The sequence below is a fragment of the Chrysoperla carnea genome, chromosome 3 (assembly GCF_905475395.1).
Source record: "Chrysoperla carnea chromosome 3, inChrCarn1.1, whole genome shotgun sequence".
In the NCBI taxonomy this organism is placed as follows: domain Eukaryota; kingdom Metazoa; phylum Arthropoda; class Insecta; order Neuroptera; family Chrysopidae; genus Chrysoperla; species Chrysoperla carnea.
This window is the reverse complement of record NC_058339.1, coordinates 90,111,764-90,255,942: the sequence shown is the minus strand read 5'-3', so window position 1 is coordinate 90,255,942 and position 144,179 is coordinate 90,111,764. Positions and strand designations below refer to the sequence as shown.

Sequence of the window (144,179 nt, the reverse complement as noted above, 5' to 3'; positions counted from 1 at the left end):
TAAGCGTTTGAAAAAAGGACGGACTCTTGATATATTTTTATACCATGTATATATGTAATATATATCACAGTATATTAAGTTTAGTCCCAAGTTTGTAACACTTAAAAATATTTATGCTAGGAAAAAAATTTTGATATATGTGTTCATAAAATCACCTAATTAGTCCATTTCCGATTGTCTGTCCGCCTGTCTGTCTGTCAACACGATAACTCAAAAACATCACTGTGTACCCGTGAGGGAGCAAATTATGCTCAAATTATATTATATGTATTATATGGGAATATTAGTTATACAATGTGACATGTATGTATGTGTAATGTGATAGAGTAATCAACACTGTCTATACATTGTATTTCAACAATTAACTCAGTCAATTGTTTGTTTTCACTTGTTTTATTTATAATCGCTTGGAAAAACACGCGTTCGTTAGTCTCAGTTTTAGCTATACATAAAAAGATATATTTTGAGCTTATGAATTTTGATATTGAAATTATAAAATGTTTATATTTAAGGATGTATGAGCATGACAACAATGTTTGATTTAAAGGCTCACAATTTTTGTATAGGCAGATTTTTACTCAAAGAATATGTGGTTAAAATTTCAGCATAGGTATCCGTGCAAATTTTTAAGAAAAAAGTCATTAAAAATCGATATAAAATACATTGGCTCTTATGGAGGAATCTCAAAAAACGACATATTTTGGAAGTTTTTGATAATTTTCATTTGGAATGAATGAAAACAAATTTAAAAAAACTTTTTAATAGAAAGTAAACATATTAGCAATGAATTAGAAAAGAAAAAAACTAAGTGTCACCGTCCATATAAGGGATGTAAGAGCAGGGTAGATTAAGGGTTGAAATTATTTTTATCTTATTTTCAACTTTGATGATGAATTTTGTTATAACTCCATGAATGTAGACGAAAAATAAGAATAAAATTTTTCGATATGTGCCTTGGGTTTCGAAATATCGAAAGCTGAATAATTAAACAAAATTTGCAATTTTCGATATTTCGAAAATAACGCCAGATATTGAAAAATTTTATTCTTATTTTTCGTCTTATATTGTCAAGTTATAATATAATTTATCATCATAATTGAAAATATATATTTTTTAAATTTGTGCTCCCACTACCGTGCTCATACATCCTTAAGGCTTTTCTTAGCCTTACAATATTTCAGGCATCAAGAAAATATTTTAACGTTTTAACGTTCTCAATTTGCAATGATATTTCGATAATGATATCAAAAAAATAGAATTTAATTATGAATTAATACAAAAAATAAATAATTTTTTTAATTAACAACTAATTAATATAGTTTATGAATCTACCTATCAGCTATATATGTATAGTTTTGAAGGTAGATTGGTAGGTATTACCTACTAGTAGCTGTAGGTAGATGGTAGGTAGTTTTAGATAGGTATATAATAATATACAGTAGGTATAGGTACATATAATAATTGTAATAATTAATTTTAGATTTAATGTAAATATATAAATTAGTTATAGATTTGATAGCTAACAGCTACACACTATCAACTCAACCAACCATACATACGTTATATTCATATTATAATAATATAATACAAATATATATATATGCATGCATACAGGATAATCTATTATGTCTTAGCTAAAATAATGGAAAGTAAATAGAAGAGGTGGTGTGGTACACTAGAAGTCATTTTATTGCAATGATTTAATTCTTCGTGAACGTGTTATTATGAAAATATGTCCGGCCGTCATATAACTAACTTTGACATAATTGTTGAAACAGCAAGTTTTTCATAGCTAATATGTAATAAAAAAAATTATTACTGAACTTTCGGAAAAAATAAGTATTTTTAGCATTAAACTAGTTTAACTAATAGTCTAGTCTATCTATTTAGAGCACAATGTCAAATTTTAGTAACCGAGATACAGCAAACCAATACATGTAAAAAGTCGTAAATTTTCCGTAGAATTCAATGCACTATTTTTTACACTTTTAAATTACGGGATGACATTCAAAATGGCTGGCAAAGTTGCTCGAAAACAGTTTTTTTAGGTATTTTTAAAAAGCACGCTTTGTATAAAAAAAAGTTTCGAACAAAATAAAAAATTTATGAAAAAAAAACTGTTAAAAATTGCATTTTTTTAAAAGGCCCATATCTCTTTGAAAAAAATATATTTTTAAACGACCCTTATAGAAAAGTTTGTCCTTAATATGCCCAAGAGGATCGTTTTTTGCAAATTTGAAGAATATTGAAAAGTTTGGGCTAAAATCGCTTTTATCGACCAAAAGCCATGTTTCTTTAAATTCCAATAGCTCATATACGCGTGCTTTTTTATAAACGTTTCTGTGCTTAAAATTTTCTTTAATAGTTGCCTGAATATTTGCGGATATTGAGCGCTTGATTAATTGATCGATAATATGCGAAATATCGGTCGAAAAATCAGTTGTGAAACATTTTGAAACACTATATTAATTATTTTTACAATTTTTTATGTAATATAATTGCTTCTAGTTGATATTTTATACTATTAGTGAGGTCGTAGTTATGGATGTAGGTTTTTTTCTTCACAATTTTGTTTGGGCATCTCGTAAAACTGTGCTAGAAGTTTTAAAATTGTTTCCAAACTTCAAGCAAAATCGTTTTTTTTACCGTCATCCGGATGATGCTAGAGTACTATATGTCCATATATGTTTATGCCACTTGATACAAAATAAAAAACGTCAATTATAATCGAGAGACTTTAATCGTAAATAAAAATTGTATGCAAGAGTTTAGTAAACAAAACACGAATAAGGAAAATATTATTGTGACTTATATCCCCTTCCTGATACACATTGTACATAACTATAATAATATAACATACATAACATTATTATAGCTTATAGCTCATACAATTGAATTGAACTGAATTTAGAGCTAACTAATTATATAGCTAACATATATATGGAGCTAACTACATATACATTGTATGTATGTATTATACAAATAAATATATAATGTACTGTTGACAGCCTAAAGACAATTTCATTTTGTGGTTCAAATTGCATGAATTTGGATACAAATTATTATTATATATAATATACATGTATATGTTGTATATATTATATATACAGATTAGGCATGTATTCCCTAATATTATATACAACATATATATAGGTACAATTAAATATACCGAATTAGGGAACGAAAACTTTTCAATTTTGGATTTGATCTCATGAAGGTTAAAATTCTCTACAAAAATTAATTATTGAAACATAAAAAAAATATACTTTCAAAATTTCACCTTTGCTCAACTCGAATGTACAAACGCTTTTCGCTTCGGGCAGTCGCAAAACCTTAAATCGGATATAGAACTTAAAATTTCTGACGAAGTTTTACATGAATTAGTTACAAGATTCTGGGGTCAAAAGCTTGACCCAAAAGTAGTGGGTTTCAAAAAAAATTCCAGTCCGATCGGATAAAATTTGCCTGTGCTATCAGAAAAATCGATTTTTTAAACATAGTGACGCCATCAAAATGAAACAATTTTAATTCTGCTCTACCACATCTAAGTTATATCCAATTTTAATAAACAAAATATGTAATTCTACTAAATTTTGAACATTTTAAAAAATTTTTTCAAATTTAACCTACCTTTAATAAATTTCAAGATCTTGGGGTCCACCTCCGCATTTTTACCACACAGATGAGTGCTGTCGGAAAATTAACATCAAAAATAAAAAATTTGGCCCAAATTTAGTGAGTTTCAAAAAAAAAAAACCAATCACATCGGATAAAATTTGCCTATGTTATCACAAAAATGCACTTTTAGAACATAGTGCCGTCAAAAATTTTGCTCTAACATATCCAAATTATAACTAATTTTGATAAACAAAGTCTCTCTAGAGGCCTTGAAGCTATTGCTTAGAGACTTTTTATTATACCATGTATATATGAAATATACATAGTATATTAAGTTTGGTCCCAAGTTTGTAACACTTAAAAATAATGATGCTAGGAAAAAAATTTTGTCATAGGTATTCATAAAATCACCTAATTAGTCCATTTCCGGTTGTCCGTCCGTCTGTGGACACGACAACTCAAAACCGAAAAAAGATATCGAGCTGAAATTTTTACAGCGTACTCAGGACGTAAAAAGTGAGGTTAAGTTCGTAAATGAGCATCATAGGGCAATTGGGTCTTGTCCGTAGGACCCATCTTGTAAACCGTTAGAGATAGAACAAAAGTTTAAATGTAAAAAATGTTCATTATCAAAAATTAAACTTTTTGTTTGAAACACTTTTTCGTAAACATTACTATTTGCCCGTGAGGGCGTTAATTAGGCGGAAATTTTATAATATATACTATACTTGATTTACAGTTATGTATGTGTCACATGTATGTATGTGTAATGTGATAAAGAAATCAACACTGACTATGCATGGTATTTTAACAATTAACTCAGTCAATTGTTTGTTTTCACTTGTTTTTATTTTGTTTAGTCTGCGTTACTGAACTTGTGGTGCCCCCTTGTGGTACTTTTTCATAAAAATTTGTCTGTTTCCCCCTTTTCCTTTCTTTAGTTTCAATAAACTTCATGCCTCCCTGGTGGTACCATGTCATAAACATTTCTTCCCCCCTTTTTTAGTCTTGTTCAACGCTGGAACCTAAGGACCAAAGTAACTTTCTAGACGTTACCATTTCAAAATTATATGCTATGTTCTACAAGTGGCAATCACCTAAAACCTTTAAGTACATGTCATTACAAAAAATCAATGTATGTGTTGAAAATTCCCACGAGGGAGGAAGGAGGTACATATCAGCCTCCATTCCAAGACAATAATATATTGACAGTTAATATTATGAAGATAAAAGACATCTCGTAATCGATTGATTCCCACCGAATTATATTGTTTGAAACATTAACATAATAAAACACTTTAATAATGATATGGTAGGCAGTTATGGACTTTGAATTCACAACAATATGTATGGACAAACAGACGGACTGACAGACTGATTATTGTTTACTCTATGTTGTATACTATGGGTAGTTTTACTCCTTCAAAGTTGACACTCTACTCTCATGGAGATATCCTTAGATCATATATTTTAAATGGATGAGCCCAGTGTATACCAAGTATATGTATTTTGGCGTCACAGAGTAGATTAACAAAGATGAGAGTAGATTAACAAAGATGAAAATAGTTGGAGGCCTGTTTAAAATATATTATCTAAGGAGGCATGATCGTATAACCGGAATCAGCTGTTTCAATGATGTGTTTATATTTCAAATTGACATTTCATATGATCATATGATCATATGATCGTATGATCATATATTTTAAAATGTAGTGTATTTTCAAAGGGTATAATCTTATTTAAAATACGCGCCAGGATATTACGTTGTATATTAAAACATGCGTATTATGACCAGGCCCTGATATTTACCATCCTTGTCAATCTACTTTGAGAGGTGGTTCTCACTCTGTTGGCAATTCCAGTAGTGAATTTTCAAAGGAGATATCTCACAATTTTACAATACACAACACATAGACACTGACTCCCTGATAGGTACTGATAGTGATATAGACGATAGGTCGAATGAAATTGAGTGGTGTAAAGTGCTTTATCTGATCACTTGTCTCTTATTTCATTCAAATTGATATCTGTTAGAGGTAAGATATTATTATACGATATCTGTATATATGTATGTAGAGATATTTAATGTATTTGTGATTGCAAATATTGGTTTGAATTGAATTATGAACAAATCATCCAATGAGAATATTACCTGAGATTCATGTCTTTCATTGTAAATAATGATCTATTTGATTTGAAATAAAATGAAGATACCATCAAACATAGTGATAAACTTTGGCGATGCTAATTATTTTTAAACGAAAAACAATTACTCAATTTTAAGTTGTTTTTTTTTTTCGTTAGTTTTTGAGCCAGGAGACCTTGCCTTGTTTTGGCTATTGTTTTGTTTGGTTTTGCCTTTTTTTTTGTAAATTTATCTTGATACATCTTAAACTTTTAAACTTTCGCATCCAAGTATTTCCAGTTTTTAGCAAAGCTTAGACTATCCGGTTATATCACTAACGGTCATGCAGTCTAGGTTATTCTCTAAATTCGGCAATATCTACTTGTTATACTGCTATCAATCGTTGGTTACAAATTACGCGAAATAGCACAAACGCCTCCTCTATTTAGTATTTATGTAAACGTCTCAATCGAAGTAATCGTCGGTGAATTTAAGGAGAAAGGGTCGGCGTGCAAAATCTCCCTAGCGGTCCTGAAACTATAGTTTTAGCTCCTCCCCCTTCCACCAATCGCATTTTTTGCTCTAACAGGTAAGGTTGAAGCACTGATCATATGGTCCATTCGTTTTTATACCAAGTATATCCACATTCTTTTGAGTTAAAACCAAAGAAAAAACTACCACCAAAAAGACACCAAAAACCGACATCTAAGTTACCTAGGAAACTAAAACTTTTTTAAACGCTTCAGGCAGCCATGAATTTTGAGAAAAGCGATATTTTTATAGTTGTCAATTTTATGTTTTATCATTTAAAAAAATTGAGTTGTGAAATCAGAATTTAAAGAAAACATAGATAATTTAAAGTAAGTACAATGCAATTTTTATGTTATGTCATAATAAAAATCCTAATCAAACCAAACGTAAAGTACTCACACGGTAAAAACTAATAGTTGCTCTAAAATTAAATTGAAACAAGTATTTTACTTCTAAAATTAATATCTTAAATTTTAAAAAAAATATCTTGTATAAAGAAAAAAAGTAAGCGCTACATTTATGATGTACCGAGGTACGAAAGGAATATAGTTCCTACCGGGTTTCTCTCAAAGGACTGCTATTCATTTCAACGTTATAGATTTTTCAAGCCTTACAAGTCTGTGCACTTCCAGACTTTCTTTCACATCGCTGCGTCTGTATCAAATATCTGTAATATCAAGTTTTTTATTTTCTTTTATGTCACGGCCTGGAAAATTTTCCAGACGCTTTCTATAGGAATATTGAATTTATTGAATCGATTTTAACTTTTTATTATATTTTAATCGACTTATGATTCCAAATCTCAAGACAATCATTTTCCAAAATTTTATCAAAATCTTTATTTACAAAAAAGTATTTCCAAACATGGTAGCATCACAGCTGCGTGAGAAGGTTTAATGAATACTATAAGATATAATAATAATTGAAATATACTTATATCTCACCAGTACTTACAAGATATAAGGTTGTTTTACCTTTGTAGGTAGTGCCTACATCGGTAATGCCACTATAAAATAGATACATTTTCGATATAGAATTGTTGCGTGCATTAGTGCTAGCTAGTGCGTTCGTTTGTGGTATAATTCTCATTAATGTGGTTTTATATATAAATTAGATTATATATACCTATATAGGTTTTATATATAATATAGATATTGAAGGGTAAAAAGTATCTTATAGATCTATTTTACAATATGTATCAGAAAAAGGTATAATTTCAATACCAAAAAAATGAAAATGATTCTCTGTACGGTTAAGGAGAAATTAACTATCATAGTCCGTGTTTTTACCAAAAAAGGCACATTTGTCAAAAACCGTACGGAGAATCGATATGATTTTTTCATAAAAGATCACATGGTTGATTAATTGATAAATAAAATTTATAATTTTTGTTATCATTTTCATTTCAACTCTTTGAGATGTAAGATATACAGTAAATTGAAAATGATACAAAGATCTGAAAATTTATTTATCAATGAGTCATTACTTTTGTGAAAAATTCATATCGATTCTCTGAACGGTTTAGGAGAAATCACTAGTTTAAATCACGGTTATAGAAACTATCAAAGTCAGTGTTCTTATCCAAAAAATTTTACATTTTTTTATACGCAGTTCATAATTTTTGTGTGATTTTAAAGCTTGAAGAATATTGATAAAAATTTTATTGACAAACATTTATTACGACTTCTTCATAAACCACCTTGTAAAAAGGGCTGTTTTTTATAATTAATTTCTTGTAAATCTTACAGAGAATCGACTGAATTAAACTCTTATTAATTGACACACAAAATTTCAGTTTTTTTGTAACACTTTCGTTTTGATATCGAAACACTTTATAAAAAGAATCACTTTTTAAAAGCCAGATATCTTGATGAGGTGATCGCAGTATATTTAATTTACTAAAAAAATTTAATACCCTAGCGCCTACAACGCCTTTTATGACTTAATTTGTTTTTTTACTAAGAATCTAATGTTTTCTTGGAAAAATATAATAAAAATAAAAAAAAAGTAGGATTTGACCAAACCAATCAAATACTTTTTTAAAATGTTTTTTCAAAATGATATAATCCAATTGAAATCAGTTCATATCCCTTCTTTAGTTTAATATTCTTGAATGAAATATACTAATATCTACTGATTATCATTGGCTGCTGGTTATCGAATCATAGTCAGTGAATGAACAAATTTATCAATTTTTGCCATACCTGTAGCGCCCAAACTAGGGCTCAAATCCAAAATTGGTAAATGACTTTTTCCTTATTCTGTAGGCCGACGATCTGCAGTCAATAACAGAACACTCTGTATATATGTTCATATTCCTTGCGATATTTACAATTTCTAGAAGGAATTTTTGAACTGAATGCTGATACATTCTGTACAATAGAATTGTATACGCACATATAAATTGATATAAGGGTTGCCTATATATACGCATGTATGTACTAATATTATAGATATTATTACATACGTAGGTAACGCCATCGGAGAGGTAGGTAATAGTTAGATCGTCTATATTATCAACAAAACTTATTTTCTAACTCCTCATTTCTAATATAAACTTCATTCTATTCCTATCCTTTAGCTTAAAGTATCCATTAAAATGTCCTCAAGTGGTTACCCACTTCAAAAAGGCATCTTTGTATGTATATATTATATACATTTGTATTTAAAAGTATGTACTATGTATATATTTATTGTATACAGGGTGGACTCATTCAAAATTTTGGTATTTATTTGATTTCAAATCTGCTGGTATTTCAGTAATGTGACATATTGTTGTTTTTGTACACTAGAGTCTTAAAAAGTGACAATAATTCGAAAAATTCATTATCAATAAACTGGTGAATGACAAAAACAGCATTGAAAAGTATGTATTTATGAGAGACAGACACACAGCATCAAGCACGTGTAATTGTGAGGCTATTGTTGGCGGGTTGGCGAAAAATATTCCGATTTCTGGAATTTCCGTTTATCGGGACTCTACTGTAAATGTATGTATACCCAAGAACGTAAAACTAAAGTGGAGAGGGCAGCAGAAAAATGGGCCTATCTGGGCAAGTCGGTACTTTGTACTGTGCATCAAACTGTCTTTTGTTTCAATTTTTGTGTTTTTTTTTTTTCAATCAAATGAACAATCAATTGTTTACAATCACTTAGACAGCCTGATGCGCAGTACAAAGTACGCAACGACCGATGACCAAACCCCGCCCAGATAAGCGCCTTAAATTCAGTCACGGGTGCTTATAGCTTGACATAGGAGGTTTCATGTCCTTAATATACATGTTCTTGTGTATACCCTTTTAATTTATGACACCAATGGTTAGGAAACGACCTTATTTCAAGATTAATTAATCTTATTTCAAGATTAACTGAGTATTTTATGTATGGAAACATTATAAGAATTTGTTATTATTTCCCGTTTCGCCTCGAGAACCGAAACCGCTCTAAGATAGTCATTTATATAGGATTTTCACTTCTATCTTAGAAACTATTGACTTAAACGTTAAATGAACTCGATTTTAGTAGCTTTAGGTAAAAATTACTCTATGTACTACAGAGTTTTAACGAATTCTGAAAAAATAATGTTTTCTCTAAAAATAGTATATACACACCGGGGGGAAAATGAACAGAAGATTTGAGATATTCTTTACTTTTGCTCCCTAGATGTGTATTATACTTTTTATATTTGATCCAATTTTCCAAAGTGGTTTGCATAAAATTCCGATTTCGATAAAATTCAGTCTCCAGAGAAATTTCGAACCAAGACATACAAATATCGCGTTTATTTCTATCTCGGAAATGAGTCCTTAGATCGAAATTTTGTAAAGAGCTTTTTTCGCTCGTCTCTATCATCTTATTTAGGAAGTTAAAAGTTCTGCAGTCAATTATAGAACACCTTGTATAATATAGTATAATATAATATAATATAATCATAGCACACCCTCTCAGTATGCTGTTGTACACTCTGCTCTCACTCCAACATACACATCATTATTATATAAGTAAGATATTTAATGATAATGTTAATAACAATACTATAATAATAACAATATTATATAAATTATTATGATTATTGTTATTGTTATTGTGTTAACATAATAACAAATAACATTTAATGTTATGTTTAAATATTCAAAGTTTATTTTTACTTAAATTGTTATTGTGCGTTCTATTTAAATATCTTACACTTAAAGTGAATCATTTGGTATAAAATAATGTAGAGAACAGCTAATGGAGTTAAGTGTTTTTTCTGAAAAATTGCGAAGTTCGAAAATAGAAGAATTTAGCAAGGCTTTATTTAGAAAACTATGGGAACTACAGATACAATTCCTATCTCATATTTAATTTAGTCTTCAAGAAGGTCTTGAGAAAGTTCTATCAAAAACTTTCGCGGTTTTTTCGATTTTTGACAATGTAGCGTTCGGCGCTCTAAGTCACAACCTGACATTATTTATTGGGTCAACATCATAAATAAGTCTGCAAAAAAACAGAATTACCATATTTGGTTACTGGACTAATAAGCGCGTTTATAAAAATTGGCAAAAGAATCGCAGAAAAATTGAGGAAACCGTTGGGAAAAACGAAAATAAAAACTTTATTTTTCTGTAATAATTAAGAAACTAGATAGTACCTCACAATATTAGATAGGAAAATGACTTTCTGTGATACTTTTTCTAATCCCTCCTAAAATGTTCTTTGGATCATTCTGATCAAAAGCTCCCATGGCCCCAAAATTTTTTAACTGGTAGTTTTCGACCTAAAGGCCATATAACTATAGTTGCTTGAGCAGCTTTGATCGCCCGTAGTTCGAAAACTACCCGTTACAAAATTTTGTGGCCGTGAGTCCTTTTGATCAGAACGATCCAAAAAATATTATGAGGGCGATTTGAAAAAGTCCACGGAAATCCATTTTCCTAAGCACATACTAAACTATAATATATTGGTAGCTTTTATCGCTCGTAGCTCAAAGACTAATCGTTAAACATTTTTGTGGCTGTGAGAACTTTTCATCAAAATGATCCAAAAACCATTTCAGGATGGGTTAGAAAAAGATTACAGAAAGTCATTTTCTATCTTCCATTGCGGGGTCCTTTTGATAATAAGTACAGTTGTGGAAAAACAATTAAACAAGACAGTTATGGGAACTGTTGATAGAAGTGAAAAAAACTTTGGAATAGCTATTTTTAAATGCCAGAGGCACTCAACTTAAAATGTCAAAGATGATTAAAGCGCCTCTAGTTTTAAAAAATCATCTCTCATGTGTGAGTCACTCATAGAAATAATTACTTTTCTAAATTTTAGTACCATAAAAGCAAAAAAAGGGGTTTTAGAAGTTTGACAACTTCTAAAACCCATATGTGTTTGTTTGTAGCATCGTAGCGTCTAAACGGATGAACCGATTTTTTTTTCGTTTGGGATTTTTCTCAGCTTTGTTTCAAGTGCAAATTTATGATTCCGTCAACGGAACAACTAAGGAAATGGCGACGATCCGTATAATCTGTTCAATTTGGAGAAGGCTTTAAGGAAAAGGTAATTTAATGGAAAGTGTTCTTAGATACGTTTCAAGCGCAAGTTTAAGGTTCCGTAACCGAAAAATTTCTCGGGGGTTTTTTAAAATTTTGTAAATTTTACTTGATATTTAAATTTTTTTGTAAAACAATTTAAACCCATGATTGTTAAAACCCTTGTGAGTTGAATAAGTAGATAATTATTATTTCGTGACAAATGTTTTTATATATGTTCGCATTTCTTGGTGAAGTGAACAAACGATTTCAACCACCCTTAACAAACAAGCCTGACTGACTAACTTGAAGTTTTTATTGTTTTTATTATTTTTTTTTTTCATTCTCCACTTGTAATAAGTTGGTAAACTAGTACCTACCTACCTGCTAACTATTATCCACTTGATATAGATAGCTTCCTAGTGGTGTGTGGACAGCACAGGTGTATCTATTTTATATGCGTGCTAATAACTACTACAGCTTAATATCTAAACTTGGTAACTTGGTAATAAGAGATATTTTATTATCTATAGTTTGTTACGCCTATGTTCATGTCTTGTTTGTTGAAATTGTTGTTAAACACAAAAAAAATTTTTTATTCCAAACTAATAAACATGCAATTGTTGAAATTAATTTTTATTGGAAACCACGTAAAAGTTGATAAAAAAGTTCAAAAAAGTCACATCTAGAAAATTTTATTTTTAATTTCACAATAAACAAACTTCAGCAAGAATTAAATCCGATATATATAATAATCGTAAAAGTTTGGATGGATAGATGTTTGTTTCCCTTTCACACAAAAACTACCGAACAGATTTTGATGAAATTTGGCACAGAGATAGATCATACTCTAGAATAGCTCAAAGTCTAGAATAGCATTCTTTATTTCGGAAAAATGAACGGCTAGGATGGGATAGTATACAGGAACCGTATATAGGGTTTTGTAAAAGTTCGTGAAAAAGATTTTTAGCGCACTTTTTTTTCAAGAAGGCTTGATTAATTTACGCAGGAACAATAGAAACTCTCAAAATCTCGAGTAACACCGAGTAATAGCAGGTAATACCACTCTCTTTTAATAAGTTACCAGCAATTTCAATATAATAAGGCAGTAGTCTGGTCTAGAAATTTGGATATAATTTTTTGTTGTTGCATATTTTAAAAGGCCAGATTCAAGGTTCTGCTGATTCAAAAGATGGCAAAACAGCTTGGTTAGTAGAAATAACTTTGCAAAACATTGCATACGAATTAGAAGAAGGCCCAATGTATGAACCTGGGATCGCTGATTAATCCAAAGTGCGTAATATTATTATCCGAGTTACTCTACCGGAATTGTTTCTCAAAATTAAAATGAATGAATTATGACTATATTACATTTAAAAAATTTAAAACTATGCACATAAAGAAAGGTGGAGGCTATAAAGCGGTGTTTTTTTACTTTTAAGCCCAGTGAAATGGGCGGGTATCAGGCTAGTATATCATAAAGTTTTATGAGCACATTTTTTACTAGACAGGTACAAATATAAAATCAAACGTTAAACTATGCTAAAACTTAAACCGAATAAACGCATTTTTTGTAAAATTTAGTGTCAGTCACGTATGGAATCACCCAGATAGTGTTTTTAATAAATGGTGATTGTATTTTTGCTAAGGTATCCTCAATAATAGCAAAATGTATGACAAATAATAATAACATTACTTATCTATCTCTATCTGTTGTAGTAGTTGTAATATAATTGTAGTTTAGTATTTATTTTGAGGGTTTATTAGATATCCGGTTTATAAGTACGGACATGAATGAGTACGGACATAACCCACTACCGGAGGAAATGACCAAATCACTTGCTTTTCTATACATTATTATACGACATATACATATTATATAGAACTCACTTCGTTATAGTCAACATTGTAAATCAAACCACAAAATCTAACAAACTATGGCGAATATATGGAGGTCTTTGGAGGTCAGATCAATAAATTTCTGGCAAAATCAATGTATATTACTTTGTTTATTAAAATTGGATAAAATTTCGATGTGATAGAGCAAAATTAAATATTTTGAATTTTGATGACGTCATCAAGTTCAAAAATTCGATTTTTTTAATAACACAGGCAATTTTGATCCGATCTTATTGAAATTTTTTTTGAAACCCACTAATTTTGGGTCATTCTTTTCAGCTGTGATGTTAGTTTTTCGCTAGTTATCACTTATGTGCTTAATTCCGAAACCAGACCTCCACATTCTTGAAACCCGTTAGTGCTAGGTTAATTTGGACCAAAAATTTGAAAAGTATGGCCCAAATTTAGTAGGATTACATACTTTGTTTATCAAAATTGGATAAAATTTCGATGTAATAGAGCAAAATTAAATATTTTGAATTTTGATGACGTCATCAAGTTCAAAAATTCGATTTTTTTAATAACACAGGCAATTTTGATCCGATCTTATTGGAATTTTTTTTGAAACCCACTAATTTTGGGTCATTCTTTTCAGCTGTGATGTCAGTTTTTCGCTAGTTATCACTTATGTGCTTAATTCCGAGACCAGACCTCCACATTCTTGAAACCTATTAGGTCTAGGTTAATTTGTACCAAAAATTTGAAAAGTATGGCCCAAATTTAGTAGGATTACATACTTTGTTTATCAAAATTGGATAAAATTTCGATGTAATAGAGCAAAATTAAATATTTTGAATTTTGATGACGTCATCAAGTTCAAAAATTCGATTTTTTTAATAACACAGGCAATTTTGATCCGATCTTATTGGAATTTTTTTTGAAACCCGCTAATTTTGGGTCATTCTTTTCAGCTATGATGTCAGTTTTTGCTAGTTATCACTTATGTGCTTAATTCCGGGACCAGACCTCCACAAGCTTGAAATCTAATAAAGCTAGGTTAAATTTAACCACAAATTTGAAAAGTATGGCCCAAATTTAGTAGGATTACATACTTTGTTTATCAAAATTGGATAAAATTTCGATGTAATAGAGCAAAATTAAATATTTTGAATTTTGATGACGTCATCAAGTTCAAAAATTCGATTTTTTTAAATAACACAGGCAATTTTGATCCGATCTTATTGGAATTTTTTTTGAAACCCACTAATTTTGGGTCATTCTTTTCAGCTGTGATGTCAGTTTTTCGCTAGTTATCACTTATGTGCTTAATTCTGAACCAGACCTCCACATTCTTGAAACCTATTAGTGCTAGGTTAATTTTGACCAAAAATTTGAAAAGTATGGCCCAAATTTAGTAGGATTACATACTTTGTTGATCAAAATTGGATAAAATTTCGATGTAATAGAGCAAAATTAAATATTTTGAATTTTGATGACGTCATCAAGTTCAAAAATTCGATTTTTTTAAATAACACAGCCAATTTTGATCCGATCTTATTGGAATTTTTTTTGAAACCCACCAATTTTGGGTCATTCTTTTCAGCTGTGATGTCAGTTTTTCGCTAGTTATCACAAATGTGCTTAATTCCAAAACCAGACCTCCACATTCTTGAAACCTATTAGTGCTAGGTTAATTTTGACCTCAAATTTGAAAAGTATGGCCCAAATTTAGTAGGATTACATACTTATTGTATTCATTAATAAATTTTGGTAAAATTATGTTATACAACTGTTATAAGTTAAAGGTATTTCCAGCATGAAATCACTTGTCGACAGATTAGGACTATTTTTTTTCACAGGCTCAGAATAATGTTAGTGTGACCCAGAATATACAGCAGCAGGAATTTTTTTAAATAAAAAAGCACCAAGACGTTTTGTTTTCGAGATATTAATTTGGACGTAAATTGTCAAAATTGGGAACTTACACATTATCTCGTGTTTTAAACTTTAAAAATTTTGAAACTTATACGGATATAATAGTAAGCCCTATTCTTTGTCTATGAAAAAATTCGTTAAATTCTGTCGAAAAGTGGGTTTTACCATAGTTTTAGCAATGGAACTGCAAATACCATGCTGGAAATACCTTAAGTAATAAAGAGTACATTTTTTGGAATTTGAAATTTTTGATGGCGATGCTCTTAAGTAGCTTAACAAACAGGGGCGGACTATTTAATACGTCAACAATTTACTATGAGGAAAGGCCGGCTGGTAAAAACTACCGACTGGTAAAGCCTATGGTAAATTTCTTCACTCGGAAAATTGTGATATTTTACGTTTTGTAAACGTAAAACCTCAAATTTTGAAGGGTTAAGACAAAAAACTCGATAATTGGTAAAATATTCATTTTGTGTACAACATACACATAGTTTTTTATATACTTATACTGGGTTTTCCAAAAGTATCAGACCTTTTCTGGTCATAAGGACTACCAACTTTGATGAAGGAAAAAAGTAATGAACAAAAAGTTGTTTGGTTCAAAATAACAAGCCTCAAACTCAAACCAAGAATTTAATGAAACTTTTAAATAAAAAAGTAATTGCTTAGGAAAAACTTTTTTGTTTCAAATATTTATTCAAAATTCGAATAGTTTTTGCAATAATTGAATGTCAAGTTATGTAAGTTCCTTTTTTGTAAAACGATTAAAAAGGTTTTAGAGAAAATAGTTCACAATAAAACTTTTTGAGAGGGAATAATTTTCCTCAATCAATTTCCTATGTTTTCAATATCAGAATGAGGAATCCTACACTTTTAGAAGGTCTTGTAAATAGTGCAGTTATATATCATGATATTTTATAATTTTGTATATAATTATTAGGACAATTATATATCAAAATATACTTGATATGAGTGGGTACTTTAGTTTAGTAGATAGAAGTACCTATGTATGTAGTTTTTAAGTCTCCCCTATATCAATTTACTACTCAACTCATCTCATTCTACAACCAATATTTGTTTATTTGTCCAGTTAGTAGCAATTATTTTTAAATTCAATTCGTATTGATTTACTATATTTTAGTCTATTTTTTATAAGGGGTCCTGTTCTATGTTATATACACGCAGCACAGTGGAGTATTTATGTTAAATTTCTGAACAAAAGTCGGAAAACTAAACTCTTTTGTTTTGGCTAGAATTTTAGGCTAGTTAGATAACCATTTCATCACAAACAGGTCACTTGAAATACCTTTACTTCGTCCCCGCCTGTTTTGTAAGCCGCAATCTATCTGATCTTACGGATGTATGTTACTATTGTTGTCTCTCTCGATTTACCGTGTCATTCAATTTACGTTTAATGTGTTTGTTACTGCAATTATATAAGGATTTCGATTATTGAAGACGAAGATTTGTGCTCTATTTATTAGTATTTAATATTAATGTTTTTATTAATATAATTAAATATTTGTGATTCATATTTGGTGTTAAAAAGGTAATTTTTACTTTAAATTTATCATACTCAAAACTTTTTGTTTATGTGTCAGGTTTTGTAAGACAAAGTTTAAGTAAGTATTCTTTAAAATGTTTATGAAAAAAAATTTGCGTGAGATTGCACCTATTCTTTTAAATCTAAGATAAGGATAGATAAGAGGTCAAAAAAAGGAGAAAACAATTTTCCAGTGAAACTTTGTAACTTAGTCGTGCATAGATAAGACAAAAAGTGGTACAGAAGTATAAAAAATAGAAAAAAAATTAAATAATTCAGTTTGAAGACGAATATGACTAAAAAAAATTTTTGTTATTGCCAAATAAAAGGTTCTTTTGCATCCAAATAGTCTTTTGAATCAATTTTGTGCATAAATATCCCTTGGTTATATTTTGATCGGAAATTTGATATAAATACTCCACTGTGCGCAGCATTACATGCTCAGTTCGTGAATCAAAATTATTTTGAAAGTGATATTTTAAACAACTATTTCCAAGATATCGAATGAAATTGAATATGAAAAGATGTTTTTATTGTCAGATCTATCTTTTCGAAATTGATGCCATCCTGTAGTTAATGGTAAAATATGGATTGTATTAGAAACTAAAGTAATAATTTGAGAATATTAAACAAAGTCAATTTCAATAAATATTTTCGATTAATAAAGTTTGAAAAGTCATTTTGTTAATTTGTATTGATAGAAAAGAAAATTACAGGACTTGAACAGGAATGGATCAGACAAAATTAAATGAATTGAATATTATTATTAACTAATAGTTTTTTGAGGTACTTATTTTATATTAAACTACTTAAATAACTATTATTATTGTACTAGGTGATTTAAACACGCTTACAGTAAATTTATATTGATATGCAGTATGCTTTTTAAAGTTGACATATGCCTGAAATTCGATAAATAAATATAATCAAAGAAAATGATTCAAGCGAAAAATTTTGGTTTGGGTGGCACACATCTTATTCCAGCCTCGAATTCGAATTAATTTTTTAGATTCAATTTAAACAACACTTTGATTTATAAATGATAAACATTAGATGACACTTTAAATAAGAAAGTTGTTATTTATAAATACGCAGACATTTTTTGTTTGAAACATTTTTTTGTAAACCGATTAGTTTAGACAGTAATTGATAGCAAAAATCTAGCTTTCTGTGCGTTGGTTCATTCAATTTGAACCAAAATGGTCTTTATAGAAAAATAAACCACTTTTATTGGATTTATTGGAATTTTCTTTACGAAAATTTCCTGGATTTCACATAAACAATTATACGAAATAACTATTTTATAATTTTGGGTGAAACTTTTCAGTCCGGTTTTTGCCTAAACTGTACGGTTTGCGGAAAAACGAAAACTATTTCGAACAAAAAATGTTACTTTTCATGAAAAGTAACAAGTTGCAATTGCAATCAATAACAAGTTTCTAAGTTAAAGTGATCATCTGTCAGTAATGGAGTAGAGTGAGATTTTCATTGAGCTTTAAAACCTAGGTCAAGTTTAATGTCTGCGTAAGATGTGCGCCTGCACACCCACCATTTTTCGCTTGAAGTATTTTTATCGATAAAGGTATTTTTTCGCGTTTCAAGCATGTCAACTTAAAAAAGACACTATGTTTAATTAGGAAGGAAATACAAATGAAGGAGGGACAAATAAAAAAGCCGTCAAATGTTGAAAAGATCTATGTTGACTAAAGGGTGTGGAAATTTGCGACTAGGCTGAGAATGAACATTATATTGGAAAATTATTTTTCCGAAATTTTATTTGGCCGTTGCAAAATTTTGCTTAAACATTTTTTGTGCTTTACGTGATTCGTTTCTATGCTTTTAACAAGCAAAAAACGGCCGTTTTTTAACAAAATTACGTATACCTTGAAAAAAACTTCAAAAGCCTATAAAATTCCTTGGAATCTGAGGCTATTCAGAATCCAATGTAATTATAAATATGAACTTACCTTTAGTAAATAAGAATCTAAATAAGTTGGTGTAAAAGAAATAAAACCATATAAATTTTTGTGGAAAAATTTTTAATTATCTTTTTTTATTATTTTTTTTCTTTTCAATTTTATATTTTAATAATTATTAATAATAATCAGTATGTACATGGTGTTTATTTGTTTTGTTCATTTTTCTTTATTTATTTATTTAAATAATCAATTGATTGTTATAAATAATTGTTGTAAATAAACAAATAAATATTTATTTTTTATATATTAAACCTATTTTTAACTATTTATAACTTAATATTTATTATGTATAAGTTTTATTTATTGATTGATATGTATACAATTATTTTAGTTTTTTATTTATTTATAATCAATTTTTTTTAATTTTTATTAAAAAAACGAAAAAACAGTTGATGGGTAATATATTTTAATAATTTTAAGTACAAAAATTTTGTGAAAATTAATTTAGTATATATTTTTTTTTTAAATCTAATGGCAGTTGTAAAATTATTAAAATATACTTTTATTTTAAAATTAAATAAAATTTGTTTATCTTTGGTTTAAAGTGACTAGATTTTTGCATAATAGGATTGTGATGAAATAATTTGATATCATGTATCCAAAAAAGGGTTAAATTTTAAATTATTGTTACCTTTTAGCAAATTGCCGAAGGAAATGGTGCTATTGCTTTTGTACTGATGATGGAATTTTGGAAAAAAATTTCTTCAAATGTTCATCGATTCTACCTAATGGATTAATGGATGACAAAAATGAACATCGTTAAAAGTTATATATAAAAAACGTGGCATTATTTCAATCTCTGAAGGAATTCGTTTAGCTTACGCAGCTCCTGCGCTACGAATTTTTGGGTATTTATTTTATTCGGACTGTCAAAATAAAGGAAATTTGCAACTTATATTGAAGGACAGTATTACCTAAAGTAATACTGTCCTTTAATAATACTCTGTCTTTTAGAGTATTCAGACATGTTTATTATTTTCTCAAATTTCCAAATGAATAAATAAATTTCCAGATGAATAATTGTCAACAAAGTTCTGGGGTGAAAAAAGCTGATACCTACCAACAATTAGAAGCAACGTTTTGGTGCCTCCAAGAGTTAGTTTATTTTTCGATAATTGATAAAAACAATTTTGATAACAACAGAAAATGAAGGTTTCAGCTAGAATGTCGCGTTTTTCGAAATTGTGTTCGCCGTATCCGTGACAATAAAGTCATATATTAAACTGAAAACTTTTACTTTTTTGGAAATCGTTTGCAAATTTTCCATCACAAATCTATGAGCAAAAAAAAAAAAAAAAAATTAATAAAACAATATATTTTATTCACAGAGATCCGTGAATTCTTTGAAATTAAATTTTATGATTCGAATCCAATTGTAAAAACTGACTAAAATGATTTGAAACTGCATATTTTGCTTTGGAACAAATAATACAAGTTAGTTAATGACTTTAGTACATCTTAGGTGATATGTAAGCTTACCCTGTTTTGAAATTTATAGCGTTATTTTTTTTAAATTTAAATTCTAGGATATTTCTTAGAATTCTAGGATATTTTTTAAATTATTTTTTGGTTTTATCTGTTACATTATTTATTTAAACAAAATATTGCTCAATTTTTTCATTTAGTATTTTTTCGACAGAATTTATTTAAATATTTACATGTAATTTTTATAGTCCAGTTATATAAGAATTTTCGAGGATTGGATTTAATTTTGGATTTAAACAGAATATATCACGCATTTACATATTAAATTTGGCAATAATTTGAATTTTACGCATAAAAATTTAGGGAATTTAAAATTGTTTTATGTAACTGGATTATATTTTTTATATTTTCTGTTCAACATGACTTCAGAAGGTATTTCTTAAATCTATGCCTTACAAATAGTTTTTAAAATTAAATATTGCACTAAGTTTGAGGATTCAAAAATTTATTTTTTTTTTTGAAAAAGTTCCTTTCGTAAGATTTTTTTGTGTTTTAGGGTATACATAAAATTATGGCAAATCAAGAAAGCTAAACGTTGAATTTCAAACAATTCTAAATTATACTTTTGGATTCTATGTGATTTAAAAGTGCTTTTTCACAACGAATTTAAAATATAATTGTTAGTTTACTTCAAAGTTTAAAGAAACAAACTTTTTTTAGAAAGAACTGTCCATATCAAATAGGAGGGAGCTATTCTAAAATTAAGAGAAATTGACTAAATTGTTTCCTGTTTTTAGCCTCAGTATCTACTTCGAGATCAGCCAAATTTTATGTAAATCCTGAATAAATTGTTCAAAATAATAAATTCGAATAATTTTAACGTCTTAAGATTTTAATTTTTTATGTACAAAATTTGATTGTAAAGCAATTGGTTTTTGGAAAATTACAAAAAAAGACTTTTAATAAAACTTAAAATTTTTTTATCGATTTTTTATTGAAATTTTTAAATAATTATCAATTTTTTAGTGAGACGAAGCGGTATCAAAATTGTACTACTTATTAATTTTTGTGATCAAACTTTTTTACCTCGTTTATCCACAGAAACCTTGCAAAAATATTTAAGAAAAATAAACAAAAACTGAATTCCTGTGGAGATCGGGTAAAAAATGTTTAATAATTTTTAATGGATATATTTTGTAGGATTTTTGAAATGATTCTGAGATATTTTTGCAAAGGCTTTTGTAGGCACGATTCGATATTTTATGAAACTAAAATATATAACATATCGTTTTTTTATAATGAAAATTAATATTTTTTTATCACAATTATATTACATTTTGTTAAAAATATTACATTATTTTGATTTTGTAAAAAATTTTTATTCCAATTCGAAAAAGTCAAAGTAAAATTTTATCAACGATATGTTTTTCGAAAAAATTCGTATATAGTTTTTTTAAAATACGATTGTCATTAATATACTTACATTAAGTTTTTTGTTTTTTTGAAAAATAACAAAAATATTTGGCAAAAAATTTCTGTTTTTGAAAACTTTACTTTTTTTTTGAGACCACAAAATTCTAAAGGTACTTTGTGTAGGTACTAAATTATGTACAGTGAAAAATTTGTTTTTAAATTAACTATTTACAATTTTTAAAATAATTTTCGACTATATTTTAATTGTTTTTTTCGTGATTAATTTTATTTTGCAAATAAATAATAAATGAGAGTTTTTTTGGGATTGTTTTAGATCCCTATTAATCACAATTTTTTAAAAATATTTTTTAAATAAATAAATAACAATTTTTTGAAATAAATAACAATTAACTAAATTAGATTAGAAAAGTTTTCGAAATGATTCGCTTTATTTGTACAAATTTTGAGAAAATAGCAGACTCATCCAATCTAATGGGGTTTTTATTTTTTTAAATAGTTTTGGTCTAAGAGACTTCACCCATCTGATAACCAGATGAGACATACTTTTTATGAAATTTTATTGATTTTTCAACACTCCTATTATTAGTTTTAATCAATTTTATCAATAAATGGCTTTTTGCAGCGAAACCTATACCACTATTTTCGTAATTAAATTCGCTCTCTTGTGATATCAATTTCAATTGACTAGTGATTGGTTAATACATCGGTGTTAAGTTGACTTACCTGCTAATATGGTATGAATAGATCTACAACGATATGTTAACCAATCGAAATTAATATCACAAGAAAGATTATTTACTTACGAAAATGATAGTATCAGTTTGCCGGAAAAAAACCGTTCATGAAAAAAATTGAATAAAATTAATTTAATTAAAAATACCAATGAACTTTTGATAAAAAAAAACTATGATAAAAGTCATTATAAATCAATACAATAGTACAAATAGGTACAATAGTTTCGATTTTTCCTGATTTTTGAAAAATATTTCCGAACAAAATTTTCGGAACAAAGAGTTTTCTTTATTCCAGGTCTAAACTTTTTTTGGATGAGTCGTCTTATAAAGGAAGAAAAGATAACTTAAAATAATCAAAAATTAATAATTAATCACTTTGGTAACTGAATTTGACTTAAATGCCATATTTAATTAATTTTTTATTTTACCAACCACTTGAATATTTCCATTCAGTTGGCATACCTGATGGAGATGGTGGTCAGTGTTGTGCAGCAAACTTCATTCGTTTTTGCTTTTGTCGTTGATTACAAAACCATACCCGGACAACATTCTTTTTCAAATCTAATTTCTCCGCAATAGCGGCTATTTTTTCACCCGACGGTCGTGGTTGTACAGCAAAATATGCTTCTAAACTACGTTTTTCTGGTGCTGCGATGGATGTACGTTTACGTTTCTTTTCGCCGGCGGGTAAAACACTTGGTGCATCGGGATCACGTCTTTTATTTTTAGCTTGTGCTTCAGCTTCTTCAAGCCATGCTTGGAGAATTGGTTTTAGTGCTATCATATTGTTATGTGACAGTGTTAAACTTTCAAATCGACATATTGTAGATTGAGATAGCGCTCCTACGCCTGGTAATTTTAAATTTGCTAAAGCTTTCCCTACATCTGCTTGTGTTACACCTAATTTGATCCGTCGTTGCTTAAATCGTTCAGCAAATGCTTCTAATTCGCGTGGATCTGTGTCGGAATCGGGATGTAGTCCCGCCGCTGTCGCTGCCGCTACAGCTGCAGCCATTGCCGGATGATGTGCTCCCGGATGTCCCCCACCGTGATGACTACCATGGTGACCTGGTGCTGAGTGTCCCGATAAGGGGCCGCCGTGATGATGATGGTGATTCATGACGTGATTCATAGCACCGTAGCTGTGCATATGACTAGCTGGTCCTGTATCAGACATTGGAGTAAGTGTGGTCATGGAAGATGTCGAAATTGGATCCAACATGTCTAAGCCATCCATTCCATGATGTCCCATCTGGAAAAAGGGAAAAAAATATTTAGAGATTTTATTATTAAAACTGCAATTTACTTTTCTTTCGGATTAAATATCAAGTGCATGTGATAAAATGAATTCTAATTATCTTCTTGATTCGACTTTTTACTTAGAAGGTGTATTAACATTTTTAAAGCATATAATCGTTTAAGTTAAGGTTTTTAGAACCATTTGCAACAGTCGAGTTAAATAGTGAATTGGAAGAAAATGTTAGACAAATCATCACAAAGCCTTCGTTTTTTACGCTTCTTAATTCTTTTACGAAATTTTGTTCGATATTTCGTCAGAAGCAGTAGTTGTATCTTATTTGGGTACTGAATAATATTTGGATAAAAGTTTACTTTGGATATTATTTTTTTTATTTGTTTTGAAATAAAAGAGTTATATGGAATCACTAATAATTATTTTAACGTGATCATTTGTGAGAAATATACCTAAAATTTTTAAAAAGTTACATCATGGAGACAAAAGGAGTTTTGAATGAAGTTGTAACGGAAATTCGTAAGTGTGCAAGAAACTGATTTCATTCTCGCGGCCTGTGCATAAATATGTAATTATATGCAATAAGTTATTCGCAAAAAATTCTCATCACGATAAGAAATGCATAGCGTTTATGACAATGTATAGGCAGATGTCGCAATGCTATTTGTTTTTACCGCTATGATTTTTTGGCGTTTTTATCAATACGCACTAGTATCTACAATCCTATTCAGTGCTCGTCACTCTATTATTCTGAACCTATTTTGTCATTTTAATAAATATCGATTTTATGCCATTAGTAGCATCAGTGACATTACAGTGTTAAATAGTACTATTTGCCAGAAGTATTGTGGATATCACCAGTCAGTAGGTCTGACATCCATACTGACATCGGCTCATGCCCTATAACTGTTGCTCATGTTCCGAAAAAATAATCTATGTTTAAAATTATCAGTATTGCGTTATTTATTTTTCACGCCTATACTCACATAGTGATATCGGCAAAAAATTCCTTACCGAGTACAAAATTTGAATACTCTTAGCGTTTACAGCACCTCCATATGACGATGCTTGTTACGAGAGCATTATTCGTGTCATCTTAGTGCCGCCCCTGGGTTTTTGGATGAAATTTACCGTTATAGAGTAGTTTCAATAAATAACTCTTAAATCCTTTCAAGGTAAGGTTCAATATGTAATAACCAACAGCCTATTTTGCCTTGTGTGATGTAATCTAAGAATGATATGTAACTTGTTTTTGAATTGAATACAAGGGACAATAAACGTGTGTTTTATACGTACGTATGTGTTTTTTTTTTCATAATAATCATTGGACGTACATAAAAGTTTATATGTTGGAAAATAAACCATAAATATTTAATAAGTGTATAACTAACTCACTAACATGACGACTATTGCACATATGTGTAGACAGAATACACACATCTCCCTTGTATACATACATACCAGATAGAATTGTGTGTACGCAATAAAAAAAATGTCACCCCTTTTTTATTTTTATAATTTTACTTCGAGATTGAAAGGAATTTTACACCACAAATGTCTACTTTTTATATAGGCTACAATCAACTATTACTTCAGGAAAAACCATTCTTTGTATCATTAAATAAGAATTCATATTCTTTTACACCGATGTTCAATCTGAAAAACGGGTTGGCACTTTGATCTGGAAATTGCTCTTATCAATCAAGATTTCTCTTTAACAAAATTTTTTTGATCTAGTGATTTGACTTTTAGGCGAGACGATATAACACAAAAAACGCTTTGAGAGCACTCTTTTGGGACAAGAAAGATCAAAATGCTATTTTTGCATTCGATTCAGAAAAAAAATGTGATTTATAAAAATAATTATAAATTGTGATTGATTGATTCTGCCCATCCATGAAAATTTTCTTAGCATCGTCGGGATGCATTTTCGTAAATACAAAAATTTTTTAATTGGTAAATTATTAACGAAATTGGCCAAAGTTTCCTCGATGCACCTGGTGGCCAGGATTATTCCTCAGGATTATCATCCCCAGAATTATAGGTAAATTGTTTTAAAATGCATCAAACAAACAATTCATATTCGTGTAAGAAAACTCACGAGTACCGATTTTGGATGCATCTTGTGACCAATTTTGTGTAAAATCCTAGAAATTAGCTCTGCAAACAACGTACTCTGGTGCAACAGTATAACGAGGAGTATTTTGGACGTCATCCAACCCGACAATGTCAAATAAATTTTCATGGATTGTATAGAATCAAAATAGGTCACAAATTTTATAACTGACTTCCTAAATCGAATACAGAAAACCCGGATATCAATCTGTCTTCCACTAAATAAATAATGTTATCGAAAAATTGAAAAATTGTTTTTTTATTTTAATAAGACAAGAGTCATTTTTTTGTTCCAAATTTTTTGTTGTTCCCGCCGGTTTTAGTATAAATGTGTGGAAATAATTTATGTTTTTAAGTCTGTTCATATAATAGTTTCAACTTCAAGAGCTAAAGGTTAGCGAATTTAATTATTATTCTTGTTAATTCTCGGAATTGTGATATTAACTTTAAAAAACTTTACAAATAATTGTATGTTAAGTAAGAACGTGACGGTCACGGCAGCCTAGGCATGTCGTGCTACCAAAAATAAAGTATGAACAATATCTATTAAAAACAGTAAATTATATAAAGTTGAAATGACCACTTTACTATCTACTTGTATACTATACTATCAAAGTGTAGTATATGAGTATATAAATGACATGTTAGAGCATGTAATGATGAAATATATCACTATTGGGAGTTTTAGGGCAAAACTCACCAAACATTTGTTTATTTTGTTAGATATATCTACTATAGTTAGTTTTAGTTGATTCTTGTTAACTAAGTCCTGTAGACAAGCAGTCAGTCATTCCATTTATATATTATCCTGTGTTGTTCATGTGAGTCCTGTATAGTATACTCCTGTATGTCCCTTTAATTTAAGTAGATACAATTACAAAGACTAATGATTATAAATAATGTTTTGGATACTTTTTAATTTTTTTGTACTGTTCAACGATATCAAATAACATGTGTACTGTATTTATCTTAAAAAGGTTATGAACAGAGAGATAGTGACTTTACTCGACATTTTTTTTGCCTTTCTATCCGAAAGTAATAATACGTTAAAATCATTATCTTGTAAATTTCGGTTTTCAATGTTGTATGTAATATCCCAGTTTAAAGTATTTCGACGAATGAAAATGAGTAAAAAAATTTGAAAAATTTATCAATTGATCATCTTTTTGATCATCAATTTATCAATTGATCATCTACGCCAATCAAATCCTACATTAAAATCGCAAAGCGTGTGAAACCACGTTTTACAAGCCAAAAATAGTTGTGTTATCTGTAAATTATCTTGTATACGGTAATAATTTTTTCTTTAAGGATGTATGAGCATGGTAGTGGGGGCACAAATTTAAAAATAGATATTTTCAATTTTGATGATAAATTTATATTTTTACTTGACGATATAAGACGAAAAGTAAGAGTAAAATTTTTCGATATCTGGCTTAATTTTCAAAATATCGAAAATTGAAAATTTTGTTTAATTATTTAGCTTTCGATATTTCGAAAACCAAGACACATATCGAAAAATTTTATTCTTATTTTTCGTCTACATTCATGAAGTTATAACAAAATTCATCATCATAGTTGAAAATAAGATAAAAATAATTTCAACCCTTAATCTACCCTGCTCTTACATCCCTTATATGGACGGTGACACATAGTTTTTTTCTTTTCTAATTCATTGCTAATATGTTTACTTTCTATCAACAAGTTTTTTTTTTTTAAATTTGTTTTCATTCATTTCAAATGAAAATTATCAAAAACTTCCAAAATATGTAGTTTTTTGAGATTCCTCCATAAGAGCCAATGTATTTTATATCGATTTTTAATGACTTTTTTCTTAAAAATTTGCACGGATACCTGAGCTGAAATTTTAACCACATAATCTTTGAGTAAAAGACTACCTACAAACAAATTTTGAGCCTTTAAATCAAACATTGTTGTCATGCTCATACATCCTTAACTATAAGCTTTTGACATTATAGTTGCTATTATCATTTTGAAAGTATGCTAAATTTGAATCCGACCCATAGTTCCGAATGTCTAAAAGTTTTTGTGATATGATGATAGAAAAATTTTACAAATGCTAAAATTTTGAGTTTTGTTTATGCTAAACCGTCAGAAAAAGAATGTAAATTAAAATAAAAATAAAAATGTTCCTTATACCAAAATAAACAAATTTTGTTTGCAAAAATTTTTCGTAAACATAATTCTTTTCGTGCAAGGGCTAAAACTTTAGTTTCCATTTTCTCCAAAAATATAAAAGATAGAGAGATGAAAATTTGTAGGTAGCTTCAACTCGCGAGCCTTATGAAAATTTCAACTCGCGAGCCTTAAAAAAATCAGTATAAAAGGATAATCAATTGATTAAAAAATTGAACTCTTTAAGTTATTTCAATACCGTAAATTGAAAATTATACCACAGATTTGAAATTTTATTTATCAATAAATCATCCTTTTATACGTCTTTTGTGAAAAATTCATATCGATCAAAGTCTGTGTTTTAACCAAAAATTAAAAAAACGAAAATCACTCCAGTTGTTTATATACAAGATCTGCACGTTCAGTGTAGCGGATATGAAAATGTTATTATATAATATATTTTTATATAAAAGAATAAAACTGACTGACTGACATATCAACGCACAGTTCAAAGATGAGCTATAAGAAAGAAGATTTGAAAATATAACTTTTAAGGTAGTGAAAAAGCGGATGATAGTTTTTGGAATACATGAATATAGGTCTATGTTGGATATACCTCAAGAAAGCTACATTATTAGCGAGTAACATGGGCTGTTTTTTATTTAAAAAAGAAAAAAAATCAGGACTCCGCACCAAACAATTATAACCAACGAAAGAAAAGAAAACGAGTGATGAAAACGAATAATCCTTGTATTTAAAATTGCAATTGCTCAGCGAAGCGGGTGGGTAAGGTGCTAGTAAATTCATAAAACGATAGAAATGGGAAAAAATATATTAAAAGCATTTCAAAATTATTTCGAATATCTCTTTTTCGAAATAATATTTGATTCTACAACTCTTCACTATATCTATTCGTTGGGTGCGTAGTCATGGTAGGGACAATAAAATCGATGCCAGCGCTTCCAGTGAAAAATTTTGGCGTTAAAGGAGGCTGTTATGACTAATTTGCAGTTCTTTACATGTTAATGTAATAGAAATGTCAAATTAAAATTATTGAAAAACACTAATTAATTAAATTTAATGCATTAAAAATTGTGAAAATAAGAAATCAAATTGAACAAATATTATTTTTCAAATGTAAATTATCATAATTATTTATTTAAATTTGTGAAACAGGAATATTAAATTTTAAATGTAAGTCTTAAATGCAATCCATACAATTATATATGCATCCATACAATTCTATAATTAGAGTAGTGTATCGTTACCATGGAAACGAAACTCACGCACGGAGCGAATATCTCCAACCAACCAACCGAAATGGTTTTTTATAGTCATAATGAAAACCCACACATATGGTTACTATAGTTTTTTATCTGTTTTTTTTTTGGTATCTTGTAAATGCGTGTTACTACTACAACTAATATTACTATCCTTCATTTACTAGATATGATAAATAAAGATAACAATATTGTATAGGTAGGTAGATATTCCAGTAAAGAAATGTCGCATAAAAATTGTGTGTGTGTTATTTTGTACACACAAAAATGTATATAAATATGTGTAAATATTTCCCTTGGGATCCTAGACGCTAACCACTGTACTACATACTTATTATATACGTTTACATACGTATATACGTACATACGTACAAACGAACATGTGTATAACACGTATGTAGAGTCAATACAGGGATATACGTGGGTACAGGGTGTACCAAGAACACAAAAAAATTTCTACCATCGATGTAGCGTAGTAATGGATTTTAATACTAGGAAGGACTCAATCTAGCGATAATAAAAAGAACTATAGTTTAAACGCCCATAAATACCTAATGAAAAGTGAGGTCGAGTTCGTAAATGAGCAACATAGGTCAATTTTGTCTTGGGTCTTGGGTCCGTAGGATCCATCTTGTAAACCGTTAAAGATAGAACAAAAGTTTAAATATGAAAAATGTTCCTTATAACAAAATAAACAACTTTTGTTTGAAACATTTTTTTTGTAAACATCACTGTTTACCCACAAGGGCGCTAATTAGATGAAAATTTTACAGTATGTAATTAAATGGGAATATCAGTTATATATGTGTGGCTATTTAAAAGTGGATATCTTTTTTTATTTACGTGACGTCAAAAAACAATCGATTGCGTCATCAACACTGTCTATACATGGTATTTCAACAATTAACTCAGTCAATTGTTTGTTTTCACTTGTTTTTTATTACTTTTAACTTTTTTATACTTTGTACTTCATTTATTTCCCGATCATTTAATTTTACCTGAATGCATCAAAATTTTTATTATACAGTGGACTCACGGTAATCCGACAAACGTTTTGCAAGGTGCTGCCGAATTATCGAATTTGTCGGACTATAGAGTACTGTCACAAGCCCTCTGTAGTCCGGAACCTTTTAGAAAAGAATATCTTGTAATCCGACAGAATACATATAAAACTGATAAAATTTCAATCATTTTCTAATTTCAGCCACAAAGAATTCATGTATTTATAATAAAATCTGCATTGCAATTACCATTAAAGTTAAGTCGGATTACAAGGCGTGCCGGATAAGACATGGGCCAGATTACCGCGGATCTACTGTATTTTTATTTAATTTGTAATTAAAATTGCAATTTTCAACATTCGTAATTTTGCCAAGAAGAAGAGAATGTGATCTTGAAATAAGTGTTGCAAATAAATAATTTTGACGAAAAATTCAAAAATTATTTTTATTTTACATTTATAATGGATTTTTCCTTGAGATTAGCACAAATATTTTCTTCAAAGTAACTAAGAGGTCTTCTACTGCATCAGGTAATTTTTGTATTTCTGTTACACCCAATACGAATATGTAAAACACATAAAAATTCAACTTAAAATAAAACTGGACTCAATTTAATGTTTATATAACTCGTCACATATGAACTCCTACAATAAATTCCACTCATGCCAAACCATCCACACCCACCTAGTAAACCCCAAAGAGAGTTACCAACTCTGGTAGTTGTGCCCACTTGATACAAATTATATTGCATATTACGACTGTGAATATTTTACACAAGCATATGGTCGTTATGTTGATGTGACGTGGTAGGTACCGTAACGAGTCATAAATGTGTATTATTGTTAAGTTAGCAAATAATAATATGAGAAATGAAATTATATTCAACAAAAATTTAATTTTAAAACATATGTGTGTATACATGTTAACTGTGTGTGTGGAACAGTCTTTTTTTAACCCTCTATATGACATGTGAAAATACATTTTATTTTATGTGACCTTTAACTGTTATTTGAAGTCATTATTAAAATAATAGGAAAGTTCGATGTAATAAATTTTCTTTTATAAAATTTTTATTATATTTTAAAGTTAGGATGGTATTTTATGAATAAGACCTAACAAATCAACCTTTGTTAAACGAAAACCACCTTTCTTAAAATATTCAAGCCTGATATAAGTAAATTTTATATTATAATTATTATATTTATTATATTATAAATACAATCAAGTATTGTGATCGAAAAAAAATCGATATCGGGGTTTCAACGGAAATACACGTTTTGAGGGTCCCTTATTCCAAAAAAGTGGTTTTTAAAAAATGTTACGTCCGTCGGTATATCGGTATGTCTGTTACCAAGCTGGAGCCTTCAATTTTCAACCGATTTTTCTCAAATTCGGTACATAGGTTCAGTTTGGTCATAATTCCAGACAATTTTTTTCCTAGGCTTCTTTAAGGGTACTACCCTCTAGGCCAAAACAGGATTTTTGGGGTTTTCTCAAAAACGGCTCTAACGATTTCGATTAAACTGGACACAAAGCTAGACCTAAAGATGTTCCTAGGATTGGTATAAGCCACATATCCGGGGAAGTTCGAGAAAGCCCACACTCTTGGGAAAATCTTTTTTGGGCTTTTCTCAAAAATGGCTTCAACGATTTCAATTAAACTTGGCACAAGGCTAAACCATAAGTTGTTCCTAGGATTGGTATATGCCACATATCCGGGAAAATTCGAGAAGGCCACATCCTAGGGAAAACATTTCAAAAAATTAAGTTTAAAAACAACTGCATTACTGGCTTCTAAACTCAGTAACAGAGAATACACGGGTGTAATGACAAAAGATCAAAATGACATAATCAAATAAAGAAATAAATAAAACTGAATTAAGCCAAATTAGTGAAGTTAAGAAACTAAAGCTTTTCCTTGTTTTTAAATAATTCTTACAATTGGCTGCTTTCAATCAAAATATTAAGAGAATAATATATCAATTTTATAATATAATAAAGTCTTATCCGATGTTTCGGACCGTTTATTACAACTATAATTATTTTATACATTAAAATTTTATAGTTTTGTTTAAAAAAATTTCGAGTGTACTGTAAAATTTGCAGCGGACTGTCTGATCAACTTTAATAAGAATTCAAAGTAAAATAATAGCTTTTTAAACCCTCAAAAATTTACGGTTTTGTGATGAGTATTTTAAGACAAAAAGCATGTATAGACGGATTTAAATTTCTTGCTTGTATCTTTATGGGCTGCTGGTTTCTTTTGTTTCTCGTTCCATTACTATTTTCCCGAACTAAAATTGAGAAAATTTTCAATAAGACAGAATTGTGCTAATTTTTCTAACAACTAAGTACTGTTTCTGCCTAGTTTTTTTTTTATTCAGCAAAGCCTCTTTATTGATAAATATTATTATTATAAAAAATTGTAATTTTTATGACTAACTTAGTTCCGGTAAAAAATCGGATTTATATGGTATGAGTTTATTTTATAGCATAGAATATTCCACAAACATACAGGTAAATATGATATAGATTATTAATTGATGATTGACAGGTGAATTAAAAACTAATAATTTCTACTATCTACTACCAATAATTTTTTTATTTTAAAACCCTACCATATCATATGCACTTGAATGATGTGGTTGGACTCTGTTTTATAATAATAATAGTAATATGATATAAACAAATGTAAAATATTTTCTAAGACAAGTCACATCTAATAATACATATTTAATAAACTTGATTTATTATTCCAAGCAAACACAAAACATCATTCGCTTTATCAAATATATTACACAGATGATTAAAAAGTTCATTTATAATCAGTTTGAGTATATAGACGATTCATTTTTTTACAATACTTGCTTTACGTTGTGTTAACAAGAAAAATGAGTATTAACTCTAAACGTTTTAAGGATGTACGAGCATGGTAGCGGGGGCACAAATTTAAAAATAGATATTTTCAATTTCGATGATAAATTTATATTATTACTTGACGATATAAGACGAAAAGTAAGAATAAAATTTTTAGATATCTGGCCTAATTTTCAAAATATCGAAAATTGAAAATTTTGTTTAATTATTTAGCTTTCGATATTTCGAAAACAAAGACACATATCGAAAAATTTTATTCTTATTTTTCGTCTACATTCATGAAGTTATAACAAAATTCATCATCAAAGTTGAAAATAAGATAAAAATAATTTCAACCCTTAATCTACCCTGCTCTTACATCCCTTATATGTACGGTGACACTTAGTTTTTTTCTTTTCTAATTCATTGCTAATATGTTTACTTTCTATTAAAAAGTTTTTTTTTAATTTGTTTTCATTCATTCCAAATGAAAATTATCAAAAACTTCCAAAATATATCGTTTTTTGAGATTCCTCCATAAGAGCCAATGTATTTTATATCGATTTTTAATGACTTTTTTCTTAAAAATTTGCACGGATACCTAAGCTGAAATTTTAACCACATATTCTTTGAGTAAAAGACTACCTACAAACAAATTTTGAGCCTTTAAATCAAAAATTGTTGTCATGCTCATACATCCTTAACCATGAAACCAATGTTAAATATGCCTACTTTTAAAGTCACTTATTTAACTTCTCTTAAATTTTAATGATTATTGTCGAACGATCATGTTTAATCGTCTGTACTTGTCTTTAGCAACTTCGTCCGTTCAAATAATTTTGTAATCGCCTGTATTAAAATAATAACTTAGTTAAAAAATTGCATATTTTCTAACATACAAGTTCTTTATTATATTACGTTACAGGTAAAATAACATATTTATGTAGCAACGCCTACAATATTACAATTGATAACAGGAATTATAGATGTGAGTATTCTTACAGATGTTTATTAAATGTAACGTAAGGTTTTTTTTATTTTTAGTTAACTTAGTTAAAATATTTATAAATAAGAAAAATATATAACTACGAAATTGTGTTGATAGTAAAAACAGCATATTTACTTCAAGTCAAGGAAATAAATATATCAAGAAAAAGCCGATATTCAGCTTTAAAATTGACTTTGACACAAATCGAATTGCTTCAAAACAATTGTAATAATTTTTATACCATTTCGACTTATACTATTCCTAAAAGATACATTTTCATGGACTTTGTAGAAAGCAATTAATGTTCATAGAATCATCTATTTGGTCTATTTCTGGTTTTCCGTCCGTCTGTCAACTCGGATAGATATCAAGCTGAAATTTTTATAGCGTGCTCAGAACATGAGCACAAAAGTGAGATCGAGTAAATGGACAACATAGATTAAATGGGTCTTTTTGTAAACCGTTAGAGATAGAACAAAAGTTTAAAAAATGTTCTTTCTAAAAACAACTTTTGTTTGAAACATTTTTTCGTAAACATCACGGTTTACCTGTGAGAGCATTATATGGGAATATCAGTTATGTATGTGTGACATGTATCTTTGTATAATGTGATTTTCTTTTTTTAATATAATTCTATTGAGAATAAAATATTGTTTTTGGAAGTTGTGACCACATGTCTTCGACACGTCTGTTAAATTTGTTTATACCAATTTTATAAACTCCGAAAATGAGCTTTCTGTTGATTGATATACATACAATTTTGTAGTTAATTTTTTTTTAATTAAAAATTTTTAAAAATATTTTTAAATTAACTTTTTTTTTTATTATAAAAAAAAAAAAAGCTAAAAAAAAAATTTTGTTTTTTGTCAGAGATAACAATTTTTATAAAAATTTATTTTATTTTTTTACAAAAAAAAAAAAAATTGTTATTATTTTTATTATTATAATCTATATTATATATATTGTGTTTTTTTAACATCCCTAAGGATTTTAATAGTGTATGTACATAGATATGTATTAGTCAAAGTGCCAGGTCTAACTACTCAACAAGAAATTACCGATGACGAAACATGGCTTTACAAATTGCATTTTATTTTTTCGATTTATTCTTACAAAATTGTTTATACATGGTCTAAGCATTACACCTGTATTTTAACAACTTAAGAATAATTGTGATCAATAATTTTGATAAATCTAAACGATATTTATTGTATTTTGATAAACTATTCTTTGATTTTTATAATTTTACGTACTACAAACAGAATTTCTTGGCTCTTGGTGTACAATGTATATTTTGTTGAATAACAACCATTCAAAATTTTTCATATTAACCCATGAACAATACAATTACACATTTAGTACCAAAAAAAAATCATATTTATTTTAGCTCCCATATTCATATGCATATTTATATATGTTTTTGTATGTATTAGTTAACATTGGTATAATCATTTTTATACCATACTAGCGACCCGCCCCAGCTTCGCACGGGTGCAAACAGAGATAGACATATACCATCACGGACTTTTCTGTAGACCGTTTCAATGTGTACAATACTTAGTACATTATTTTGATAAAAGTCGTACGGTTCAGCCTGCGTTTGCAATGTATGCGGAAAAAATGTAATTATTTACGACATCACATTAGAAACCTCAAAAATAGCAGTACTTCTCCACTATTTAATGGATGTTATTATACATATAAACCTTCCTCTTGAATCACTCTATCTATTAAAAAAAACCGCATCAAAATCCGTTGCGTAGTTTCAAAGATTTAAGCATACAAATGGGCATAGGGACAAAGAAAGCGACTTTGTTTTATACTATGTAGTGATATGTATTCTTGCATATATGTAATATGCAAGGTATACTAAGTTTAGTTCCAAGTTTGTAACGCTTAAAAATATTAATGCTACCAACAAAATTTTGGTATAGAATCACCTAATTAGTCCATTTTCGGTTGTCCGTCCGTCCATCCGTCCGTCTGTGGACACGATAACTGAAAAACGAAAAAAGATATCGAGCTGAAATTTTTACAGCGTACTCAGGACGTAAAAATTGAGGTCAAGTTCGTAAATGAGCATCATAGGTCAATTGGGTCTTGACTTGATCTTGTAAACCGTTAGAGATAGAACAAAAGTTTAAATGTAAAAAATGTTCCTTACCACAAAATAAATAACTTTTGCTTGAAACATCTTTTCATAAACATCACTGTTTACCCGGGAGGGCGCCAATTAGGCGGGAATTTTATAGTATGTACCATACTTGAATATCAGTTATGTATGTGTCACATGTATTGTATGTGTTATGTGATAAAGAAATCAACACTGACTATGCATGGTATTTCAACAATTAATTCAGTCAATTGTTTGTTTTCACTTGTCACTCTAAATATGAAAAAATCCTTAAATATAAGGAGTGGTTTATATAAAATGTATATGCATCAAAATATTGACCTATTGATTAGAAAACTTTAAACAAAAAGAAAACCGACTTCAAAAGAAAATTTTGTCCAAATTAATTAATATGCACTAAAAAGTAAAAAAATAACGATAATATAATGTAGTTAAAATTATTGTTATTTTTGGAGTCGGTGTCAGCCAAGGAAAGAACTCTGACAGAACAGTTTGCTGCATTAGCTTGACTGACACCGAATCCAAAAATAACAATCATTTTAACTACATTAACTATCGATATTTTTTACTTTTTAGTGCATATTAATTAATTTGGAAAAGTTTTTCTTTTGAAGTCCGTGTCAGCCAGGAAACAAAATTTATTCAAAATCTTTTCAGAGATATTGATTTCATTTAAAAATTTTGAATTGAGATTATTTGAAAGTTTAGTGAGTTTGGATTGGAAACATTACGAACTGATTCCAAAACTTTTTAAGGTAACCCAGGACTTTTGGAACGAAAAATGTTGTATTTTGATACTCATTTATAACCTATGATATGATAAATTAAGGGTCATGTACACTACACATGGTGTTTGTAAATTTATTCGGTATATAACTGTGTTAGTGTAGATTAGTATTATATTTTTATAAAGGGTACCTTATATATATATATATATAGGGGATCACATACATATTGATATGATGGTGTAAATATAACATTTATTATTGTTAATTTACTGTTGCTAATGCATTCATTGTATTCAATATTGTATCAAATCATTTTTATATTAACCATTTTTATATAACAGATTCCAACATGAAACGTTCTCTATCGAATATAAAGAGTTTTTTTTTGAAAACTTGGCATATACGTTAAACTCGAAAAATAAGTTTAATCGAGATAAATGCTTCAAACGAAAAATGTTGGTTTCCAAAGCGAACATCATATATCAGCATCGAATTCGGTCTAAGTTTTTAGGTTTAATTAAAACCTCACTCTGATTCATAACTGACAAACATTGGGGACACTTTAAATTAGAAAGTTGTGCTTTGTGAATACGCAAACATTATTTAATAACATAACTTTTGTAAACCGAATAGAATAGAATAGAGTGTAATTGATAGCTAAAATCTAGCTTTTTCCGTTTGTTCATTCAGTTTCAACAAAAATGGCCTCAAGTGGATTTGAGGCTTAAAAAACCACTTTTAGTGGATTTATTGGAAAATATTTTTTGAAGAGTGTAGATTTGGAGAAAAAAAAAATTTTGGGTAAAACTTTTCCGTCTGTTTTTGCCTAAACTGTACGGCTTGCGGAAACATGTTTCGAATAAAAATGTTACTTTTATTAATCAATAACAACTTTCTATTTTAAAGGGTCCATCTATCGATTAGCAGTTATGGAATAGAGTGAGCTTTTTATTGAGCCTGACAACCTGGGTCTACTAAGATGACCGCTGACACACCCCAAATTTTTTGCTTGAAGCATTCTTATCGATAAAAGTTGTTTGTCGAGTTTCAAACATATGTATGTCAACTTTAAAAAGCCAACATATATGTATATGTGTACCTTTGTATATACTTATTACTGTTTAGTTCATGCAGTTATATTCAAAAGAATCTGGAATCTGGGGTGGATCAAAATGTTTGTAATACAATATTATTAATATATTGTATTACTGAGTCCTTCTAATTCCTACAATTCTTTAATGGTTTGTGATATGATTATCTGTTTATGTTATTCTAATATGAATTTAAATCTTTAATAATCACATGAAAGGAAGGGCATTAACCATAGAAATTACTTGTTAATGTTAAAAGAAGGGGCGGGGGTCTTAATGTTTTACATAAAAGATGAAAGCAAGTCTTAACTAAAATAGCAGAAAATCATTACTATAATTTCAGCTCAAGGCGTTTCGATACCAAAAAGAAAGTATTACCTAAAATCTTAAATTTTGTGTGTCAGTTAAAGAGTATTTAAAAAGTCTTTTGTATAAATTTCAAATCGATTCTCTGAACGGTTTACGATAAATTAATTATTAAAAACAGCCTTTTTTTACATGGTTGTACATGCAGTAGTCGTAATAAATGCTGGTTTTTTAGCCAATAAGTGCTTTTAAAAAATTTTTACTATTTAAATAAAAAACTTTTATCAATATTCCTCAAGTTTCAAGCTTTAAAATCATACTAAAATTAAGAACTATGCATAAAAATGGAAAATTTTTGTTTGTTAAAAACACTGACTTTGATAGTTAATTTCTGCTAAACCGTTCAGAGAATCGATATGAATTTTGCACAAAAGATGTGTGAAAAGAAGAGTTAATTTCAAATCTTTGGTCATTTTCAAATCATTTTCAATTTACGGTATCGAAATACCTTAAAGAGTTAAAATGATTCTAAAAATTGGAAATTTTATTAATCAAATAATCATCTTTTTATACGTCTTTTGTGAAAAATTCATATCGATTCTCTGTACGGTTTAAGAGAAATATGCTTTGTTTTTGGTAAAAAAACTGACTTTGATAGTTATTTGCTCCTAAGCCGTTGTGAGAATCATTATGAATTTTTCACAAAAGACGTATAAAAAGATGATTAATTGATAAATAAATTTCAAGTTTTTTGGATCAATTTCATTTTTTCGGTTTCGAAATACCTAAAAAACAGTTGTAGTTGGAAATTTTATTTTAGTTTCATTCAATACTTTCTATACAGGGTATTTCAACAATTATCTCGGTTAATTATTTACTTTCACTTATTTAATATACAAATTAGATTCAATAAGATTGAAATGGATACATTTCTGAGAGGGATAAGAATTTTGTTATCAAAATGTATTATAAGTTATTATATATATACGTACTTGATGCGGTCTAGAATTGGGAGGAGGTGCACCCATTCCATGATGATACATCATGTCATGTTTTAATTGTGGAAGACCACCAGGTCCACCTGATGGTTGATGTTTACCAATATCTACAGCCGCTAATGCTTCTGCTCGACTCAGTAAACCATCATTCAGTCCAGAAAATATGTCTCCCTGTAACAGAAAATGAAAATCACTTTAGTAAATACATTCAATCTCGATTCTACGTTAAATTAAAAATTAACTTAGATAAATTCCTTTAGAAAATCTCATTCTTTTAGAAAATTGTCATCTTAGCTGTAGGTATATATTTCGAAAAACTAGCTGTAATAAATCGGATATCAAAAACTTATTTACTGAAATTTTCAGTTGTTTTGCATCCAATTTTGGCTTAGCTTATAATCATTTTTAATTTTGAAAATTTAATTATTAATATTACTAAAAAATCTAAGAAATTTTTATAATAAATAATAGTAAAAATGGAAAATCAGATAAAATAAGCAACTGGGTACTGTGTTATATAAATTGAAAAACAAAAAAGAATATAAAACAAGTGAAAACAAACAATTGACTGAGTTAATTGTTGAAATACCATGCATAGTCAGTGTTGATTTCTTTATCACATTACACATACAAACATGTGACACATACATAACTAATAATCAAGTATAGTACATATTATAAAATTTCCGCCTAATTGGCGCCCTCACAGGTAAATAGTGATGTTGACGAAAAAATGTTTCAAACAAAAGTTGTTTAATTTTTGATAAGGAACATTTTTTACATTTAAACTTTTGTTCTATCTCTAACGGTTTACAAGATGGGTCCTACGGACCCAAGACCCAATTGACCTATGATGCTCATTTACGAACTTGGCCTCACTTTTTACGTCCTGAGTACGCTGTAAAAATTCAACTTGATATCTTTTTTCGTTTTTGAGTTATCGTGTCCACAGACGGACGGACGGACAACCGGAAATGGACTAATTAGGTGATTTTATGAACTTAAGCGTTACAAACTTGCGACTAAACTTAATATACTATGTATATTTCATATATGCATGGTATAAAACAAAAAAACACAGTACAGGAGTTTTAATAAAAGACAAGATTTTGGTTTGATTTGAAAAATTGCGACCAAAATCAAGAAACAAAAATTAATATTCATGAAATAAACGATAATAAATTTCCAAAAAATAATGAAAAACATTTATATTGATTTATGAACCATATTAAATATTTCAAAAACCTAAATAATGAATAAATATATATATAAATATAATATTAATCTGAACAGAGGTATTTTACACACATAATAGTGACAGTGTTCATTCAGTTCCCGTTCCATTGAACTCATCATGCTCATATATAAATAATGTTACATATTATGATAAAATGATATAAATGTTAAATTATTTATGATTTTTGGTGTAACTCTTGAACTAAATAAGTGTAACGTTTTCACTACATATGTAACATTATATACACGTTATATATATACGTTAAGTGAACGTTGTTTGAGTGTGACGTTCTAGTGTAACTACTTATAAAATAGTTTTAGAATATGTACTCTGTGTCACTACTACTGTGTGACTATAATAATCACACTTGTCACACCATCACTGACTGGCTGAATGTTATTTAAAATGAATGAATTTTATGTAGTTTAGTTTAAAGAGATTACATTTTTTAGAAAACTCTTTTTATATTATTTTTTAAAACATTAGTTTAATTTTATATTTCACAGCTCTTCCACCAAAACATTTTATTTAGAAAATTTTACAACTTGATGTTTTCATCCAGAATTTTGGGTAGTCCTTAAATTAGTTTTATAGATATTCTTTCTTGAGGCGATTTTTTTAATTTGTCGATGGTTTTACAAGAAAATGTTGCATAGAATAAAGTTTTTGGATATTATAAGAAATTCTCGTTTTAAGCTGGTCACATACAGCTACGTGACAATTTTGTTTACAACCAGATGTTAAAAAATTTAAACGTCAATAGGTTTACTTTTTTTTTCGAATAGGATTTTTGATCTTTTGAAGTAAGTTTATAAGTTCATAAGTATCTAAATATATATAAGCGAAATAACACTGATGGACTGATTAATTTACTAGAAATTTATCAAAGTTTTTCCTTTCGAAATATAGTCGCTCACGAAGGACGAATTTTTGGAAATTTTTCTCCTAAGAGGGTGAAAAGGATGATGTAATTCTGTATATGGAAATCTCATGTAAATAATTTTATCAAATACTTTTTTTATTTCATGTGATTTATAATGTCTAAAAAAGAGAATTCTAATTATTATTCTCACAAGCAATATGTTAGGACTGATTTTTATAAATTGGAAATCTGAAACTATATTTTATCTTTGTACGAAAAATTTCAAACAATGGCTACAAAGCTAAACACATAAAGTTCTAACTAGCAAAAGAAGTCGAGGGAAAACAGAAACAGGCGATTATTTATTATTTTTTGTAACTAAATTTAGTATGAAATCCGATTACTAGTTATATGCTAAATTATGAGCATAAATGCTTCTTTGTACTAATTTAGAAATCGGTTACTTTGGAGCTGAAACTGTTTCAAAACTATTATACGGTTGGATTCAGAATTGATGAAAAGACTGTTCTGCCTCATATTCAATTCTTAAATTCACAATTTAATCATTAAAGTATTATTTGTCACCACTATTTATTACCCGACTGTCATTTATAAAGTGTATATATTGGACAGGTATTTCGATCCATACTGTAGATATATATTATAGCAGTAAATACTCTTTTAAGATATAAGAAGACAAATAGCAGCAATCACCGTTGAATGAATTATATTTACAAAGGTGGAGGTGCTGAGAAACTTACATACATATACATGTATCTTATATTTTACTTAAGATTTTGTTATAAGTATATACTGGATATGTTGGTAAGATAAAGACGTACGTAGATATATAAGCAGAGATAGAGATATTAAAACATATTTGAAAACATAAATTTAACTAAATAGGGAAAACAAGAGAAAATCTTAGTTCGTATAGAGAGTTCAAATGTTTTTAGTCAAATCAAACAAATTGTCTATTCGAGTAAAAAGTGAAGGATGTTTGAACGAAACAACAATGTTTGATTTAAAGGCTCAACATTTTTTTATTAGCAAAATTTTTAAGAAAAACATAATTGAAAATCGATATCAAATACATTCGCTCTTGTGGAGAAATCTCAAAAAACGGCATATTTTGAAATTTTTTGTATAATTTCCACTTGAAACGAATGAAAACAAATTAAAAATATTTCAATAGAAATCAATGACATAGAAAAGAAAACAAACCAAGTGTCTCTATTTATATAAGGGATGTACGAGTTGAGTAGATTTGGGGTTGAAATTATTTTAAATTATCTCATTTTTAACTTTGATGATGAATTTTGTTATAACTTCATGAATGTAGACGAAAAATAAGACTAAAATTTTTCGATATCTTGGTTTTCGAAATATCGAAGGCTGGATAATTAAACAAAATTTTCAATTTTCGATATTTTTTAAATTACGCCAGAAATTGAAAATATTTTTTTTAATTTGTGCCTCCACTACCGTCTTCATACATTCTTAAAAGCTTTAATTGGCGGATCATGTCGAGATCATGTTTGTATCACGGAAAAATTTCTCACAGGGAAGACTTAAAAGAAAAATAAATAAAACGAAATTACCATCAAATTCTTTCACCCCTTAAATCATTTTCATCAAAACATTAGTTCTCAATGTTCAATCAGTTTCCGGACTAGCCTTCCTAGAACTATAATTTTCATAAAAATGGTCTGTGTATATTTTCTACATAAAAACTATTCTTTGTTTTATAAAATATAACATCAACTCTAACTAACTGGAACAAATGACGTCAACAATAAAAAACATACAAGTAAACGTAATGAACGAACGAATGAACGAACCCCATCCCACTATACTCACTCACATCTAACAAGTTAGTTTGTGAACGTACACTAAATGAAAAACCACAAATAAATGAAGAGAACAATGAAATTAGTGACGATTATCACTTGTCTTTACTGTTACCAATATCCATTTGTTTACTTTACGTTGTTTTACCAGCTACGAAGCGTAGCGTAGCGATGTATTGTAATAATATACAACTTTTGTTAGATTAGTCTGATTGAAAGTTACTGGTTTCTACCTGAAAATCGAGATTGTAGAACATTAATTTTTTGAAATCTTTAAATTTAAGAATGTTATAGCACCATTAATATTTCTATATATATGTTTCTCGAAAATCAATCTTTAGATAGCAAAAAATGGGCAAAATTTTAAAAGACAATTAAGTACTGAAAGAAAATTTAAGTCTAACAAGTTCTTAATCTTTGAAAATTTTCATCGTCGGCGAATACTTTTTCAGGGAAAGGAAAAGTTATATATTGCCTGACAAGCTATATAAAAACGTACTCTCTATATATTGTAAATGTGAAAGTAAGGTTGTTTGTTTGAGTGTTTGTTACGCTAGATTAAACGAAAAAATCATTCTTTCATAATTTATTTCCATTTTTTAAGAAATAGTTATTATGTTTCTAAACCTATTTACGTTTGTGACCGAAATTAATGTAATGAAGTATGTTTGATAATCTTGGTTGAACAGATGTCCATAAATTTTATCTCCTTCCCCTAGTTTGTTTCATATTGTTTTATTTTACTTTTTATGATCTTCGCGGGTAAAAGCTAGTTAAAATATAAATATAAATGCCTTTTTTTCCGGGACTATAAAAAGAGTGAGTTTACACCCGAATTTCTGGTTTAATCAAATTTCGACTCTTATTAACGAATACAATTATTTGAAAACTGAATCAGAAACTCATTGATTATATCTCTAAAGGCCATATTCATTACAAGCCTGTTACTGTTGTATGTGTATTATTGCCTACAATTTATTATAAGACAACGCTAATAAATCCTATTTAACACGTTTGTATTGTTATTTAGTCCTGTAGGATAGATAGGATAGATATACATCCTTAATAAGTATTTACTGTTTTTAACCTCACATAGTTATTTATTTATTTCTTTTCTTCATCATATTTCATTTTCTGGTTCCCTTACCATCTGACTGTTCTGTAAGAATCTTCTGTAAGAGTATAATATGCTGACAAGCGGTGTGCAAGTGAGATTATGGGAGTGTGTGTGTATGTGTAGCTAACCTTGTTGGCTCTTGCTATCATTTATATAATTAATTAAGGGCATTATTTATTATATGGTGTGATTTAACATATTTAATATAATCTAAATGGTATAAAGGTAAATGGTAAAAAATATGTTTCAAACTAAACTCTTTTCGAAGTAAAACTTCTTTAGGCACGCTTGACTTGAAGAGTAAACTGAAGAATGTATTATCAGAATTTTCCGCAAATGTTTGACCAAATTTGTTACGAAAAGTAGGATCAAGTTGAGAGGGATGTATAACTTAGTGAAGATAAAAAGATATCAAGCTTGTTACGAAAAGTATTATCAAGTTGAGAAAGAGATATAAGTTAGTGAAGATAGAAAGGGAGAGAGTCACGTTTCAACAATATAGCAACATCAATGTCATGCCATAATTATATAAAATACCTGTAAACAGAGACCCAGTACCTTAGTTGCAGAACACTGGACTCCGGTAATGAAAACAAGTGTTCGAAACCAGCTTGTGAATATTACAATTTTTTTATTTATTACTCAATAATCTTATAAATAATATTTATTATATTTGTAACATGTATATATATACACCAAAAGATGGAGCTAAAAAAGGTTTTGCTTTAGTTGTGTGGTCTAAAACACACTCATTTTTAATAAATGTACTCCTAATACTAATTTAAGAACTTCTGATTTTTTCACCACTTTTCTACGACATTTGTTTTTAACCACAATCCCGAGTCAAGCTAGTAAGTAATATTACAGTATTGAATCTTTTTTTGACCAGTAAATTTTTAATGATACTTGTGTTCTAATTATTAACTTCCCGCTAAGAAAATAGGAAAGTTATTGTTTTAACCCCGTTTTTAAGGTGTCAGGAAGCTTCCCTGACTACTTCCGCGAGGGTGTCTGTATGGCTGTATGTATGTATGAGTGTGTGTGTGTGTGTGTGTGTGTGTGTGTGTGTGTGTGTTTGGATGTATGTAAACCTCTCATAACTTTTGAACGGCTTGTCCGATTTGATCGCGGTTGGTGCCATTCGAAAGGGCTTGACCAAACTTAGATTTTCCGATAGAACCTTAGAACCGATAGATTTCGAGAAATCTCAAAAAAACTGCAACAAAAATTTTTTTTTAAGTGGTTTTTTTTTTTATTACTTTTAAACGGCTGTATCGATCAATTCCAAAAACTATTCAGCTCTCAACATCAAAAAACCACGTCGATCACCACCAGTCCGGTCAAAATCGGTTGATTCGTTCGTGAGTTATCGTTGACGAAAGAAAACCCAAAAAAGCGTTTTTTCGGAATAACCTCAAAATTTTTTGTTCTATCAATTGAAACTTAAAGATTCTTCATGAAGCTTCAAAAACTGCGTCGAATGTCACCAACCACGTGAAAATCGGTTTATTCATTCTAAAGTTATCGCGATTTGAAAATTTAAAAAATAGTGTTTTATCAAACGTCTATGAAATTTTTGAGCTAGAAGCTCAAAAGCATCGAACATCTTCATTTTACGTTACAATACTCATTTACTTCATTTACAATAAAATGCGAGTGGATATAACATCAGAATAGATAAAATTTTTACACGTTATGAGTCAATACTTAGCGGGAAGTTACAGGGATGACCTGCAGGGTCAACTGTTTTCCAAATTTTTTATGATGTTTATATGGATTTTTGTCCTTGATTAGCTCGCCTAAATGATTGATTCACTATTATAAATCAACGAGTATATAAAGCATGCACCTGAGTTTTAAACAAAATGAATGCAATTATGTTGTTAGAATTGTTATAATAAGTAGAACAGGAACAAACCAGGATACCTTCTTCAACTTCCTAGATATCTGTACTGTATAGTTAGTTTTAATTTAATGATACTTTATGATACTTTTACTTACAATGAACTCTGAATGAATATATCTTACCATCTTACCGTAGGTACTGTTATTTACTTTACTGTGATAAATATGTTACATTACTGTAATGTTACATTGTTCCTGTTACAGTTCTATAGTAACAGTGATAATGATTCACTTATTTTAACATAAATTTATATTAATGTGTAGATAAGGGGTGCAAATTTATTTTTCTATTATTCTATTTTAAGTAAAACACTAAATTATATTTAGAAAGTTAGGTATGCTTTGTGAAGCTTTGTGAAGCTTTGTGAATTTGAAGGATGCTTTCGAAGAAAATGTTCTTCAACTTGATAGAAATAGAGCCTTAATCTGTCGAGACGTTATAAAAAAGGAAAAATGTATTTGTAGGAATTCTAAATATGGGTCATTTTAGTATATTCATATCAATCCTCGCTAGGTAATAAAAATGGACAACACATATTTTTGAAGAAATTTTGCTGATCAACAAAAATGATCTCCTTTGTTTATTAGATTGCTGCAAGCGTTAAAAAATATTCGTAACCAAAGTTCAAAGCACACTGATTTTCGAAGTATAAACATAATTTATTTTTGGAGATATTTCTAAAAAAATCGAGTTTTCGAAAGCTCCTCAAACTATTTCTAGGTAGACACAAATAAAACAAAATGCATTGGGATAAGCAAACAAAAACTAAATATGGAAATTTAGCTTTAAATAAGTTCAGGTCGTTACTGGCAAACAAAATCATTTCTAAAAGAACAAAGATTTGGATGCAAAGTGTTTTATGTGGCCTGTTTGATTTTAGGTATGTCAATCGTAGACTGTGTCAAATAGAACAGAAAAACTTCTGGATGCTGCGAAAATGGGGTTTCCTTGTCGAATTGATCGTATTTACTGTATGTTTAATTAATGCTGGGACATGAATTGTTTCGAAAGGAACTGAGGTGAAAAAGACTGTAGGAGGACAATGATTTTTTTTAATTTTTTTCTGTGTATTTTCCTTCAAGACAGGAGTGCATGTGTATTCAGCCCGCATGTCCATCCTGCGTTAATTAATGCAATCTCTCTTACAAATGTCTTTCAGGCATTTGTTATAGTGAACTCTAGTTTTTTCAAAAGTGAAGATAAGGTTATAATAATTCTCCACGATTGTATAAAGAAAAGTGTGATTTGTTCAAATTAAGGTATCATTTTATTTTAGGTAAGTTCGATTGATGATCTAAATATAATACTAACATCTATGATCCTGATATATAAAACAAAACAAAAAAAATTTATAAAATTATAGTTCTGATAACAATAAAAAAAGCTATTGTTATAATGTTTAACAATAATTTTAATAGTGTTTAGAAAATGTTTTAAATCATTAGGAAAAACACTTAGAGCTTTATGCTATGAACCACTACAAAAAAAAGCTAAATGAGCTATACAGGTAACATATAATAGGTAGGTCATTACATATATTTGTAACTGATAGGGATCAATTGACAAAACTATTTGGAAAAAATATGTATTTTTTCTATAAATTACATTTTTCACTAGTTATAATTTTCATTAACGGCTGGATATAAACGGTAAAAAAATTACTGAATTGAAAGCAAACGCTATTATCTATTTGTTGATGTTCATAAGTGAAGAACGATTTGAAGAACGATTTCAGTTCTTAATGCAAGAAAATAAGAATTAGACAGAATATTTTTATACCATTTAATGTAATATACCAAGGTATATGAAATAAACCAAGGTATACTAAGTTTAGTCCCAAGTTTGTCTGTTGTCTGTCGTCTGTCATCACGATTACTCAAAACCGAAAAGACATATCGAGTTCGTAAATGAGCAACATATGTATAATGAGTCTTGGGTCCGTAGGACCCATCTTGTAAACCGTTAGAGATAGAACAAAAGTCTAAATGTTCTTTATAAAAAAATAAACAACTTTTGTTTAAAACATTTTTTCGTAAATATCACTGTTTACTCATAAAAGCGCATATTATGCGCAAATTGTAGTCTTATATAGGTATATCTCTATATATTATAAATGCGAAAATAAGCATGTTTGTTTGTTTGTTACGCTTTCACGCTAAAACCAGCGAATGGTTTTTAATGAAATTGTACAGCAATATAGCTCATACTTCAGAGTAACACATGAGATATAATTTATAAAGATATATTAATAAAAAATATGTATAAATAAAAATTAATTTATTTCGACATTAACAAAAATTACAGATTTCTGTAAAAATAGTCAATATAAAATATTTCACGGCCATCTTTTCTGACATGACTCAATGAATAATTACGACTATTATACAATTAAAAAAATAGAAGACCATACATATATTTTACCCGTGTAAAACAATCCTTACCATTATTTTGAGTGTTATAGAAAGGGGATAAGCGAGAGCAATCTTTATCAATCTTTTAAACCCAGCGAAGCGGGTGTGTATCACTCTAGTCAGTTTTATGTGTGTGAGTTTTATGTGGTATGTCAACAATTAACGCAGTCAATCTTTTTTTTTTACTTGTTTCTTTTCTTAATCATTAAAATCATTGAAACTTTTGTAAAATCGTAATTTTTCTTTTTTTCCCTATTAATATCGTTAACACTTGACCGTACTGAAGAAAATATTTTCTTCCAGATAGTGCTTTTTTTGTGAATAAATAGAGATGCCACGATGCTTCTCATTATGAAAATGACTTTAATTTAGATTCTTTTCATCAAGGCAGGGATTCTTTTCATCAATATAGACCGTTTTATGACAACAGGTATAGATGTAACATTTATACTGCTTTCTGCCTCTATGTAAGCTAAACAGTTTTCTATTTTAACTACAATGAAACGAACTTTTTTTGGTTTTCTGCCTTTGCTTCCCTTTTTTGCAACAGCTACAAAGATTTGTCGTCTCAGGCAATGAGCAGTGAGTGGGGATCTTGGGGAAATTATGCAACAACTCGTGCCTTAAAATAGAACTACGTGAACAGACGTAAGTTGGAGTTCAAAAGACGTTGAATAATTTGGATGAATATTGAAAATCCATAGTAATTTAGACTAACAATGTTAAAACGTATGAATGAACTGTTTGACGATGAAATATTCCATTCGTTTAATGGTCTCTTCGTTCCATAGAACACTGCTGACTTTTTTAAGATTGAAACCTGCTTATGGCTGCCATATTGACTGCCTGACTGCGTCACTTCGTCATCAGTGATTCTTCCAATGTGAAAGTCTTCCTTCTCGCCTCACACAATACAGAATGTTCGATTTACATCTAGGCATATAAATATCACGAGTATGACAGAGTACATGTGTTAAGCAATGCATCTAAGAAAGAGATATCATATGACTTGTGTAGTTCATCTATTCAACTAAGAAACATCCATTCTCCAAGCGTCTTACTACTATCTCAACGCATATCAAAGCTTCAACACATGTATATAATATCTCTCACATAGACGCATTGCTTAACGCATGTATTCTGTCATACTCGTGATATTTATATGCCTAGATGTAAATTGAACATTCTGTATATGACTTAAGTAAAACCGAACATGTTAAGGCTAGGTTATATTGTCTGCCCACGAAAGACACACATAGGCCAAAAAGCCCATTTGGATACCATATATGTGTTTTAAAAGGTGGTTTACGCTGATGATTTCATTTATCAGCTCCTTAATTATTTGTATGAGAGGCTGAATACACTTCTTTTATACATATATCAGCCCAAATCAAGCAGTAATTAAAATAATTTTGTTGTTGTGACGGCGGGAATCGAACCCACTATCCTATGCATACAGCGTACAGGATAGGTTACGCTTTAATCAACTAAACTACTAGGGTTGTCAATCAATGTACATTAATGACCCATATTTAGAATTCCAACAAATAAATTTTTTCATATAATAATTTCCACGTTAATAGAAAAAAAGTAAAATCAGTGCTTGTGTAACAATTACTAATATAATGCACGCAAATTACAATTCATTCCAATTGATAAGATAAAAAAATAAAATAAAATCCGATACTCTTATTAGAAAAAGATAACAATATATGTCTTAAAACATACATAAAAATGAAATAACAAATAAAATGCATGTCGCATATGGATATACTTGTATATTTATTCATTATAAATACATCATGTATACATTTACAATTGGGAGGATCGTCAAGGTCAACTTTTCTTTTCATTTCTGGAGAAATATAAATTTAGCAGAATGACAAGTTAAAACAAACAAGTGACAGAGTAAATTGTTGAAATACCATGCATAAATAGTGTTGATTACTCTATCACCATTACTCATACATACATAACTAATATAACTCATTTTCCCATGTAATACATACTATACAATTTACGAATAATTTTCGCAATCACGGATAAACAGTGATGTTTACGAAAAAATGTATCAAACAAAAGTTGTTTTGTTTTTTATAAGCAACATTTTTTAAATTTAAACTTTTGTTCTATCTCTAACGGTTTACAAGATGGGTCCTACGAACCCAAGACCACATTGACCTGTGTTGCTTATTTACGACATCGACCTCACTTTTTACGTCCTGAGTTCGCTGTAAAAATTTCATCTTGATATCTCTTTTCGTTTTTGAGTTATCGTGTTGACGGATGGACGGACAGACAACCGGAAATGGACTAATAAGGGGATTCTATGAACACCTATACTAAAATTTCTTTCGTAGCATCAATATTTTTAAGCGTTACAAACTTGAGACTACTTGCATACCTTAGTATACCTTGCATATTACATATATGCATGGTATAAAAACATTTTATACTTTTAAAAATTAAAAAAAAATGTTAGGATCGGATCTTTGAATCGTTGATTCGATCTTTATACAAATATACAGGTTTCCCTTTTTTAGTTTATATATGTTTGAAACTCGGAAAATAACTTTTATCGATAAAAATGCTTAAAGCAAAAAATTTTGGGTCTATTAGAACATATCTTATGTAGACATTAAACTTGGCTTAGGTTTTCAAGCTCAATGAAAAGCTTATTCTATTGCATTACTGGTAATCGTTGGATGAACACTTTAAATTTGAAAATTTTTATTGATTTAAAAAAGAAACATTTCTAATGCGAAACATTTTTCCACAGTTTAGGCAAAAACGGACCGAAAAGTTTTGCCCAGAACTTAGACACAATTTTTCGATAAATCCATTAAAAATGATTTATTTTTCTATAAAGACCATGTTTGTTGAAATTTCATGAACAAAATTACAAAAAGCTATATTTTTGCTATCAATTGCTATCTAAACTATTCGGTTTACAAAAAAATGTTCGCCAATTTATAAACAACAACTTTCTAATTTAAATCGTTCATCTAGTGTTTGTCGTCCATGAATCAGAATGAGGTTTTAATTGAACCTCAAAAGTTAGATTGAAATCGATTCTGGTATAAGTTGTGTGCTTTTGAAACTAACATTTTTCGCTTGAAACATTTTACTCGATGAAATTTATTTACCCAGTTTCAAGCATATGTCAACTTAAAAAAGACATCCTGTATAGGAAAATCATCAATGACATCAATCAGGTAATACGGAAGTCATTTGCAAGCTTAAATTCAAAAAGAACAACAATGGTATATCGTATGACCAATTTATTAAACGACTTGGTTAAATTATTCTATTAGACAGTTATTGATGAATAGTATTGTTGTAAATTACTATGGTTTCTTAATATCTACACGGTTATTTAACACCTGCTGTAATTGTAATGAACATGAAATAATGATTTTCCTGAAAATTTTCTTTATCATTCGAAATTATAATTCCAGAATGAAATAACTCGCCCTAGTTTCCAAAAGCTCCAACGAACCTTCCTCAAAATATCGACATAAATTATTTTAAGGTAGGCTTAACAATCTTTCACCATTGTTACCACACTCAAGAATAAATATAGAATCAAATTTCACGATATCTTATAAAGAATTTTTTAAAAGTAGTGGCCAACCTGCAATGTGAGTGGCTCACCTATACAACTTTCCTTCATGTATGTATGTATTGTATGTATGTAGTGGTAGTCGTCATTCATTTCACATCACCTGTGAAATATTTATGAGTCGGTGTTTTACCCCCTTAACCACTTCAAAAGTTCTCATACCGCTACCCTAGTACTACACCATTACATACATACCTAATATAACATGAACGTATTCTGTTCTATCATACATTCATCCATTCAATCCCTTTATTCAAACAAACATGTACTGAGTTGGACAGACTAGTGTATACAAAGCTTTATAAGCTATACTTCATTCATATAAATCAACAGATTCTCTTTTTCTATTCAACCACCGAGAGGCTTTGTTTTTTGGTGATTATAAACTGTATATAATAGTACACTTAATATGCCGAAAAATGTCTAAAAGTGGTGGAACACCTCCGATTTCATTTGTTGTGAGTATTCTTTAGATCTTCAGGAATATTCAGCTACACTAATCTCGGCATTACTATGAAAAATGAGAAAGTAAGGATAACTTTTCTCCCTCAAACAGTCCAAATAGAAACAGTGCCGAAAATTTAAAAAAAATCAAAATTTCACTTTAGGGGATTTTCGGAGTCGCTAATCATAATAATTTTCTAAATTCTTTTATCATTGTCAATTCTAATTTTAATTCCGAAATCGTGTCTTGGCAGTTTTCAGAGTTGCTAATCATGAATTCAAGGTAAAAAACAAATGAATGTGGTTGCAACTCCATTAGAACCACTCCTAGAGGAGACAGAGTTTAAAAATTAGTTCAAAATTTCATATCGGCTTTGGGGTAGCTGGGTTCGTAGAAAACATCTTGTATTAGAGATCGAACAAAAGTTGAAATGTAAAAATACTCCTTATAAAATATAAACTACTTTTGTTTGAAACATTTTTTCGTAAGCATCACTGTTTAGCCGTGACGGCCCAAATTATTTTAGAACATTTTATAGTATATATTTCATGGTTATATTAAAAATATGTGTGTGTGTGTGGCATCACCGTTGTGTTATATACGGGGTGTTCCAAACCACCCGTCCAGGCTGATTATTCTGAATAGTTTTCAAAAAAAATTGAAACGAAAAAACACGTATCAAATATTTTTTGAAACTCTATCTAACCATACCAAAAACACCCTCCACCCTCAACCCCTGTTAGGGGTAGGGGGTGTAACTTGAAAAAATCAAATGGAAACCCCTATTTTTTTCTGCAGATTTGGATTCTTGAGAAGAAAAGACAAACATTTTGTCTAAGAAATTTTTCCCGATTTTCGGTAGATCACGCTACAATCGACAAAAATCGTTCTTTTAGATTTGGCATTAGAATTGCAGTTCAAGTGAAGGCGAGAAAAGTTTTTTGAGTCGAGAATAGTTATTTTCAATTTTGTTTTTGTTTTTTTGAAGAAAAGACTATTCTGTTTTTGTTTTTCATATTTTATTATGATTTAGAAAAATTATTTTTGTAAAAATGTTTTTTTTTATTTTGGAAAGTCTGAAAAAAAATTAAATCTAAAATGATTCATATCTAATTCTTTCTAAGAGCTTTATTTAGCATCCTCCCAATTGTCTAGTGGTTTACCTCAATTACCGCAATTCGACATTTTCGCTTCTCTTTTATTTTCGTTGAATTTCTAACTTTTGTGTTGCTTTTGTTTTGTTTTTGTTTTGGTTCTGTGTGTTTGTGTTTTTATTTTTTTTTTACTTTTTCGTTTTGATTTTTGTCATTGAACGGCGCAATTCTTATGCCAAATCTAAAAGAACGATTTTTGTCGATTGTAGCGCGATCTACCGAAAATCGGGAAAAATTTCTTAGACAAAATGTTTGTCTTTTCTTCTGAAGAATCCAAATCTGCAGAAAAAAATAGGGGTTTCCATTTGATTTTTTCAAGTTACACCCCCTACCCCTAACAGGGGTTGAGGGTGGAGGGTGTTTTTGGTATGGTTAGATAGAGTTTCAAAAAATATTTGATACATGTTTTTTCGTTTCAATTTTTTTTAAAAACTATTCAGAATAATCAGCCTGGACGGGTGGTTTGGAACACCCCGTATACACGACTGTGTCTATTTAAGAGTGACTATCTACCTTAACTTACTGTCTGGCAATTATAATTTATATCGCTTATGGTTAATGAGGTTACAGAGGTACTTCATCACTTAGGTACAGTACCTATTTGCAGTAAAAAAAAAAGAAATGTCCGAAATTCAGCAGTCGTGAAATCAACTTTTCAATCTGAGTACTTTTAATATCTATTTTTAGTTAAATATTCAATTCTGACTTAAAAATCTGTTGAAATCTTTGAACAAACTATATATTGTAATAATTCATATGAAAAAACTGATTGCTTTGCATACACAAGTCAACGGTAGCATCATACCACCGTTAAAAAATATATTTCAATGGAAAAATTGATTTTTATTAAAAAATAGCCGAGTTCTTAACTCTTAGCCAAGCTTTTTTCACGATTTTTCTTCGATTTGTAAAAGATTCTCAAATATGGGGAAATGTATACTAAAATAAATACAAAACAAACACTTTTTATAACACAATAATGATACTAAAATAAATACAACACAAAAACAAAATTTTTCACAATATTAAAGACACTGTAGTTGGGTTAAGTTGAAGAAAAGAGATATTTACTTTTTAAACACATAGTAACATATACTATGATTTAAAAAGCTTTGATAGATCTTTATATAAAGCTTATACTATTATTTGTGTGTTTTAACCCAGCTTTAGTCATGTAAGTAGATCATCTGATCATCGTTACATCAAAAATATTTTTATTTTATAGAATGTTTTACAGACTGTTTCAAAATTTATTTCGTAGGTAATACTAGTTTTTTGTATCATAAATTGAATAATTTGGAAGCATTATAGACTGTTTCTATTTCCTTTTTGAGATTAAAAAATTTTTTAGACTTGCTAAAATGTAGTTTGGCCAATAAGTAATAGAAAACAAGTGAAAACAAACAATTGACTGAGTTAACTGTTGAAATATCATATATAGGCAGTGTTGATTACTCTATCACATAACACGTACATACATGTCACACATACATAACTGATAATCCAATATTAATACATAGTATTACATACTATAAAATTTACATCTAATTTGTGCCTTCGTGAGTAAACAGTGATGTTTACAAAAAAATGTTTCAAATAAATTATTTTTTGATAAGGAACGTTTTTTACATTAAAAATTTTGTTCTATCTCTAACGGTTTACAAGATGGGTCCTACATTTATACGAACTCGACCTCACTTTTTACGTCCTCAGTGCGCTGTAAAAATTTCAGCTCGATATCTTTTTTCGTTTTTGAGTTATCGTGTCCACAGACGGACGCACGGATGGACGAACGGACGGACAACCGAAAATGGACTAATTAGATGATTCTATGAACACTTATACCAAAAATTGTTTCGTAGCATCAATATTTTTAAGCGTTATAAACTTGGGACTAAACTTAATATACTATGTAAATTTCAAAATACATGGTATAAAAAATTAATTAAACACGTGACCTTTGGAGATGGTGAAATTGAGATGGTATTTAGGGGTTCACAGTGTTTTTTCTCATTTTTCGGGGAAATTGTACCTCCTTGCACAAAAGTTCTAGATAATAAAATAATGAAAAACTTCGTAATGGGTATTTTTGAATATAATATCAAATCTTAAGAGAAAATTCGAAAAAGCGGATTTCCACAAAATTTTTCGCGAAAAATTTTCTATTTTTCTTAAAACTCCGATACTTTACACCTGCTTGTTTTATTTATTAAAATCTCTACGTTAAAATGTTTTATCTATGTTTATGGTATATTTATTATTAAAACGATTAAAATTGAGCCAAAAAAAGTTTTTGAAATACGAATGTCTGTGAACACGTAACTCAAAAACGAAAAGCGATATTAAGCTGAAATTTTTATAGCGTACTCAGGACGTAAAATTGGGGATTTTGGGAAGAACCCATCTTGTAAACCGTTAAAGATAGAACAAAAGTTTTAAAGTAAAAAATGTTCCGTATAAAAAAAACGAAATGGGTTGAAACATTTTTTTGTAAACATCACTGGTTTTCCGTGGGGGCGAAAATTTGGACAAAACTTAATAATTTATGTATAATAATTTATTTATTTGTTATTTATAAAAGTAATAGTTATTTTGCTATAAAATTGTGGCACCTACAATCAACTCTTTTCACTATAATTACATATCCATTTATGATATCGAATCAAGTTTCAAGAGAATTCTTGACTTTATTGCATTTTATTGAACATGAAGTGGGTATGAAACGTTTTCGCTCTGGTTAGTTTTTCGGTAATAATGGTGTTTTTTTAAAATAAAATAAACCTTGAAAAAAAAAACTGAATTAAAAAATAATACACCCTAAAGCACTAAAAAGTTTTTGATTTTGTGCATTACAAGTCAAGCATACCTAAATACGGGCAAAAAAAAAAAAAAAAAAAAAAAAATATTTTTTTTAAAATCAATATTGGTACAAAAATATACCGATAAAAAATCATTGAGTGTTGTTAATTAGTACGAAAAAAATTCTGCGTAAAAAAAGTTTTTGTTAGTTCAGGAAAAAAAATGTTTTATGTGAACGCCATACAACCTCCGTGCACAAGTAAAGCCAAACTTAAGTTTAATGGCATTAGAATATTTGGTAAAAAAAAAAAAAAAAAAACTCACAATAAGATACATAAACGTTAAAGTGTCAAATTTCCGAAAGAATTGTATTTTTATATGTTTTTGGTACTAATACTATAAAAAATAATTTTTAACTAAAACAAAATTTTTTACCATTTATGTTCCCCGCTTTCTGTGATTGAAATTGATAAACCAAGAATCCAAAAATAGAAAAGATTAACAATTTCTCGGGCACTAGATCATAAGACAATCAGTTTCTAAGACATCGCTTGAAATGATTTTTCGAAATAAATTTTGAGTGATATTTCAAAAATTACTGATCCAATCGTCAAATGATTCCAATTTTTCGGAACGAAGTTTTTTTCTTGAAAAATTCAAAAAAACCGGGGAAAAAGTTTGTTTTGGTACTTGATAAAACTCGATATATAAGATAATTTTTGACTAAAAAATCCAATTGTTTCGGTTATGTAGTTTTCTATTCTATATAAAACGACATCTCGGATAGATTTTCAGTGATATCTCAGAAGTTACTTATATATTCTTTATATAAATGTGATTTTTGTACTTACTGGGTAGAAAGTAAATTTTATCGAATGAAAATAAAAACATTTCTCGATTATTTCGAAATTTCTTAAGGGTCCTTTTAAAGATACCGAAGAAAAAAATTGTTCTAGAATTTGATAAAACTCAATGTAAATATTGTGCCTACTTTTTGTTCAAAATGAAAACTGTCTTCATTTGAAATTGAGTGAGTTATTAGGCTTTAGAACGGAGAAATACCGCATAAAACGCTTCAAATAAACGGAACTATTTTATTTCTAAATTAGAAAAAAAGTTGCATATATGTATATATATTTAGTTAATCTTTTAACAAAAGGATTGTACTTTATCCTTCGATCACATCCATCAAGCTAAAGAAAAGCTATTTTCGAATGAATAGTATAACCTGTGGATTACTGCGAATATAGAGGTAAAAACTTCCATTTAAAAATCATTCCCTACTAATTAGTAGGAGAAAAAATTCTGCGTTAAAAAAAGTTTCTAATATTTAGTAAAAAAAAAAAAAGAAAGAAAAATATCTTAAAGGGAAATGGGTAAAATACGAAGGGAATTAGTAACACACAAATAAATGTCGAATATACACACATAATATAAGTTTCGTACAATTTTCTTACCCTCTAAGTGGCTTAGCGATTATTTAAAACTCTCTCACTGAGAAGAAAGATGTTTCTCATTAAATGGCAGGGAGAGAGCTTACACACAGAGTTACTGCTTTGTACGTAATGCTTCTTCTTTGTGTAAGGGGAGGTTTGTTAGCTGATTTTAGAGTTTAAATTTTAAAATACATATATCGGGTAATTTGTAGTACCTTGAGTCATTTGCATCTGAAGTCAACTATGAGACTGCAAGTGTATTTTTTGGCTTCATGAAGCCTTTCTTTTATTTTTTTAAGGTAGTATTAATTTTTTATGCATTTTTTGTTAACTTAAATAGGCTACACCCGTTGGAGTCTTACCCCTGCACCAGCAAATATGTACGACGTTGTAGGATACCTAAATATGCATAAGTTTTCGAAGCGAATTACAAACCAAAGTGAAGCGAATTACATACTTCGGGTTCCGAAGTTACCGAATTTATTTCTGTACGGCATTATGTAATTCGATTTAAACACTTATGCGGAGTATTTCAGAAAAATTTGTTTTCTCAAAATTGAGGTTTTGTATCTGGGTTATTTACCACACTCTTTTCTAATCATTAGTTACATCTTTTTTCAGAATGTGAAATTATCCTTCCCTCAAATTTTTCCGAATTGATTATCACAATCCGTCCGATTTACTTAACTAGCAAAAGAAGACTATTTCTATCGTATTATTTTCTAAAAATAATATTGATCCTAGGCACTTCATATTACCCTACATTTAAATAGAGATACTTCTTACTCTAAAGTTTTAGTTTTCTACTGTATAGGGGTGAAACGGAAATAATGTTTTTGAACAGTAAGTAAGTAACGAAAATGAGTTGGAAAGTACATTGTAGAAGAGGGATTGGGCTGGGGGAGGGGGGGGAGAGAGAGTTGGTTGTTGGAATTATGTATTGTACAAAAGAGATGTGAGGTAAGGTGTAAATTTATTTTAGGGGAGTTTTTCATTTAAATTTTCAATCTGCCTATTTTACAGAATGATATAGAAAATCTAAGATTATTAAAAATATTCTTAATTTTATTCTTAGTAAGGAAAATTTTGAATTTTAAGTACTACATTTTAAATTTGATAAATTTCGTAAGCAACTTATCGTATTCGAGATGGGCCATTTTAATCTAATTATGGATAATAGCTCGTTTTGTACTTAACCAATCAAAAAAAGTTTCAGGGGGGAATAGTTTCATACTCTGATATCAGATTGATGGTCCAATACTCTGATATCAGATTGGACCATCTAGTTCTTTGGGTTGCTTGAATAGCCAATTTAGATTTTAAACGTAAGGTAAGAGATAGAATAAAACTCAAAATTAGAAAGTTTTTAAAACATTTTTTCGAAAAAGGTTAGCTTTCGGATGAAATGGGACTTGACAAATACGTCAATTGCATTCTCAGAAAAGCCTTCTCAGAAAACTCTGTTCAATCAAAAAGTTTCATTAGATATTAAACCTCATTAATCACTAGGTATTTTTCAAGTAAATAGCGTCTATATATGTAGTAGAAAAGGTTTCATATCGTTCGTTGCCTGTTTTTCATCCATCGCTTTCGTGTCGTTTTGTTCGTTATCTTCCATCTGTACTTTACAGTTCTTGTGTTTTACAGTTCTAGTATCTGCTGTATCTTACTTATGTTCATTACATAAAATTCACATTTCTATATCATGTTCAACTAACACATCTCATTTCAATTCAAATGAGATCAGTTTAGTTACACTGTTTAAAAATAAAATACATAGATATATAATTGTCTTGAATATCCTCTGTCCAGAGAATTGGTAGAGTTAAAAACAATGGTACACAAGTGAAATTTACCAAATTTAAAAAACACCCGGCATATTGTTTACGTAAACCTAAACTCGCTCATTTGAAACATATCTAAGGACACTCCCATTAAATTACCTTTCAAACAAAACAGACAGGCAGACACACACATATTCGTTGTGTGCGTAGTCATGATAGGTACAATAAAATCAATGCCAGCGCTTCCAGTGAAAAATTTTGGCGTTAAAGGAGGCTGTTATGACTAATTTGCAGTTCTTTACATGTTAATATTATAGAAATGTCAAATTAAAATTATTGAAAAACACTAATTAATTAAATTTAATGCATTAAAAATTGTGAAAATAAGAAATCAAATTGCGCAAATATTATTTTTGAAATGTTAATTATCATAATTATTTATTTAAATTTGTGAGATAATCATAATAAATTTTCAATGTAATTGATAAATGAAATCCATACAATTATATATGCATCTATACAATTCTATAATTAAAGTAGTGTATCGTTACCATGGAAACGCCTCCAAAAAAACTCACGCACGGTGCGAACAGAAAGACATACTTTTGATTTAGTAATCAATCCAGTATGTGCGTATATTACGTTTGGTTTGATTCGGATATTTATTAAGACATAACATAAAAATTGCACTGTACTTACTTTAAATTATCTCTGTTTTCTTTAACTTCTGATAACTTTAACTCAATTATTTAAATGATAAAACATAAAATTTTGACAAAAAATACAAATTGCAGATTGTAAAAAGATTTTTAATTGAAATGGTTTTAGTTTCCTAGGTAACGTAGATTTTGGTTGGTTTTGGTTTCTTTTGCTGTTTTTACATAACCTAACATTTATTTTTCAACGTGTTTTCTTCCAATAGAATAATAATTCGTTAGGAATAAAACAAGCATCAGTAATTATTTTAAACCTCTGTTTTTCAACTTATATTTAAGTGACAGGCATCAAGTCATTTCAGCCCATTTATTCAAATTTTATTGTTTTCCCTAAACTTTTTTTTTAGAACTCCTCTTCATGATAAGTATAATTTTTAGTCGTTATTTAAATTGTTTGTAATAATCAGTTTATTTTTATTTTTATTATATTTTGATTTTAAATGTTTATCTTTTATTATCGTTCTTACCCATTATCTTTATCCTGTGTGTTCCTTAAATCCTTTTTTTTTGTTTTACATTTTTGATTTATTTTTACATTTGTTAAATGTCATAATTTGTGTATTAAGAATATTTTGGAAGAGTTGGTGGATTTCTGACAGCTTGACAAGCTGCCATATATTTTTTAATTTTTTAATTTAACCAGAATAAATGTCATTTTCAGCACCCTGTTTATCATGGGCGGTGATTTATTCTCATAAGGCCGACATTTTTCTTCATCCTTGAAGAAAAAATATCGGCCTAACATAAAATATTGTTTTCGTTGTTTCATATTCTAGAAATTTCAATTTTCTGGGTTGCGTATGGCTTTTATCCTAAGTTATCAAGTGTCAGACAAAATATTTGTTTTATTAATACTCATTAATTTTAAGTTAGAAAGCACAACTTTAGACTTGTAGTTGAAATGATTGTATTGTATATTTTCAAGTTTGATGATACATTTTGTTATAATTGCATGAATGTAGACGAAAAATTAGAATAAAACTTTTCGATATCTCCTTGTTTTGGAGAAATCTGAGAAAATATATAATCCATGAACCATTTTCCCATGAGGCCAATGTTAAATGTTACTACTTTTAAAGTCATTGATTTATTTAAATAATCGAGCACCCTCCTCCCCTTAAAACTATCAGAAAATTGATTTTGATTTAGTCCAAATTCATATAAAATAAAAATCAAGCCTGTTATCCGAAATTGCCCTGGCGATAGTAAATACACAACTATGGTAATTTTCATTGGTAACAAAATTTGTATGTGCGATCTTGATAACCATCTCTCTAATGTATCATTTTTGCCCGATTAAACAGAATCGAAAATTATGCCACATGCGTGTATGTATTGGCAAATATTACAGCTCCGTTTGACTACGGGTCCGTTAGAATTTCATTCGATTTATTTTTAAAAGATTTATGGTAAAAACAAACAAAAAATAATTGATAAATAAATGTGAAAATAAAAGATAATTAAAAATTAATAAAATATTGCAACCTTTTAACCAAAATAAATGAATATATTGTGGTCATAATACAAAACCAACCCAAATTTATATAAATATAATCTACAAAACAATTTTTATTATTATTTTTTATTTTAAAATGATATTAAAAAAAAAAAAAACCTGAATAACTATTTTTAAAATAAAATAATATATTATTTTCTGATTATTTATTTAATATTAATACCAAAAAATATTTATATTTAAAAAATATATAACCAGTTTTAAAAACAGTTCTAGTTTTAAAAACATTTTTATTAAATGAAAAAAAAAATTAAATTAATTATTCAATGTTCTTCATATCAAAAAATGCTTTTTTAAATGAATTCAAAAATCAAATTTTTCAAGAGAACTTTCAATTTTTTGATATTAAGATATATCCCCGAATCTATTCAACTTTTAGTAAAAGTGTAAATTGCATTTAATGCTAAAAAACACGCTAGGAATACGCTCTTAAATTTTAATAAAGGACGAATTACAAAACCTTCATACTGCATTTTTTATTGTATATTAGGTTAGATTAGGTTATATTGGCTGTCAACGAAGGACACAGTTAGGCTATAAAGACCATTGTGATACCATATATGTGTTTTACCACGTTTTTCGCTGATAATTTCATTTATTTGCTCCTCAATTATATTCAAAGGCTGAATGCACCTCCTTCATGCATATACCATGCACTACACCAGCCACCCTAGGCATGCCGCGTACGAAATTGGCAATGCCTTATCCGACTGAGCTACTAGGGTTGACTATTGTATATTAAAAATTATAAAAATATTAATTTAAAAATAAAAGCAAAACTAATTGGATTAATAAGTTTTAAAGAATACTAAACTCTTTGCCAATAAAATAATACTATTTCTTTTTAGGTTCGCTGTTCATTAATTTAAGGTCAAAAAGCAATTGAGGATGGTTTCAACCCCCTTTAAACTACCCCTAGAAGTGTCTATGATAAAAAAAAATTCTGAATTTCACCTCAGAAATTGTCTCTCTGCGGTTTTGAAGTCGTTGATAATGAATTTAAGGGCAAGAAGCAACTCAATGTAACTCCAAGCCACCCCTAATAGCCACCCTTAAAAGTGGCAGAGAAAATATTTAAAATTTTGCATCGAATATCGTCTTTTGGGGGGTTTTTGGGGTCGCTGATCACGAAGCAAAAAGTAACTTGGATGGTTGGATCCCCATAAAAACTACCCCAAAAACCACAGAGAGACAATTAGTGTGGCAAAAATTTGAATTAAATAAATTTTTTGTCTCTGTCAATTCAAGGGTAGTTTTAATGGGGTTGCAACCGTATTCAGTTGATTTTTAACCTTGAATTCATGATCAGCGACCTCAAAGACACTCGAGAGACGATTTTCGAATTTAAATATTGGTTTGTTTTCTCTGTTACTATTTGGAGTGCTCTAGGGATGAGAAAACTACCCTAATTTCCTCAGTTTTTTCGGTTATGCCAAGGCTGAATGTCCTTAAAGGTCAAAGGAACACGTACACAAATAAAAAAATTTTAAAATCGGAGCTGTTCCACCACTTTTCCACATTTCCAGCTTATTTATTGCACTAATACAGATAATAATTTTTTACAATTTCCACTAATTTATTAATTAAAATAATTATTTTATACAAAAAATTAATCATTTTTACAAACATTTTAATTTGTAAGCCAACAGTTTTTTAATATAATAAAGGTGTACCAATATGTATGTTTATGATTACATATTTATATTATATTTTATAATAATAATTATATATATATATAGTTAGTAATTTTTAATATTTATTAATTTATTATTATAATATACAGTGCAACCTTAATATAACGAACCTCAATATAACGATTTCCTCGATTTAACGAATTTTTCGTAATCCCCTTGAATTGTCCATAAGAGTCAATATAAAATATACCTCTACATTACGAATATTCTTTGCGTACAACCTCTATATAACGAATTTATTATCTACCTAATTGTTTTTAAATACATAGCAAATACATATACATATGTAGTAATTTGATAAAAATGTGTTATCATTTATTAGTATATGCACGTAATACATATTGAGGTGAATAAAACTATTCTTTTACCTCTTTATAACGAATTTAGACCAATCTAACCTCAACATAACGAACCTCAGTTCAACGAATTACTTGATATAACGAATATTTACTGGTTCCCTTCAGATTCGTTATATCGAGGTTGCACTGTAATATAATATAATATTATAAATTATTAAATTATTTATAAAGTTTTATAAATGATTAAAACAAATATAGAATTAATTATTAATTTATCATCATTAAGGTAATTATAATTATAATTAAACATACTATAAACATATTATAACAACTTTAATTATATTAATTAATACGCAACAAAATACAATATTTATGGAAAAAAAATATATTAATAATAATTTATTCTATTACTCAAATATTTTTTTTGTATATTTAAAAATAATATTCTCTTATTTGACCTAAATATTTATGTAATTTTCCAAAAAAAAAACTGAAAATCACATATATTTGCGTTGATTCCCTATATATTCTTTATATAGTTTGATATCTATGTTAGAAATGTTCATAATTAAAAAACAACCTTAAGGACGTTACTCGGGAAGGACAAAAACAAATCTCATTTTCTTAGGAAAATCTTTACGTGTATTTTCATTAATAACTTTACGGTGTTAAATTAATAGATTTGAGATGTGAAAGTTTGCGTTTTAACATATACATCCTATATTGAAGTGTTTTTACAGGTATGCAATAAGGTAAATTTTTATACCATGTATATATGAAATATACATAGTATTTTAAGTTTGGTCCCAAGTTTGTGACGCTTAAAAACATTGATGCTACGAAAAAAATTTTGTTGTAGGTGTTCATAAAATCACCTAATTAGTCCATTTAAGGTTGTCTGTCCGTCTATCTGTTCGTCTGTCTGTCTGTCAACACGATAACTCAAGAACGAAAAATGATATCAAGCTGAAACTTTTTTAGCGTGCTTAGGACTTAAAAAGTGAGTTCGTAAATGAGCAACATGGGTCAACTGGGTCCTGGGTAAAAGAACCCATCTTGTAAACGGCTATAGAGATAGAAGCAAAGTTAAAATGTAAAAAATTTTATTTCGAGAATCGTCGTATTTATTTCAATAACTAAGTCTCAACTCGAAGTCAACAAGAATTCATCCTTACATGTAAAAAATGTTTCTTATAAAAAAATAAACAACTTTTGTTTGAAACATTTTTTCGTGAACGTCACTGTTTAATCGCGAGGGCGCAAAATAAGCGCAAATTGTATAGTAGATATGTATTATATGGTAATATCAGCTATGTATGTGTGACATTTATGAATGTGTGATGTGACAAAATTTGAGATCAAAAAAACTTGCAGTCATACACTAATAATAAAATTATTTTTTATGATTTTAATTATTTATTATAAATAAAATTCGAAAATTACATAAAATACATCTTACGTAAGTAAATACTGAAAAAAACAAAAGATTATTGGAATAATTTATGAATTAGATATTTATTTTTGAGAGAATAATTTGAAACTTTCAAAAGACGATAGTGTGGGAGTCGATTATCTATTTATTTCAATTCATACCAAATTTTTGACTTTTTGAATACCTGTCCAAAAAATGTATGCGACAATTATACCTTTTATTTGCCTATAAAATAAAGAAAAATAAAGTAAGAATTCTATCGAACTCAATACATCATGCATACCATTCGCAAACGAAATTTTTTTGGAAAACTCCAGCTTTTTCAACAACTAAAACAGTTATAATAACTAGGTAATATAAATTTAGTTTTCAATCAAATTCAAAATTTATTATATCATCAATAATTGTATATATTTTTTCCAACTATTTATTAAATATTATTGGTAAATATTTGTTATGTCATAATCAATTTTTATTTAAAAGACAAAAAAGTAAAGTAAAATAGAATCAAAACCCTATAATAAAACTTGAATGAAGTACGTATATTTATTTACGATTAGACATATTGTATTATTTGTTATATAAACAAAATTATTTATTTATAATAATAAGAATTTATTAAAATTATGTACAGATGGAAAATACAATGTGAATCAGGTTGCAGGTAATATATTTCCAGTAAATACTACTAGAATGATCCTATCGGAGGTAAGCCAAGAGACTTTCATTATAATTTGTTTTAATACTGAGAAATAGAGCAATATTTAGCCACCTTCGGAATTTTTAAGCGTCACTTTTAACAGGAATCAAATACAAAAATTGAATATTAATTTTTTTACAGTTTTGTGTTCAAATTAACAGTGATATAAAAAAGGATATTTTTTAAACCTAGTATTTGCTTCTCTTAAAAGAAAAAGTTGATGAAAAGTCATTTGTCCTGTTTCACACAGTTTTATCAAACGCTTTATAAGCTTTACCAATTCAACCCAACATAAAATAACTAATAAAATTAGTATTTATTTCATGATATGTCATTTTTAATGTATTTAAATCAAATTTTATTTCTTTCATTTAAAAAAGACATTCTTTACTTAAAGTTCAGACAACAATTTGATTTTATTCTTGTCTGGTAGTTTTTCTGTTTTTAAGTGATATTTTAGTCTGGTTTATAATTCGCGCGCATAGGGTGCGTGAAAATTACATGTTGAAGTTAGTTACAATTTTTTTCATGAAGTTAGGCGATAATCACAATGTCTATATCTATGAAGAAAAAAAAAAATAAAGAACCCAAAATGTGTTTCTTTTGATCTTAAAACACCATTTTTGAATGTCAGAAAGCCTTCGTGAGTTTAAAATAACAATCTAAATGAGTTTAAAATAACAATACAAAATTAACGAAACTCGGGACTGGTGCACCAAATTTGGTTATATTTTTTAGCGTTCTATATATATTTTTAGTTTAAAATCACATAAATAAATAACTAAAAATGCAAAAAAATACAAAAATACTATGCAAAAAATAAATTCATGGAAAATTTATTTATATAAAAATAAAAATACTACAAATACTACAAAAAAAGCTCAACTATATTGGAGGTATGTGTATGGATGTATGTTTATACGGTGCAGAACCGAACACATTTACTGACATCATTAAAAATAACTCTTAAATATTACACGTAAACCAAAATTATTGTTTATAAACTTGCAGTGTTCAGGATATTTGAATTTACACAAAGTTTTTTTAAATATTTTTTTACGCTTGACAATTACAATCTCTCGATCGATTTTTAACAAAAATAACTTTTGACTTTCAAATTGTATATTTGGTAAGTCGTACTCAGTTAATAAAAAATACTTTTGAAAGCACTTTTTGAAAATAGTCAAACAGAAAATTTTTGTTTTGAACCATGAACTGATATAACTTTTTTTCCTTTTTTAATTTAAAAATTGACTAAGTCTCATACTAACTTTCAACCGTCATTTTAACCCCTTTGGGAATGATTTTCCAAAAATTCGATCTTAGTGCACATTTTTGTCATTTAAGGAATGATTGTGCTACGATTTCATGATTCTAGACAAAGCCGTTTCAGCTGTGCGTTGATCAATCAATCATTCAGCCAGCCAGTTTCTTCTTTTATATACAGGTTTTTCTTTTTAAGTTAACATATTCTTGAAACTCCAAAAAGAAGTTTTATCGAAAAAAAAAGCTTAAAGCACAAAAGTTGGATGTATATCACACATCTTACGCAGGCATTAAACTTCTAGATTTTGAAGCACTATGAAATCTCACTCGACTGATCCATTAGAAAATTGTTATTGATTAAAAAAGTAACATTTTTTGTTCGAAATATTTTTCAGCAAACTATACATTTTAGATAAAACCGGACTGACAAGTTTTACCCAAAATTGTTATTTCGTATAATTGCTTAAAGCGAAATCTAGTCACTTTTGGGAAAAAATTTTCCAATAAATCCAATAAAAATTGTTCGATTTTCTATAAAGACTTTTTAGTTTAAATTGAATGAAATGAACAAAAAGCTAGATTTTTTGATATCAATTACTAACTAAACTATTCGATTTACAAAAAAATTGTTTCAAACCAAAAATGTTTGCGTATTTATAAAGAACAACTTTGTAACTTACTTTAAAGCGTTCATCTAATGTTTGTCAGTTAGAAATCAGAGTGAGATTTTAATTGAGCCTGAAAAATTAGATTTAATCGATGCCGGTATAAATTGTGTGCCTTTTAAACTAACGTTTTTGGTTGAAGTTTTTTACTTGATGAAATTTATTTATCGAGTTTCAAGTTTGTATGAAGATAGAATATGAAATTATAAATATTTCCACGCAATTTGGCGCTAAATTCGGTTCTGTACGCTACAAATATATGTACGTTTGTGTATTTGCTTGTATGTATATACGTTTGTATGTGTATAAATCTGTTGAAGAGCAAAAAAGCGTCCACAACAGTGAAATAGTGTGTATATATGTTGTATGGAGTATAATACGCCCGCCCCGCTAACGCCGCAATGGCCAATCACGACGCGCACTCTATTGATCACTACTTTACTACCCTGTGTATGTGTATGTGTGTATCGTGTAGCCCCTTCTGCTCCGCGCTATATAGCTCCACACCGGAAGCCATAACGACCCCGGACTCCATTGGACTGGTTGACTGTATTCATATAATAAAGCTCTCTCTAGAATACATACATATACATACATGTGTTCGTTTGTGTTTGTGTGAATTGTGTAAAACTCTCAACTCAACTTTCGCCGACGACAGAGCTATAGAAATATTAAATATTAACTCTAAATAATAAAATCTTTAGAAAAACAATTTTTGTTCTCTTTTTATTATTGTGATAAGAATTTTTTTCTTTTGTTTTTTAATTTTTCTATCAATTTATTAAATTGAAAAATAGTTTTTCCGATTTTCTTTTAAGAGCTTTTTCTCATTGTTTGGTATAAAACAGCACAAATGTTTCTTTAGAAATTTGTTTAGTTCGATCATGAGAGCATTCAAGAACGATGAGTATGATTCGACTCGAGGCGAAATTTGATGCCGTATTCTTGCCTAGACCGTTAGGTGATAGATCTTCAAGATATCCCGTTCTTTTTTTGTATCTGCAGGGTAAAAAAGTTTAAGCGAGAATGAGAGAAAAGGAAAGTCTTACGTGCAGCAAATTTGCAAAAAGGCATTAAAAGTTGCACGTTGTTAAAACGTCGAAATAAAACTATGTTTATATTTCGAACATTCAAGTAATTTTTTTGTAATTATATCCGGTTTGATGTAAGCTACGTATTTTTGTAGTATTTTAATCTAAGTCTCTAAAACTATTGACATAAGATGGTTGTGAAAAATTACGGCGATTCTCTTTGCTTGTTGCCAGGTGAGAATTGAAAAAACCTAGAACAAAGGCAACTACGTATTAAGATCGTATTAAATATATCTTATTTTTATGTTCTTCATGGTTTTAATTTTCTTTTTGGGCTTGAGAAAACTTGATTTTCTTTTTTGACCGAAAAAAATAAAGTAAAAGGAAAGAATTTTAAAGAGCAGCAATTTATTCAACTAGAAATTGGCTGAGTTAATTATCGAAATACTCTTAGAAAGTGGTAAATATTAGTGCTTTCAATATTTTGAATAAATGCAAGACCAACAGTTGAAGCTACCTGCAGATTTTTTGCCTATTGTTTATGCGAAAATGAACATCAAAGTTTTGTCTAACTTGTGCCCCCATGAGTACAGAGTGATGTTTACAAGACATTTTTTCAAAAGTTAAGTTGTTAATTCTTTTATATTTTAATACGGAACATTTTTTACATTTAAAATTTTTTTCTATCCCTAACGCTTTATAAGTTGGGTCCTACGGTCTCTAAAATTGACTTATATTTCCTATTTAGGAACTCAAACTCAGTATTTACGTCCTGAGCACGCTATAAATATTTCAGCTTGATACCTGTTTTCGTTTTTTAGTTATCGTGTCAACGGATGGACAGATGGAAAGACGGGCGGGACACACGATTTTATGAAAACCTATACCAAAGTTTGTGCGTATCATCAATATTTTTAAGCGTTGTTAACTTGAGACTGAAATTAGTATACTTTATTTGGATGGAGAAACTTTCATTAAAAATTCAAATCAAAATTATTTCGTGATCACAATTTTTTCTTTATTTGCGTAAAAAAGTTAAAATAATTTATCGAAAAGGCCTTTAAAGTTTAATTCTTCTAAAATACGCTAAGTATCGTAGTAGTTTGGTCATTATTAAAGACATTCTATTTGATCGAATAATGTAGTTTACCCATATATCGGTGTGTCAAATCATAGAATTTGGGTACTTGTTTACATTAGTCAGTGAAAGCGGTAGTTTTGACAGCATATATAAAATAATACAATTTTAGGGTTGCATTTTATCAAAACAATATAATAATTACATGATGACTGTTTGTTTTTGTACAAAAAACTGACGTACCATTACATGACGTATAGCGTAAGGTTTACAGGGTTCTAACAAACACGATATTGTTCTGGAAAATTTTATAAAAGAGAATTTATTATGCATGCAAACGAATTAACTGCATACATATAAATCTATTTACAAGCATTATGTTAGACTAACTGTTAACGAAACTACGTAGAAGAAGCCTAAAAATTTAATCTAAAACCTTAAGTATTTATTTAACCTTAAGTTTTTCTACGAATTAGCCTTCTACTTTTTGTTTGTACATTTTTTATCTGGCTTTAAAATATTTTGGTGGCATTAAAAAGTTTATATTTAATATTTTAACAAAGTGTTTCATGGTTTTATTGGTACAAGAAATATCCCCAATTCAAGGCCAAATTAAAAAAATTCCGACAAAAGATGTTGTTTCCTTGCAGTTCTATTGATTTTTTTGAAACATAACTAAGAACATCCTCCATTAAATTATCTTTCTAAATTTAATAAATTCCCCTTTTGATATCGGGGGTTAAAAAAAATATAGGATTTTTGATATTTCTTTTCTTACTGAAATTGGGTAGCAAATCAAATATGTCTTGGAGCTGAGATAAATTGTATCCAAAATGGTTGATTTAAAATATTTTTAAAACAATGATTAAAATCCCTTTTCATGCACTTCTAGCAATTTAAAATTAATTTCTGGACAGTTTCGCAGTTGCTAACACTGCGCCAATTTATATATAATAATAAAAAAAATGGTTTTCAAATCGTTTTGAAGTGTGAATATAATTGTAATATGATTTTGTTTTATAATTTAAAGAAAAGAATGAGAGTGTTGTGGAATACCCGATAGGAATTATGTTCCTTTGTCATTTTCGTAAATTAATAATGTAGTGCTTATTTGTATTTTACAAGATATTTCTCAGAAAATTTAAGATATTAATTAAGTCTAATAACTGCTTCATTCGTTAATATAAATACTGCTTAGGTTGAACTAGCCTTGAAATTTTAATCAAAACCGTATGTCAAAACGAATTGTTCTATTACCATAATATCTGCCTGTGTATTGGACGTTACTTTTCTTGCGCATTATTAGTTAAAAAAAAAATTTCATTGACAAAGTCAAATAAAAAATATTTTAGGTATCTTCCGGTCTATTATAGTTACAAAGGTTTTGTGTGTGAATAGTTAAAAAAATAATAATTTATTAAAAAAAAAACGTTATTTGTATGATTTTTAATTAAAAAAATTTTTGTTTTGGATAAATTGTTTTTTTTTATGCATTTTAATTAATGTTAGTAATAATTATTGGTGTTCAAAAATTAATAAATAAAAATGATTATTTATTTATTTAATAATAATAAAATGAATAACAAATGAATAGTACACGTTTTGGTAGTTAGATGCACTTGTACAGTGTGTCTCAAGTGTCAGAAATACAGTCAAAATTGGTTATAATGACGAACCAAAAAGTTATTATACAAAACTAAGAGATCCCAACCGAATTCCTATATAAACACATACATAAATTTTTCGACTATAACGACATCTATGTAACTACGTATCAGCTATAGCAACCCAAGGCGTTATCTCGGCACCTATTTCGTTTACAAAGAAAAGTCTAGTCTGATATTGTATCAAATTGAGCCTACTTCAAATCATCCTAGAAAATGTCAAGAACTTGGGGTAATAATATATCAGTCCTTTAAGTTTGGCACTCGAGGTCACAAACTGGAATTATTCATTAGACCAACATCATAAACAAGGCAGAACTACTGAATTTGACGCAAACTACCTCATACTTTTTGGCGGCAAGGTTACTGGATTATATCGGTATTTTAATATATTTTTTACGTAATGCAAAAAAAAAAAACTTCATGCATATTCTATGATATAAAAATTAATTTTAGTTTTATTAAGAAGATTGTAATTTTGTAGGAACAGCGTATGCCGTAATATTGGAGATACTTTCGATTACCGCTAGTTAGTTCTATTTTCAGCAATTTTGCTTATAATAAATGGTTTTCATTAGCATCTTCAAAGTCATTATTGAACCTAATTAAAATATTCTTATAAATAGTAATTAAATAAATAATCGTGACAATAGGTTATAAATCACCCTATTAATAACAGTGTTAGACAGCCAAGTAATAGTTATACAATACAAATATTAACAAATATTAAACAAAACAAAAAATTACAAAATAAATAAATAACTAATAAGCATTCATCAAACAGGTAATGAATGCATTGCATCGGATCGGCTGGGTGTCGACTTCCATCGGCTCTATTTTTATTTTATTTTATTTTTTTTTTTTTAACAAATATTACAATTAATTGTTTTTTGTTCAATTTTTATTTTTTTAATTTAAACAAATATTTATTTGCAAAACTATTAATTTATCATAACGGAACATACATTAATTATTATTGGAATGCTGGTGTGTATGTTTATATTTATTATTTTTTTGTTGGATATGATGTGATCTATTATATTTCATACGAAATAGTTCCATATCAATATTTAAACAAGTAAAAACAAATAATTGACTGTGTTAATTATTGAAATACCATGCGTAGTCAGTGTTGATTTCTTTATCACATAACACATACATACATGTGACACATACATACTGATAATCAAGTATAGTACATACTAAAAAATTTCCGCCTAATTGGCGCCCTCACGGGTAAACAGTGATGTTTACGAAAAAATTTTCAAACAAAAGTTGTTTATTTTTTGATAAGGAACGTTTTACATTTAAACTTTTGTTCTATCTCTAACGGTTTACAAGATGGGTCCTACGGACCCAAGACCCAATTGACCTATGATGCTCATTTACGAACTCGACCTCACTTTTTACGTTTTGAGTACGCTGTAAAAATTTCAGCTCGATATCTTTTTTCGTTTTAGAGTTATCGTGTCCACCGGACGGACGGGCAGCCGAAAATGTACTAATTCGGTGATTCTATGAACACCTATAGCAAAATTTTGTGCGTAGCATCAATATTTTTAAGCGTTACAAGCTTGGGACTAAACTTAGTATACCTTGCATATTACATATATGCATAAAAAAAATTTCAGTTTCACCAAATTAACAGCGAATAACATATATGACGAGAATATTTAACTATGGTAGATTGATACAATTATCGTATTTCTTCAAATAAATTTGGGGAATGAAAAAAACGTAATTTGACGTAATTCAAATTACTCGGATCGCTTTGTTTCGCCCGCTTCCAAAATATCAATCAAAATTTCAGTTTTATCAAATTAACTCCTAGTACCATCTCTCAAAACAATAATTACAATAGTCTAACTTAAACTGATGATAGCTACATTGTAGTCGAAATACGCATTTCTTAATACGTATAATTATTTTAAGCCTTGTAATTTTATTTCAATCTTAAAGTACTGACTCTATTATTTTTGATAACGAAATATATGAAAATAAATACACAAATGGTGGAAGCGCAAATAAATTGTACAAGATATCCATTCTTACCATGTATTATAATTTTATCTGCACTTCTACCATATTTTAAAAATGACTTTTTGGAGATAAATCTAATATTACAGTAACTTCATAAATTACAGTCTGCATCAAATCCGGTAGTTGATCCTGATTTTTGCAGACTTGTTTATGATGTTATTTCAATTAATAATCCAAGTTTGTGACTTCGAGAACCGAACGCAACCATGTCAAAAATCAAAAAAACCAATGAAAATTTCGGATAAATTTTGAAAAATTTTTCGATTTTAGACAAAGTTGCGTTCAGCGCTCGAGGTCACAAACTTTAATTATTCATTAGACCAACATCAAAACAAGTCTGCAAAAAATCGGAACTACCGGATTTACTTTCCTATACTTTCAAACGACATACTTTCAACCGACAAGGTTGCTATATTATAAGTTCATCATCTAAAAACCCTCAGGCCATGTGAAGGCACCTTGGTCTAAAGCCAGGCGTGGTATTTGACAGTTACTTCAGAATGCTATTCATTTTGAGGAAATGAATATTTTCAGTACGATATTCAAAAGATAGGATTTTCGTTTATTGATACCTTTAAAATTGAGATTCTTTTGAGCGTCGTATAAAATAGTTTTTGTATTTAATTCGCTTACAGTAGTCGGGGATCAAAATAATAAGGATGTTAGATTCCAATTAGGATTTGTTCCGTATACTTCCTGGGATTGTATACAAAAATTCATTCTAAAGGAGAAAAAGTAATTAAAGTAATTAAAGTAAGAAATTTTGCGTGTCGTCATAAGAGAACTTTCAAATAAAAGTGTCAGACTGTGATGGGGGACATCATCGATACCAGATTGAACCTAGCTCTTCGGATTTCTTTAATAGCCACTTTAGATTCTTAACGGTAAGAGATAGGATAACACTTTAAATTAGAAAATTGATCCTGATAAAAAACTACTTCAACCAAAAGTTTTCCAGGGCAACATAAGACATGTCTGTGTCCATGACTTTGACGTACAATTATCGACAATTTTTAAGCGTTTTTATTTCGATTATATGCATAATGACATGTTTTTAAGTCGCATATCCTCCGAAAGGTAAAGTTTTTCAAAAAAAAGATTTAAACAAAAAATTTCAAATTTTTTCTATCTGTACCCGTTGTTCGGGATCTAAACTGGCTACTAAAGCAACCCGAAGTTCTAGGTTCAATCTAATGTCAGAACTTGGTGTCCGCCATCAAACTCTACAATTTTTGCTCAAGTTATTTTTAATTGGTAAGCTACAAAACGAACTATTAAACATAATAAATTAAAATATTTTAATTTATAAACATACTAACTGTTAAACCCGCTTCGCTGGGTTGTTTTTGCACATTTAAATATCAAAATTGTTAAATGAAAGACTTTTTTTTTAATTCTCTCTGTGTGTACGGAACAGTAAGATTTTTTTGGCCGATCCCAATATTATGTCTACACTCTCTGTGTGTACGGAAAAGTAAGGGAAAGATCGATAGAAACCCATGGAACATTCCAGAATATTCGAGAAAGTTCTAGAAAATTCGATAGAAATCCATAGAACATTCCAGAATGTTGGAGAAAATTCTAGAAAATTCGATAGAAATCCATAGAACATTCCAGAATGTTCGAGAAAATTCTAGAAAATTAGACAGAAACCCATGGAACATTCCAGATTGTTCGAGAAAGTTTGATAAAAATCCATACAACATTCGAGAAAGTTCTAGAAAATTCGATAGAAATCCATAGAACATTCCAGAATGTTCGAGAAAATTATAGAAAATTTGATAGAAATCCATGGAACATTCCAGAATTTTCGAGAAAAATCGAAAGACATTTGCGCCAGTAGCGCCATCTAGTGAAAATTCTACTATTGACAGTGGGGCCTATTGTACTATTAGAACTATTTTTTTAATCTATTTTCTATGAATTTCTAGATCATTTTTAATTCCACCCCCACCAAACTCCCTTATTCACAATGGGAGCCTAAGGGCTACCCAATGACATAATCCCCTACCGAAGGTCAATGGTTAGTTTTAGGGAAAATCGGGGACATACAAACAAACACTCTCTTTTTATATATATAGATTTTTATAAATTTTGTAGCAAATAAAATAAATCATATTGTTGATCATTTATAACATGAATATAGCCACACATAACACACATTGATATGAATGTAATAACACAAGTACACTGAACAATAAATATATGGATATAGTTAATCAAGTAATTTATTTTAATTATTGTTAGTATAACTAAGTTATTATTAATTATTATAATGAATGTTCGAGGTGTAGGTTGAATGAGTGTGTAAGTGTATGATGTAGATACTTGTTATACACATTTACATTATAAAATATGTGCATGTATTTATTGTAGGTGTTTTTGTAAACATTAACAGTAACGATTGTAATAGTGTAACGTTATACTACGTGTAATACAACGTACTACACGTACAAAACTGTCTATGTGTATTTTATAACACACATATGGATGTATAGTACAGTTAATAAACCGGAAGGTATTGGAAAAATTGAGAAAGAGCACCGATTTAAATGAAACTTGTTGTAACGACTTTGTAGTACCTTGTAACGACATTGCAATTACGTTTCTATCGAATATATGTACATTCGTCATAGATGCGACATTGCTTGGTGACATTTTGACATTGCTTTGTAGAAATATATTACCTATATTTCGAATTTCGGGGAAATTTTGACTCCAATTTAGATACAGTCAAAGTTCAGGGAAGTATTTTACCATAATGCACAACAACTTTCAGCTTTTCATTTGATCAAGCAAAAGTTATTGAATGCACCGAAATTAGCGCATTCACTTTCGAATGCTGAAACTTGTCTAGAAACAAAGTCTTCACTTATAGGACTGAATGTTACTTTAAAAACAAGTGAAAACAAACAATTGACTGAGTTAGTTGTTGAAATACCATGCATAGTCAATGTTGATTTATTTATAACATTACACATACATACATGTCACACATACATAACTGATAATCAAGTATAGTACATATTATAAAATTTCCGCCTAATTGGCGCCCTCACGAGTAAACAGTGATGTTTACGAAAAAATGTTTCAAACAAAAGTTGTTTAAGTTTTGATAAGGAATATTTTTTACATTTAAACTTTTGTTCTATCTCTAACGGTTTACAAGATGGGTCCTACGGACCCAAGACCCAATTGACCTATGATGCTCATTTACGAACTTGACCTCACTTTTTACGTCCTGAGTACGCTGTAAAAATTTCAGCTTGATATCTTTTTTCGTTTTTGAGTTATCGTGTCCACAGACGGACAGACGGACAATCGGAAATGGACTAATTAGGTGATTTTATGAACACAAAATTTTTTTCCTAGCATCATTATTTTTAAGCGTTACAAACTTGGGACTAAACTTAATATACTATGTATATTTCATATATACATGGTATAAAAAACAACAGTTTTTCGACATTCGATAACATTCGATAGAAACGCAATTTCAATGTCGTTACAACCTCAAGGATCATTCAGGCAACTTAAAGAGGGCTTTGGTTCCCAGCAGGAAGTAAAAGTACCCCAAATTTTTTTTAAAATACTTATTTTGGCTTAAAATTTTCGAATGACTAGGTTAAGTTGGCTGAATGTTTCTTAGGTTAATATAAATACGCTAAAAAAAGAAAGTTTTGTTAAAATCGCTGCTGTTTTCGAACTTTTCCACTATCGACACTTTTTCCGGCTTATTCCTTGTATTAATAATAGTAGTGTGTAGTTAGTTAGTGTGTGTATAATAAAGTGTGTTATATTATATAACAAAAACACATTATATATTTGTTATGTACTTTTAAAATAAATAAATAATAATAATAATACTGGAGCTGTTTACATCAACACTAATCATTTTAAACATTATTTTATATTGTACCAATCATGAAGGTTATAGAACAGGAGAAAGATCGCTATGTACTAAACTACTAAAGCATTAGCGTACCTGTCCCTAAAAATTTGTAGAATTTATAGTTCATTTTTAAGCCACCAGCCGCGCTGTCGTCAAGAAGTAGTATCTGTGAAGTTAGCTGTTGTTGTTTGCATAATGTACAAATTGATATATCATTTACTATTATTATACTATAAAATTTGCACCTAATTAACGCCCTCGTCGGTAAACAGTGATGTTTACAAAAAAATGTTTCAAACAAAAGTTTTTTATTTTTTTATAAGCAACATTTTTTACATTTAAACTTTTGTTCTATCTCTAACGGTTTACAAGATGGGTCCTACGGACCCAAGACCCAATTGACCTATGATGCTCAGTTACGAACTTGACCTGACATTTTACGTCCTGAGTACGCTGTAAAAATTTCAGATCGATATCTTTTTTCGTTTTTGAGTTATCGTGTCCACAGACGGACGGACGGACAACCGGAAATGGATTAATTAGGTGATTCTATGAACACCTATACCAAAATTTTGTTCGTAGCATCAATATTTTTAAGCGTTACAAACTTGGGACGAAACTTAATATACTATGTATATTTCATATATACATGGTATAATTAGTTAGAGTTTGAAAGTGAGCAACATAGGTCAAACACCCTGTATACCTCATATTATATTATATAAGTTGATAAATATAAAAGATATTGAATATAATTTATTGCGTTATACATTCATTGTACGTACAATAATTAGTGGTTTACCTACCGATTATTTAATTATAGATAATTATAAAATAATAAAACTACCTACCTATGTAGATACTTTATAGGATACACTACATACATTTAAGTACTATACTTACAAAGTATATACATACGCACGTTATATAGTTTAGTTACGCACATAAAAACACGCAATATAATTAAAATGGAACAATATTTAAAACCATATACAGGTAAAGGTATAGATACACCAAGTATTATAAAATATAATTAAATATTTATTATAGATATATACAGTTCATGTTTATATACATACATTAGAAAATACATCTCTGACATATATTTTTTCTAACTTCTATATAAAGATTTGTAGTGATGCGATAGCCCACAAGAATCGAAGAAAACTTTCAATATTACCTTTCTTTTAAGGTAGTACGAGCGCCAAGGGAAGTTAAGACTTGAAGTTGAAATTATTTGCAACTTTGATGATGAATTTTGTTATAACTTCATGAATGTAGATGAAAAAACTACTTCAGATGTCGAAAAATTTTATTCATGCTTTTCGTCTTATATTGTCAAGTAATATTATTATCCAACATCAAAATTGAAAATATATAATTTTTTAACTTATGTACCCCCACTACCGTGCTCATACATCCTTAATTAGTCGGACAAAACACGATTTTATTGCTTTCAATAATTTAAACTTTAATTTTAATAGTTTTTTTTACTTTATTATATTATAAATATAATAAAGTATTGCGATTGAAAAAAAAATCGATATCAGGGTTTCAACGGAAATACTCGTTTTGGGGGTCCCTGATTAAAAAAAAGTGGTTTTTAAAAAACGTTGCGTCCGTCGGTATGTCGGTATGTGGGTATGTCGGTATGTCTGTTACCAAGCTGGAGCCTTCAATTTTAAACTGATTTTTCTCAAACTCGGTACATAGTTTCAGTTTGGTCATGAATCCAGACGATTTTTTCATTTTTTCCCTAGGCCTTTTTTCAAGGGTACTTCCCTCTAGACCAAAACAGGATTTTTGGGGTTTTCTCAGAAACGGCTCTAACGATTTCGATTAAACTTATCACAAGGCTAGACCTTAAGGTGTTCCTAGGATTGGTATTATCCACATATCCGGGAAAATTTGAGAAGGCTCTCATCCTAGGGAAAACCTTTCCAAATACAGAAAAATGAGATTTTCTAGGGAGAGGCTGTGGGGACAGCAGTGAAACTTCGTATCAGGGTTTATATCAACAAGGTCCTAGGTTTGATATAACTCCCCTCTGGGAGGGATGAAATCGTCAAAAGTGGTCAAATAAACCCTTCCCAAAATTGATAAAATGTTATTTAAAATGTCTTTTTAAGTAACTTTTGTAACTTGGTAATCTTTGCTTAACATCACCCTTACCGAACTACATCCTTCTAAATATTATATTAAATCCAATAAATATCTAACCCTGTTTCTCATTACTTGTTTTTAAATAATTCTTACAATTGGCTGCTGTCAATAAAATATTACAAGAATAATATTTCAATTTTATAATATAACAAAGTCTTATGTTTCGGACCGTTTATTTTAATTTTCACCGACTATCTATGAAAGTATATCCTTCATATCTACCGTTTTTCCATAACACCAATGTTAAATATGCCTACTCTTTAAGTCATTTATTTATTTAAATAATCGGGCAACGCCCACTTAAATTCTAATATTTTCAGAATTGATTTAGATTTATGAAGTCCAACTTCATAAAAAAAATTCAAGCCATTTATCCAAAATTGCCCTGGCGCTCGCACTTCCTTAAAGCAGAAACGAACGAATAAAATGTTTTACTTTTTTTGAGAAAATACATTTTTTGAGACCTTTACCAACTTTTACATTTTTCTTTTCGAAACTTTAAACATCAGAATATCTAATAAATAACTATGTAATTATAGAAAAAATTATGTGTACACAACGAGACTTTCCATCCTTTCCAATTACTAAAGTTTTGCAATTTTCTTGATCAATTTGACCCACTTTTCAGTTTTCGATTGAGATGAAATTCTGTACGCACATGTAAATCGGATGACAATGCATTTTTGTGGTAAGCATGACCTGATTTTCCATTGCTTCCACCATATTAAATACACATACGTTTTTTTAGTTTTATATACCAAATTTTGATTAAAAAAATAATTTTGGTTGAATACGATTAAATCTTCTCCCTTTATAGAATTTATTTATTTAAATATCTGTTTATATGTAAAATGTTGCCAACGTTTTAACAAAATCAGATCTCTATATAGAGGTCTTATGAGGTTTAAAGAAGACTTTTAGTTTTTTTTTTAATTTAAATATATAACTTGTAATAAGTAAAAGCATTTGATTAAAGCTTCAAATTCAATTAAAATAGAAATGTTAAACAGATAATTACGTAGATACTGATTAAATGTAATGTAATGTAGGTTAGATGTATAATTATTTTATACTTATAGTTATTATATTTCAATAATCAAATGCATATTGTATTAAATTAAAAAATAAATTTTTTAATTAAAATAAGCATAATTCTCTCCAAGTTGTACTCATTTTATTCATAAAATAGATTATCTCCTCTCTTCATCCAAAGCTTTTTAGCTTAATCATAGTATTAATTTTAACTCCTTTCAAGAAAATAGACTTATTTTACAAGCTTACAATATAGTTTCACCTGTCCCGTTGTCTGTCTGTAATCAAATCTTACAAGTCAAATTTGATCCACTTCCCGGTTTTCGATTGATCTGAAATTTCGCATGCACATTTAGTTTGAATGATAATGCATGGTAAGGTTGTGGCGTCCTGATTTTCCCATCGCTTCTACCATATTTGATATACATATAAACTTTTTTTTAGTCTAAAATTAAAAATTTTATTAAAAAATAGTTTTTAAGGGACGTTTTTACTGTACCAAAAAGTAGAAAATAATTTTATCTATTAGTCACTCATACCCGACTATTTGTAAAAGCTTGAGTGAAAGAATCGAAAAATTATGAAAAATTAGGCATGTGGAGTATATGAGGTCTTCCGATTCATTTTTGATATTTTAAATTGAGCGTCTTAAACATTTACAAATAGTCGGGTATGAGTGACTCATAGATAAAATTACTTTCTACTTTTTAGTACAATAAAAATTTGTCCCTTAAAAAGTTAAATTTTTGTTTTTAAACTTTGATGTAATCTGATCTAAGAGGCAGCTTTAGCTGGACGAAAGAGCAAAAATTGTTGAGATAAATATTAATATTTCAAAGTTATATTTTTAAAAATAATAAAGATAGGATTATTATCGATCTTCTTGGCGATCCTAATAAAATAAAAATTTGAACTTCAACTAGACGATTGAGAACAGATTGGGGTAAAACACACTTGATTTTAAAAGTACGTAGAAATAAAATTTATGTCCATTTACATCCAAATATATTAAAATTAAATAAAACTAACTTTATTAAATTAACTTGAAATTGGCTTGTACTAAGGTAAAATAAATTATTATAAGGTCATATCTTATATAGTTAGTTAAGACCCTATCATCATCCAGGGTTTGTTTAACCATCATGGTCATGAAAGGGAATCATAGGAGTGCGAACAAAGTCATTTATATGTTTGCAAGAACTTTGCGAATATAGTTGAATTTTTATAAAGATTACTTTCTAAAGTAGTACTAGCTGCAAGACACGATTACTTCAATCTAAGTAATTCTCTTACAGCGTATAATAGCTTTTAATCAAACTACATTATTAGTAATTTTTTTTTTTTTTAAAGTAAATTTTGTTGAAGTGCTACTTCATTAAAAAAATTTAGTTTATTTAATTAGTTCTTCCTTTCCAAAGGAAAGTAGGTAATAGTTTTGAAATTCTACAAAATAAGTAAAAAATAAAATAAACAAGTGAAAACAAACAATTGACTGAGTTAATTGTTGAAATACCATGCATAGTCAGTGTTGATTTCTTTATCACATACACATACAAACATGTGACACATACATAACTGATAATCAAGTATAGTACATATGTAAATGACTTTATGGGCTTCTGCATTACCGACCGACATTTAGTGTATAGTTTGTACACATATTATAATATTTCCGCCTAATTGGCGCCCTCACGTGTAAACAGTGATGTTTACGAAAAAATGTTTCAAACAAAAGTTGTTTAATTTTTGATAAGGAACATTTTTTACATTTAAACTTTTGTTCTATCTCTAACGGTTTATAAGATGGGTCCTACGGACCCAAGACCCAATTGACATATGATGCTCATTTACGAACTTGACCTCCCTTTTTACGTCCTGAGTACGCTGTAAAAATTTCAGCTCGATATCTTTTTTCGTTTTTGAGTTATCGTGTCCACAGACGGACGGACGGACGGACGGACAACCGGAAATGGACTAATTAGGTGATTCTATGAACACCTATGACAAAATTTTTTTCCTAGCATCATTATTTTTAAGCGTTACAAACTTGGGACTAAACTTAATATACTATGTATATTTCATATATGCATGGTATAAAAATACAAGTTGATATTGGTATTAGGGAATCAAAGCTCGTTGACAGAAAGTATATATAAGAGACGTCAAAATAAAGCTTGTCACAATTTTGTTTAAATAATAATACCAATCGAGGATAGTCTATTTATAATGCTTCGAGGAACTGAATCGCCTTGCACTGAGTAACTGAGTAAACCCTTTCACCTGGGACTCATATAGCAAGATTTTCCTACCGAATCAAGGAATGGCGACAAAAAGCCCATCTTGATTACTAGGACTTTGCGTAGGGTATATGTTTTATTGGCGCTGTGCTATCCTGAAATTTACTAGACCACGGTTGAAAAGGGTGGTTGGGACCATTGTTGGGACACTGTCGAATTAACTATCACTTGCATAACATCTTTGGTGAACTCACTTGTAGGGAAACTTCTATATATGTTATTTGTACCTGCATAAATCTACAAGTTTCAGATTCAGAATGTTCAGGTCTCAAAATTTGGATCTATCAATCCTGGCGGAGAAGCGGTGTTAGGTAACTTCATGATCAATACAGTATCTCTTAGCTGAAGACGTCTCACCTTCGGATGACACGTTGTTCTCAAGGAGGCACGGAGGACCCCTTGGTCTAGTTGCTAGAGATCCATCTGCGGTACCCCTCTTATGTTTTACTATTATTATTATTACCTAACAATTTTCCGGGATTAGAATCACAACCCATTTTGCTGGTTAGCTACCAATCTAATAGAGTTTTGGTATGAGTGACGTAATGGTATTTTGATTTTAGAAAAAATTAACTATGCTAATATATCAAGAAAAATAGAAATTCGAAGAAAACTAAGTAAAAATAAAAATATATTAGGTACACACAAAATAGTAAAAGTAACTAACAGTACAGTTAAAAAGACGAAGTAGGCAATAATTTATTTTAAGGTCGTTTGCTTCAAGTCACAATAACAACTCTCATACCTATCTAGTGAACTGAACTAAAGGTCATAGTCCCATGGGAACTATAAATTGCATTGAAATAGAGTCCTTGAATATAACAAATATATATGTTTATATTTGTACACGGCGTTCAGTTATCACTACTAGGGATAAAATATTCTAGGAAAAGAATAATGAAGAGCATTTATACGATCCAAACATTAAAAAATGAAAATGCAAAAAACTCGAAAAAATCCAGATCTATCATTAAAACGTACAACAATTGAAAATTTCCAATTGTTGTTCCTTGTCAACTCATAATCTGGTTTTGAGAATAAAATCGTTAGCACTGTCCGAACGATTATCGAACAATGTACGATTTAAAAAAAAAAAAGTTAAAATCCGATGATTTAACTGAACTGTACGATAGTTATATCTTTTTCGCCTTATTAGCTCAGTTGGTTAAGGCACAACCAATTCTGTCCGCGGTATGCTTAGGGTAGTGGGTTCGATTCCCGCCGTCGCAACAAAATTAATTTATTTAATAGTTGTGATGGGCTGGTATAGTACATGGTATATGCATGAAAGAGGTGCACTCAGCCTCTGAAATTGAGTAGCTGATAAATGAAATTATCAGCGAAAAGGTGGTAAAACACATATAGGGCATCATAATGGGCTCTATAGCCTAAGTGTGTCCTTCGTGGACACCCAATATAACCTAACGTAACCTAACCTTTTTCCAGAATTTCAACTCAATTTCTCCACTTTTCGAAAAATAATCAGAGAAAGCTTAAAATATGAGGGAACTATGGTTTTCTTGAGATTTTGAGGTTATTATGCTATGTTCAGGATTCAAAACAAACAATTCTTTTTTTATTCGTATCATTCCACGCCACCAAAGAAAACATTATAGAGATAAATTGTCCCAAAACTGCGTGCAGAAGGCCGTGCGAATAGTTCCGGAACCGGAAAACTCGTTTTTTCGGTTTTCTACGAAATAAACCTTGTTTTAAAAAAATAAGCCCCCTCCCAAATAATTTAATAAGCCCCCTTTCTGATTAATTGGATTTCTAACATTTCTAGTACGTTAAAATGAAACACCATGTATCATACGTGAAAGTTATTTGTGACCAAAATAACGTAAAACCATCCCCTCTATCTAAGATTGTGTGTATATGTGTATATATATATATATTCTATTAGATAACAACAATTCTAGATAGAATATTCTACCTAAAAGATATAGAATGGTAGGTATAGTAGGTATCTTCTTGTGCAGATAAATTAATTTATCGGACTTATATAAATCTCCTTGACCACCAAAACATGTGGTTACTTTATGATGTCCATAATTCTTGTCTCTAATTTATAGACCAAAACTTACCTACTTGTACCTACTTGTATATCTGCTAGAATTACATACATAGGTACCAAAAGATATCTACCCAATATAGAATATTATATCAGTGGTTCTTAAACTGTTTGATAAATGGCATTGAATTTTATGTTAAATATGTTTAACATGCTTAAATATTTCGGGTGAAATGACACACCAGGAATCCTGTTGAAAAAGATGCTCCAATATGTAAAAGTAAGTTTAAACACCATGGCGAGGTTTTGCGCGGTACAGCTGAGTACAGGTGAGAATATGAATGTCACAGCCATTGGTGTCTCATTCTTGCACTTTCAAATATACACGGCGTTGCTGGATACTTACTCTGCAAAATTATTCGAAACGAATTACATAAATGCCGTACAGAAATATGTACCGAAGTAACCGGAAGTTAATAAATATTTTGGATCTCCCGTCAATTTTATAATATTTATGAAATAATTATCACAAGGAAATTATTGGTTGAAGTTGATTATTATTATTTATTTATATTTAAAGTCGCTTTTTAACAGCGAGGTCATTAACGACTATTTTTTCCACAATTTTATTTTTTGCAAAAAATTTATTAAAAAAAATTTTTTCCTATTATCGTGAAATTCGGTTCATTTAAAAGAAGTGAAATCTCATTGGTAGAAGTTTGTGAATAGTATATCTTAAAATGATGGAAAAGCCGCCAAATTATTTGTTTAAAATATTTTATAATTTGTTTAAAATAAATAACTGTTTATTATCTTAATACATACAGAGGTTTTATACAGTTAATTCTTTTAGTTGTTATATTTGCTGTAAATCATATAAGGACGAAGATATCTATAACATATTTTTATAATAACATACATTTTAAAATAATAATAGTTTTATAAAATAATAAAATGTAAGCTACAATCAAGTAAATATCAGTCTAAGGTATGTAATGTTAATTATATGCTAGTAAAATAGTAATAAATACTATTCTATATATCTAGTAACTAATAGCTAATATTATTAGACACATACATATACAGGGTAGACAGTAAGGCGATATACAGTTTTAAATTGTAAGCAGGCAAAAATATTAGTTCTTTAATGATTATCAATTTAAAATTTTCCACACATGTACAGTTTTATGAGTCTAATTTAAAGAAATGAGTCCAACATAAAAATTTTTAACATTTTCTGCCCATAGAAACTATGACTGCAATATTTATCTTCATATCTAAAAGACCATTTGAAAGAATATAATACTTGCATGACTAATTTAAAATTCTCTAAAAACAGGTTTTTATCAAAATTTCTGTATCTTTCACAAGAGTCGAGAAAAAAGGTATCGTTGGTTTTTTTTACGTCAAGTAAATAAAGAAAGATAGCCACAGTCGTATATATATAACACGACTGTTGGCCCTCACGGGTAAACAGTAACGCTTACCAAAAAATGTTTCAAACAAAAGTTGTTTTCTTTTTATAAGGAACATTTTATATTTTAACTTTGGTTCTACCCTTAACGGTTTACAAGATGAGTATAACGGACCCAAGACCCAATCGATCTATGTTGCCCATTTACAAACTGAACCTCACTTTTTACGTCCTGAAAATTTAAGTTATACATATATCTCTTTCCGTTTTTAAGTTATCGTGTTTACGGACAGACGGATAACTGGAAATGGATTTTATGATCACCTATAACAAATTTTGTTCGTAGCATCAATATTTTTAAGCGTAACAAACTTAGGGCTGAACTAAGTATACCTTGATATATTTCATATATACATAGTATAAAAACAATTCTTTGTAATGAATATAAATTAGTTCACTTTTTTCAATTCTCACCATAGAAATGTTTGATTTTAGTTATTTACAATTATTTTATATAACTAAAAATCATTTCTATCGAAAAAATATTATTAAACTTGATTAAAAACGCTATAGACTTTTATTTCTGCACAATGAGAACCGTTTTTAAGGCTGAAGACAAAAAATAATTTGATAGTTTTAATTTGATAAAATATTTGATTAGTTTATATAAATCGATTGTACTAAATAATGTTACAATTCAATATCTAATAATATAAATCACTTTTTTAACTTCCCATTAAGAAAATAGGGAAGTTATTGTTTTCACCCCGTTTTGCCAAAATCGAGTTTTCATCAGATCTCGACGTTTTAAGGTGTCAGGAAGCTTCCCTGACTACTTACGCGAGGGTGTCTGTATGGCTGTATGTATGTATGAGTGTGTGTGGATGTATGTAAACCTCTCATAACTTTTGAACGGCTTGTCCGATTTGATCGCGGTTGGTGCCATTCGAAAGATCTTGACTAAACTTAGATTTTGAGGCCTATTTGGACCGATAGATTTCGAGAAATCTCAAAAAAACTGCAAAAAAAAATTTTTTTTAAGTGGTTTTTTTTAAATAACTTTTAAACGGCTGAATCGATCAATTCCAAAAACTAATCAGCTCTCAACATCAAAAAACCACGTCGATCACCACCAGTCCGGTCAAAATCGGTTGATTCGTTCGTGAGTTATCGTTGACGAAAGAAAACCCAAAAAAGCGTTTATTCGGAATAACCTCAAAATTTTTTGTTCTATTAATTAAAACTTAAATATTCTTCATGAAGCTTCAAAAACTGCGAATCAGTTTATTCATTCTAACGTTATCGCGATTTGAAAATTTAAAAAATAGTGTTTTATCAAACGTCTATGAAATTTTTGAGCTAGAAGCTCAAAAGCATCGAACATCTTCATTTTTGAGCTCAGAGAACTACCGATCGATTTCAAAAACTAATCAGCTCTCAACGTGTAAAAACTACATCGATCGCCACCAAGTCGGTCGTAATCGGTTTGATCAGATTTAATCAGATTTTAGTCTAAGATCACATCTAATTACAATAAAATGCGAGTGGATATAACATCAGAATAGATAAAATTTTTTACACGTTATGAGTCAATACTTAGCGGGAAGTTGCAGGGATGACCTGCAGGGGCAACCGTTTTCCAATTTTTTAAAACTGTATGTTTACTTACACCTCACTTTGTACGAAATAGATATGTCACACACAAATCATACATTGATATTAAAAATATATTTTTATACTTTGATTATATATATAATATACATATATAACTGACATCTTATATTTTATAATATTATAGGTAGATTATAATTAAACATTACATGTATTATTATTATAGATATAGATAGATGTATAGGTACATGTATAAGTAGTGCATGTATATTATTGGTATACTGTTCACTGTTTTTATAAGACAAATATATATGATATTTATTTTTATAAGTTTTATTGTGTTTACAATCGATACACGAAATTTATTAAATGTTAATATTAAGGATGTATGAGCATGACAACAATGTTTGATTTAAAGGCTCAAAATTTGTTTGCAGGTAGTCTTTTACTCAAAGAATATGTGGTTATAATTTCAGCTTAGGTATCCGTGCAAATTTTTAAGAAAAAAGTCATTAAAAATCGATATAAAATACATTGGCTCTTATGGAGGAATCTCAAAAAACGACATATTTTGGAAGTTTTTGATAATTTTCATTTGGAATGAATGAAAACAAATTAAAAAAAAACTTTTTAATAGAAAGTAAACATATTAGCAATGAATTAGAAAAGAAAAAAACTAAGTGTCACCGTCCATATAAGGGATGTAAGAGCAGGGTAGATTAAGGGTTGAAATTATTTTTATCTTATTTTCAACTTTGATATTGAATTTTGTTATAACTTCATGAATGTAGACGAAAAATAAGAATACAATTTTTCGATATGTGTCTTGGTTTTCGAAATATCGAAAGCTAAATAATTAAACAAAATTTTCAATTTTCGATATTTTGAAAATTAAGCCAGATATCGAAAAATTTTATTCTTACTTTTCGTCTTATATCGTCAAGTAATAATATAAATTTATCATCAAAATTGAAAATATCTATTTTTAAATTTGTGCCCCCACTACCATGCTCATACATCCTTAAGAAAGGTTCTATCTAGCGTTAGAAAAAAACTAGAGTTTGCAACGCACATGGATTCATAGTATTTAACGGAAATGTTTGTTAAACCATACGCACATACATTAAACATATAAAAGTGTACAGCAAACTAAAATGTATAATAAACTAGGTATCGTTGTCTTTTCAGTCAATGAAGAAATCAGCCTTAAAACCTTGCGTAGTTCGTACCCTTTGAAATTAATAGAATCAAGCAATGCAGGTACTTAGAGAATAGCTGTTGTTAAGGTATTTGCAGCATGTCGACATATTTGGCCATTTTTTTTTTCACAGACTCAGAAAAATATTATCTGTGAGATCCCAAAGTTGCTGAATTTTTTGTCATTTAGATCGAGAGATAATCAGTTGCAAGGCTCGCGATTTCTCATGTCATGATTTCAAAGCATGTAAATCTCACTACCCGTCCAGGCATATTAATTTTGAGGTAATTGAGTCAAAATTGGGAACGTAGGCATAATTATCTCATGATTTAAACGGTCAAAATTTCTTTGAGATTTAATATTAAGCCCTACATGAAGTTCTTAAATTTAATTTCACGTTAAATTCTGTTGAAAAACATTTTACCATAGCTTTAGCATAGGAACTGCAAGTATCATGGAAATATCTTAAGAACTTGAATGCCTGAGTCATAATAAGTGTTATCAGGAAGAGCTAAAATAAAGGCGTTTGTATATATGACTGTCAAGTAAACAATTTCTAATCGAGATTTCTAAGCGAGAAAATACCAAGCTATAACCCTTAGAAAATTTCAATTTAAGAAAACTACCCCTTAAGAAAATTCGGATAAAATTTTATTGTTTCTGATTTCGATAAAACAAAATTTAGAAGGTAATTTTGATCCAAAAAAAGACGAAAAGCAACACGATTGACGGAATAGCTTTTTTGGGGGCCTTTTGGATATCTTCCAAGATATCACGAGAAACCGCTTGAAGATATTGTTTATCGCAGGAATTATGCGCTCAATCGTACAATAAAATCGATTTTTGATTTTTGGAAAATTCCAAAAATTAAAGACAAAATTTTTGATTCCGATTTCGATAAAACTTTCTATATAAAGTCTTTTTAACAAAAAAACTAGTCCAATTTAATGAAAATTTTTTCCTACAAAATAATAATCTAATATTAAAATGAACTAGATTTGTGTGACTTCAAGACCCCTTTATTTCTAGAAAATTCAGAAACTAAAACTTTTGTTGGGTATTTTTGTATTTTGTTCTTTTTACTTATCAATTAAATCACTTACTTATCAATTAAATCATAAAAATCCTTTATAATCCTGACAATCGAAAAATCCTGACAATCGAAATAAATTCTTAAAGAAATAAAAAAATTTCGTATACAGCTTGTACAAATTATAACCATCAGAAGTAACGCAATAATAGTAATAGACATCACATTAGCGTGAGAATAAAAGCACGTGGCGATATGATGTTTCGATGTCGTTTCGATGTTTCGATGTCAATATATAAGTAACAACATTACATATATTGTATATAAAACTATAGTAAGCACTTTTATACATATAATTTAACTCTTTCAACCCCTCAACAAGACTTTGTTTAAGGGGTGGTTAGCTACAAACATACAACAAGGGTGACATCCATCATAATATATATGTGACCGATGCGATTGTTTGGAGACTATACAAATGTCATATGTGTACGTACAGTTTTATTGAATGTTCGATGTACAATGTACATTCTAAGCAATTTGCAACAATAAATATATACTGGAAAAGGAAAAAATTGTTATCGAGTTGATAGACGGACGGACAATCGAAAATGGACTAATTAGGTGATTTTATGAAGACCTATTCCAAAATTTTGTTCGTATCAATATTTTTAAGCGTTACAAACTATGGACTAAACTTAGTATACCTTCCATATTACATATTTGCATGGTATAAAAATATGAGGGCATCTGTTATATCAACAAAATACAAAAAAGGACCTCTTTAACGTGTAATTTGTGAAAGATCAGCCATATTTCCAAAAATCATAATAAATTTCATTATGTATCTCAACAGGTTTTCGGTTTTTATTGAATATGTAACAATAATCATAAATTATTTTATTATTAACTTGATAGATCCACTCTACTATAAAGTATGAATATTGAATTCGGGTAAACAAATTGTTTTACAAGTGTGACAACAGCAACAACCCATATGGTTACAAGTGGATAAATATCACTCACTGTGGCATTACTATTATAAAGGGGGCGCTCTTTTACTAATAAATATAGTGTGCAGTCCTTTTCCTCTTTAATAATATTATCTAATTCTGTGGAGATAATTGAAAAATAAAATTTGGTTAACTATGTAATGGAATCCCATACGGAATTAAAGATGTAAGATAGTGGGTTAAAATGAGAAAGTTAATTCAAACGTTGCTCCTAGGAATATACAAATTTTGACGAGTAAATCTACCAAAACTGACTGAAACAAGCAAAAAAGCGATACCTAGTTTATGGAGATCTCAAAGAGAAGCTTGATAATGAAAATCATTAAATGGTATCCGATGCTTAGAAGAAATTGTTTAAGAATTGGACTTATTAGGCACGTTTATTTAAAATAGTTTGAAAAATTTTAGTACTTTGTTCATAATAATTTTTTTTTAAATTAATCGAAATTGTATGCTTTTATTTTTAGTTAAGGATGTATGAGCATGACAACAATGTTTGATTTAAAGGCTCAAAATTTGTTTGTAGGTAGTCTTTTACTCAAAGAATATGTGGTTAAAATTTCAGCTTAGGTAACCGTGCAAATTTTTAAGAAAAAAGTCATTAAAAATCGATATAAAATACATTGGCTCTTATGGAGGAATCTCAAAAAACGACATATTTTGGAAGTTTTTGATAATTTTCATTTGGAATGAATGAAAACAAATTTAAAAAAAACTTTTTAATAGAAAGTAAACATATTAGCAATGAATTAGAAAAGAAAAAAACTAAGTGTCACCGTCCATATAAGGGATGTAAGAGCAGGGTAGATTAAGGGTTGAAATTATTTTTATCTTATTTTCAACTTTGATGATGAATTTTGTTATAACTTCATGAATGTAGACGAAAAATAAGAATACAATTTTTCGATATGTGTCTTGGTTTTCGAAATATCGAAAGCTAAATAATTAAACAAAATTTTCAATTTTCGATATTTTGAAAATTAAGCCAGATATCGAAAAATTTTATTCTTACTTTTCGTCTTATATCGTCAAGTAATAATATAAATTTATCATCAAAATTGAAAATATCTATTTTTAAATTTGTGCCCCCACTACCATGCTCATACATCCTTAACTTTAAAAAAATATTATAAACAAAGTAATAAAATTGTTTAAACTCTTTTGACGTGATCTTGTTAGGCTTCAAAAAGCCTAAAAATTGAACGTCAATTATTTAAACAGTTTAAAATGAAAACGAAAATTTTCTAAATAAAAAATTCTCTCATTTGTTGAAAAATTAACTTTAAAATAAATTTCCAACTATAATAAATTCTTAGAGTGTTCAGCCGTAATTTTTTCAAATATTTAAATATTTAATACCTTAAAAAAATTATTCAGTGTAAAATACTCGTTTTTGACGAAATAACAATCTAAAAATAACGCAAAATGATCTATTTTTAGCGTTAAATTAACATTATAAATAAAAGAGATAGACTTCCGGAAATGGGAGTTTTTATTGGCAATTTCCTCCTCTTTAAGATAATTTCTTAAATATTAATATTTAATGAAATATTGGAGAAAAACGAAATACCATTTTTTTATTCATATTTAATTATTTTTTAACTTTTCAAACTTTTTATGCACTGATAAATGCTTCTGGCACATTTTTCTAGGCGTCATTCTTAATCCAAAGAGCCATCACACGTATTTTTATCACCATTATTTCTACATTTCAAGAAATTTGAACTTGTTAGCTAGACCTTGGTAGAATCAGACAAGGTATGCTCTTTATGCAGGTAGGGATAGGGTGGGGGAATGCTCTCACTCTCGGTAATCTCTCTCACATGGTACCCAGTTACCGCCATATTGATTGTTTGTTTACATTCGAACTGTCAAGTTGATTTATTTGTTTAATAATTTTTTTACATATTTACTGTCAACAAATATGACATAAGCAATATGGCGGTGACTGGGTACCATGTGAGAGAGTAAGAGAATGTCCCCATCCTACTGCTGCCTTTCATAAGAGTATACCTTGTCTGATTCTACCATGAGCTAGACTAAATATTATGCTCTTAAAATACTAGCCTCCCTCATTACGAAAAGCTTAATTAATAGAAAATATCGTGTGCATGATTAAATGTAAACAACAACAATAAGTAATAATAATAAATAATAAGTGGATAAACAAATTTTAAAAAATTCATTGAGAAAAAATTGCATTCGTGTCTAGAACTCGAATAGCCTAATTGGTAGGGCGCTTGACATGAATCCAAGAAGTCCGAGTTCGAGTCCTGGTTCGAGTGTATTTTTTTCAATTCTCTTTAATTAAGATTACTAGACAAGATATTTGTCAATATTTAGTTTACGAATGTGTAACATATTATATATCAAAATTAGTCGGATAGACCATGATGTAAATATCGTGTGCATGATTAAATGTAAACAACAACAATAAGTAATAATAATAGAAAATATGTTTAAAATTTCATATTCACAATACCGAATGTGTATGAAAATATGAGGCATATAAAAGTTAAGAGTGATTGTCAAAAAACCTTAAAGATTATTTTGCCTGTTCACTTTTATAAATAAGCGTAGTAAAAAGCAATATTTTGAAAATTTAATAAAATGACTCATAATATTTGATTTAGTACCTATGTATGTATGCATGTATGTTTATTACATGTCAAAATAATAATTCATTTTCCTTGTCATTGCAAAAATGAATGAATTACATAATAATGATAAAGTACCTTCATTTTATTTTTGTTTTCATAAAATAAACATTACATGGGAAGTTATTATTTAATATAAACTTGACGAAGCATTCGAAACATTTATTAAGTCCGTTTCTACTTTTTATTAGCGAATCGCCGAAGGAAATACAGCTATTTCTTTTGTACCGATGATGAAAATTTGATTAAATTTCTTCCAATGTTTATCGATCTTACCTAATAGAAGTAGATATCTAGCTAACAGATAGTTGATGTATATGAATATATATCTATTCGTTGTGTGCGTAGTCATGGTAGGGACAATAAAATCGATGCCAGCGCTTCCAGTGAAAAATTTTGGAGTTAAAGGGGGCTGTTATGACTAATTTGCAATTCTTTACATGTTAATGTAATAGAAATGTCAAATTAAAATTATTGTAAAACACGAATTAATTAAACTTAAAAAAATTGTGAAAAGAAGAAATCAAATTGAACAAATATTATTTTTCAAATGTAAATTATCATAATTATTTATTTAAATTTGTGAGACAATAATATTAAATTTTAAATGTAAGTCTTAAACTCAATCCATACAATTATATATGCATCCTACAATAATTATATATTACAATTCTATAATTAAAGTAGTGTATCGTTACCATGGAAACGAAACTCACGCACGGAGCGAATACGTTTATGTGTCTGAACACTCTCTAGAAACGCAACTTAATGAAATTTGAGTCGCAACTTAAGTCCGACTTAAATAAAATTTGGTATCAAGAAGGTTTTTGGTAAATAAAAGGTCAAGTTCGTTAATGAGGAAAATCGACAGATAAACAAGGCGGGGATGCGCTAAGTACGAAATTTAGAATTTGTACAAAATAAAAAATATTTTTGTATTTTTTTATCACTTTTAAGCAAAAAAGTACTTTTGGAAAACTAAAAATGCAATATTCAATTTTATGGAAAATGTATTATTTTTTCAATCTCTGAGGGAATTCGCTTAGTTAACGCAGTAATTGTTTTTAAAGTTGAAAAATAGTTATATATATCGCAAGAATAAAATGCTAGAAAATAAAATAAACTAAGAATATTCAGAACTTTTCAAACTGTAATGATTTGTTGGGAGACGCTGGCGAAATTTATGAGCCATTAATTCATGTACTACGGATAAAAGATTATAAATATGAAAAATTTGGGCTTATTTGTTGAAGTCTAACTGACATTTATCCGAATATATCGTATTTTTTAGGTTAAAACAGACTTTACGAACATTTTTGTAAATAAATAAATAAAAATTTTAACATAATAATAAGTGTAAACAACTTACATACATAATGTAACGTTATTTATGGGTGTCTATGAATACATAATTTATAACAAATCTTTATGTATGTATGGCTGGCTTAGTTCAAATCATTTTATTTAAAACTAATCAATTATTTATAACATATTAAATAGCTTTATTTTTTATTCAAAAACATTCCGTCAAACTTTAGGCATTCGTAGGTTTTTATGGACAACAAAAGCACAGTCATTTAATTCTATTAATCTTCGTTGTTCGAAAGGTATAGTTGAGGCTAGAAATGTACAACCAATTTCTATCAATTTCTGTTAGTTTTAACACCCAAACTATAAAAATAAGTTTGACCATCATGTGCGTGTCTCTGTCTGTCTGTCTGCCTGTGTATTTGTCTGTCCGCCTGTGGCAAAAGTAGTGCCTAAACGGATGAACCGATTTTGATTTATTTTGTTTCGTTTAAAAGATAATTTAATGGAGAGTTTTCTTAGCTATGTTTCAAGTACGAGTTTAGGGTAACGTACCCAAAAAAACTAAAAAGTTGGCGATGATCTTCAAAATCGGTTCAGTTTGGAAAAGCCTTTAAGAAAAAAGAAAATTTAATGGAGAGTGTTCTTAAATATGTTTCAGTGAGAGTTTAGGATTCTGTACCCGAAAAATTTTTCGGGGGGTTTTTAATTTAAATTTCATTTGTATTCGAAATTAGAAGTAAATAATAGGTTAACATTATAACTGGGATATCGCGGTTTATTTAGCTTGATGTATTATTAATGAGATAAAATTTTCTAACTAGAGTTTTCTTACTTAGAAATATAGTTGTAGAAAATGAACTTCGAAATTTACAGTTTTTTCTCTAAATTTAATTTCTAAAATAAAAAATAAAAAGATTATTTTTGTTAGAAAAATGCCAATTTTTGTTTTTTAGAACATTAAACGAAAATATAAACACATTTTAGATTGTCTTTAATTTTATTTTTTATTTCCGAACCAAATAAGGGTGTTATAAGTTTGACCGCTATGTATGTGTCTGCCTGTCTGTCAGTGGCTTCGTATCGCCTAAACGGATGAACTGATTTTGATTTATTTTATTTCAGTTGAAAGGAACTTTAAAGGCGAGTATTCTTAGATATGTTTCAAGTGCGAGTTTAAGAGTTACGTGCCCGAAAAAAGTTTGAGGGAGGTTTTTTAAATTTGTAAATTTCATTTGTTTACAAATTTTTATGAAAAATATCTAGATATCTAGAGAAATAATCAAAATTAAAAACGATAATTAACAAAATTCTAAAAAATTTAATATATAGAATCATAAATAAATAGAATCGATGTATTAAAAAATCACTTATATGAATTTTCTTAAATTATTGTAGTTTACAAATGCGAAAATTACAACAGATCCCAAAAACGTAAATGAAGGCTAAGAGAAAAGCTTTGTAGTTATATTGAAATATATCTTATATATTTAAACGAGCAATTCTTGTATATATATATATATATGTATATATATATATATATATATATATATATATATATATATCAACGATCTTGGAAATGGCTCCAACGATTTTCATGAAAATGAGTATGCAGGGTTTTTTTGGAGCAAAAAGTCGATCTAGCAAGGTTTCATTTTTAAAAAACGTCGTTTTATCCGTCTTTTCATGAAAAACTGAAACCGGCAATGCAAATTATAACTCTTCCTGACATCTATTGGTGCATATCGTAGTTAATGAAATACAATGCAAATTATAACTCTTCCTGACATCTATTGGTGTATATCGTAGTAAATGAAATAAAATACATTACCGGGACATTCAAATTGATATTTGTGTGGAGACATTTAAAACGGTCTTCTATTAGTGATAAAATTTGTGTCTTTTTAAGAATACCGAGCAAAGCTCGGTCATCCAGATATTATCAATTAAAATTTATAACAAGTATTTAAGTATAATATTTAAATAATGATTAAACAAATTAAATACAATTATAATTCAACAATATAATGAATTATATAAATAAATATGTAAACAAATAAACATTATATATTGAATTAGTATCAATTATATTAGTTTATATAATATAATACAATACAATATATTAGGTACAATTGTACTTAATAATTGAATATTAATATGTGTAAATAATAGTAATTCATATAACATAAGTATGTACTATAACATTAACATTAACATTAACAAGTATTTATTAATAATAATAATTATTATTATTATAATGAGTTGTACTTATTATTAATAATTCTTAATGTTAATTAATTACATTTCATGTAGATACTTAAAAAGAAATGAGTATTTTATGTTTAAAATACATATTTATTTAAATTAAATATAATATATTTTAAGTTTGTATTTGTTTTTTAATGATAAGCTATCAAATACTATAACTGTATTTATAGCTATTATTTATTACAATCAATTAATTTTATTTTTATTTAAAAGTTTTATAACTAAGGAAATTTCTAGGAATATATCATTCTTTAGAAATTAGTATTAGAAAGTGTAAGGTCAGCATTAGGACATTATTCACTAAGGAAAACATTATAAAAAATTTTTTTGAAATAGTGTGACGAAAACCTTTGTAAATATCTTAGTTAAAGAGATAAAAAATTCGGGGAGAGTCAAAAAATGATTATTCATTAGCTTTAGCAATTAAGGTAGTACGAGGGTCAAGGCAGGTTTAGACTTGTGCTCATACATCCTTAATTAGTCGGGCACAACTGGTTGTTCTTTTGTTTTAAATTATTGAGTAAGATTTGAACTATAATTTAAAAAGTTTTATTTTCTAATTTCTACGGACAATTTTTGGAGAAATTTATGAAAACATATATTCCATCTGCCGTTTTCCCATATGACCAATGTTAAATATAACTACTTTTGAAGTCATTTATTTATTTAAATAATTTTAGCCCCCCGTCCCCTTAAATTTGGCAACCCCAAGAAAAAATCAAGCCTATTATCCAACATTGCCCTGGCGCTCGTACATTCTTAAATAATTATATAAATCCGATTACTAATGATGTCAGATGCTATCTAAATTTAAATAATTCATTTACAGATTAGAATTTGAAATTTATTTTCATAAAAAAATTAATTTAACGTGTAAAATTACAGAGACTTTTCGATTAACCTTACTCGTTCACTTTTCATTACTAGAATAGTTTAAATGTCTGTATTTTGCGAATTATAAATAAAAAGAATTTTTATATTCTCAATATTCTTTCAAAAACTATTTAACATTTTTTCACACCCAAACATGGTTTTAAATACAACTCAAACATGTGATAAAAGTTTAGAAAATATTATTATAATATTAATATTCATATTTAATAATATAGTATTCAATATTTGTCCAAAATAATTCAATATAAATGGTGGGAGCGCAAATAAGTGATGGTATATAATAAGAACACATATATTGTATAATTTATTTGCGTTTCCACCATTTATTAGCTATATTTTTTAAAGTGTCAACTGAATCAACCTAAATGACAGTTATGTAATTGACGTATAATGACAGATATGTAATGACGTATGTATCTGTCATTATACGTCAATTACATAGCTGTCATTTGCGTTTTGTTATTCCAAGTCTGATTCTTTTTTGTTATACTACGTTTTATAGTGACTGACGTTTCGTGTCAAGTCACACGGGAGTGCTGTCCTTTTCCTGGCTCTAAACTACCTCCCTGCCAATTTTCAGCTAAATCGGTTCAGCCGTTCTTGAGTTATAAGTGGAGTAACTAACACGACTTTCTTTTATATATATAGATTATTATTAACAAACTAAAGATTTTTTACTAACCATCTGTATGTTCAATGATATAGATTACTTCATACTCTTGGATAAAAAAACCAATTTTTTGCGCAAACAATTTATATCAAAAGCTAAGTACTATTTCTATTGTATATAAAATATAAATTGATTTTTTTTTAATAAAAATATTTCTTTAATGTTCTTCTCAATACATATTAACAAAGATCTGTCTCCCTATTGGATAGCCAGCCAATCATAATACCGTATTTTTCTGAATAATAAACAAATACTTCAGTTTTTAAATTATATTTCTATAGAAATATTATTATTAACTCTAAAAAATAAATATATATATATAAAGGAATTTGTTTTTTTATTATAAAAAGAAAACCCTTCAACTATTTTTCTAGTATGATTTTTTCTTTACTAAAACGTATAAAACAGGCAAAGTTCAAAAAATATACTAAACGTTCTCCCCCACTGTATTCTAGACAACACATAAAGTTAACTCTTCAGTACTACTTTCCATTTACGTTAAACCTCAGTCGATTCAAAATCACTAAAAGTCAATGTTTCTACAATTATTTAAAAATTTCCCAAATTCGTGCAGGTGTAATCCTTCGTTATTTTGACTAAACCAAACAGATAGGTTCTTGAAAAACTGCCGTTCTCTGTTAGACAACCAATACATAAAGCATAAGCGGTAATTGTAACCCGTTTAAATCCAGACTAAATTCAAAAAAACTTACTTTGAAAAAATCGAAATAATTTCTCTGAATTTCATGGACATCATGAACGCTATTGAAAATATTGTCATCAATAGTATTTTGAAAACAGAAAAAAGTTATTGAATTAATCAGATTTTATATTAATTTACGAAAATCTATTTTAAATGTAAAATAGAAAAGTTTTTTAGATTTTCGTAAAAATTATTTATTTGCGATAATTGTTTCGAGATGACAGTCTCTTCTTCAATTTTAAATCAGAAATAAAATCTATGTATAATACTGAATTTAGGTAAAATCAAATAATCGGTAAATAAATTAAAAGTAAAAAATAATTTCAGGTAAAAGAATATTATACAAAGCTTACACAATATTACAAAAATTATTTTTAATACAATAACAATAAAATTTAAACCAATTACAAAGGTAGAAAACCAACAATAATGAATTAGAATGATTTTCTAAGCTAGAAATGAAAAGATTTGGCTAGAATTTTCCAAGCAAGATTTAGAAATACTTTTAACTGAACTTTCAAGAGAGTTTTTGTGTGATTCACTATCACAGAGTTTGCAGATAAATCTAACCTGATTGAGAATAAAAATATTTTCATACAGAACTGTAACTCTAATTCTATCTCAGCTTCTATTTGAACTGAGATTTAGCGTAAATGGAAAGATAACTTCTGGTGGGTATGTTATTTATATATTTAACTCTTAAACTTTTCCTTTCTGTTATATATTTATAATCTATGTGTTTTTCCTTCTATTCAAGTTGAGTTGTTTTTCAGAAAGAATCTGGAAAAAAAAACTATACAAAAAAGTGTAGAAGAAAGCAAATATATGATCCTGAAGCTGACTAAAACATGCAGTTGTAGTACAACAACACAAGCTTTAGCAAGCTCTCAAACGTTGGTACGTATTCATTCAATTTTATACATACATAATATTATGGTTGTATGGCTTGTTAGCTTTATACTTTAAGTTGAGCTTTTTCATATGTTTATAGTAAATGGTAGGTGAATTTGCAACAAAAGAGTGCAAGAAAGACTAGTATGGGATATCATGTGTGCAAGGATATTATTCACTGGAACTTTGGTTAAAGACTTCACTATTTATATAACTTATCTATTTTATACAGGATTGTTAAATAAGACGTGGCCACATTGCAAGATTGTTCAAAAATATGTTACCACTGCAGTTTTCCAATAAGAGAATTCATTTTGAATAGCTCGTTATTTGGATAGTTGTCATTTTTTGACATTTGACAAGTAAAAACTATACCATTACAGAAAATGGAACGATACACGCTACAATAAATTATTGAAATTGATAAAATTTACTACTAGAAAAATGGTATACTACAAAAATTACAACAAAAATTTTTATGGCCGGAATTGGGAGATATTGATGTGAACGACGACGTTTATTGTCAACAAGACGCGATACTTGCCACCCAAGTAACAAAACCATCATATTTTCGCAAGAAAAGTTTCCTCTCCGTGTTTTTGCTTGAAGAGATAATTACAATTGGTCACTGAGATCTTGTGATTTAACACCTTTAGGCTCAATCCAAGACCATAAAGATGGATTGGTCATGGAACATTTCATAAAACGAATACGGTGCTGTAAGCATAGCTGTAACGACCATTTGGCTGATATTGTCTTCCATTATTAATGACATACTTTTCTCTGTGTAATAAAATATACATTCATTGATTTCTCTTAAAAAGTATTTTTTTTTTAAATATGAAAATGTTACTTCTTATTGGAAAATCTTTATGATCTAAGTGGAAAACCCTTTCCAATAAGAATGTGTTCATCATATTTTCGTTATTTATAGGAATATCTGCACAGTCATACAGGGGAATGAGCTACTACATTTTTTTAGATACTAAGCCGCAATGTAAACCTTAAACTCAGCCTAACGTATTTTTGTGTAACGTCAGAGATGGTTAGAGATACCGAAAAAAATTTAAGAGTATTTCTATACCCATATACTGATTTTCATGGCAAAATTAGGAATAAAATGAAAGTTTTTATCTATAGTTAATGACTTTTACTATAATTGATCAATTTGTGTAAAATTTCTGCATATAAGTCTATTTGATTAGTTATTAAAGGTTTAAGTTTCCATAGACATGCTGTACACACATAATCAATATATTTGTCTTTATATAATAAATTTTTTGTATATGATTATATGTGTGTATATATGTAGAATGTAGATTAGATTTAGAATTATAAATTATGATTATTTTTAGAATACCAAACTATTATTTGATGAACACACATGAACAAATTCTACAAAATACATAAAAATAACAATCTTTGGTGTATACGACCCTTAGAACATCAACTCTATACTACCTCTACAATTCAAGGAAAATGTGTAAAAATCGTCACTTTACTAATGCTTAAATGAAAATTTGTGTTTTTTAATTCTATCATCAGTACAAAAGCAAAATATCCATTTCCTTTGTTAATAAGTGGTAAGTAATCAAGAATAAGCGCAACGTTTTGTCGTATAAAATTCCATACTTACTCACCACTATTGAAAACTACAAAGTACTGATCGCTTCGTTGTTTTATGAACTGTCGTTTGCTGGTAGTTTTACCGGCAACAAATAGACAATAATTTTTGAATTTAGTTTTCGGCGTGAATATAATAATTTTCGTATCAGAATGATAATAATGATAAATAATTTTAATACATACATAGTCGATATGTATTTTGTGTTTTTTTTAATATTATTTGAACATAATTTTATTAGTCAATATTTGACTATTGTCTATCTGTTTGTATTAAACTACATATAGAACTATAGTCACAAGTCATACTTACATGTGAAGTACTATTTAAATAAATATAAATTAATCATTTTTATTGTATATTTGACTAGATAGATATTTGACTACATTTGACTACTAGTTTTTTTGTACGTATTTAAGCTCGTCAAACATAATAGATAGTTTGTCTATGTCTTTTTATAGGTAACTAATTTAACTAAAAAATCATCTCGAATTTAATATTTATTTGAACTTCGAAATATTATATTTAATTTTGAAAAAAGGAAATAAGTACTTAACTCATTCGTCTCTTGATTTGAACAGTTCTAAATAAAATGAAGAAATTTCTTAGAAATAAATAGAAATAGTCGATGTTCCAAATATAATGTAAATACGACAGTCTTACGTAAAAAGGCTAAACAAAATTTTTGATGAAAAACGGATTGTCTTAAGCTTTTCAAGAAATAATCTTTAATAATTAAATAACAAAAATTTATTAATGTAATTTATGATTTTTTTAGAAAAAATTACCTCTAAATAAATAACTAGTTTTTTTCAATGATACAAAAACCCCACGTTGTTTTCATATAGTCAGGAATATTTTCAGAAACATTCAGATGATGGTCGTACATTCAGATGAAAAAACTCCATTTTGATGGTCGGCTTATAGATTTTAAGCTATTAATAAAAAAAACATGATGCTAGCTTCTACATTTAATATGTTTTTGTTTGGTTTCCATCAAAGAAAAATAATTTTTTTCAGTCCAAAGGCCATTTAAGAATATAAATTTAAGGAGGTCTTCTTTCATTCAAGATAATAATGTTTGTGTAAGGACAATTGAAATAAAAACATATTGCAGAAATTTTATTTACAAAAGAATACAAACAAAGTTTCAATCGCGTTTAAACGTTCGTACACTTCAGGTGAAACATTCGCACTGCACGGGCAAAAAAGTGAAGTTGGTTTTTGAAAATCTTAAAAATTACGCAAAATATGAATATTGAAAATTCCTAATAAACAAAGAGGAAGGTAAGTGATGTCATTTGCCCGATATCACCATAGAAATATATATAAAACTTTGTTTTCTAAATTGAGATGTGCTAAAATCTTTGAATGCTTATAACTTCGTTTTTTAATCAATTTCAATTTCACTTTCAAATTTTGTCATGGTACCTATCAAGTCTAGTTTTACATTCTTATGCATAACATGGAAAATTCGGCATCAGGCAATTATTGTCAAAGAAATTAATAAGCACAATTTTCCGAGCAAACACCAAAATTATTGTAAATAACCAATTGTACTTTATCTAATTAGCAATGGGGTGATTTTTATACAAAATTACAGGGCCAAAGTTTCAAGCTTGTAAATTTTCGTAACAAGCCCTTTTTCGAACTGGAACCCATTGAAAATTTATTTCAACTTGATCTTCAGTGTTATCAAAGTGTATTGATTCTAAAAAGTTTTTTTCAAATTATTTTATTCGTTTAAAAATAATTTAACACGATTTTCTTTTTTAAATTTACACCCCCTTTTTAAAGGAAAAATTGAGGAAGGGATCACATTGCTCGAGAAATTATCGTATAAATATTTAATGTTTTAATGAATACAATTAAACGTGTAATTGAAAATAAAGTAATTACCTCTTAGAACATATTAAAATTCCCACACCAAACAGTGAAATAATGAGTTGAGTGAATCGATTAATTGATGAAACAGTTTTTTTTAATATTATTTTTAAAAAGATAATTAATCTAATAATTTTTTTTCCCTTATAACATGTTAATTAACATTCAGTGTTTCTAACTTATAATTATCTAATTCGAACAGTGACTCTTTCGGTATCTTTCTATATAAATATATTTTAAATAATTATATACCACAATGGTACTATAATATACCAGGAATTGTCTCTTAAGGAACTGCATTAAATATTCTGTTTGAGGTACCTAGTATTTAATCTTTTGTAGAGCTACGTATTATAATAAAATCAACTGAACCGATTATTAATTATAATGAAAAGTTCATCCTAACATTCAATTTTTCTTTCAAAGTTCATTTCAAAATAATTAGACATGATTGAAGGATATACAAGAATACTGGATATTATTTGTTGAAAATATTCCTTTATTTTAATAAAGCATATTCACAAGAAAAATAAGTTTACTTAGCTAAAGAATATGACTTGCTTGAGACAAAAAAACATCTCTCTAAAATTCCTCTTGCTCCAATAATAATTTTTTCTTTTTTTAAAATTATTATTTCATGCAAAAATTTTATTGGTCATTTTTTTTGCTTTGAGAAATAGAAGTGGAAAAGTTAGATTTCAGTCGAAAATTAGGTTTCTAACTTTACTTTTTAAAGTCATCATTTTATCATAGAGTATTAGAAGTGTGATATCACAATCTCTTTAAATGACTTTAAATGACTCAGCTCCTGTAACATCAATTCAAATACCATCTCAAAAGAAATATTAAGCAGCCATCCTCTCGGCGAAAGAATGCTTAGAAACGCGAAAATGTTCTAAAATATTAGAAAAACTCTAATGGTAAAATTATTTTTAGGAATACAACTTTCTAGGAATAGTTTATTATCATTTACTTTTGTGTGTGATAAGTTTTGAATGAATTTTAACGAAAATGTATTCATGTTAGATTTCATATCAAACAAATTATGTGTGACAGTTGAAGCTTTTTTGACTTTGAGACAACTAAAAATTAACTTCTAAAAATTATTTATGAAGTTTTAAAATCTTTTAGTGGAGCTTTTAAAATACTATACTTAATGGCCTATTTTCTTCACTTATTGTCAACTACTAAAATTATTTTTAATTTCGATAATTATTTTTGTTTTCTTTGACCTCTAAAGCCTACCTTGCTACAAATTTGACAGAAGGTGAAGAAAATGCGGCAATATTATATTCATGAATGTAGCAAATGAAATAATGGAAACTGGTTTATCGGCGCTTCCACGATTTATAACAAATAGATGAGTCACGAATCTTTCAATTCTTATTACTTATTGTTGTTGTTTACATTTAATCATGCACACGATATTTACATCATGGTATATTCGACTAATTTTGATATATAATATGTTACACATTCGTAAACTAAATATTGACAAATATCTTGTCTAGTAATCTTAATTAAAGAGAATTGAATTACTTTCAATTCTTCTTCGGCACCAAAAACATCTTACATTCTTCAAACACAAATTGTCTTCATAACTTTATTATGCAAAGGACCGACAAATTTTGATTTGTAAATCCTAAACATATTTGGTTACGGAGCTATAAACTACAGAGGGTTATCCGGTCAAATTAAACCAAAAAATTGAAGTGAAGGTATACAAATTAGCACCCAGTTCAAAATTCGTAGTATTGTTCAAAACGCCATCATAAGTCGTCGTCGATACGATACCTAGAAAAAAATTTTGTCGCTCTCAAAGGTCACAAAAACAGGTTCGCCATTTTCAGCAAAACGGTTTTGTCATAAAATTAGTTCAGACTAAAATTCGATAAAAACTTTGTAGGTATCATTTATGCTTTAAGTAATTCTACCAACTTTGAGCTAGGCGCGAATTTTTGTACCATCTTTTGTTTAATTTGACCGAATAAGGTGTTCATTTTTTATTGTATCATTTTAAGTTGTAATCTTTGATCTCAGATAATTTGGAGCCATACATATTTTTCGTGGAAGACTTTATTGTAACGACACTATTTATCGAATTACCGTTTGTTAATCAAATAGATTCGAGATTAACATGGTCTTACAACAGTACCTTCCTGCAGGCATGACATTGATGTAGAACTTTATGGGAGTATCAGACTGTTTATTCCCCAACAGCCTTAAATATTGACATTTAAAGGCATGTATAAAAAACAGATCATATCTAACAATTCAAAAGTTCCATTATAAAACAAATTGTCTTTTTTTTTTTATTCTATATTTTGCATATATCTATAACTTAAAGAGTTTCTTCTCAAGTCAGTTGCACCTTACAAATACAACTTGTTAGCTTATAAATTGTAACAAAACACTTGTTTTCAACCCTTGTTGTGTAGTAAAGTGGTAGCAACTAATACACAACAATATCTACTCCTACTATATAAGATGTATAACATGCTGTATTCGTACAATTTTTGAATTTATGACAAGGGTTGTTTTTGAATAGACAACAAGAACACAAAACATACATAATAATATTGTATATTTTTATCTAAGGGTGTACATTATACGTATATTCATAGATCTGTTTACAGGCCTTAAATCGCTTACATATGCTTTGTAGATTCGAAGGATAACTACATTCAACGAGATATCTGTAATTGTTCATTAAGGTAGGAGACATTTAAATTTTGGAAAATAGAAAACCCTTCTTGAACTTAAATAGAAATAAACATCTTATATCTCACATATGAGAGCATTAAATAACACGGGATGATAAAAACACAATCGAATTTCTATCAGAATGAATTTTTGTTGGCTTCGAGTTGAGACAAAGATATTGGAATAAAAACCAACAGGATACTCCAAAAAAAATTGTATATTAAGTAATATTATTTAAAAAAACACAATTTGTTAAACAAGTGAAAACAAACAATTGACTGAGTTAATTGTTGAAGTACCATGTATAGACAGTACTGATTACGCAAGTCATGTACGCAAAAAAGATAGTCACTCCTATATAGCTATCGATAGTGTTATACATTCACGCCTTTGGTATCACATACCACTGATATTTCCATATAATATATACTATATAATGTTTTTACCTAATCTCTAACGGCTTACAAGATGGGTCCTACAGATCCAAGATCCAATTGATCTATGTTGTTCATTTACGAACTCAACTTCACTTTTTCCGTCCTAAGCACGCTATAAAAATTCCAGTTTGTTATCTTTTTTAAATTTGAGATATCGTACTTGCGAACAGATAGATAGACGGACAGACGGACAGACAGGCAATCGGACAACCGGAAATGGGTTGTTTGGATGATTTTATGAACGTCTGCACCAAAATTTTATATGTAGGATCAATATTTTTAAACGTTACAAACTTGGGACTAATCTTAGTAAACCTTGATATATTTCATATATCATAAACCTTTGATATATTTCAGGTTTATTTTGATTGCAATGCAGTAGCTAAATTTAGTATTAAGATAATTTCTGTTTGACAAATTAGAATTACATTCTTCAGTTATAAAACTAAACTTAAAATAACAACCACTCTAAATTAATTTGAAAGTTATTTATAAATTAATGATACTTTTTTCTCGGAAATGCGTATTATTAAACGTAGCAAGCGTAACCATTCTCAGGAGCTAGGCATATTGATCCGTATCCAGTTTCAATAAGAAAACAACTTTCAGTCCATTCAACTTTAAATCAATTTTTTTTGAGAACTACCCCTCATATTCCACGCCAATGAATTGATATTGATCATAATTTTGATATGAATAAAACTGTGTCACCGTTTCTAATTTTATAAAATCGCCTTTCCCCTTCTCTATTCAATTAACTTCAGCGCCGTCTGATATCCCTAATGAAAAGATTTGTTTGGTTAATTTGACTTATTTTAAGCTAATAAGATCCTTTCACACCTATGCCATTTCATGCTTTGACGCAATACTTCAGACTACAGTGATTTTATTTCTGCATTAAATTACAGGAGTTGTTTTTTTATTTAAATAGGTACAGTATCTCATACTGAATGTAAATGCACAAAATCCTAACAAAATAGGCGGGGGAAATACCTCTATTTTAAGGAAAAACGTTTTAATCTATATCTCCATAACCGTGCACTTTTTTTTCTGTATCACTAACCGTTTATAACTTATACGACTATGACGATTTATTTTTGGACTATTAGGCCGATATCTCTTCTTATATTTGTTTAAACAAGAAAATGATAATAACTTAACTTTTAAATCTACAAATTTCCTAAAACTTTTACTTTAATCGTTTTTTTTTTTCTAAAATTAATATTTATGACGTTATAACGCGTTTAATGTTGCATTACAGCTACAGATAATTGAGAATTTGTTCTTGCACTAGTTTACAGGAGTTATTTTTTTCTACAAATAAGTTTATTATAGTGTACTGAATGAAAATACACAAATTCTTACAAATTTACAGGGGAGAAGTGCCGCCATTTTGAGAAAAACCGTTACGGACTATAACCCCGCAACCGTGCACTTTAAGCGGAAATGGTCATTACCTTTTTTGTAGATAATTAAATTTTCTATCTTTTAAGTCTATTTTTCAAAAAAAAAAAAATTTAAGCGGTGGCCGCTGCTTTTTTAGGTAAGAAGACAAATTATTTTTTGCTAATTATGTTGTGGTTGTAACATAAAACGCGTTATAACCTCATAAATATTAATTTTAGAAATAAAACCAATATTAGAAGAGATATCGGTCAAATAATCGAAAAGTAAATTGTCATAGTCGTATAAGTCATAAACGGTTAGTGATACAAAAAAAAAGGTACGTAATTTAATTACCTACAATAAAGGTTATTACCGTCTTTGGTCTAAAGTGCATAGTTATGGAGATAAAGCCTAAAACGGTTTTCCTTAAAATGGAGACACTTCATCCGCCTATTTTTGTAAGGATTTTGTGATTTAATTTCAGTATACGTGATACTGAACCTATTTAAATAATAAAATAACTCCTGTATTTAGTGCAAAATGAATAAGAGTAATGAGTTTCTATATTATCTGTAGTATAACAAGAAGATTATTTCTTATCAAGAATTCCTACAAATTCTATTCTTGATAGAGAATTATAGGAACGTTTACCATTGATCAAGATTTAGTGCACCTATCTATGACAAAACATATTTATTTGCTATATTGCACACACATTTGATTGTATTATTTTGACTACAATATACAATTGTTTTGTTTTGGTTGGGGTTAATATTTATATGATTATGTTATGTTGCCATAAATTATCATAAAATTCTTCATTACAACCTATTCTACCTACAACCTACAACCATCTCTAAAGCTATCTATGGTAACTATCTACGGTCTTGCCCCAAAATATATAAGTAATAAATTTGTAAAATTATTATTAATATTGTTATATTCAAATAAATATTATTAGGTTAGATTTAAATAGGTTACATTTACATTTACAAAGTTTATTATACTTTTGGCAATTGCCTTTTTATTCATTTTACCTACAAAAATTTTAACAAAAGTGGTAATTCGTTTAATTTTTATTCAAAACAGTTTATTTATTTAATTGAATTCTTACTTTCTCTATAAGTATTGTTTCAATTATTGGAAACCTTTTGAGACTAGTTTTTAAATTTATTATTCCACTTTGTTCTACTAATTTTCACTTCTTATTCTATTTTCATGTACTCTAAAAGAAACAGATGGACTACTCATACTCAGTTCACGAAGTTTTCACCATAGTTTTGGATTTTCAATAAAAAAATTCCTAATAAAAATATTGAGAATTATTGGCGTTTATTATATAAATTTTCTCTCTAAAACAACCGCATTAAAATGGTACATTTAGTACTGGGTTTGACGATTAAAGTTTTCGAAGTCATAATAGGTAATTTGAGCGGCTCGCAATACAAACTGCAACACGGTTTTTTAGGGGAGGGAATGATATATTCCGGGAGAAATGAAATCAATTTTAAGTTTATAAAAGAAATTTGAAAATAGAGATCCTCCAAAAATTGGTCTCTTAAATATAATTGTCAATCTATAAAGGCATAAAATGGTTGGTAGCACTTTGGCAGCCCATTTTCTACTCAAAATCTGCCGGTTCAATTGCGTTTCGTAAATAGACGTGTAAAAAAAATGAAGATTAAAGAAAAAGTGCTTTCAAGCAAGCTTGATATAAGTTTGGGACCAAAATAAATTTGATATAATAAATTGGTATTAATTGAAAAATAATCTTCGGATCCGAAGATATAGAATACTGAAAAAATTTCAAATTAAATCCTTCGAATTTTAAGTATAACTTAATCAGGAAAAGGGGGTTTTGAAGGTGGTAGTCAAAGTAAACTCAACCATACACGTAAAATGGTTTAAAAAATCTTTCGAGTATCTTTATAAGTATGTCGCTTCAAAAATAAATAGACAATTAGAAGAAACTTTCTTCATAAATTATTTAAAAAAATAAAAATCTCATTTTATTAAATTATTATTAATATTTTTCTGTATCATAAAATGTATACAAAACGAAAAAACTTTCCTCACATTAATTGTTTTAACATTTATTTAAAAAATTTTATTTAGAATAAAAAAAATTAAACTTTTCTCTAAAAAATTATTAAACTTTTCTCTAAAAATTTGTATCGAAAAAAAAAAAAAACTATTTTAAAAAGTTTTATATGATATGAATTACGATTTAAGCTCTATTAGTTAAAATAAAAAAAAAATAACTTTTTCCTAACATGATAATTTTTCATTGAATAATGAATGCTCTATGATTATTTTAGGGGATTTTCCTGAACGTATGGGATGTGTTTCAAAAATATTCTGGGCGCCAGTCAGCATACATTGTCAACGATAAATACACCTATAAAAATTCATATCGCATAATTAAGGTATTTTTAGCATGGTATTTGCCTTTCCTATGCTAAAACTATGGTAAAACCCACTTTTCGAAAGAATTTAATAATTTTTTTCACAGGCTAAGCTTAGAGCTATTATATCTCTAAATTTCAGAAATTTTGACCATTCAAAACACGAGATAGTTAAGGCCTAAGTTTCCAATCTTGACAATTTGCGTTAAAATTAATATTTCGAAAACCAAACGACGTGATGCAATTTTATTTTGTTTTACGAAAGCATCAACTCTTTCAACTTTTTTTCCAATTCTGTCGAGACAATTTTTTAATATCGAAAAAAATAGCTGGAAAGACTGTGATTTTTACATGCTATAACCCTCGAAATCGCGAACTTTCCAGCTGATTATTTCGGAGTATAAACGTCCAAAAATTCTGCAATCTCAGGATCTCACAGCTAACGTTATTTTGTGAAAAAAATAGGCCAAATTTGTAGACAAGTGCTTTTAAACTGGAAATACCTTAAGCATGGGCATTATCTTCTTTACAAGAACCAATTCTCGGATTATTTTGAATATCAGTGGTTTTCTTGACACTGTCTATGACTTTTGCTAGATATTTGTAAAATGTGAAGAAATTATCGTTAAATTTTAAAAATTTTACCTGAAAAAAAATTTCGAAAATGGGAAGATCTCTTTCACGGTGCTGAAACATTTTTTGAATGTACAGGTAAACTTAAATTCGATGAGTATCGGTCTTTTAATATTCTTTTCCTGGTATCGATTTTTTCTATATATATATATATTCTAATCCTACGAGAATAACAAAGAAAATTTGTTAATATTAATTCATCAGAGTTTTCTATAGACCAATAGAAATATTTACTAGCTGGCTCCCAGACTAACAGGTATTGTTTTAACATTTGTTCATTTCTATTTCAAGTAAAATATGATAATAGTAAAAGTTTAAAAAAATACATAATTTTAATTTTATATATAATTTCATTTTTTGTTACTTAATTATACATATTTAGTTTTAATATCTACATCGATACAGTTCATTATTTATTTTATTGTACAACGATTACATTTATAACCAGTATAAGCTGTCGAGAACTAAGGGTCGGCTAATAAAGGCTGAACATAAAATTTTAAGGTCTGCAACGTAAGCCCTAAAGTCAATAATTACGGTGATAAGTAGCGATATTTGTTTTGAATTCCCGTTAAGAGAAGGTATAGTTTTATATTAATTCAAAAAGCCGCTCTTATCCACATGTTTTGTAACAGAAGCTACAAAATTAAACCTCGAATAAATACAAAATAAATTACTCAATAAATTCACTTTTATGTAGTAAAAATCACAAAAATCACATTTCAACAAAAATTTGACCGCAAGAAATTATCATATTTTCAATCAGTTTCTGGTATTTTTGAAGTTTTTTTTCTTTTTTATCGATTAAATTGAAGTCAACTCCAATTTTAGCTAGCTACAAGTGAAGAACATCAATATAAAGATTACATTATAATTATGAATTTCTTTGGTTTCATAGAGCCATGCAAAAGTAACTTTTGAATATAGTCAGATCAACTGTAGCTATAACAGTGTTCTACGATAATTCGAACCCGTACATTCAATAGGATTAAAAAGTATTTCAATAATTTACACTGCAATTAAGATTTTATGAAATGCTATTTTATTCCAAGCTTCTTTTTAGTTTCACCTGTCCCGTTGTCTGTCTGTAATCAAATCTTGCAAGTCAAATTTGATCTTTTTCCCGGTTTGCGATTGATCTGAAATTTTGCATGCACATTAAGTTCGGATGACAATGCATACTAACGTTGTTGCGTCCTGATTTTTCCATCGTTTCTACCATATTTGATATATTTAAATTTTTCATATCTTAAATTAAAAATTTTAATAAAAAATACATTTTAAAGGGCAAGCTTTTATTGTACTAAAAAGTAGATAATAATTTTATCTATGAGTCACTCATACTCGACTATTTGTAAAAGCTTGAGGTGCTTAATATCAAGAATGATTCGAAAAATAATTAGGCATGTGGAGTAGATGAGACCTTCCGACTCATTTATGATATTTTAAATTGAGCACCTTAAACTTTAACAAATACTCGGGTATGAGTGACTCATAGATAAAATTATTTTCTACTTTTTATTACAAAAAAAGCTTGTACCTTAAAAAGTATTTTTTGTTGAAATTTTTTTCTTCATAAGCTGTCGAGAAAGTTTTCCATTTTACAATGATATTATTTGTTATGAAAGGAAAAGTTATGTTAGCTACTCAAACAAAATTGTGGGCTATGGAAAGTAAATTGATAAACAATATCAGATAAAGATGTTTAATATTTAATAATGAATATTATAACATTTATTAAAGGTTTAAGATCACTAATATTTAAAGTCATTGTAGGTAGAATGAATGTACATACACACACATAAGGTTTATCTCTCCACCTTCAAAAACCTTATAAATAAATACTGCATTGGTTAAGTAAGTTAGTTTGTGTTACTACTGCTAAGAGTAAAAGTTAAGAGTTAGTTAGATGAATGTAGATATCACATTTGAAGTTAAAGCTATTGTTTTGAATCTTAAATCTTAAAACTTATCGTTAATATTTAACTAAAAACAATTCTATCTCTACCTATTGTTTATGTATGGAGTATACAGTGTGTCTTTTTTAAATTTGCAAATACTTGAAACTCGAAAAAAAAGTTTTATCGATAAAAATGCTTCAAACAAAATATGTTGAGTCTACAGTCGCAAATCTTCAGACACAGACATTAAACTTGACCTAGATTTTCAGACTCAATGAAAAGCTCACTCTATAAGTGGTAACAGATAGATTTAGACTTTAAATTGGAAAGTTAGAAACTGTACAGTTTGGGCAAAAGCGGGCTGAAAAGCTGCCCCTAAAAATTGTTTTTTCGTACGTCTTAAGCAGAATCTTGACAATCTTTGAAAATAATTTTCCAATAAACGTGGTTTGTTTTTATTTAAAGATCACTTTTGTTCAAATTGAATGAAAAAAGCGCAAAAAGCTATGATATGTAGCTTCTTATAGGGTCTTAGAGGGTATATTTACGGTTTTCAAAAAAATGTTTGTGCTTTTATAAAGAGGAACTTTTTAATTTAAATTGTTTGCCTAATTTTGTTTGCGAGTTATGAATTAGAATGAGGTTTTAATTGAACTGTAAAACTTAGATTGAATAAAATACCCGTATTAAATATGGGCTTTTGAAATTAACTTTTTTCGTTTGAAGCATTTTCCTCCACTAAATTGATTCTTCGCGTTTCACTCTTATGTCAAGTTAAAAAAGCATCCTGTATATGTAAGGGTGGGTGTATGTATGTATATATGTAAGCGCGTGTGTGTGTGTTCTTATCTCTTATCTACATGTTTGTTGAACCTACCACATTAACAAAAATCAGAAGTGAAAATTTTTATCTAATTGTTTTTGATAAAGAAATTGATCAAAGAGCTACATTTTTTTAAGGAACAAAATTACTGGACTTTGACCTCCATAGCATGAAATGTGGGCCTAGATTGAGGCTTAATTATATAAGATCAAGTATAAATATATAGGCGATAGCTTTTGTTTACCTATTCGAATCTTAGTTAAAAAATGAAAATTTTACCTAAAGTTGAACACTCTTTAAAGTAGAACATCTGTAAACCTACTTTTTTACAGAACTATATAAAATTTTGAGTAGATGTTAGGAATTAACATCCCCTTGAGTATTGGTAAATTCAAAAATGTTTACCCTACAGTTAAAAAGGCGTCCGTATAGAGTTTCATGAAGATTTACGATGACTAAAAAAAAGTGGATTAATAGAAGAGAAGTGGAAGACGACAAATTTTTGATCATAGGATTCCCGTAGGCGGTCCCAGCTAGATTTCCGAACACTAAGCAAACAAGGGTTTAAGAAGGTCTTAATTAAAAATCCACTAACGAGCCACAACAGTTGCAAATGCGACCAAATTTGTCGGTTGAATGTTCCAGTTGACTAAAACTGGCATATTTCAAATCATATCTTAAAAAATTTTCTACATATTTTGTTCAAAAAAACTTAATAATGACAGCTTATAACATCTTTATGACCATAATTTATGACAAATTTTACATTCTTCAATAACCCTTATTTGAAAAACCTAACAATTTTATGCAAAAAATTTCAGTTGAATGGGATATAAATTTTTTTTTAAATTTTACTTTACTTTTCAAAACTCTACCCATAAATTATTTTAGGATAAAACGTGAAATTATGATAAAACTATATATTGGAAGTATCTTTTAGAAAATAGAGTGATAATGATTTTAATTTATCGATGGTTCGCAGTATTTAGATCTTTGTGACGTAAACAGATGCTATAGCATTTGAATAAATGTTGCTCTATAGTTAAATCAAAATAACTTATTTTTTTTATAAACCGCCATTTTTCAATTTTTTTCTCAATTATAATTATTTATAATTAACGTCCATTAGTAGGTAGTACATTAACGTCCTTAATCAAGTGTTAAGAGGATTTCCAAATTCCGTCTAAAGAAGAAAAAAATGAGTTTTGATTCTCAACTCCGCTTGAATAAATTCATTTCGTTCAAAAATAAATTTTATCTACATAAATCATTTTTAATTTATATAACAATACCAAATTCTTTCGATTTATCGATTTAAAAACTTCTTAAATCTTTGAAATTAAATTTAATCCAGGAAAAACCTGTGACGTCAGCTGTAAGAATAACATATAACATTTACCGTATATTTGTAAACATAATTAAATATTAATAAAAAAAAACAATCCATCTTATGTCACACATTGATCTTTTATTAAACCGATTAAAAACCGATCAATTTAAGAATTTAAATGATTTTGAATATTAATCATAATCGATAATCAAATATTAATAAATATTTTTGTTTCAAATTTGACTTAAATAATATTTTTAAGATAAACTCACGTGTCCATACGAAATCTGAAATTAGAATTAATACATTTTTTATAAAAAAATTATGAAGATGTTTTTCTAAATGTCACAAAAAATACTTAAAAATTTTCGAGGAATGATTCTAACAGTCGAAATGATAAGAAACTCTGAACAATTGGGTGAAATTTTCAAACTTATTGCATGTTTTCGTATTATTCGAAATCACTCGGCTAATTTAACAAACATTCTTATATTTTATAAGCTTTGGAAAAATCAAGTTTCCATTGGCTAATTAAAGGTCAATAAACTTTAAAGACAAGTATGTCAATTTAAAGCAATACCTATTTTTGAATTATTGCAGAAGAACCCTCTCAAAATCATCCGAATTTTACAATCCTTACCAAAACATCCCAATTTTAGGATGTTTCTTTAACTACTTTTAAAGAAATGTATGTGCCAGTGGAAATATCTCTTAATCGATCTGTTGAAAATACTTACACAATCTTTTTGAAATTTTAAGATAAATTTTGACATCATATCTCATAAAATGGTAATTCAAATTTTATAGCAAAGCAAAAGTAGAAAACTATCGTTTACTATTCTCACAATTTAATAATTAATCAAAAGCAAAATCGAAAAAAAATAATTCTTTCTATACAATTTATCATCTGATTAAGTTTTCCGGAAGTTTAATTTTAGCAAAGCCTTACGATTTTAATTAATTAAGTTAAGCATTTTAAAATTTCCCAGTTAGAACAAAATAAAATAGGCACTTTTACTACAAAAGAAGTTCTAGAAAATGAATTTTACTAGAATTTATCAATGAATACAGTTATTTACTTGATCAGAAAATTATTTGTTTGTTTCTGACAGGCATTTAACAATATTTTGTGTGAATAAGCCAAGTAATTTTTATAAAATTATTTTGTAAAGAAATTTCTGCATTAAGATGTTTTTGAAAGGATTGAAAAATCATATGCCTAGATATTGCGAATCCTATTTTTACCTAAAAGTATTGAGTTATACCTTAAATTACGAATTTAAAAAAAATTCACTATAGGCAGTATACGCGTTTAGAAGCAAAGCGACGGTAGCTGTCATTTTCGACATAGAATTAACATAGAAAAATTACATAATAGAAAATCAATAATAAAAAACCAAAGAAAAAACCCTGTAAAAACATTTATTTAACATATTTTGCATCAAAAAAATATTTTCCACACTTACCGACGGATTTGGCATACATCGTCGAGGCATTGGCTCCGGCGAACGATATGTTGGTGAATAACGGCCAGGGAAACATCCACCGCCGGCGGCACTAAGTGGCCCATGTAAAGATGCCCCCGGCCCCCCAGTTTTAGTACCGCCTGCCGCACTACTCATCATTTTTTCCGGAGAATACATCACTTGAATAATATCAAGTGTCTCCTTTTTGAAGAAACTTTCGTCCCGATAGAAATCAATTTTGAGTGCTTTTTATGTAACAGGTTTCACAAAAAAATAATAAACTAACTGAAAAGCGTAAACAAAAATTTATATTTTGTTTACGACGGCTTGACGAATTTGATTGGATGTTTTTGTTACAATTTTTTTTAAATAAATTTTATAATGTCATTTTGAGTTAAATCACAAATTTTTGTGGTAAAATAATCCCAAAATTCAAGTTCACTTATCCATAATTATTAGAAACACATTTTTGCACTCACTTAAGGAAAACAGATGTTTATATTTAATTCAAGGAATTATTTATTCAAAACAACAAATTAATTATTGAAAGTCATTCCACGTTTTTATTTTCTTACAAAAAAAAAAAAATTTTTTTAATTTGATACTTTAACGAAGACAATAAAGAAAATATGATTTATTTAATTTCATAAATAATTTTTGAATGCCTCCAAAACAACAATTGAGCTTTTATTTTTGAGCTTTTTTTGATTGTTTATTTATTAATCTAACAACAAAACGCTTTATATCATTTGATATCCCCGATAAAACTGATTTTGGCTGCCATGCTTTGGAAATTCAATCCATACTATAAATCTGTATATATATATATATATATATATATATATACATATCTGTGTATAAATATACATGTATATATATTAATATATATATATATATATATATATATATATATATATATATATATATATATATATATATATATATATAGTTAGAAAACCATATTATAAAGCAAAGGGTAGATATATTAAAAGGCGGGGGTTAGTGTGACGTCACATACACGTTTGCGCTCTATTTGTGACCAATAAGATCAACACAATGAAACCCATCATGTTTCACACACAAATGTTTATATTTTCGAGCATGTGCATAAGCTCTTTCCTCGAAAGCTATATATCGTATACTTGTGTAATGTTTAGTATACGAATATACAACTCGTGTACATACAATGAAACGCTTTGTGAAGCTTCCATCATTTTTCCAATATGAAATTTTCGAGCTTTGTTTAACTTGTTATATTTTACAAGCAGTGTGTGTTCTTTATTTAGCTTATGTGAAAATGTATATGTTTGTAGGAGAATATAGAGTTCGAAAATATAGAGCGAATTTTTCTCGCAGAAAGTTTATAAATGAAATGACTTTTTCTTTCGATTTAGTTTATAGTTTTGGCTGCGTAATTTTTAGATGGTGATGAGTAATATTCGGATAACTTTTAATTTCTCGCACTTATTTTACGATTTTGAAGAAGCTGAAATATGAGTCAACAGCTTATCCCAGTAAAATTTTTTTAGTTCACGTGGACTTTTTATTGTTTTCTTTTTTTTCATTCAGAAATTCTTGTGCTTTCTAAGCAGAGATTTGAACCTTAAGAATTCATCTGAAAAACCAGATATTTCACATTTATGATCCCACTTTTTTTTATGGTAATGCATTTTGAAATATATGTTGTTTTTTTTGTATTTCGTGATTCGGGCTTCTTAATTCTTTTGCATTTCTCGATTGACTTAATACACATTAAATTGAAATTTTTATAATAAGCAAAGTTAGAGAGTTTAAACAAAAAATTTTAGTATAATTTATTTTCTCACCATTTCTCGTAGTTAAAATTTTAGATGTAATTTTCAAAAATTCAAAATTTTAGAAATTTTTGATTGAAATTAGTATGAAAACATTTAAATATAATATAATTTCACAATTTCCAATACATTTCGTCGATTTCCCTCATGGGAGCTGACTCTCAATTCTGGAAAGAGAACTATCCCACGCACCGCTTTTGATCGGTCAATCTCCACCAGGGTCCTCAAATCCTTGTCCTGAATCACTACTATCTTCATTAATACTATAATTGCCAAATGCCTTGTTAATTTTGCGGGCTGTTTCAGGAGCGTTTTGGTTCAATGTGAATTCATAGATAAAAATTAGCCAAAAGTCGTTTAACGACTAGCAATAAGCTAAAAAGAGGAAAAAATTAAAATTTGGGAAAAAATGAAAAAATGGTAGGATAAATATTTATTGAGACATGGAGATACAAAAACACATGACATTAAGGGACAAAACTTTTGAAATCGCCTAATATTTATTTTTTGTATATAATTTTATAATTTCTCTTGAAATCAATCTTGGATTCAAATGCATAAATTGTGAACTTATGGCCTTTGGAATGGCTCTTATTGGTACGAGATTCTTATAAAATAAGCGGATCGTTGAATATTGAAGTACCAAATTGTGAATGAATCAAACGACAAAACAGCATGTTTTAATTGAGATTATGAACCAAATTTTTTTTTTACAAAAATGGAAAGATCATATATAAGTTTTATAACAAAACTGTTTTTATTTTGTAATTTTTCATGAAAATTTTAAAGTTATAGACAGTTTTAAAAGAACTTTTCAAAAGAGAAACAAAAACGTTTGCCAAAAAAATGTTCGTAAAACATTGTTGTGACGTAATAATGTTAATTGAATAATATACACTGTATACAATTATTTTTTTTTTACACTGTATACACGCTCTTTTACGAACATTTATTTTGTCGGGCGTTTTTATTTCTTTTTGGAAAGTTCTTTTAAAAATGTCTGTAGCTTTAAAATTACTATGGAAAAATAAAAAATTGAAACAGTTTTGTTATACAACTTATATATCTTTCCGTTTTTGTCAGCAAACAAATTTTTTTTTTCAAAATTCCAATTGGATTTTAAGGAACGTTTTTTCATCTAATATTTTCGAGGTTACTAAAATTAACTTTTAAAAGAAACTTAAGCAATCGAAATTAGTGTTGCCTAGATGGAATAGAAGGCATGATCCATTTTCATGCTTTATAACTTTTATTGCAACAAAGCTTAATTTTCTGTATACAACCAGGTATATTCGATATCTACAATAAATGTATATAATCAAAAGTCAATACGTTATAGTGTGTAGGAGTGGATTGTATATCCTATAGATATAGTATAGATGTGTATAGTGTAGAAGTAGGAACGATAGTAAAACTGTAAAATATCACAAATATATATATATATAGATAGTTGTTAGTTAGATTGGTATAGTTTAGCTTTAATAGTTTTGTAAAATGTAAAAAGAAAAGCTTTAAGTAAATGTAATTCCATGATTTGATTATCAATACTTAACTACTACCAATCTAATACATGTAACTAGCAACCTACGAACCTAAACCTACAGGCAAAGAAATTGAATCACTATAAACCTACTAGTTATGTGACGAATATTCGCATATTCTTTTACCATGTATATATGAAATATATCAAGCTATACTAAGTTTAGTCCCAAGTTTTGCTACACTATTGATGCTAAGAACAAAATTTTAGTATCGGTGTGCATAATATCGCCTTATTACTTTATTTCCGCTTGTTTTCCTGTCTGTCTGTCAGTCTGTAATCAGTATAACTCAAAAACGAAAAGAGATATCAAGATAAAATTTTTATAATGTGTCAAATCCATTCATTAGTTTTTAATAGAAAGTAGAAAACGTAAAAAACAAACAAACAACCTTACTTTCACATTTATAATATAGAGGGATGTGTTTGTTTTTAGTAGAAACCATATTACTTTGTGTGAAAGAGTGGCTATCCTTACTTACATGACGTAAAAAACAAACGGTCACCGACTCGATCAATTCGGCAAAATCTAATGAAATTCTCTTCAGATCATATTACCGTTAATATGCTTCGAACGACACCTTAACAAAGTCGATATCACTTTTTGTTTGTGCGATATCAATCCGGAAAAAATGACCACGATCGTACGTACACACACACACACACACTCATACTTCTTCCCTAAGTTGGTGTTAATGCCTTGCTATGACAATATAATGATTAAACGTAAAGCAATGTTGAAAATTTTTATTTCGAAAATCGTACGATTACAAAAACTTTCTATACTGGGAAGTTAATAAAAAATGCATCAACATCAATTAATAGTAGTTAACCTTCTAAAGTGTGATACGATTTCGTTTTCTTTCAGTGTACATATACAAACATTGTATTCGATAACAATAACAACGAAAAAAAGCTTCGCATGTCTAATTGCTTTGCCTAGAAAAATGCATTTCACATTTCAATTCAATTGCAAACTATACATGTGTGTCTATTTTGATGTAACTTATCCTTTAATTTTTATCACTGTGTGATTCATTGTAATAGAAACAGAATATACACGAAAAATAATTAATAAACACTCACCTTTTATGTCTACTAATACGGGTCTTGTAGCTGATTTGAAAATTCGGATTGATTGTCCAGAGATATCGACGAAAACTGCTGCGCTATATAGAAAGCCCTTTGTATACCATTTTTAGCAATCAAAATAACTCTGGACCAAAATTATTTCATAAAATAAATTTTACCCAAATCGGAACAAATTTTCCCGATTTCTTTAAAAAAAATGACAAAAAATATTTACTATTTATTTTATAAAAAGCTACAGAAATGAACTTTATTTTACGATTGAGTAAAGAGTTTTCGAGATATTGCCTAAAATTCTGTACAAAAAGATTTTATTTCGGGACGATTCTCGAAAAATCTCAAAAAATACACTCCTGATCGACAAATAATCTGAATCTATGTTTTTAAGATCGTTATTGTACTTTTAATAATTAATAGACACGAAAATATTTTTACATTTTACAATTGATGGTCTAGTTTAAAATGATTATGTTTTAGTTTTTTGAAACTAGCAGAAATCGTAAAATTCAATTTTTCTGGTGCACAGTCAAATTTTTACAGATTCACGGAATTGAATTGACGAAAACCATGGTTGGGCGGAGGTGAGACTATAAAGAGGTATCGTTAAGTAGAGAGAGAGAGACCAAATATCGCTGTTATGCCAAAGAAACTTTGTTAGGAAGTAGAATTGAGGGAAAAGATACAAGGCAGCCCATAGATCATTTGAAAGAGGGCAAACAAACATTCTATTGTCTATTCTGTATTGAAATATAACAGAGACTTGATGAATGAAATGAATCACCTTGTAATATATGGTAAATTGTGAAATTTTCAAATGGTAAAACTCGATATTACAATGAAAACCCTAATAATAAAATGTTTTCATAGCAATTTATAAAGATTATGACGAACGAAGATCCCACTACACATATATTTGAACCACGATTCTAGCTTAGGCATATACAGGGTGGGTCATTTTAATAATACTAAAAAAAAAGGCTGTTATATGGATTAAAAGTTCGGGCAGCGAAACTATGGAATTTTTCTTTTCATATCAAAATAAGTTTTTTTTGAAATTTTTACTTTTCCGGAGTGGTGCAACATCTCTAACAAAATGCTGAAAAAGAGAACTACTCCTCATATTTTGGGGGGATGGTTTCGTATAAATACATATGGTTCATTTGACTGTAACTTGAAAAATATTTTATTGATTTTAATGAAACTAATACCAATAGTAGGTTTTATTCCTTTAACTTTCGGTTAAAACTTTAGCCAAATCCGTTAAATAGTTCGGCCAAAATTTCTAATTTAGTGAATTATTTAAAATAGCTGCCATTTTATGCCATTTGGTCCTACAGGGTTAAATTTTTAAATTGTAGCATTTTTTATTATCTTTCGATTTCATAATCAGTTGCATACCCGTAAAATGACTCCTTGGACCTTGACCCATATTTTTGAAACGGAAAATTTAACACTTTTGGGAAATAATTGTTAGGGGGGTGTAGGGACTGGCAGTTTTTTGCTTTGGCTTCAGAAAATTATTTTTTTAAAAGAGGTCTATATGGTTTAAAGCAAAATTTTATAGTTTTAGCCCCGCGTTATTAAGGGGAAGGGGTGTATAGAACATAATGTTCCCCAGCAAACTCTACCACTTTTGTTTAAGTTATTTTTTGAATAGTTAACTACGAAACGAGCTATTAGCCATTATAAATTAAAATGACCCAACCTGTATATTACACCACCAACACAGGACAAAATATTCTAGCAAAATAAAACAAGTTGGATTATCCAATTATTTATAATTTATTTTTATTTATACAAAATTAAACAATTATCTATCATTAAATTGTTTTTTTAATCTAATTCTGTATTTTCTTTCAATTTTCCATTTTTTGTTATTCAAACTCACGAACATTTTAAATGATTTTTCGAAGTATTCTTTATTTGAGCCTATTTTATTTAAGTTTCTAAATATATTTATACAAATATATTCTATTTTCAGATTCCGCACATGTAAATAAGCAGTGGCGGGTATAGATGACCATCTGTCAATCTCCAGAATTTCCTTAGTTAGTAAAAATTATTGTCTTTAAGTTAGACCTGAGTTTTTTCACTTATCGATAAAGTCATTGCTAGCAAGTAAAAAATTTCATGAACAGAATGATTTATTTTAGAAGCGTGATAAAAATAAACATGAAATTTCACATTTCAAATCGCTCTTCACCGATTGATAGAAGATGAAAATCTATTAAACAAAGAAGGCATACTTTCCCCCCAAATACATAGATTTTGAAATGTCTGCACTTCAAATTACGGTGTTCGAGAAAAATTATTCTTGAAAATTAGAAAAGAATTTATGATTTTTCATTCAAATAAATATATTTTCTTGGAAATTGTAGGGAAAGAGAAAAAATATACTAGACTAGGTAGTAGATGTAATGAATTATATGAAAAATTTTCATTATTTTTGTTTCGTGTAACGAATAAGAATTGTAATATTGTAGAATTCGAAAAAATTCTTCTCAAATATAAAAAAACAAAAAATAAAATTGAAACATGTATATATATATCTACAACTCACCTTCCGTACGAGCTGTTTTTCCTTCAAACAATAAAATGTGTTACTTCTACCTTTTATGTCTTTATTTTCCATGCCTTCTTCATTGTAATCTACAGCATGTTCTAGGAAAAGTAAACGATTAAATAGTGGTAGTTATTGAAATAAATATCACGATACTCGAGATAAAATTATATATTAGGAAACTTTATTTATATAATTAAAAAACATACAAACAGCCTAACATTTCGCCAAATATCGATTTTCCGATTGCAACGTAACCATCGTCAGTAGCCATATTTATTCATACAACACATTACAACCATTTTTACAAAAGTAAATATTTCATTACCAATATATTACAGTAACACTTACGCTACAAAATTCAAAAATTATCACACAATCGAATAAAATAAATTTTTTGTCGGCCTCTAAAAGTCATTTTCTTTGTTAAGCACTATGAAATAGCAAACCTAACATTGTCAACCAGCCTAAAAAGTCGATGAGCCTATAAAAAAGTGAAATTTCTATATCTCGCACATTTATATTTACAAGATTTATAGAAATTTGACATAATCCTGAAACGCATTGTACAATAAAAATTGTTAAAGAAAAATAAAGAGATGAAACAACACCGATATATACATACACATAGAATTTTCTAACATCCTCGTTGTTCCGTCCAACCAAACAAACGGAACACAAACGAAACATTTTCCTTTTCTTCATTCTAGTTCGCGTTCATTGTTCGTCACAATAAAGACACTACCAAGAACCTTTCCTGTATATATTTTTTTATATTTCTCACAACACACTGTACTTGATTGTCATTAATAGCGATAACTCAATTTAGATTGCTAACATATTCCGAATTGTTCTAATGAAAAAAAAAAAAATGGTTAACAAAAAATCCATGAAATCTGCAACGAAACTAAAATTTCTTTAGAAACTTTTGTAGTTAATTAATGGCTAACCACGAAAATGATAGTTGCCTGATGTCGAATTTGCCATATTACTAGACTTGATACCATGACAAAATTTGAAAGTCAAACTAAAATTATAAAAATGAAGAACCTATAAGCATTCAAAGATTGATTGCCCATCTTTTTTTAGCAAAACACTTAATAAGTATCTCTATTTATTTTATATATACCTCTAGCATTTTCAAAAACCAAATTATCTGCCCCTGTAGTGCAAATTCTTCACCAAAATTGAGAAAAAAAATTTAGCTTTTTTGGTTAGCAACGTTTTTTTCAATTATCGTGTCTCTATTTAAGATTTTTTCTCGAAATTTAATCTGATCTCCGAATCGCTCCAAAAGGTATGATTTTATTATACTAAATAGAGAAAATCCTATTCGGCGGTATATTAGACATTCTAAAATAAATCGAGATAACATGTTTCCACAAGAGGTTTAATTTTAATGGTATTTTAATGTAGACATAATTATTTCTTTTCAATTTATTTATAACAGATGTTCTTTCTTTCCAAAAACATGTTTTCCCATTACTATTGAAAAAAAAGACAAAGCAGAAAAAAAAATGCACTTCCAAGAAAGAATTTCGAAATCCTTACCTGGTGGAGCAATTTAAAGTTTTCCAGTGATTATATTACAATTCGTTTTTAGATAAAACTGCAAGGAAGCCGAGACTTACATAGAAAATATGAGAACTTATCAAAATTGTAACTTTGTAAATATTGATCCTACGGGATAATACGAACTTTTTCTACTGTTTTTTTAACGTTACAAATAAGCACTTATATAAAAAAAAGATACTTTTGAACGTTTAACTAGGAAACCTGGCTTTCCGCAAAGAAAAAGATTAATGAGTGTGGAATTAAAAAGCAAAAAATAGAAATTATTTACCATAGTATCACATTTAAAATTTCTAAAAATTATAGTTTATTATAAGAAAAATGAAAATGTTTTAATTCCCTATTGAAAATGTTTTAATTCCTTCTCTATTAACTCCCTATGCTAATAGCTTAAACTGTTAGCTATCTAAGTATGTATATTAACATCTATGCTTATTATACTGCACTGTAAAAGAATTCCACAATTTAAAATGTGAGTTTGAATATCTCCCGAGAGAACGCTTTTATGTGAAATACACAAAGAAAACTGTGTACAAAACTATACATATACTACATCAGGAGCGTATCCTATGGGATATTATTATAGATATGATATGTTTTCTAGATACCTAAATGTATGTATGTGTGGTTTTCTATTAAGAGAGTCCGAATATTAAACATAAAACTAGCTAAATGACAATCACAGAAGTAGATTGCAAAAACTCGAGTTTAATAGGATTGACAGCATTTGAATTTACTTTTAAAGACGCAATTTTTCGATTATCTTCAGGCGTGTTAGGACCAATTTGCCACACGTTCTGCACATGCGTCAAATATTTTTTAAATTTGTTAGTCATAACGTCATGATTATAGTAGCTTATTAAAAAGTGAAAGGTACAAAATTTAAAAAACTCCCGACAAATGCGCTTTATTCCTTGTAAATCGATTTTTGGAAAATTTTGCTATAAAATTTTAAACGCACAGATTAATTGATAAACACTTTTAACTTAAAACACTCCTTCTTAAAGCAATTTGGATGGTCGTCAGATGAGATGACAAGAATACTTATAGGGCTATCATTTTTTGGGACAAATTTTTGGAAATAATTTAATTGAAATTGAAATATTTAAGTTGACTTTGTTCTTTTGAATTATTGTTTTAATTTACCTAATTATTTTACCATTTTACTTTTCGAAATAAATTGAACCAGGTTAATTTGACCATTCATCTCCATAGTAATTATTGATATCTCATGCCTTTTCCAAACTGAATCGATTTTGAAGATCATCGCCAATTTTTTAGTTTTTTCGAGTATAGAAACCTTAACTCGCACTTGAAACATATCCAAAAAAAACTTTTGTTAAAATACCTTTCAAATGAAACCAAAAAAATTTAAATCGGTTCATCCGTTCAGGCGCTACGACGCCACAGACAGACAAACACACGGACACACACACACACACACACACATAGCAGTCAAACTTATAAACTTTTTTAGTTCGGGGGCTAATGATTTCAAGTGAAATTTAAAATATCTTGAGCGGATATTGTTTTATCAAATTTGACTATAGAAGTACAAAAGTCCGAATGATAACGAATCTTTGTCACTAAAAAAAGAATCATCGAAATCGTTTGGCGTGATATTGAGTTATTCGTGCTCTTCTCTTGCATACTTAATGCAAATTTAAGACTTTTATAGTTTTCGCATGGATGCCGTTGTCAGAACTGGACCAAAATGAAATGAGACCACACGGAAAGCAGCAGCTTTTAAATAGGTAAAGAATCAGTTCACCTAGTTTAAATTTCTGAGGTAACACACATAACAAAAAATACAGACGAATTGATAACCTCCTCCTTTCTTGTTTAGAGTCGGTTAAAAATTTTTAATATAAGTTTAATAATCTAATTTAAGTTTAATAGTTTGCATTCATTACAAAAAATATTGTACAATGATTTTCCCAATATTCATTGCATCACCTTCCTAGCAAAGCCATAGTTGCTATTGCCACAACTTGTAATAATTATAGTTCGGAAACTCTTAATGGAAAACCCTTAATGTACATGTATTATGTCTGTTTATTGTATAATCTTTGTGTTGTATTCACAGACTTTGTTCATTAAATTAATTTTTTTCTGTTCTATGTTTGTTAAAAAAATTTAAATAAAATATTCTGTTTTTCTGTTTGATATAAGAAATATTTTCTAATATTGAATATTTAATGAGTTTTATTGAATTCGATTTAACTAATTTAGTCATTATATTTATTTATATTGTGGGTAGAAATCAGTCAGTCTGTCATCATATTTTTATTTTATATCATTTTTAATTGGACTAAATTTCTTTTGAATACTGCAAAAAGTATTGTCGTTGTTTGTTTAAAACACAAGGTGGATCAAAAGTATCGCACTAATAAAGTAACGTGGTATAGAGGATCATAAGAAAAAAGTTTCTTTTTAACTTCGTAGTATAGGAAGTTATTGTAATAAGTCCGAATTTCGAAATCGAAAGTTTCAACATATCTTTTTTTCATTTCATCTGTTTCCTGATCGATATCGCACGGACAAAAAATGTTATCGACTTCAATGAGATGTCGATCGAAACGAATTAAAAGCAATATGATCCAAAAAGAATTTTGTAACATTCGGTTGGTTTTATTATTATTCGGAGACTTAATGTGTGGACCTCAAGGGTCACACCAGACTTACTAAAAGACTTTATCCGTGGAAAATATTTCTCTAAATTACTGAGTTTTTCAAATTCAGTTTTGATTGTCACAACGATACATTTGGGGCCGTTCATAAAATACGTCACGCTAAAATTCGGATGTTGAGATCTCCTCCCCCCGGTTGTCACAATGTGTCGCACTTTCTGTGACCCTTCTATAAATATTACGTCACAAAAACCAAGTTCGCTCTAATAAAGTAACGTGGTATAGAGGCTCTTAAGAAAAAAGTTTCTTTTTAACTTCGTAGTATAGGAAGTTATTGTAATAAGTCCGAATTTCGAAATCGAAAGTTTCAACATATCTTTTTTTCATTTCATCTGTTTCCTGATCGATATCGCACGGACAAAAAATGTTATCGACTTCAATGAGATGTCGATCGAAACGAATTAAAAGCAATATGATCCAAAAAGAATTTTGTAACATTCGGTTGGTTTTATTATTATTCGGAGACTTAATGTGTGGACCTCAAGGGTCACACCAGACTTACTAAAAGACTTTATCCGTGGAAAATATTTCTCTAAATTACTGAGTTTTTCAAATTCAGTTTTGATTGTCACAACGATACATTTGGGGCCGTTCATAAAATACGTCACGCTAAAATTCGGATGTTGAGATCTCCTCCCCCCGGTTGTCACAATGTGTCGCACTTTCTGTGACCCTTCTATAAATATTACGTCACAAAAACCAAGTTCGCTCTAATAAAGTAACGTGGTATAGAGGCTCTTAAGAAAAAAGTTTCTTTTTAACTTCGTAGTATAGGAAGTTATTGTAATAAGTCCGAATTTCGAAATCGAAAGTTTCAACATATCTTTTTTTCATTTCATGGTCTGTTTCCTGATCGATATCGCGCGGACAAAAAATGTTATCGACTTCATTGCGATGTCGATCGAAACGTATAAACGGTAATATGATCCAAAAAGAATTTTGTGGTCGAATCGTTTAGCGTCGTTCGAATTTTTTGAAATTATTTCTTTTAAACCTTTTATTATTATTTGAAGACTTAATGTGTGGACCTCAAGGGTCACACCAGACCTACTAAACGACTTTATCCGTGGAAAATATTTCTCTAAATTACTGAATTGTTCAAATTCTGTTATGATTGTCACAACGATACATTTGGGGCCGTTCATAAAATACGTCACGCTAAAATTAGGATTTTGAGACCCCCTCCCCCCGGTTGTCACACTGTGTCACACTTTCTGTGACCTTCCTATAAATATTACGCCACAAAAACCAAGCCCCCCCCCTCAGCACACTCAGCAGAACCCCTCCCCTTGAGTGCGAACGTATTTTATGAACGGCCCCTTTGAACTTTCTATGAAATAAGTAAGGTATTTTTAAAGCCACTTTTACCATCGATCCAGAATTTCGACTGTTTACCAAATTTACCCAATTCAATTTTTACTTTCAAATTTTTTTATACCATGTGTTTATGAAATATATCAAGGTATACTAAGTCTAGTCCTAAGTTTGTAAAATCACCTAATTAGTCCATTTCCGGCTTCCTGCTTGTCTGTCTGTCCACCTGTACGTATTTCCGTTTATCTGGAGATTGAGTTCGTTAATAAGCAACATAGGTCTCCTAGATGTTGTCCGTAAGACCCATTTTGTATGTCATTATAGATAGAACAAAAGTTTAAATGTAAAACATGTTCCTTAAAGCTTTTACTTGAAACATTTTTTCGTAAAAATCATTGATTACCCGTGAGGGCGAAAATTAGGGTTAGAACATTATATAGTTAGTATTAAATGAGAATATTAGCTATGTGTGTGACACCACAGTCGTGTTATATACATACAAATGTGGGAATCTAAGAGAGACTAACTTTCTTTACGTATATGACGTAAAGGACCAAACGATTGCATAATCAACACTGTTTATTCATGGTATTTCAACAATCACCTCAGCCAATTGTTTATTTTCACTTGTTTTTAAACTACTAAAATGTTGAATGACTTGATTTAGCATAATTTGCCACTCAACTATCAAATGAAATATTAAAAACTCCAACCGACTGACATTTATAGCTCCCAGCTCTCGTTCTAATGTATGTATTCTTAAGGTATTGTTGTATCTACATAGGTATATATGTAAGATATTTGAAACAATCAAGGCCATAAAACATGCGAGTTTTTTTTTTACCACATACACCGTTTTTCTAGCCCTCGCTCTTCGCTTGGTATTCACCCAGAAAAACAATTTACTATTACGACTACGATACCAAAAAAAAAAGAAGAAAAATAAACAAAAAATAGTGTTTTTATATTATTATTGTTACTATATATAGTGGTTCCATTTACAGGGAGGCCCACATCAAATATGAAAACATAGTTTTTGTTTTTTTGTTTTTTGTTAATAATGTCCTTTTTCGAATATTGTTGATTTAAATACTCCAGAATTGAAATTAATTTCAACAACCGAAATTGCACTACAACTTATAACAATTATTTTCTATTGAAGAAAATATCAATGTCAATTCAAAAAAAGGTGCAGTAGAAAGGGCGGGGGGGCATATGGGTCTCGCAACTTCAAAGCCAATGGTCATAGCACGTTAAGACGCCTTAGCGAGCTCGGCCACTGGACCGGTTCATACTTTTTAACAATTTGTATTCGGAGAACATACAGCAATTTTGAAACAAGTAAAAACAAACAATTGGCTGAGTTAATTTTTGAAATACCATGTATAGACAGTGTTGATTACACTGCCACATTACACATACTACATGTCACTAACATTCCCATATAATACAACGCATACAATTTGCATCTAATTTGCGCCCTCGTGGGTGCACAGTGATGTTTACAAAAAAATGTTTCAAACAAAAGTTTATTTTTTTACAAGGTTTATATTTTATGCTTTCAAACTTTTGTTCTATCGCTAACGGTATACAAGATGGGTCTTACGGACCCAAGGCCCAATTGACCTATGTTGCTCGTTTAAAAAACTCTCCCTCACTTTTACTCCCTGAGCTCGCTATAAAAATTTCAGCTTGTTACCTTTTTTCGTTTTTGAATAATCGTGTTCACAGACGGGTGGACGGACGGATGGACAACCGAAAATGGACTAATTAGATGATTCTATGAACACCTATACCAAAATATTGTTCATAGAATCAATATTTTTAAGCGTTACAAACTTGGGGCTGAACTTAGTATACCTTGCTATATATTACATATATACATGGTATAAAAAATAAAATATAAAAAATAGTTTTTTTTATAGTTAAGGTCTATGAACTTTTTTTAATACTTTTTTAAATAGAAACCCCGCTTGGATAAGAACTAGAGAGGTCTTGGTTCTAGAGACTCTAAAGCAGGGTTGCCCAACCTTTTTTTGTCCGTGGGCCGGATTCATCATGACATACGATTTCGCGGGCCGGATTCTTTATAATTGCATATCTTAGTAACACCTTTGAAAAAAATTCAACATTTTCAATGAATTCACGAATATGTTTGTGCTGATTCATTTTTTTTAAATATTTATAAATTTTATGAAAATGTTGCGTTTTTTAATGTGCCCCTTGCGCCACAAAAAAGTACATGTTTGTCCATTTCTCTTGAAAAACGCGGCACTCACTATCCACTTTACGTTTTTTCGTCGACATTATTTGGGGTAAAAATATTCAATATTATAAAACTTTCACAAAATTAAATTTATATTTTTTAATAACTTATTTATCAAAAATTAACTTAAAGTTTTCACAAAAGTTAATGTAAACATATGTGAGCATCTCCTATGAAATAATTACCACAAGTAACTCCATGATTATAACTAACTTCACTCTGTAATCACCTCGACTATCGGCCACTCGCGGCAGCACTAGTCGACATCGGCATGACACACCGTGTCATGCCGATGTCATGTACAAATACAAATTATTCAATCAAAATACATATAACAATATCAGAAATATTGTAGTTAATATAATTCACAGAAAATACTTTAATAAATTTAAAAAATAGGCGGTATTTGGTCAATAATTTACGAATATCCGACTAGGAGCTCGCGGGCCGGATTGAGCTTCTTCGCGGGCCGGATCCGGCCCGCGGGCCGTAGGTTGGGCACCGCTGCTCTAAAGCCATGTACCTTTCACTTAATTAGTGTTCTTAGGATATTTATGATTTAGAAATAAAAAAATAGCGTAGTTTCACGATAAGAAATTTGTTGTGGATATCACTACATCAGTATCAGGGTGAACACCATACTTTAGCAATAGCTAAACCACCACATTAGCAATTTTCACTATATTAGCAATAGCTATACTGTAATATTACTTATGCTAACATATACTATACTCTATACCATACCACCAGTGTAGTAAACGCCGTACACGTCTTACCCTGTGTTTAGTGTTTTATGCTCTTTACCAAAAACTTTACTACAATGACATGGCAATCGAAAATACAGCCGGCTTCCAGTCTCAATTTGAAATTGAATGGAATTGTTATAAAATATATAAGTCGTTCTTAGAGATATCTTGAATGCGGACTTAGTTTGACCGACTTTACGATGAGCTCTACTTTCGAGTATTCATTAGCCAATGATAATATAACAAGTCTTGAAACAGTTTGAGATTAATTTTCCCGTATCACTTAATTTTATCTCACGTTGAATGACACCCTGTAAAATAATAGTATAGGGGAAGTATGGGTATATTATACGATATGAGAATGACTTGGTTTTTGATATTGCAAGCAGGTATATCGTAAGCATAATAATATGATTCTCTTATTCTTTTATTACAATGTTTGAAGTAGATACAGCCCTAAAAATTATTATTAAAATAAGAGAATAGTCATGAAAGAATACTCAAAATTGCTAGTGGTAATTTTTAGTAATATAATATCTACAAATTTTCTTAAATTATACAAAATGTTCCAGGCGTTTCAGTATAGTTTTAACTAAAACATTATTTGAGGAATTAGCAATCGTAGATCCAAAACAGAAAAGCAAAAAGTTGTTAGATAAAATGGTTTTGCTTAAGGAGGGTCCCTCACCAGTAATAGAAAAAATAAATTAGTAGAAAATGATCCAAATTTTTAGTATGTTGTAGTTAACGATACATATTATTAAATCCAAAAAAAATTTGGGTATCTTATCGATCAATTAAGAGAGTTTTTATTAATTAAAAATACACTAAATAACAAAATTATCATCATATCATGCTATGTTATTTAGTGTATTTTTAATTAATTAATTACTCTCTTAATTGATCGATAAGATACCCAAATTTTTTTTTTATTTAATAATATGTATCGTTAACTACAACATACTAAAAATTTGGATCATTTTCTACTAATTTATTTTTTTCTATTACTGGTGAGGGATCCTCCTTAAACCTGATATTGATATTTGAAGAAAATCTTACAAATTAGATCAGTATTTTTTGCGTGCCCTTAAGTAACGCTTATGACTCCATATGAAAAATTCTAGTTACATTTTAACTACAATAGTGTAGTAATATTCCAAATCGTTGTTTAAAATTTTGAGGCAGTTTTAAAACAAAAACGATTGTTTTACCAAAATTGTTGTAGAGTAACTAAATGTAATTCATTCATATAGTATCATACAGTTTTAGGTAGCTATTATTTTGCAATAAACAGATTGCATTTTTTAAAACTGTTTATAAAAAGCAACTGCAAAATGTTTTAGTATCGAAGATGCACGTAAATATTTCAAGGCTTTATCATACAAAAATATCCAAAGTGTATAATTTATACATTTATCTCATAGTTCATAGTTCACGTAAGGGATTTCCACAATCAATTAAAATTGAAGTGAAATTTATAAAATTTCAAAAGTCCCCGATAAATGCGGTTTTTTTTCTTTTAGGTCTGTCTAAACTGATCCGATTATGTTGAAACATATTCAAGAGCACTCTATTGAATTATCTTTCAAGAAAAACGAAATTTTACACACACACAGCGGTCAAACTTATTGCACTCTTCTTTTTGGTTCGGGAGTTAAAAATACAGAGGTTCAAAGGGGTCTAAAATACAGCGATGACATTTTCTTCTTCTAATCCCAAGATTTATGATGGATCTCTTTTTATGATGAAAAACTCACAACCGAGATCAAGATTAAGATGTAATTGGAACTATGTGCCTATCGAACCTTATATTATAAATGAGAATAAATGATCAGACTTGCTTTGATTTTTTTGCTGGTTTGAATGATTGATTATGCACATGTTCTATTTTTTTTTTCATTTTTTCTCTCACGATACTGTGCATTAACTCTATACTTTTTGAATTAGTTGTAATGTTAGTTAAGAAACAACTTCTGATTTAGTAGTCAACCCAATATGTGCGTATATTTAGCTTAATCAAGATATTTATTTTGGCATAACATAAAATTTCCTTGCTCTTAATTTAAATTACCTCTATTAGGTATAACTTCTTCTGATAACTCACAACTCATTTTTTTTTCTTTTTTTTTTAATGCAAAACATAAACTTTGGACAAAAAATATAAATTGACAAATTGAAAATTATTTTCAAAATATTCCCAAATTCATGACAAGCTAGATCGATTAAAAAAAATTCAGTTTGCTCGGTAACCCATCGTCGGATATTGGGGTCATTATAAATTGTGCACATTTTTTGGTTTTACCACACAAGCAGCAAACTTGTAAACTTTTGTAAACTTATATATGCAATACTTATGAATACAAGCCGTATTCAGGCATACACATATAGATCTGTAGAACAGTTTTACATGTAACAATTTGAAATGTTTTAGCACGTTCTATAAAACAACAAAGCTAGTAGAGCTAGCTGGTAGCAAGCTTCAAGTATTGTATCGCTTGTTTGTGTGATAATAAATAATGCCGTGGGACTGACTGTTGGATAGATCCACATTCACTGTTTGATTGCTGCTATAAAATTGAATATTCATGATTTTGTTACAATATATGTATGTATATGCAACCAGCAATGTACGTAGAAGGTATTATTCTTCTATAGCTTTACAAATTCTTACCTATTTCTTCTAAGCTTCAAACTAAACTGTTGTTCTTGTACTAACTGTAGTATTAAACTCTACCGATCTAATGTTATATTATAACAAGTGAAAACAAACAATTGACTGAGTTAATTGTTGAAATACCATGCATAGTCAGTGTTGATTTCTTTATCACATTACACATACAAACATGTGGCACATACATAACTGTTAATCAAGTATAGTACATATTATAAAATTTCCGCCGAATTGGCGCCCTCACAGGTAAACAGTGATGTTTACGAAAAAATGTTTCAAACGAAATTTGTTTAATTTTTGATAAGGAATATTTTTTACATTTAAACTTTTGTTCTATCTCTAACGGTTTACAAGATGGGTCCTACGGACCCAAGACCCAATTGACCTATGATGCTCATTTACGAACTTGACCTCACTTTTTACGTCCTGAGTACGCTGTAAAAATTTCAGCTCGATATCTTTTTTCGTTTTTGAGTTATCGTGTCCACAGACGGACGGGCGGACAACCGGAAATGGACTAATTAGGTGTTTTTATGAACACCTATGACAGAATTTTTTCCTAGCATCATTATTTTTAAGCGTTACAAACTTGGGACTAAACTTAATATACTATGTATATTTCATATATACATGGTATAAAATTTTTTTTTCAAAATCCCAATTAGTTTATAGGTCAATTACATTATTTTAAGTCAAGTATAAAGGTTAGTAACTACCTATGTAAATGAAAATTTTTTTATCATCTCTCTTGTAAAAAAAAGGTCAATAATCAGTCCTTAAATCGTAAAAGTGAAGTTTTTAAGTAGCAACTTAAATCCATCCATCTCACTAGTTTGTTGTATATGTTAGTACCATATTTCCTGCAGCTAATCTCTTTACAATATACATATAATATAAACATACACATATAATAATAACTTATTGTATTCTCATCTATAGTTGGTTCTAGTAAGTTTTCTACAATTTCCATCCAAAGTAAAGTATAACGTATATGTATATAAAATGTATGTTGTATAGTGAGTGGTAGTGTAATAAGTTACTGCACTAAAACTTACTGCCTCTATTGTTTCTTATCTTTATTCTTTGTAATGTAAAAGAACAGAACTTTATGATATTGTTGTCTTTGTTTAAGTACGTGAATGGTCTGTATAATGTTTGAATACGCTTTTATCATTTTGAATTTTATACATACATAAGTATACTAAATACATACCTATGGTTCTAGTTTATGAAATTATTGTTTAAGATTTCGAAATTCATTACACGAAAGTACCATAAATAACACAAGCCGAAAAAGTAACATGACATGTGAAAACAAAACAATCGACTGAGTTAAATATATATATACAAATCAATAAAATTGAAAAAAAACTCAACCCACACCCACACCCACACCCACACCCACACCCACACCCACACCCACACCCACACCCACACCAACACCCACACCAACACCCACACCCACACCCACACCCACACCCAACCTAACCCAACCTAACCCAACCTAACCCAGCCTAACCCAACCTAACCCAACCTAACCCAACCTAACCCAACCTAACCCAACCTAACCCAACCCAACCCAAACCAACCCAACCAAAAATTACAAAAATTGTGTTTTTTTGAATTTTTTATGATTTTTTCGATTTTTACAAATTGCAAAAAGTGTAAAAAAAGTTTTTGTTTCCGATTTCGATTAAACTAAGTTTATAAGGTAATTTTGACCCGAAAATTACAAAAATCGTGTTTATTTGACCATTAAATGAGTAATTTTCGAGATATTTTATGAATCTGACTGTAGTGCCAACATTTTCATTCCGTTCAGTCTCTGAAATTATTCCGCATTGAATCTAATTATTCCGAAATTGTCCTTTTCATTTCAATTACGATTCATTACTGTTTCGGACACACAGTAATAAGTTGGACAAAGACCCAAGATATTTGTTATTCATTTTATTACATTAGTTTTTTAAGAAACTGTCCGAAACAAATGGTAATCAATTTTTCTAAACCATCCCTGAACTATAGCGAACAAAACAATAAAAAAATTTTGAAAATCGGTCCAGCCGTTTTTAAATTTTAGCGAGACTAACGCACAGCAATTTATTTTTATATATACAGATATACTTAACAAGATCACGTAAAAAGAGTTTAAACAATTTTAATACGTTGTAATAAATTATATTATATTATGAACAAAGTTATTATTATATTATAAAAATTATAGTTTGAGCTTTTTAGCGAATTTAAAGTTTCCATGCTCCTTAAGTTTTCAAGTTCTCAGTTATAAACTCTAATTTTTTGAAATAATTCAAACTTAATTTTTTTAAGTTCGTAGACTATCAGAATCATTTGGTAGGTAACTGGGAAGGTATAAGAATAAAATAAATATATCGTATATTTTTGTAAGTAATAAAAGAACATTTTTATTTGTTTAAAATGTAAAGATATTTAGAGATATATATCTGTATCTGTATGGTAGCTCTGTATCTTTATACATATATGAAAAATATCTTTTATTCTTTTTATCATTATTTGAAAAATGCTTTTGTTATTTTTTGAAAAGATATAAGTGTTTCTTCTTAGAGTTTTACAAGGTAAACTTACTTTTACCCAGGTATATTCCGAACAGAATGAAAACAGTATTAAAATACAATATCTACCTACCTAAAGTTGAGTTCATAGGTAGAATATACCTTCTATTATCTATCTAGTAGTAAGGTTGTTAGGTATCTATCTGTAGATATATATCTCAAGTTTTCTACACACAGGTAGATTCCATTTCTTTATGTACTTGTTATACAATAATTTTCATTTTTATACCATGTATATATGAAATATACATAGTATATTAAGTTTAGTCCAAAGTTTGTAACGCTTAAAAATAATGATGCTAGGAAAAAAATTTTGTCATAGGTGTTCATAAAATCACCTAATTAGTCCATTTCCGGTTGTCCGTCCGTCCGTCCGTCTGTGGACACGATAACTCAAAAACGAAAAAAGATATCAAGCTGAAATTTACAGCACACTCAGGACGTAAAAAGTGAGGTCGAGTTCGTAAATGAGCATCATAGGTCAATTGGATCTTGAGTCCGTAGGACCCATCTTGTAAACCGTTAGAGATAGAACAAAAGTTTAAATATAAAAAATGTTCCTTATTAAAAATTTTTTTGATAAGGAACATTTTTTGAAAAAAACTTTTGTTTGAAACTTTTTTTCGTAAACATCACTGTTTACCCGTGAGGGCGCCAATTAGGCGGAAATTTTATAATATGTACTGTACTTGATTATCAGTTATGTATGTGTCACATGTTTGTATGTGTTATGTGATAAAGAAATCAACACTGACTATGCATGGTGTTGCAATAATTAACTCAGTCAATTGTTTGTTTTCACTTGTTATTTTTCGTTCGTGTATACAGTTTTTTGTCACTCACAATTGTAACATTTTTTTTTAACTCATGCAGTGTTTAGCTCGAAAAATCATCTTCGAGTGGCAGTTTTAAATAATTTACATGTTTTAAGCCAAACCAAACTTCAAATTTCCAATCCAAAAAATAATTCCGATTCAAAAAGTATATTTTTTCTTTTTTTTTCTACATTTTACTGCATTTTCGAAATTTATTGTAGATATGTTAAATTTGATTAAATATTTGAAAAGTATGACCCAAAATTAATGGGATTACATACTTGATTAATCACAATTAGCACAAAATTTACTGTGGCGGAGCAAAATCAAATTTTTTTTATTTTGATGACGTCATAAAGTTCGAAAAATCATTTTTTTTTTAGATATTAGCGAAATTTTATCGAATTTGACTGAATTCTTTTCATCAAACCCACTAATTTTGGGTCATATTTATCAATTTTCGTGAATTCGTTATTCTTTCGTATTAGCCCTTTACCTTATGCGGAAACCACATAGTCAATTTTCGAATTTTATTGAAGACACGTTAAATTTTAAACCTAGTCCAAAATTAGTGGGATTTCGTATCACCGCAATCTGATACTAGGCTTTGGTATCTGGTATTAAAATTTGCACGTATGGACTATAACTATTAGTGGGATTTCGTATCACGGCTATCTGATACTAGGCTTTGGTATCTGGTATTAAAATTTGCACGTATGGACTATAACTACAGCACACGAATGAATAGAAATATAACTGCAACTTAGTGAAGACAACATACAAAATAATATTTTCAACTTGCTTATCTCTCCAAAAACAGTACTTATTATTAGCTCAGTAGGTTAAGGCATAACCAATTCCGTCCGTGGTATGCGTAGGGTAGCGGGTTCGATTTCGCCGTCGCAACAAAATTAATTTAATTAATAGTTGTGATGGGCTGGAGTAGTGCATGGTATATGCATGAAGTAGGTGCACTCAGCCTCTGAAATTGAGGAGCTGATAAATGAAATTATCAGCGGAAAGATGGTAAAACGCATATATGGTTTCACAATGGGCTCTATAGCCAAAGTGTGACCTTCATGGGCAGCCAATATAACCTAACCTAACCTAATGGATAATTCATTTTTACAAACGCTTTATACACATATACCAAAAAACAAAAGTCTTTTGGCCAAAGAATTTACGTAAATGAAATAAATTTCCAATACTGTACACTTATACCTATTTGTACAGTTTTATTATTTTTCATTTTCTTTTGCTACGTGTTAAGTTAGTGGAAATTCTTATACATATATTTATTTTTTGTTACAATTGGAAAATTATAAGAATGTATAAGAATTGCAATATCTAAATATATTTTACATCACACCTTTATCGTAGACATATCTCTATCTAAAACTAATAAAGGTATATCGTTTATACAGAGTGATTGATTGAAAATTAATATATCAGCTTTCTATTTTATATCAGCTAACTAAAACTTTTTCAATCGATTCAGTTTTATGTTTTATCATTTAAAAAATTTGAGTTGTGATAGTTATCAGAAGTTAAATACGACAGTTATTAGAGAAATAAATTCATACAGAAAAAACTAAAAGTAAATTAAATTCTTTAAGGAATCAAACAAGTATTTAACTTCTAAAATTAATACCTTAAAATATAAATATCCTGTAAATAAAAAAAGTAAGCGCTAAATTTAAAATGTACCAACGTACGAAAGGAATGTAGTTTTACCGGGTGGCCCACGACACCTTTCCTAACAGGAGTTATTATACCACGTATACAGGGTGTTCTGTTATTGACTGCAGATCGTCGGCCTACAGAATAAGCTCATAAAGACAAAGGAAAAAGTCATTTACCAATTTTGGATTTGAGCCCTAGTTTGGGCGCTACAGGTATGGCAAAAATTGATAAATTTGTTCATTCACTGACTATGATTCGATAATCTGCAGCCAATGATAAACAGTAGATATTAGTATCTATCATTTAATAATATTAAACTAAAGAAGGGATATGAACTGATTTCTATTGGATTTTATTATTTTAAAAAAACATTTTAAAAATGTATTTGATTGGTTTGATCGAATCCTACTTTTTTTATTTTTATTATATTTTTCCAAGAAAACATTAGATTCTTAGAAAAAAAACAAATTAAGTCATAAAAGGCGTGGTTTTAATTTAACGTAAATAAACAAAAACACGCCTATGCTGACGTAATTTGTTTTTTTACCAATTGCATTTTAAGTTTTAATAATTTTTATTGTTTACGTTAAATTAAAAGAACGCCTTTTATAACGTAATTTTTTAACGTTTTCTTGGAAAAATATAATAAAAATAAAAAAAATAAGATTCTATCAAACCAATCAAATACATTTTTAAAATGTTTTTTTAAAATAATAAAATCCAATAGAAATCAGTTCATATCCCTTCTTTAGTTTAATATTATTAAATGATAGATACTAATATCTACTGTTTATCATTGGCTGCTGATTATCGAATCATAGTCAGTGAATGAACAAATTTATCAATTTTTGTCATACCTGTAGCGCCCAATCTAGGGCTCAAATCCAAAATTGGTAAATGACTTTTTCCTTTGTCTTTATGAGCTTATTCTGTAGGCCGACGATCTGCAGTCAATAACAGAACATCCTGTATATGTAATATATATCAAGGTATCTTAGTTTAGTCCCAAGTTTGTAACGCATGAAAATATTGATGCTACGAAAAAAAATTTGGTATAGGTGTTCATAAAATCACCTAATTAGTCCATTTCCGGCTGTCTGCCCGTCTGTCCGTCGAACAACACGATAACTCAAAAACGAAAAGAGATTTTTACAATTTTTACAGCGTGCTAAGAACGTAAAAAGTGAGGTCGAGTTCGTAAATGAGCAACATAGGTCAGTCAAGGTCTTGGATCTGTAGGACCCATCTAGTAAACCGTTATAGAGATAGAACGAAAGTTTAAATGTAAAAAATGTTCCTTATTAAAAATAAACAACTTTTAATTGCATTATTTTTTCTTAAACATCACTATTTACCTGTGAGGTTGTAAATTAAGCGCAAATTGTATAGTATATATGTTATGGGAATAACAGTTATACATGTGTGACATGTATATATGTGTAATGTGATAGAGTAATCAACACTGTCTATGCATGGTATTTCAACAATTATCTCAGTCAATTATTTGTTTTCATTTGTTTTCAGTTTTTTTTTTTTTTCTAAAATACTCAAAATCACATGTCACAAAATACTTACATTTAAATAATAATCTATATAGCCTGTGATTTATATAAGTGATTTATTTGTAAACTTTCTTTAATTCAACTCTTAATTAAGAGGATCCCTCACCAGTAATAGAAAAAAATAAATTAGTAGAAAATGATCCAAATTTTTAGTATGTTGTAGTTAACGATACATATTATTAAATCAAAAAAAAATTTGGGTATCTTATCGATCAATTAAGAGAGTTTTTATTTATTAAAAATACACCAAATAACATAGCATGATATGAGGATGATATGTTATTTAGTGTATTTTTAATTAATTAATTACTCTCTTAATTGATCGATAAGATACCCAAATTTTTTTTATGTAATAATATGTATCGTTAACTACAACATACTAAAAATTGGGATCATTTTCTACTAATTTATTTGTTTCTATTACTGGTGAGGGATCCTCCTTAAATAATTATCAATCTTCTACAATGCAAAAGTGAGAAAATCAACCAGACAAATCTGTTAAAATCTTACCGATATGTACAGATCACCCCACATTTAAGTAAAAATATCATTCTTGTATAACAAGTGTATAATGTTTTTCTTATTGTTTTCAATGAAATTTTATGTTTGTTACAAATTGTTCCACAAGCATACAACAACAAAAAAAACATAAAATTATAGTAACAATAAGCATGTTTTATTATAGCTGAGGGTTGATAACAATGTTCTTTTTGTATTTGTGGGTACATCAAACTATCATAAAAATATTGTATTGTGATTATATTACAAATGTAATTGGATTATATTACATTATACGTGTATGCATCTTACAATTACACATTTATATTTGTAATATTCAAAAAGTGGGCTCTTATAATTGTTTTTTTTTTAATGTTAATATAAAGAATAAAAATTCATGGAACAGGATCTGCGTTAGCAAAGCGAATTTCCTCAGATTGGAAAAATAATACATTTTCCTTTAAATCGAATATTGCATATTTAATTTTTCGAGGATTTTTATTTCCAAAATTAAGCGTCTAGAGAAAAAATCGCACGTGTACTTTTTTGCTTAAAACTGATCAAAAAATACAAAAATATTTTTTCTTTTGAAAATATTCAAAATTTTGTAGTTTGTGCAACACACAACCGCCCCAAGATAGGTCCTACGCAGCAAAGACCCAAATGACCTTATGACTCCTTAGAAAAATTCGAAAAAATCGTAAAAAATTATTTCTTTCGGAATTTGATGAAACTCAGTTTATAAGGTAATTTTGACCCAAGAAATTCAAAAATCTAGTTTATTTGGCGATTGGCCGAGTAATTTTCGAAAAAAACGATATTTCGGATTGATTTCCGGTATTATCTCG

The 144,179-nt window shown here is 28.8% G+C and overlaps 1 protein-coding gene across 1 annotated transcript; it reads right to left on the bottom strand.

The window, feature by feature from the left end:
* Positions 1-23,124: 23,124 nt before the first annotated feature.
* On the bottom strand, positions 23,125-118,079 carry LOC123296344 (inhibitory POU protein). Its single transcript, XM_044877806.1, has 3 exons — positions 117,921-118,079; positions 39,544-39,720; positions 23,125-23,916 (listed from the first exon to the last, which is right to left on the bottom strand). Exons 1-3 carry the CDS (start codon positions 118,077-118,079, stop codon positions 23,143-23,145), a joined length of 1,110 nt encoding a protein of 369 aa, XP_044733741.1. The 3' UTR covers positions 23,125-23,142.
* Between the last annotated feature and the right edge of the window lie 26,100 nt (positions 118,080-144,179).

Excerpts from the sequence above, each read along its gene's own strand:
- LOC123296344 (XM_044877806.1), bottom strand. The coding sequence starts at position 118,079 with ATGATGAGTAGTGCGGCAGGCGGTACTAAAACTGGGGGGCCGGGGGCA. Across the intron at positions 39,721-117,920 it reads GATGTATGCCAAATCCGTCG|GGAGACATATTTTCTGGACT; the intron begins GTAAGTGTGGAA and ends TTTCTGTTACAG. Across the intron at positions 23,917-39,543 it reads CCAATTCTAGACCGCATCAA|ATGGGACATCATGGAATGGA; the intron begins GTACGTATATAT and ends CCCTTTTTCCAG.